Source organism: Ammospiza nelsoni, chromosome 2 (assembly GCF_027579445.1).
Source record: "Ammospiza nelsoni isolate bAmmNel1 chromosome 2, bAmmNel1.pri, whole genome shotgun sequence".
Taxonomy (NCBI): domain Eukaryota; kingdom Metazoa; phylum Chordata; class Aves; order Passeriformes; family Passerellidae; genus Ammospiza; species Ammospiza nelsoni.
In genome coordinates, this window is record NC_080634.1 from 8703695 (window position 1) to 8847873 (window position 144179).

A 144179-nucleotide genomic window follows, 5' to 3' on the forward strand; every position below is an offset into this window, starting at 1 on the left:
TTCATCCCTTAAAACATACCCAAAGTCCAGCTGAACATCTTTGTTTCTTTCCTTGTCCTTTTCGTTGCCAGTTTTTATCCTTGCCTCCCACTGTTCACACAGCATTTTCATACCTTAGAAAATTAAATTCATTTGCCAGTTTACTCAAACTCTTAACACAAATTAGATTGAACTAGTTCAGCTAAGTTAACGCATCCTCAACCAGAACAACCCTTCTTGCACAAAACAGCAAATTATTCCCTCCACAAAGCTTACAGATTCAACACACACTTATACACAAAAATAACATCAGTTTTAAAAGGCCCATAAAAAGCCCATATCATGCACACACTTGCCTGCACATGCTCTCAGCCACAGCACTCCTTCCACAAGCACCCTCCAACTCTACCCCTTCCCTCCATGGGTCTCTTAAGGTTTCCCAAACAAAGAGGAAACACCTGCACACATCATCAGTGACTTAATCAGCATCCTCCCATCACTGAATCATCTCAGGAGGTTGGTTAGGAACAGCAAGACCCTTTAGTATTTTCTAGCTCTGGATTTATTCTTCCTGTAAGTCATATGGTGCAGCTAAAAAGAAATTCCAGGTTTTGAAAAAAAAGATAGTGTCAACTAAAGGTAGCTATGACAACCTCCCATCCACCCCTGTCTCCCTATTGACTAGCATAAGTTCCTTCTACATGTTAAAGCTCTAATTAAAAAAAAAAAAAACAAAACAAGCCCAAACTACTAACATATTACTCCTTTCTGATGTGTACAGACCTTGAAAATTTACTTTCTCTTCCAAATATTTTTTCTGTTCATAAAGAATATATAAGCTATGATGGAGCATGACTGAGAAATCAAGAATTAAATGATGCAGAAGCATTACAACTATACTAAGGAGATACAAAAGTAGCTCTGAATTTAAGGATTCAGTTACCTTTATTGGCCTTTCTAGAGTTTGTGTGTTTGATAAGAAATTAGTGTTTCTCTAAAAATATCTGCCTTTTTGTTAGTTGAAGACTCTATTCCCTCCCCAAAATATTGCCTTAACAAAACATTATTGCCTTAACAAAACATTATTGCCCAACAGTTAAACACATACATTGGTGAATTGAAAGAACTGCCTTCTAAATTTATGATAGAATGCAAAGATGTTCATTAAAACTTAACCTACTTATCAGCAACAAGGATCTGAAACAAGATAGGACTTTATTTTATACACAGCAGTAAACTTGCTGACATAATTACTCAGTATTTCAGCCTCTTGATACATCACACACAAACCAAAAAACCAAAGCACTTCACTAAATTTTTAAGTGTGTTGAGCTTTGCCAAAACTCTCTGCTGCCATACACACTTAGAGGCTTTTCAAATAGGATCAAGTGTGGCTGGGGTGAGTCATCCTTTACAAATCATTGATTCACAGGGTGCACAGCACCAACAGCACAACCTGCTTACCCTCTGTCAGCAAAAAGCAAGTGTAAAAATAACAGAATAGCTAGAGCTGCCACCCTTCTCCCATGTCTTACTGCTTCAGCAAGAGCCCAGGTTTTGTTGAAGAACCACATTTGTTTGTTAGCAGGGCCAGCAGGAGATTCATGCACTTCTGTAGAGGATGGAGCGATGAGAATCCAGGTATCCACTGCTCCATGTCCTGCAGCTAAACACAGTCCTCAGGAAACACTAATCTTGAGACTCAGATGCCTACAATAGCTCAAAATCTCATGTACACCTGAAGATTTGTGCTATTAGAGTGGATATTATTTGTGCTTTCTATACTGTTGTTTCTAGCATTATCTAAATTACATAGAAAGGAAAGGAACTGCACTGAGTTTTCTGTTTCAACTTATTTTCATATATTTTAAATCAGGGAAAAATTGCCAAGATTTCCTCCAGTGCTGGAAGATGATGATCAAGGAAGAACTTGGCCAAGTTCATGTTTCAAACCAAAATGCAAGCTGAATGTTGCTGAAGCTGTCTATGGATGTGAATGAGACAAACCGCCAGCTGCACCACTGAGTCTAGTTGTTGCATCTTTCTATCTTTGCTCCCTTGAAATCAAAAGTGATACAATCTAGAACTGATACCTTCCACACATCTAATCTTTTTTTAGGCATGCTTTTTAAATTTTTGGTAGAAACTCTGTCAAAACTACTTTGAGAATGACCCTTTGGATTTCTTTATCAGAAAGAAAAAGGACATAGAAAAATTAAAGACAACAGTGTCTGAATCAATTTTCTTCAGTCTTTACTTTCCTCTTCATTTAGCAATAGCAAGAGTTCCTCCCTGACACTTTCCTCTGATAAACACTTTTGAAGTCTTTTTTTCCTCTCCTGCAGTTTTTGGAATGCCCTCACTAATCTAGCTTTTTTCCTGACACTATCTTTTCCCTGCAGCCCTCACTAAATGTACGTAGGTAGCTTTCCTATTTTTCACATTTACTTCAAGCTCATTTTAACCTTCAGACTATGCACCATTACAGCTCATGGCTTTGAAAAACAAAGGATTTTTCTATGTTTATTTGTTTTTAAGTTCTGAAAAAACAGTAAATATGTAACATATAAAATGATCTCCCAGTGGTCAGGTATCCAAATTTCACAATACACCTCAATAGGTAATACAGAACTAGAGCAGAAAACATCCCAACTGTTAATTCCTCCCCCACATTAAAAAAAAAAAAAAAAAATAGGAACATAAAACCCTCACTCTCCCAAAATATAGGGGGCAAGTGAAGTTGCAATGTGTAACCATTCCTTGCTGCTGATAACAGATGTCAATGAGACTGAAAGTGTTTTGGGCTTTGGAATAAAAGGATTGTATATGGGGCTACATATGTGACCCTATAAGAGGATGAGGTCCTGAATGTCCCTCTTCAATTATATCCTTCATGGATTGCAACAAAGAAAAATGCCAGTTTGAGTTCATTAAATGCATCCTTAGCTCTACTGCTGTCTTTCCTACACTCTTATTGTAAAAAAGTTGATTATTTTTTGTTTTTTGTCCTCTCTTATCTATGAACCAATGTTTCTGCTCAATACAGTATAATTTTTGTATATATGTAGGTTTGTGCATGCAGTGATATGACAAGGGAGAATAGCTCAAAGCTGGGAGTAGGCTTTGATTTGCTATTAGGGAGAAATTCTTCCCTATGAAGGTGGTGAGGCACTGGCACCATATTACCCGGAGAAACTGGGGGTGCCCCATCCCTGGAAGGCCATCCCAGGGCCTTTGAGCAACCTGGGATAGCAGAAGGTGTCCCTGCCCATGGCAGAGAGTTGGAAAGAAATTATTTCTATGACCCCTTCCAACCCAAAACGTTCTCTGTTTCTCTAATGCCATTCAATTTATTTTTGAAATCTCATTTTAGTCACTATGTTTTCTTTTGTTCATTCTTTTTCCTTCCTTCATACATCTTCATGACTAGATGTAATTGATGCTGGGTAACACAGGGTACTTGAAGAAGTTTCAGCCCATTATTCTAGGAGAACTTCAAAGTCAAATTCCCCACTCAAATTGTTGCTCTTCAGAGACTATTCTATTGGTTTCCTTATTTCTCTGTAATGAATTTCTGCCTTCAACAGACTATCTTTCTGATAGTCAGGAGGCATCACTTGCCTTTAGGAATAGCAAAATTTAAAGGAAGGAGTCCCTATTTCTCAAACTGCTTTAGCCAGAAGTGATGAGATGGCACAAGTCTCAAGTCTCAGACTTTTCTCCAAATAAACTACCAAATACAGATAATTAAGAATAAGAACTAACTGCAAGAACAGAAGTGAAAAGCTTTTAGGTGGGTGACACATATTTGGGGCAGAAATGGGACAGAGGGAATGTGGTGAGGTCTCATGGCTTTAGGGATAGCACAAATTCTGATCTTTCATTAGCACACTTCAGCAATACCTATGTATTTTCAACATATACACTGCCCACTTGAAATATATCCGTATGCCTTATATGTTTTCTGGTTATTCTTAGCCTTGGAAAGGCAAAACAAGTTTGCCAAATACATCTAAGCTTTATGCGTAGGAAAAAGCATTAAAAAGTTAAAAAAAAAAAAACAAACATAACTCTCTGCAACGAATCTAGGAATTAATTTCCATTAACTTGCACCTGAAAACATCTTCACACATATTACTCAACTTTTGACACAATCTGTGTTGCTGGTAATCAATAGATAGACATATTCTTTTTCCCCCTCAAAATAATCATTACAAAATGCCGTTTAAACTACATTATACTGTTGCCTCCTATCACAAAAGTTCCATACCTTCTTAGTGTTTCTCACGGTCATCTCCTCAGAGAACTGCCTCCTTCTTCCCCACAAAACAGCCACAGACTCCAATTCCCTCCTCACCCAGTCACCCCACTCTTTTATAGCATCTTCGTCTCATTGCTCACACCTGTGGCCTGTTAAAGTCACCCTGTTCCTCATCTTTGCTAATTGGCCCAGCTGCAGCTCCTTAGGGGCAAAATTACTCTCTACACTATTTTCTTATATTCTATCTCCCTACATTGTATGACTGCTTCTACAGAGAAATCAAGTATTATATTTGAACAGGACTTTGAGTCAAGGGGACAAATCTGGTCACTGCCACTGACTTTGGATCAGGTTATCACAGCATGCTCATTCTGTACAAGCTATTCACCTTTATGCCCTGGGTTTTATTTCACACAAACATAGGTGTTACCACTTCCCTTCCTGTACAGGGATGCACGCTTTGCTGATTACCAGATATAAAAATGTAATGCTGATATATGACAGCCCCCCTTTGCTTTACTGCCTCCCCATGTCCACATAAACTCCAGTCATTGTCCAAGGGCAAGCTGGGCACCAACATGTGTCATCACATATGCTGACCTTGGAAACTGTTCCAGAGCAAAATTCTGCCAAATCACCTTTGGCTGGTACATATGTAAAACAAGAAGATTCTTAGAGATCTAGGAAATACTGAAAAGTAGCAGTTGTTTAAATGTGTGTTGGATTTTTACCCATTGTGTGCATTTTAATGATTATGCATCATTGATGTTTACTCTTAAACTACAAAGGAATAACTAAACACATTATATACAGCCTTGTTTATGTCATGTAATGCACTATACACGCATTAGGCATAAATTAATGCAAACAAGGAAACATGTAAGCACACAAGTATTATTAATATGTTTCAAAGATCTTTGGTTAGCATAATGTTTTATTTATTTGCTTGTCTTCCATCAAGCTATTAGCTGGAGTGATAATTGATCAAGCAATTGCATTTTAATTGTGGTAATAGAGCAGCTTTGTGATTTATTCCTCTTTGTTTTGTTTCACTACAAAGTAATCATCTTTGCTCAGATGTTTAACCACCCACCCAATTTATCTATTGAAACAGTTTCACAGCCATATTCCATTAATCTCTGTAGGCTCTACAATGGCCATAATAATTTCTCTCCTTCACAGAGCAATTTCTTAATTGTGATATCGTTGATTATTGCCTCCTTCATCCACACTTACACCAATCCACCCTTTTTTTCAAATTTGCCAATGATTTCACATTACTTTGTTAAATACAATAGCCCAGAGCCTGTTATCTTTTAAACTGATGTTAATCAGAAATCTCCTTAAGGTGATGATGGCAAGTGTAACAGAAGAAATAAACTATGAGAGGCATATCCTGAACTCTCAGGTAAACACAATTTGTTCCAAGTAGAGCTAAAGAGAAACAAAAACAAAAGAGTGAAACAATATTTGGAAAAACTGCAAACTACTACAACATCTTCTTCTAAAACTCATATTTACTAGTGCAATAGACAGCTGTTCTCAAAGTAACTTAACTGAAGCTTAAATTTCTTCTATTTAACAAGAAAAAAATATATATGTGTACCAACAGTGATAACTGAAGATGTGTATTCAGAGAAGATTGTTTAGATATTCATAGATAGACTGTTTATTAATTGTTCTAGTATACCTCCTCTGACAACAGAAATGCTACTTGTTTGTAGCATTTATCTAAAAGATGAAACATCCAAAACAAAGCAGCAACAGAATTCAAAGAACAGAGAGTTAGAGGCTCTTTGCAACAAGAAGCACATACTTGAAGATGCTAGGTGTGAGGTAGATCTGAAGAGCTGATTTTGATCCCATACTCGTCAGCATTTCTCTCATCAGAGCCTACTGATGCACAAAAGGCTGATTTCCTCCTGCCCTCTCTTTTGTTCCTCTCCAAGGTGTACACTGTTACTTCTTTCAAAGAGTGATCCTGAGGGTCCACCAGTAGTTTAAACACTTGATTTTCCTCCATGTTTTATCTTGTTCTTTCTATGTATACCTGGTCAAACAATGGGATAGTGGCAAATAACCTTTTGCTCTATGTATGACTTGTCAATAATATTTGTGATATCTGTATTAACTGGACTGTAAGGACCTTGCCATATAAACAACACCTTACACATTGGACTTTTGTCCCCTTGCCTCTGATTTCCATTCATTCTGTGTAGGACAAGTGGCATGTTTAGGCTTTCAACAGCATCATGCTTTGCAGTATATTGCAGGCTTTGTTCCCAGATAATCTTCATACGCTATTTAAAAGACTTCATTGCATGCATAGTTTTGAGCCTATTAATGGTTATTTTCCAAATGCATGTTTATTATGTAAAGTATATTATCTACAGGTAGCAACAGAAGTTTATGCACTCTTTCCTATATAAAAGTGCTTACGTTGCTTTCATTTCTCATTTCTCATTATGTTGACCTATGTTGTCATTATCTCACATTTTCCCTCCATGTAGCAGCTGATACATAAATGCTGCATGTGTTTTTTGGCCTTTTCACTGCCTGAATTTTCAAATGGGGTATGTCCCTTAGTCCAGTGATTCCTTGCATCCAAAATGGACCACAATTTGAATATCATTAATTGTCTGTCTTTGTATTCCGTCATGGAGAAAACTTCTGCTGATGACTGTTTTTTAATTTGATTCTATTTTAATTGGGAATAAATTGCTGAAATTTCAGGAATGTTTGTTTACTTTATTTTTTCACTGAGGGGTCGATGCGCCCTTGGAAAGCCATAACTTGGGACAGAAAAAGCAGAGGTAAGTGGAATTCAATGAATAATTGATTGCTGAAGTAACTACATAATTATTAGGGAAGGTGACAGAGAATGGTGACAGCGCAGCAGAAGGGAAAAAAAAAAAACAGCTATAGATAAATTAGACAAATAAACTCCTGATTTTTTTTAAAAAGACACATTTCCCGCACCACACCGCACAATAACCCAACTGCCAGAGCAGCCGGGCAAGGCGAGATGGCAGGGCATCCTTTCGGAGCGTGCCTTTCTCCCGCTCGAACATTGCGGCACGCATCACAATGGGCGCGGTAGCGAATCAATGGAGCGGGACTCGCCCCCGCCGCCGTCCCCCAGCCCGAGCCCGCCCCGGAGCCGCTCCTGCTCGGCTTTGTGGCTGCAGGACCCGGGGGGCGCCGCCAATCGCCGCCGCCGCTGCCGGGCTCTATTTGTGTGCGATGCCTCCCGCTCCCAGCCCTGAGAGTGACGCGGGCAGCGGGGCCGAGAGAATCCCTTTCCGGAGAAGGATTTGATTTTTTTTGATTTTTTTTTTTTTTTTTTTTTAACCCGGGTCCTGATACTGGGAAGAATCCGGTTTCATCCCCTCTTTTATTCAAAAGTCTGCTGAACAGCTTGTCGACTTCAGCGCGCTTCCTCTCTCTCTCTCTCTCTCTCTCTCTCACCGTCGCTCTCCCTCTCCATATAAATACACGGAGCTCTGTCCTCGCCCTATGCAAGGAAAGTTGGCAAGGACTGCCTGGATGATGGAGCCGCTAGTTTTCTGAGAGCCGCCTGATCCCGCACGGTGAGTGCCACAACTCCCGGAGTGCCGGGCGGCATCCGCAGGGACGGGATGGCCTCTCCCGCTGCCGGGCACCGAGCGAGGGAGGCGACACTTTCCCGGAGGCGCCGGGAGAGGTCCCCGCGGCAGCGGGGATGCGAGAGTCGGAGAGTGCGCAGGGCGGGCGGTCCAACAAGTTTCTGTGCGGGTACCGCCGGTCGGGAAAAGTTACCGGGGGCTCTGCGGATCGCATCCCCCGCTCCTCTGGCCGCCCGCGGGCTCGGGTGCGATTAACAAAGAAGTTTGGCCGCTGCGCAGCCGGCATCCCGGGCGGTCTCGGGGCGCCTCTCCGGGGGTCGCGGAGCGGGGCAGAGCAGAGCGGGGGATCCGCACCGCAACTTCTGCCGGGGCGCTCCGCTTTGTTTTCGCCTTGCGGTAACCTTTCCCTTCTGGTGGGGATGCCGCCGCCGAGGAGCAGCAGCGCTGCGGGGAAAGCGCTCTCCTCTCCCCGCTACGGGGGGCGAAATTGCGCGGGAGGGCGGGAAATGTTCACGTATATTTGTCCGTGTGTATATACATGTATGTAGGTGTATAAGCGTTTTTAGGCATGGGAAGCGCAGCCCCGGAGGGGGATGTGACAGCGTGCCCGCCAGCCGTGGGCGGGGGAGCGCCTGTCTCCCTGCGCAGGGGCGGAGGGGATGCGCATCCCGCGGCGGTGCGGCCGCCTCCCCGCACAATGGAGCGGCGCGGCGGGGCGGGGGCAGGCGGAGAAGGACAAGGAGGAGGAGGAGAAGGAGGGAGGTCGTCTCCGGCTCCGCCGCAGCAGCTGCTCCCGCTGCTGCAGTGCCGCAGCCCCGCGGCGCCCCCGCCCTGGCGGAGGATGCTCGGCGCGGTGCCCGCCCGGCCAGCGCTGGGTACCGCGCCCTCCCCGCAGGGAACCGAGCCCCGGCCCCGTACAGGGGGGAGGCTCTGGGCCGGCTCCTCTCGGTCCCTGCCCGGTTCTGCCACGGGGGGGATGGAGCGAGAGCCGCTGCTTCCGTGCAGGGCTGGCAGCCGGAGTGGTGCCGCACCTGAGTGTGGAAGTATTAAGGAAAAAAAAAAGACATAAGGAGAGAGAAGTGCAAAACACACACGCGAAATTCAGGATGCAATTAACTTTACCTATAACAAGATGAGAATCCAATTTTTTTTTGGTTGTTGTTTGTTTCCTTCATGCTCATTGGGATGTATGCCAATTAATGATTGATGACTCAAAAATGGATTTAAAGGGAGTTAAGATGTTTTTCATTCCAATTTCACATTTTAGTTATAAAAAATAGTTATTTTTAAGTTGCTGGTTGTGCTGAGTACATTGAAGATCTTTAGAGGCTTTTTTTTTTTCTTTTGAGGAAAAAACGTTTCATGTCATGCCCATGTTTCACAGATAAGTGAGTAGAAGAGATAATTCTCTAATAGTAGAGCATTGTGTGTAAATACATGTTAAGGTTAAACTGATAGGCAAGAAGTGGCATTTGGGAAGGTTTCTTATTAAGCTGAAGTTCATCCTCTTCACTTAAGGAAAAAGCAGCCTTTGTTGAATGGAGTTTGTAGACAAAACAGGTAAAGAATTTCCTGTTGTATTATGGAGTAGTAAGGCTAATCTCCAAACATCACATCTGACTTTCACTATGTGCTGCTTTTCTTAATTCATTTCATATTTGTCTGCATCTGTGTCCTCTACTTACATCTTGCACTGCTGTTCATTCCAGGAGCACTGGCATGAAGAGGCTATAGGAGCGTGGAAAAAGAGACAGTTTTTGGTGGTTGGGGGCAAGGAAAGGAGGCAGAAAACTAGTAAAATTATTCTAAAGCTTCTCAGAGTAATTTATTGCTTTTCAGTCTTACAGCAAAGCCAGACAAACTTCTGCAAACTGTATAGAAATTTTGTCCCAGGTTTCTGCAAGCATCTTTGGTGCCACGGCTGATGCTTGCCTAGAAGCTGCACTGATTTCCATAAGAATCCTCATAAAAACAAAGGATGCCATTGTGGAAACTTGAAACAGCTTGGCTTGGTGATTGTTGTTTGACTTTTTAATCACTGAAACGAGATTTCAACCTTTTCCTCTTGCTTTCCTTGGTAATATTGAATCCTCTGTATTGAGTATTGACTAGTTGAACATTGGGGAAATGAGGAGGACTCAACCAGTTTTACAATGAGGCACCTGCAAGATGACAAAGACATCCCAACAGGCTTTTAAAAACAGGGAAGGTTATTTGAGTCCTGTTGCTTTTATTTCTTTTGTTTGGGGCTTTTTTTCTTTTCCTCCACTTTGTGAACTTTTTATATTGTCTCTGATACAATTGAGTTTGGACCACAATAAGCAAAATAATCCACATGGACTTTATACATAAAAAGTATTTCCTTCAAGTAACTTTTCAAGGCACATATGCACAACTGAACTTCAGTCTAAGCAATAGAGGCAAATATGTTATTGATAGGAGGCTCAGATTTTTATTGTTTTTTCCAGGAAATCAAAGGAAATTTCAATGTATACAGATAAGCAGATGCAATATGCTTTACCCATGTGTAAAATATTAAGCAAAACTGAGACTTGACAAGTCTGTCTTCTCTCTGGGAATCCCTGCCATGTTTGCTGTGGCATGATTTAGCAAACTTGTATGAGTCAACACGTAAGTGTGTAAACAAGGGAGAAAGAAATAAAAAAGAATGATGTGAGAAAGGAAGAGATTTATATTTTCTAGATCTTTTATTTGAGAGCAATTCCATGGCCTATGATGCTTCTGTGGTGGAAAAAGCTGTCAAGCAAATGAGTCTTTAAAAGACTATTATTGTGATTTTTATTTGCCCAAATTTTGCACCTGCCCTTTTAAATGTGTTCTGTGTCCTCAGAAATATGTATCAATCTCATGTTGCTTTGCTTTAGAGCCAGACCTGAACTGTCAGGTAGCAGGTGACACAAGTTTTGTGTGTAATGTGTGAATCCATCTGAGGCTACAAACCTGTGCTTGCGGAAGAAAGAGATGGAGATTTAGATAGTGGGCTTAAACTTTACTTTTTCAATCTGTGTGTCTTTTCCAGATGCCCTTTTCTGTATCTTAAAATGCAAATTATGTTTTTTTAACATATATAGTGCATGCCCTTGTACTAATATATTTCTGTACAGCCTTGTTACTTCCTTAACTTTGTTTTTGTTAACATACAAGATCAGGAACTTTGCATGTTTTCCTTTCTTCTGTAGAGGAAAATAATGGAATAATTGCATATCACTAGTAAAGTTTCTGGGTAACACTTTTTGTCAGCAATTTATTTTAAGTTGTATTTGTCAAGCCCTGTGAAAATAGTTCAGGCTTTGGTTCCAGGTTCAGGAGGAACATATGGCCTAATGTTTCTTAAACCTCTTTCCATGATTCATAATATGATAACTAAAGCAATTTGAGTGGATTTGCACACATATTTGCCTGTGTTATAGGGAAAAGAGTCTCTTCAAGTAAAGTTTAGACAATTTCAAAATTCTACATTCACCAAAATGATCCATCACATAACAGAAATACAAAGAGAATTATTCTATGTCATCCCCAGCACTTAGACACTTACATTATAGACTTAAAAAAAAAGCTGTAGAAAGGACAAGGAAAATAAATAACCATAAAGCCCTTGAAAGAACTGTAAAACAAGGATATATACTTGAGCCTGTAGGTTAAACAGCACATTAGATTTCACAGGACTCAAGTAATCCTCACCGTGCAGGGAGATACAATGAAATGTTTCTTCCAATCCAAGAGATTAATAGATACTCTATGTTTCACCTGCAATACTCTATCTGTCTAAACTGCTCGGTCCATAAATCTTTCATTCCCTGTCCTTCTTCTAATCATCAGCCCCATCAGTTCCCTCTCACCATTGACAGTTTATAGTGTGTCCAAACACATCAATCCTTTGCTTCAATTAACTCTGTCCTACAAACTTCTCCATTCATTAATCTGTCCTTGCCCACAGTGAGATCCAAGTGTGGACATTCCTCCTTCCTCCCTTGGCCATCTCTGTGTCAATTCCTTAAGGGCATTTTTGTTTCCTTCCAATCCTGTATCATCCATCCTTTCTTGGCCATTTTCAGATCTGCTCTCCAGGTCTGCCAAGTCATGTTCTCATAGAGTAAATTTTTTTCCCTAGGTCTCCTCTGGCTTTTTCCTTGGTCAGTTGTGAAGACATTGACTTTATTTGTCCTCTTTCCATGCCCAGCTCTTCTCTTGCTCCTCAGTAAGAGGAGTAAGTTGGTTTGATCCTTTTACCAACAATATGAATGTGGCAGGAGAAAACGAGTTGACAGGCAACAGCAGTGTGAATTTGTGACCTACTGGTTGTCCCCAGGTGAGGGGAAATACTGCTAGCTTTGGTCTGACTTTGTAATACACCTGGTTTCAGACAAATACTCTGTGGTTATAATGTTTGAATTAATCTAAGCAGAGTAGAAGCCAGAGTCCAGAAAGTCTTATCTTCAGACAAGTGTTTGAGTTTCTGAGCCACAGACTTTTCTCATGTGCTGTTTGGGCCTTTTCCTCCTTGCAGCCTGGGTCAATAGAGATGGAAGATGTTCCTTGTTCATCTTCTATAATCTTCCCTGAACCATAACCCTGAATAGTTTGTTAGGGACAAGGAGGTGTCAGAGACCTAAAACAGAGTCTTGAGACCTGGCAAGACCAGGAGCTGAGGTCCCTTAGTTCCACATGAAGGAATTCCTTCCCAATATATCATTCCTTTTCCTTCTCCTCAGTCTTTTAAGTAGCTGCCATGGTTTGGATTGCTATTCGCTCTGCCTGGATCTTCACCTGGCTAAGAGAACAGGGCTTCCTTCAGCCAAGGCATGGCATTGAGCTCAAAGGTCCTTTCATCATGATTCTGTACCGCTGTGAGGTTGATTCAAGGTCCTACCTGAGAAAGTTCTGCATCATTCCCATCCCTCTGGAGAAACTTTCAGACTGAGGAAAGAAACACCTTAAGTAGCAATTAGATGTGGCTTCTTCTAGATCACTTTCTTCAGTTTAGGGGAAATCATTCTGCATAAACTCTGGATTTCCCTCTCAGAGCCTCTGTGTTACAGAAGAAACGAGAAGGCATAAAAAGTAAACTTAAGTGTGCATCTTTGTTATTCCCCATAACAATTAAATCTGCTCCTAAAAACAGCCCAAGAAAGAATTTGGCTCATCTCTTAAAATAGGATTCATTTGCCAACAATGGTGACTTTTCACACTGAGTTTGTTATAATGGTGATTCCATATTAAAAAAAAGAACCATATCTGACTATGTCACTTACTATATCACTCCTTGATGCTTCTACTATTTATGTGCCCGTTGGACCTCAGACACAAGTGTCAATTAAACACTTGGTTTGTTTTAGTTAATTTTTTGTTGTGCTTCTAGCTCTTTTCTTTCTAAAACTAACTGTAGAAAGATAAGGGAAAAAGTTTTGTCATTCTAAGACCCTGTGAGCAAATGTGTTGTTGCTAAATCACATATTTTATTGTCCTGCAGTACATTCTAAAAAAAATCCCAAGGCTTAAGGAACTTTTTAAAGTCTTCATGGCCACTTCAACACTCAAAATAAATTAGTGATAGAAAGCACCAAAAACACCCCTAAAGATGAAAGGTAAAGTCATCCTCCAAACTAACATAGGCGTAAGAACAAATGGTCTAACTATGGAGGAGATTCACTGCATATGGTGCTGCCTGGGGCAAATGTGGAAATCTAAACAAATTGCAACAGTGTTTGTAACTTGCTTTTGTTCCAAGAATGCAAATACTTTAGGATTTTACTAAGAACAGCTGGACAAAAGAGTTGTAAAGTCATTTTCATTCCTTATAGAACTCTCCAATTTACTGAACTTCTAACTGCAGTTCCTACCACACCCAACATAAGATGTGAAAGTCAAATGCTTTTCTTTCACTCTCTTTTATCGCCAGTGGTAGCTGTGACTCAGAAAAGTTACTCTGCAAGTTTATATCTCAAATCCACCCTAGCTGTGTAAAGAATTTTATTAGTGATAAATGAATTTCAGGATATGTCTTGACTCTTTGAACCCACTCTTGAGTTTTTATAGCTGACAACTGAAACAAAAAATCTTTTCTGTGTTAAAAAATCAAACAGGAAAATTAAACAAATTGTCTGCAGGCAGACAGGACTGCAGACAATTCTAACTGAAATATTTGAATGTAATAAAGCCAACTTCAGTCCCCAGATAAGCCCCTGATGCAGCTAAGTATTTTTGGCTAATAACCCTTCTGAATGTTTTTCAAAAGAAGAAAAAAGCTGTTCTTGAGAACATTGCACCCATAAGGTCTAAAGAAATTCAAAAAGTGTCACTGTTTCCTATATCAGGGTATGCTTATCAAGTTTAACTGCCTATGGCTTAAAAATGAAGTGCTGAAGAAACTGTTTCAAATGACTTTCAGATTGGGTGTGCTGTCCATGGATGAAAGCAAGGCACTCGTTTGAACTATCTCCATTCTGTTATGCCAAGATAGGAACACTTCCTCCGGGTGCAATACGAGAGGAATGAGAGAATGGAAAGTATGGCAGGAGGAATTATGAGGTCCAAATATTCTTCATCTTGCATGGAGGTTTGACACTGTGAGTTAAATTTATCTCTGTTTGCTGAAGTGTATTCTGGAGTAACCCAGAGCCTGTGTGTTATAGTGAAACTCAGATCAGGAAACTGCCACAGTAAGCAGAGTACCACCAAATAAATAATGAAAATTACTAGATGGCAAACAAAACCAGGAAGCACTTCTCCTCTAATGGGAAAAGTGTACTTTTTCTGTAATTTTACAGCCAGGGTGAAATGAAGATTATTACATCATTTGTGTTCAATACATTATCCAAACAATAATTTTAATTTTCTAGTTCCTCAGCAATGTGCAGGATAAGAGGTATCTCTCTATCTTGAAGCATTATCACAGTTGCAAAAGATCAAAACCATACTTTAATCAAATGCACAGAGTTCTGTTCATAACAGTTCAACTTGAGAAGTACAAAGCTTTCATTCTTGAAATGTACATGTAATGTATGAGATACAAAGTTAGCTCTTGGACATGTTTTGCGATAGTGAGATTTTTTCATCTTAGAAGTTATGATAATAAATATTAAAATGTAGTCAGCATAAATGGCTGAGAGAAGGATGGGCATTTTCATGTCTTGCCATACTCAAACTCAGTTGCAGAAGGGTGTTATGTTTCTATCACTAGCTTGTGTAATTTAATTTTTTTTTTTTTTTATTGGCATGTAAATTGCAATTGAAAATTTATTTTTCTTCTTTTTTTTTTTTGTTTCTCACGCTGTGGACATAATATGAGCAACCCTCCTCACTGTGACCTTTTTTCTTTAAATAAGAAATAAGTCTCTCAAAATCTCTGCTAGGAGGAATTTGAAGCAGGTGATCTGAATGATTTCATTATCCTCTCTCAATATCATTCCCTTAATGTCGTGTATGATAGAGCTTATCTGAGGTCACAGATATTTATTTGTATGTAAGGAAAAGAAATGCCAATAGGCTCAAAGTGGCTCCCTGGTTTTTTTTGCTGATGGTCACCTTCTTTGCTTATTTTAGGACATTTCTTAATATATATGAGTTTGCTTTACTTGATAAATAACTTTAAGTGCAAGTGCAATAAATCTTTCGTACCTTTTCCCATTGATTGGTGCCAATGAAACAATTCCACTTTATGCAACCCCCAGCAATAGGCAGCACTTAAAAAGATGAAATTAGGTGAAACTGATCTTGGTTTATGCCAAGGCATGCAGAATACTCAAAGCAAAATACATCAATTTTATTGTGATACTTGTTGCAGGGCTGCAGAGTTCATAATCTGCTGTTGCTCAAGTGCCCTCTGTGCCCAGCATCACCCAAGTCTGACTAATGAGACACAAGTTCTGTTCTAATCAGCAGAGATCAAAGGAGGCAGTGGCCATAACCTTGCATCGATCCAGAGAGAGCCCAGCCATAGGAGGAAGGTGTTATTCAGAATGTTTCTGTCTGACAGCAGGAACCAAGTGTGAATGCTACAGCTTTTCTGCTCATCTGCTTATCATCACAGATCGAGACAGTCAGAAGGGAAATCTATATACTTTGGGAATAGAAAAATAATGCAAATTTCTCCTCACTGACCTCTGTATGACTCTGCAATGCATTTCCAATCTCAGACTGCACACATCTTCTTATCCTCCTGTCAGGAGTAACCTATAATAAGACAACCACCAGGTATTTCTTGCAGTTTAGTACAAGACAGTTCTGCCCTTTTCTGCTGAGATGATCATGGGTGATTCTAAAGCTCTTTCTGGTTTTATTCTGACTATAATACAACATGCTGCTTGGGAGAATGGCTCAAACCCTCACACATGTCTGGGAAGGCAGGAAAATTTCAGCTGACCTCAGTTACTCAGATTTCCTTGATTCTTGGCTGAGGTACAGTAATGAGAAGCATGAGAGACTAAATATTTAGAAAACATTAGGCAATATAAAATCATGCAGCACATTTCCTGCTGGGGCTGCCAGAAGCATGTTGACCCTACTCTTTGCAACCCATCAAGTTCAAGGCTTCTGTCTTAATATCCAGGGATTTTAATGTTTTTGGTTCAGGATAAACAGAATTTTTCAAGCTCTGTAGATAATGCCTCTTTCTGGCCTGATGGAACGCAAAATGCAGTGAAACCTCTGCAAGACACAAGATCTTCCAGGAGTGTGTGCTAAAGCACTGTGAAACCTATTCACTGGGGACTTAAGAACTCATTTAAGTTCTTAAGTTCTCGTTATCCTCTCTGGATAGAGCACTCCTCTAGGCTGGAGTCATTTCTAGATTGATTGCACAACACAGAGAGGGTTTGGTTGGTTGTTTGTTTAAATCTGTCTCTCAGTCATCAGTGAGAGAGTCAAACATGATAGCTGCTGGTCAAACCCACCCAGAAGAAGACAGAAACCACTAACCATTTCTACTAAGAAGACAGAAACCTGCTTAGTATTATGCATTCTGCATGGATGGCATCACAAAGTGCCCTGAAGGAGAAGCTGAGCATTCTGTTTGAGTGGCAGGAGGAACAGGAGAGGAATGTGTGGCAGGTTCCAGCTCTTCCATGAGTGTCCCCCTGTCCTGCCTGGCACAGCTATTTTCTGTCAGGTAGGATGGATATGTTGGACTGCAGCCATGTCTCCTTGTAGCCCTGCTTGTCTGCATGAGATACAGCTGCTCCTTTGTCTCCTTGGGCTGCACTGAAGAGTCGTGGGACTTGTCCCAGCCAAAGTCACTAAAAATAGTTTCTGTAGTGAGTGACTTTAATCTTTTCATGACAGTGATTTGCCACGTTGTTACATGCAGGTGAACAGATAGAAGCTCTGACATGGGGGCTTTGCATTTTTCGAGCTTTCTTTGGGGAAAAAATGGAACTTTTGAAATGTCTAGGGCTGTTCTATCTCAACTATATTTCAGGGGGAAAAGCACCAGAATTACAGATATTAATATCTTCGTACTTGAGAGGTATGAGTAATCTATAAGTTCTTAAATATACCAGTTTTCAGATGAAGATAATACCTTGCTACCACATCTTAGCAACAAGAAGCAATACAACAGAATACATGAAAATAAACATCTACATGAAGCCCTTTATAGGAAAGGAGAGAAATTATAAATTGCTTCTCTGCTTCAGGTAGCTTTATCTCTATGTCAAAGAAAAGCACGTTCTAGAAACTTATATATATTATGAAAGAAATTATTTATGACTAAAACCACATTCCCTTCCCAAGATAAACAGTGATAAAACAAGAAATCCAAGTGTACCTCAAGCGAGATTCTTCTTCTTTCTTTTTTATTTTATTTTTCTTGTTACAAAACTTGCTATTCCAATTGTGCCCTTTCAACATTTTCTGACCACAGACCATCCTTCACATGGGAGTAAATCTGTTATTGTAGGTGGCACTGGAGTATTAGTTGGAAATTCAGTTCCTGAGCCTGCTCCTCCCTCTAGTGGAACAGATACTCTTCTCATCAGCAATTCTGGTAAAAAAGAATGGAAATACATAACCTTGACAGTGCATTTTTCTTCTTTATGACTTCTTAAACTGGCTCAGAAAACGGAATGGATAAGAAGTGCTTCCATAGGCAGCTGAGAGAACTGAAATGCTGCCTCACCTGGAGCCCCTGCTGGTTAGAGCCATGCTGGAGTGCAGGAGGAAGGTGCCTGTTGTGCCCTGCTTTGTTGTTTTTCCTCGGTGCTTGGGAGCACCAGGGGATGTGACAGGTAATTATGTGTTTGTCACAGAGATGTGACACCCCTCTCCAAGAATCTGCTTCAACTGCAGTAGTTTTTTTAATTGCTTGGTACTGATAATTTAAAGCGGATTGATTGTAGTTCGGAAATAAAATGCCCGTATCAATCCTTTTCAGTGTGCTTCCAAATTAAAAAAAAAAACAAAATCAACCAACCAACCAAACAAAAGAAAACCAAACAAAAACAACAAAACAAGCAAAAGAAAAGCAATCAAAATTGAAACAAACAAAAGAAAAACAAACAAAAATTTAAAACAAACAAAAGAAAAACAAACTACAGAATGGAAACAAACAAAAGAAAAACAAACAAAAATTGAAACTAACAAAAGAAAAACAAGCAAAATCCCAAAACAGAACTACAAGCTGTGTAATTGCTTGTATAATGTTATGTGATCAAAAAAAAAAAAAGGGGCAGTAAATGCAATATTAAGTATTGCACAACCCACCTTTCTATTAATGTTATTTTTGTTCAAATGTAGCATTTCTGTTTCTTTAACAATAAGCTCCTGGTGAAGAATAGAGGGGATTTGCTGTGAGAATGGAGATTACACACTTGATTTGGGTTCACATAGGGAATGTAACATGGATTTAAAGAAACAAAACAAAGCTGGGTGTTCAGCTGCAGTATTACCTGCCAGCAATTTTCAATGGTTTTCATGAAAATTGTTTGAATAACAGAGAAACCATTTGAAGAGGAAGATGTGAGGACCTATTACTTGCCTGGCTCAGCAGTGGCTGGCAAATATTCCTTTGTGACACCAAACCCTCTTTCTACCCTCTTCATGACTCATATCCATCTACAACTCCTTACACATTTAGGAGACTAAAGGTTATCACAGCATTAAAGACTTGAAAATGTTTATGTATGTTAATTATTCAATGATGTGCTGTGTTTAATTAATACCTTATGGTTTTGAAGTGGTTTTTTCAGCTGACTACATTTCCAGTTTTTTCAGCTGATTACTTTTCAAGTTACAATTTCTTGCTTCCTTGCATTTTAGCAACACAATAAATAAACACCAGCACCAGGGTTTCAACCTGTTACTAAAGAACATAATTCTGTTTTCCCTGAGTCAGTAGGAGCACACTGACTTGAAATAGCTCATAAAGAAACACCAAGGCTCTAGATTCTCTAGATTATCAAATATTGTACAAATGGGAGCAAAATGTTTCAATTTTCCTGAACTTTGTCCATGACTTAATAGTCTGTTGAGAGCTTATGAAATACAGAATGTTAAGAAATGAATGCACTGAGAACATAAGGACAATAAATAGGAAAGGTACTGCACATTGCATTGGGAATGTTTCCTTAGGTATATTTTTCTTAAAGTGGTGTATGATTTATGGAGGCTGCCTGTGTGAATTGCACCTCCCACCAGTGGCTTCTCCACACAGAGAAAGAACAGCTTATTGCAGCTGTCAGCTAATGAGATGACTCCTGCAGCTCAAGGAGCTGCAGCTTTGGGATGAAAACTGTGGTTCTGACATTTTTGGCAATGCACACTGATGTCCTGTGGCAGAGGGCTTTTGTTTTGCCATGATGTACAACTACTGCAGTGAGGAAACACCAGGAAGACTGGAGCGTCAGAAACCACTTTATCATTAATCTGCTGTTATATTTTTTTGCTGAGCAGCAGAAAGTCTGCCAAATTTTGTGCAGAACACAATCTTTGAGGTCAATGTAGTTTCAGTGTGAATGATTACTTTCTTAAGATGTAAAGCTTAAAAAAAAATAAAAATACTAAGGGGCTGAGATTGCCTTTACAGAGGGTAATCACATATCCATGTTGGAGCTTTGGCTGTCTGGGCACAGGAGGAAATATCTTCCATGGGATATTAGCACTTTGTTTGTAAGGCCTTTAGGTCAAGAGATGCATCATCATAAAGGCATTCTGCACCTAGATTTTTTCTTTTTCTTCTTTTTTTCTTTTTTTTTTGAATCAGCAAGTCCAAATCTCATGCAAATTAATGGATAGAGCAGCTGGAAATAGTCTGATTCATTACTGTACAGTTTATGGCTGTGCATGTAACTCAAAAAGATGTGATGGCAATTCCAGCACTTATACCTTATTTCTCTGAGTGCAAATGCACCCACAGACCTCTTATTACAGTCTAACTGGAGGGCTGGTGAATAATCTCAGCGTGGTTGAGCAGCAAATGTTGGAGGATAATTGGATCTGCAGGCTAAGGTAGTATGAGCCTGGAAGGTCTGGTAGGGAAGATTGATAGGCAGTTATTTTACATCACGTTTGAAATCCGCTTTTTGTTTGTAATTTTAGGTGCAAGATAAGTTGCCTTTAAAAGTTTAAAATTATAAGTTTTGATTCAAATGAAAGATTGAGGTTAATGTTCCCTAAATAATGTCTCTGTAGTCATAAGCTGGTGAGCAGAGCATGCTGAAGAGTTCATTCAATAAAGCTTATAAGCCTTTAATTAAATTGAGAAGCCATTTATACAATGCTTTAAAAGTGGATCTTTGAACGTAAATTTGAGACACTGGGTTGAAGATAATCAAGCATTATATGTCCTTACAGTGTACTGTACCTGCTTATAGGATACTTTTCCTATAAGCTTCAGTGAACTATTGTATGCTAAAAGACAAAGAAAATAGTACAGCTGAAGCACTCTGGATAAATTCTGGCCTTTGTCACCTCTTTACAAACTGCTTGTGGCTTCCTGTATTTTTAGCATTTTTTTGCTGGGATTTTTTAACAAGCCTAACTTGAACAAGGGCTGCAGTAAGCCTTTTAAAAAATTATTATCAATATTGTTATTATTATTATCACCATCATCATTATTATCATCATCATTATTATCATCATCGTTATTATCATAATTATTATTATCATTATTATTATTGTTACCCCTTTGTCCCTTGTTTATCTGTTTTGCCTCCTTTTGATAAGAAATCTGTTCTTTCATTGTTGTTTGTCTTAAGACACTTAACAGCTCAGTGTACAATACATCCTTCTTGCTTCTTTGCAAAGTTATTCTATTTAAAACATGTTTGATAAGGTGATAGACTTTAAGACAAAACTTGTCTGAAAGGAGGGGACTCACTCACACTGGTTGTCAGGCTGGGTTTCCCAGTGGTGTTGGCCAACATAGTTGGGATCTAATACCTGAAATTGGGATGATTTTACATTGTCCTCTTCCCACATGCTTCAAACAAGACAAAACATGAGCAATAACAATGACACTGTGTGCCACTCTGTGCTCAGAGCTTATCTTGGAATCTGCTGTCTGACTCTGCCGTTCAACTTGCTTCAGAGGCTGAGGTTTCAAAGATATCTAAGTTCCTACAAGCAGCAGGGGAGAAGAGACCCAAATTAAGGTGCACATGACCTCAGTATTTATCTGTTCTGTGAGTCCCACTGGGTGGTGACTGAGCAGTGTGAACTTCTTGGCTGGGTAAGAGGCAAGCTGCTCCAGACCAGTCCCAGACCTTTTCCTGTTTTGTCCCTCCTCATGACTTAGGCATGCGCTGGTGGGAAATATGGGAATGTGGAGCTGACCTGCTCACGTGAACGATTTTCCACTGTGGCTGGAAGGAAGGTGGATGAATTGTAACCAGCAGTGTTGTAATAGAGATGGAGAAGGGATTGAGGACCTGAATTTTTAGGAAGGGACCCTTCACAGCACAGGCTGCTCATTGCAGGCATCTGCAGGGACACAACCTATGGCATTTTCTCACAATCTTAATGACACAACTTGCAAAGAAGAAGGAAGGAAGGTGAAAAGCAGCGAGAAAATAGGTTGTAGTTGCCATCAGTGGTAGTTCCTGAAAATGTGAGAACTTCCTCTAGATTCCTGCTGACAGGAAACAAATCCATATGTTGGCTGTTGTCCCACACAACAGCAGTTATTAAATCTCTCCATTCAAATAGGAGAAATTGCAGTTATTAAATCTCTCCATTCAAATAGGAGAAATTATATGACATAATTTTAGGTCTGGATTTGACCAGCTATATGGGACTGTATAAAATGCAAAGCATTTAACCTTTACTACAGCAAGAAAGGAGAATTAGTATGTCTTTAGCTTTTATCATGCATTATTAGCATCTTAAATGAGTAGTGTCAATTACATAAAGATGATTTTTTTTTATTTCAATAGACCTATTTAATAGCTGTCTCTGAATCCTACACTGTGGCAGCAAGTAAACAGCAAAAACTTCAAGTAGTCTAATACTTTATTTCTTTTCCTGCTATTAAACATTTTTCTGTTACCAGTGGTTAAAAAAATGATAAAGTTTGAGATGAACTTCATCTTTTTAAAGTATTTATCTTATTTAAAGTTTGAGAACTTCCACTTCTATAATTATAGTCTGTATATTACAATTCTAACTTCTTATGACAGGAGATTTCAGTATTCTTGCTTTCAAGCTTCAAAATGAAAAGTTGCTTCAAACTATAGAAATTGTTAATCGTGAATAAGATTTAGAGAATATGAAAGGGAAAATGAGCTTCAGCCTAACTTTGAATTCCTGGAGCAGCAACCTGGGATTCAGTGCTTGGTTTCAGTCTCACACATTGCACACTAATTGGCAGACAGGACTTTCTCCTTTCGGGGAATTGAATTAACCTTTGGCTGGAGAACTGCTGAAAAATGTATAATCCATAGCTCCACACTGTTGTACAGCACTGTGGTGGAAAAGGGCCTGAGTTTGATGCTGGTTCTCAGTGTTTCACAAATCTCTGCCACATCAGTAGTTCAGAGGTAATTTTAAAGGCCTGCAGTAAACTTAGCTGAGTTCACAGAAAATTGTTTTTCCAGTTGGATGTTAACTACTATTTTGCTTTCAGGCTTGTCTAGCAGGAACACCACCCTTGCTGTCTACCCTTCTAATACTCACCAATATTCCCAGTCTCTGATAAAAGTAGCATCTGCAGGGTTATGGTATCTTCAGTCTAACAAAAAGGTAGAAGTTGTGAGTGGTTTTTTCCTATTATTTTGTTTTGTTGTTTTGTTTTGTTTTTTTCTTCCAAGAATAATGAGTAATTAGACTACACTAGAAAATAATCCTGTGGAACTGATGTTTTAGAACCAAATTAAGCAAGAGTTTGGAGGAAAAATTCATACATATGGAACTTGCAGCTGGATGGGTCAGTTCACTACAAGGTAAACATGTCAGTGTGGGAAAAATCTGCCAGCAATGGGCAACCCCTTAATAAGCATCCTGCCCACCAATCAGCATGGATTGTCTTTTTTTTATTAATTTTTTTTAGCATCTTTCATGTTTTGCCTGCACTCCTCCAAAACCATGGCAAACAATGTTTAAGGAATCAGCTTGCCCTCATCAAACCTGATCCAAATCTGTACATCCATGGCTTCAGTGAACACAAGGACAGCAGTTGCAGATCCACTCTGTGTCTGGAGGTTGAACTGAGCTCTATTATGTGGAGTTAATGCCTTTGAGCATGATCAGAAGGAAAACAATGCTGTTACAGGTTTGGAAGAGGCTAAACTTTTAGGTTTAGTTCATTTATGGACAAATTTTGAGAATGCTCAGTGCCACCAAAGACATAATTACAGTGTCTGGCACCACATTTACCACAAAATAAATTCCCATTCCTTGTGCAAAACAGTTTGAATAACAGTGTGCTGATTTCCATTGATCTCTCTGGAAATGGATTATAGTAAGGATGAGCAGTTTTTGTGAAAAGAGGATGATAAATGCAACACAGGAAGCAATGGTTCTATTTATTTTGTTTTTTAGGCAGTGTGGTCTTGAGAACTGACTGCTGGAGCTCATAGAAATATTGTAGAAAATAAAACAACAGCAAAAAGAAAAAAAATAGGAAAAGACACCACAACCTACATTAAAATAATCTACATTAAAAATTAAATAATAAGTTATATTAGTCAACGCTGGGCATATAGAATGAATATATTAGAGGAAATTGAAAACAAAAAAAATCAGAAGCACAGCTCTTTCTGTTCTTCTTATGGAATTACTTTGAATATATTTATCTTTGGGAATGAAAAATTTTAAAATTTACTGCGCCATAAATGGAAAAATCAAATTGAATTCAAGTTTATAACTATTAAAATATGCAATGGCTTTCATTGTGACAAGCTGATTAACACTATTTGTAATAGCAAAAACATGTTATTTTGTAACTTTTCAGTTGGGAGAAGTCACCCCTATTATATGCAAGTTAACAGTTGCTAATCAGAATACTGGTATTTGCATGAGGGCTGTTGAAAGACATCATAGTTATTATAATTAGTGCTGAAAGAATAGAAAATAAATAAGTAATCTCATTATCTGTATTGACAGAAATGAAAAATCTAAGACCAAATTATTCCTGTTTTCCAAGTTTAAAATGAGTAAGTGTGGCAATCGATTACTCCTTTTGCATTGCCTCTCTTGTCCCACCAGCCTTATTGATTGGCTTCAATTAATGTATGCCAACAAGTAAATTAACATAGCACCTGAGGCATAATTCTCTGGTGGTTCGTGTACACTGACTTCTTAGCATCCTTGCTGTTTTAATTCCTACTGAGCATATTGCTGGGAGCTACAATATTTTTCAGTCTGGACACGGACATTACCCATGGCTCTAATGACAGGTCATTTACAGCAAAGCCATGTTTCACTGCAGAGATGTCTCTTTAAGTGACATCTTATCAATGGCAATTCAATTAGTCAGCCCTAAGACTCTGAGATACATCTCACACTGTGTCACACAGCGCTGCCTGTTTTGCATTTTAAATGTTAGCTTTTGTCATCGCTCTGCTTCTTTGGTATACATTAAAAAAATGCGTTTTCAGTGCAATTCTTCCTTCAGAACTTCATGGAAAACATGGAGGAAATAACATATTCTATATTAAATGAAACTGCCTTCATTCCCAACAATGCTGTCAGCTGAAGGCTTATGTGGACTTGTACTGTGGACAGGAGCCTTTCAAAGCTGATGCTCACCCTATCACCATATTATCCCACATGTCATTGGCTGCTGTAAACATCAGATGATTGTGAGCATCTGAAATATCAGTGCATCCAGTTTTATAAAATAATCAGTAATAATACAATAAAAATGGGGTGCATGTATAAATATTGTTGTGGAGTACACAGCCTGTACATACAGGCAGAAACACAAGCTAATTTAAAGTAGCAGAGTAGCAGAGAATTTATGGCCAGGTCTTGATTCTTCTGGGATGCTTACTTGATGAAGACATCCTAATAAGACATGGTCCTGCTCTGCATCAGCCAGTGTAGGGATAAAAAGAGCTGCTTTCCATAGGAAGTGATGATGTTCTGAGGAAGGTTCATTCTGGAGCGCCTACTGTAGCCCAGTGCAAATGCACTGGTTTTTTTTCAGTTTTTTCAGTTTTTCCAGTCCTGTTGTCCTGAGCATGTGCTGTTCAGGATGCACCAAGGACTTGTATTCCCAAGCTGGGCAATGCAAAGCTCTGAGCAACATAGCATGCTTATAAAGAGAGCAATTTTTTCAGTTATAAGTGCTCTAGAAGCTTATTGGAAACTGTTGGGAAATGATAATACAGCCAAGTTTAAATAAAATTCAAATATTTACTGGTTGTAACTGAGTAAAGGGTCTTCTAAACCAACACAGAAATCTTGGACACCAGGCACTTTAAATCCCTTAATTCTGTTGGTACTGTGAATGTGACTAAATACCCAAGCCCTTCTTACATTAGCCTTATAAACAAGAAGCTATGTTTGTCAGTCTTTTCAGTAGTACTTGAATGTTTTCTGGGTCTACACCTTCTTATTTCTAAATAAGCATTTTCATATGTTCATCTTTCAATTTATTGCTGTAGAATCAGATTCAAAGCTATTTTTCCCATTGTTCCCTAGAAATAAAAACCACTTGTTATTTACCAAAAGTAAGTTATTGCCAGTGCAACTCAACTTGTGTAGTTGGCAAGACTGGAGGCTAAATGTACACAGATATTTTCCTTGATAAGCTGAGTGATATTACAGAACACCAACTTGTTTAGCATGCAGCACTTGTGTTTCAAATATGTGCAACATCAAATTCAGTATTCAAAATTTCATGCTAATGAACATTTTTAACTAGTTTCAAACTACTGGATTTGCTATTCTGAGATCAAATTTTAATGGAGGGAAAAATTGTGTGATAAGGTTCATTAAAATATTTGAAAATTTAATTAGACTGAAGTTTAAAAAATAATCCTAGGCAAATTAATTCTGATAGAGCAATGTTGCCTTTTAGTAAATTAACTCCTAAGGAAAACAGACAAATTATATCCACTAATTTATGCTAGAAATGGTTGGTTGTGTTTTGTTTTGCTTTGTTTTTAAGCTAGCAATACATGTATATTTATATGCATATGTGTGTGGGCTGAGATATGCGTATGTATTTTCAGGGCACATCTTTGTTAGTGTGCTAGTTTGAATCAAGAGCATGCTTTTGAAGTGCATATTTTCCTTTCTTTCTTACTGAGCTTTGGTTCATGTCATGGGGAGCTTTTGCAGTGCCTCAACTTGATTCCTTTCAGCTGAAACCAGGGTTCAGATTTGGAAGATTTAGCACACTCCAGGAGTGTAACTAATGCACTCCAGCTGCAAATGGGCATTCAGGCCAGAGAGCCAGACTAGAGTTAATCTGAAATAAAAAGCCTTGAAAGGTGTACATTATGGACACGAGTTGTCAGCATCAACTGTTTCTCTCTACAGGGTTGCCACTATTCATCTATAAACCATCTGCTAACCTAGAAATGGCATTTGAATTTTTGTATGCTCTTTATTTTATTTTGTTTTAGCTTAGTTTTTGTCTCATTTATGATTCTCTGTGAAGGATTAGAAATTATTCCTACACAATCATAGCAGGCACTGCTATAGTGCAGCACAAAATTAATATTTACATGTATTCAGTGAGATGGCCAGTTACAACAGCTTCATTACTGTATAATATTAGGTTGTTACAAAACCTGCATGATCTGTACCCCTCAGCAGAAGCTCACTTCTGTGGTTGGAGCCATCTCTTGCTGCTGCCACTGTCTTTTAAAACCTTATCCCAGCACTGGGATAGGTATTATTCAAGCTGCTGTACAATTCTGTCGAGCTAGTTGGATGTTGTTGGACTATCTATGAAATAGCAGCCCTAAAATTCACCCATATGGAACCCAATCCCTTGCTCCACAGATTAAATTCCAATATGAATTATATTTTCTCTTATTATGGCGAGAAACATTACAGATTTATAAAATTACTTATAAATGTGAGTTGCTGTCTGTAGTTACTGCTTTGCAGAGCCTTTCTGAGGTGGGGAAGGGTTTTTAAATTTGCACATGCACAAGTTTTAAATCCCAGCTGTACTTCTTCCATATCTCTCTAAAGAACTTGGTTTTGTTACCACGCTGCTCAACAACGCTTCACTTTTATGCATTTGATTAAAACTGAATCACTGGGGAATATTAGCCCACATGACAAAATCATCACGTAATTTGGCAGAAGCGTGGAACAGTTGACAGACCTTGCCTAGGGAGAGCCCCAGGACAGAGCTAGCAGAGGGAATAAATTCACCTTTGGCCAGAAGCAAAAGCAATGCCTTTTGGATTGAGAATTAAAGTCTTGCTATAAAGCATTCCATCTGCTCCAACACCAAGCCTTCAAATGCCTGCCACAGGAGCATTGAAATCTGAGCTTTTAAGAAATGTTTAATAAATTATACTGTTGCTTATATCCTTAAAATGAAATTATTCAGCCTCTCTCCTATTCTGAAAAAAACTCTATTGCATACTTAACTTGACCCGTGTAAAGGGTAACTTAGCAGTAGGAAAGTTACTTCCCTGCAGTAGGAAAAAATATTTCTCATTGCTTTTTCTGATTCTCTAATTAAAGTTGTAGGAGTACATATTCCTCTAGTCTAAGATGTCCAGTTCAGGATAAGGTAACAGTTTAAAATGGAAATTACACTATATTTTCCAAAAATAAGATTTTCTAAAAGACACTACTATTAGCCAACTTTACTTTCTCAAGGTTAATAAATATATTGAACTTCAGTGACTTATATTTGCCATTTTGTCTCATTTGTAATTGGTATTTTGGGGTAGTGGAATAGTGAAATGTTATGACTTTGTATGTGGAATTTGGTTTGGTTTATTTTCTGAACCAATGAATAGATGTACTTATTTAGGGTTTGATTTTCCATTGGTTTTCTTTTCCTGTTCCTGTTAATAGGGTAAATGAAAACCAGACTAGAAGGATGAAACTTGGTTAAAAAGGAATATGGGGTAAACCAACTATATATTGGCAGGCAGAACCAGCAGCCAGAGGCAGCCTAATGAGAATAAACTACTCTGATACAATAGGATGAAAAAAATTCTTCCTGCTGTATTTTTTTAAAATCTCCCATTCTCTTGTCCAAGGACCTTTGGATGACATGAAACCAGTTTCCTTCATTACAATTTTCTAGGATGTATTCTGCTTACAAACTTCAGTTTGTGACTTTGAATGGTTTAAATGGAGCCCTGAAAACTTCTGGCTCTGGTCTATTACGACCACTTAGAAAAGAAAAGAAAACTTTGGCATGCCAGAATCATAAAGCTGAATATCTGGAGGTTTCTACTGAATGAATTAACCTCAGAATAATCCCTACTTAGTCTCCATCTAGTCATGACCTAAGTGGATATGTCTCAGGAGAAAGGTGGTTTATGGAACCAAGACTCAGAACTAGAGTATGTAGATTAAGGACACGTGTGCTGTATTTAATGTTTAATTTAATCAAGATGTTCAGCGGTGGCAACACGAGGTAAAAATACACTAGGTTTTGTCAGAGAGGTTTCTGGAAGTGATAGAGGATGTATGTCATTGTGTGTTCCAATAATGTATCACTAAGTTGGTTGTTCAGAGCTCATTGAGAGAAATATTTTCCTTGAAAAATTGTAAATGAAATCTGATCATGATTTGTGAATATATTTTATCCATCCATCCATCCATCCATCCATCCATCCATCCATCCATCCATCCATCCTTCCATCCATCTGCCTCAGAAGCTTAATTTGCTAGAACTATAGAAGCACTGCAATATTAAGAAAACCCAACCACAAAATAAACAAAGAAAAAAACCCAGTTAAGGCAGAAAAGTTAATTTGGCTAATTTTTTTTAAGTCTACTTGAGGCCATGTATATTACAGGAACATTTCCACTGGAGATTTTACTTTCTAAATATTAGCCTTCCTGTCTTGCATCAGAAGCTTATAAGTATGTTCATTTGTCTTTGTGACATTCACAAAGATTACAGAACTGTTCTTCTATAAAGTAATCTAAACAAATAAGTTGCTGACTAGCTGTATTTAACATTCACTGCAGTTAACCCAATACATCTTCTCATTGAATTTGTGAAACTAACCAGAAAGCATTTTCATTTTGGACAGTAACTTGTATCAGAAAAGCAGTTCAATATTGGATAATGCTCACTTTGGAAAAGAAAAGACAAAATCACAAACTACATTGAAAGGTATTTAGAAATGGCTTATTGGTACTAGAACATGAAGACTCATGTTTGTATTCCTGAAAAAGAGAATTTTCATCCAGATAAGAAAACTTCCTAGTAAGTATGTAACTAAGATGAAGTTGGGGAAAAATTCCTTTAAAAATTCCTTCAACTTTGATTTTGCAGGTCTTTACCTAAACACAAATTTTTTACCTTACATATAGAATCCAGCCTTCTTTATTTTGTTTTTAAAAATAATAATGCTTCAGAATATTTTTCTTTTTTTTCTCACTTTTCCTTATTTTTCATATTCAGCTAAATTGATAATTTGCTTAATAGAGGAGACCATTTGGGACCGTGTAGTATTCAAATTCTTCTGCTAAATTATATGTCTCATACAGCATTCTTTCTGTTTAAGATGTTCTTCTCTGAACCACAGTGTCTAGACAAAAAGCTTGCTTAATGGAACAAACATTCCCCAGGTAGGGTATTTAACATATTAAAGATAGAAAAGACTAAATAATTATTCTTCTAAATTGAACTCTGGTTAAGATTTAAAACGTAATGATTAATAAAGTATCAACAGGGTCTGACTTTCTTGTAATTTCAGTTTTGGGAAGGAGGATGAATCACACACTTTTCCTAGAGCACCGTGCCATGGGCTGGATAACCCACACCTCTGTGACATCAAATAGTGCAGATCCTGTTTCTGGCTGGCATAAACCAGATGTCATTCAACAGCAAATCAATTCTCTCTTAAGCTGGGCTCCAAATGACTGCAAGAACATAAACATTGTCAAATACAGTTTGATAGAAACATACTGACAGTTTCAAAAGTGTATTAAAGAGGGAAGCAGGGGGAAAGAGGTGGCAATAAGGGAATAGAAAATAAATATTTTAATTAGCATCTTTTTATATGTAGAACTTGTATATTTGTATAACACTTATGCAAAAGAATGTTTTGTGAGAAGAGTGATTATGATCTTTAGTGGCTGTAATACATAGAAAAATAATGAGACACTGTTATTGTAATTTTAAAACATTTAAAGATGATTTAAGTGCTTGAAGAGGAGTCATCTATGTAAGAAAAAGAAGTCTTAATTTTGAGTCTAGACAAATATCAATTTTTTTGAAAACAAATGATAGGAAATGTTCAAAGTAGACATAAAATTTGTCAATGAAATTAATTTCTTTTACATTCAGGATGTAGTTGACCTGGACAATAAGTAGCAAGACTGTGATACTGGTCTTTAAGATCATGAATCAACTATGAATAAAGTAAATGAGATGTTCTATAAATTTAAAAAAAAAAAACAAAAACAAGAGAGCATTTGATAATGGCCTCTAATTCTGATCTACATGTTTGGTAGATAGAACTAATTTTTCTTTATCATGCTTGTATAGCTGAAAACTGTTGCTGGCTAAATGAGGACAAAATAGGGTCCTAGAACCATAGATTTCAACTCTTTTTCATCCTGGACCCGTAGAGTCAGTGTCCAGTTCTTTACAGAGAAAAAACTCTGTGAGAAGAATTTTCAAGATTAAAAAAAAAATTTTAATTTTCAGAAATTGAGGTAATTTGCATTAACAATATGAAGTTCCATCCACCTTGTATAGTGGAGGTTACAATCCCTCACAGGGTTTATAAGCAAAGTGCTTGTTGATGTCATCTTCATCTGCTCATATTAGATCATATTTCCTGTCAAAGTAAAACCACATGATTACTGTGACAGAGCATAAGTTGTATCATGGGAGTCATCCTCTCTACATAAACTCAGATTATATGAAAAAGAATTCCATGTCCAGAGTCCCATCCCGTGTCCCACAAACGTTTTGCTAAATGAAGGGAAAAACTTCATCTTTACAATATTTGAAATATCTTTAGAATCTGTGGTCAGAAAGTACACATGAAATATACTGGATTTCAAGTTCTGTGTACAGATTGGGTCGATCTTGCCTTTATTTAGGTGCTGACGTGTCACATTCTTTTTTTAAAGAAAACTGGGAATGTTTTAAACTTGAAAGGTTCTGCAAAAAGCTTCAGTGTGATTCTTCATTTATCTTTCTCAATACCAAGAAACAAAAAGCCCATACAGCTCCCCTACCTCCCACCAACATCTGATACTAGCATGGATAATAGTATCCCTTAAATCAGTTGTCCCCATCTCTAAATCCTTATTGAAGTCAGTTGAAAGGCTTTGTTGTCTTAGTGGGGCATTTGTGTTTTAGTGACCCCTCTCCCAAGATTAAAGGTTGCCATCATTATGGGGCTCCGATTAAGGAATAAACCTGCTGTGTCTCAGTTCAGCTGGTCAAAAATCCATTACTGAATATTTATGTGGAGACATTACTTTATGTCCTTATTGTCATTCATAAAAAATAAGGTAATGTGGAAAAGAGAGCAGCAGAGATGTCTTTTTTGGCTATGCAACTCTGAAATAGTTTTCTGTGAAGTGCCCTGACGTTTTCTCTCCAGTGCAGAATATTTACAGTGCTAATATAAATGTCTGAGGCGTGAATAGTTCCTCCTGGGTGTGTAGAATCTAAACCAGCAGAACTCTTGGAGACAAGCCAAAGATTTGAACAGCCTATAGAAGTATTTTTTGTGAGCCATATAGCATTTGGATCTGGAGAGTATAAATAAAGATACAGTGAAACCAGCCTGAATGGCAATTTACCACATATTAGACCATAGTCATTGGAGCCAGCTAGTGCTGAAATTTATTTCCCTAAGAGTTTATTTATGTCAAGTATAGAGTGTTACTGTAATTTTGGAGCAGGCTCTCTCAAAGGCATGGAGCTCATGTGTGCTTCTCAGATGTTTCCAGCAGGTTGGGCTCTTGGTTTCCCATTCTGATGGGATGGCCTCGACTTGAGGCATTGATTAATTAAGAATTGAGTGATGAAGGTGAAAAATGTTGGTCTGTTTATATTTCTAATTAAGCTTTGCTGCTGGAAGTTTTCAACATGTATATTCAAAGTTAATGTATTGGCTGAATTCCGCACTGAGGGAATGGTGTTTCTTCATAGAGGGTTCCAACACCTTCACCTTCTTATTTTGCTGTGGTTTTATTAGATAACATAGGAACTGGCATAATTGCTCTCAAAAGTTTGTGAAACAAACTTTTCAGTTTGTTTTAATACATCCCCACTGTAAGGCTGATGTGGACTTCATTTTTGTTCTCTCACTTGTTTTAGGGTAGAGTACTCAAAGGTTGTACTCTATTAAACACTGCAGGTTTGACACACCGTATATTTGATAGCGTCCTAGAGATCTGCTGCTCTTTTAAACAAGTTTAGTTAAATATTTTGCTTTTCTTTCCATCCAAACATTTGAACTGTGGAATGCAGTAAACTCCTACATCTGCACAGCCACAGATTTCAGTGCAGCAATGAGTGTCAGGCTTGGAGAAAAAGAGGGGAAGGTGTGTTTCTTTATCTGCAAAGTGACTGTCCATAATTTCCGTTCTCTTAGTTTTATCTGGCACTCCCTATGACAGAAGGGCCATCTCCAAGTTGCTTTGAGACACTTCATAAAATCCACTGCAGCAACAGATGCAGTGTGGATACAAGATGAATGAATTTGTGGATGAAATTATATTTCAAATGAGAGTGTCCTTTCTGCTTTGTTCATGAATTTCCTTTATCCCTTACTGCCAGTGATCTGAATGTTGAAGAGTTGCCATTATGACTATTCCACATGTCTCCATGATAAATGAAGGTTTCTGGCTCATGTTAGCTGAAAAAAAAACCACTTTGAATTTAAAATAAATCCCTGACTTTGTTAGGCTCATTGCATTGTGGATTTCGGCTTTGGCTCATAAGCAGTTAACAAGTAAAAAATCTAAAGCAGGTACTGTGACCATGAGGTCATCAAGGCTACAGGTATGTTGACTCTTGGCATTAACATGAAAATGGGCAGTTTCATCAACACAGGCCTTCTGCTGTTTATTTTAGTGAGATCACTCCTTAATTTCAGTGAAATAAAATGGTGATTTTATGAGTCAGACTCAGCCTTGCTAGAGTGGTTTAGAAATTCATGTCTACTGACCTCTATACTTCAGACATCATGGGTTTGAAGTATGATACTTCTTTTCCTTGATTTCATACATTATTTAGATTAACAAAATCCAGATGATTTAGAGCTCCCAGTAGCTACAAGCTCAAGAATTTTTTGACCTTTGAAAGGAAGGCTCTATACTTTTTCAGGTCTTTCAGCATTTTATTCAGAACTTAATAGTTCAGAGGTTTTATTGTTTAGTTTCTTTCTTAAGAGGTCTATTTTCTTTAAAACATCTGTTAGAGGCATATTTGGAAGTAATGGTTATGTGCTTAATGAGTGTCTGATAGAATACACAACATGATTGTGAAGCTTTCAATCCTTCAAGAAGAACTTCCTTTGCAAGATTTTCTGAAGAAATGTAATCTTCTGAACTGAAGAAATGTAATCTTCTGTAATGAATCAATTTCATTGTTTTCAAGTATTTTAAGGATATATGTTATCCTTTGAAAAGCAAAGAACATGTATGAACTATTAGGTGGTATTATTATGAATGGATTTTTGTAAGACACAAAGAAAATGTCTAGTTTTGCTCCCAAATTCAGACACTTATCTTTAATTTTTTTCTGAAAAATTTTCCCTTATGAGAAAATGAATATTCTGGTTGATTCCTGCAAGATATCATATAGAAAAAATGTGCAGATGTGTTGTGAGTTACTCCTCCCTATTTAGTTGGGGGATTTTGGGGGATGCATAATAGATAAAGAACTGCTAGATACAGTTTTATCAAAATTTATGTCAATACTTTTCCGCAAGCTGTATTGTTTTTTCTCAATGTTCTTAGTAAAAAAAAGTGTGACTTTACCATGGATAAATATTATGCTTTGTTAAATTTTTTATTGAGTTTATTTTAGGAGTCAATGCTACTGATTTTGTATTTTGATTGGAATAATAGCATTTGCCTAAACCTCAAACAATTTGACAGCTCATCTGTGTTAAGTTACTATAAATTTGCTGGAAGTGCCAGGAGTCCAAAGCAGAATAGATTAGCAGAAGCTGATTGCAACATCTGGGTTTTAAATCAGAGCTGAAATCTGGGGTTTTTTGGCGTGGTTTTTAAATATTCAGACTTTTTAGCTACTTCTATCTAATGTGCAACACTAATGTTTCTCTGATATAACTTCAAGGCTCAATATGTGATGCTATTAAAAAATTATTTCCATAAATAACAAGAGTGTTATGGCAGAAAATCAGTTATGAATGTAGGTGTGGGCATCTCTGGAATGCTGTGAACTCAACTTTCTCTCTGTGGCTTTATTTCTTTTATTTCTTGGGCCTCGTTTTAGGCAGGAGCCAGGATGGAGCAGCACTGCTTGCCACAGTGACTGATGAATGATTGCTTAGCTCTAATGGGACAAATAGAAAAAAGAAATGAAAGGGTAGAGAGACATCCCCTCATGCCTAGTTAGAGCAGTACCCTGTACACTAATGTGATATTTTATGGTTATTTATCCCCTGGCACTATTTAACACCACCAATTTTGAAGATAAATGTAGTAAAAGCATTTTTATCCTGCTGCTATGAAAATGTGCTTTTAATAGATTTAGGTTTTCTCGGGTCATAAGGAAGAAACAGAAAGATTTTGCAGCTTTCTAAAGGACTGTATTATATGTGGAGTTTAAAATGTCATAAAGCAGCTTGAAACACTATAGGGAGTCTGTGCAGTAATTGGAAAAATGTTTCATACTAATGTTTGGATTGCATTAGTGTGAGCTGTTGGCATACATTTTGTGACAATAAACATGTCTGTCCTTAATTGTAATTATAGCTTACAAAAAGATTTAAAGAAGGAAAGTGAGAAAGGTACTTTGGTGAGTATGGATAATGACATTTGAATGCACTTAAGGCACAGTGCTGCACTCCCAAAGACCAGCTCTGGCTTATATGCACTGTAGATAGACCAGCTTTACATATTTACTTAATATTTGGAAATTGGGGGAGCTTGTTAGGACTTCTCTGTTCTACCCCTTTTCTTCACAAATTAACGACTGCCAGGGTTGTCTGTCTGTATCTCTGGTTAAATTCCTGTTAACAACACATGAGCAGATTCTAATCATTATTCAGTATTGTACAGGGACCTGTTACCAAATTTTCACTGGTGCTCTTGTCTACAGGGTGCTCCTGCCACAGCAGGTTTAGTCAGCATAGCAAAAGATGGCAGAGTCAGAATCATCCACCTTAGAAAAGTCACTTGAGGGAAGAAAAAAAAATAAATATAAGTATAGGTTCTGTATCAGAATTTCCTGCCTCCACAGCAGCCCATTGTGAATGTTAAACTGGGCTTTTATGTGCAGATTTGGACCCTGTGGAAATCCCTCAAACATCTTCATATATTTATAGTTTTCCATATGGAACCACTGAAAAATCTAAGGTTAAATTCTGGATCATAAACAATTAGGAAATATAAAATTTATTTTCCTGTCTTCACAGCAAGGTAGGTCTGCATCTGAAAGATGATTTAAAGAGAAAAATAAGAAGGTGAAAATGTTTGCTTATAATAAAGGGCATGTTTTTTGCTTGGTTTGACCTTGTAAAGAAATTTTAACATATAACTTCTGTTTTTGCCACTGTCTTTAATGATATTACAAAACTATGTTGAGAAGAATAACTGACCTATAGCCAAAATCCTTGTGTCTGTAGCATCTATTTTGTGTGCCAGCTTCCACAGATCATGTGGATCATGGCAACAATGTGATTGACTGGGCTTCAACATGAGCTACTCACCCAGAGCCCTCATGAGTTTATCCTTGATCTCTAGTGTGCCAAACAGCCACAGCTTTTTATGGGCACTTCTGTTGTTAATGCCTCCACACAAATCAAGCTGGATGGATAAGTAGCACACGTTTACCCTCTATTTTGATTGCTATATTGTAAATTTTGCTCTGGGCCTGCAGTTCTCCATCCTACCCCTCCCTTTTCCTTTCTCATTTATAGAAAAGATGGTTCACAAATACTGTGTTCAAAGTTTCTGCACAAACAACAGTGTCTCACTGGACATGATCTGCTTGAACACATTCCCTGCAGTAGAACCTACATTTTACAAAGGGTTGTCAACATGGAACCATTAGGACATGAAAAGTAGTGGTTTCATCCTATCTATATAGCTTTCATATCTACTGCTTATATATCTGAATGCAGTATCAGCCATATCAGCTTTCAGGAATTTAAATAACAGCTGACATTCATGATAATAGAATAGAATTTTTTAGATGAGAATCTAGAAATATGAAAATACATATTTTAATCTGAGCTATACCACAAATGCCATAGCACAAGTAATGGCAAGTGATTTAGTGGGCAGCATTAAATGATTACCAAACAGAATGTTGTCATCAAGTACCTTATCAGTGTGAGTAACAGGTAAGTCAATCAAGCACAGGGCACAGGCAGTTCACCATAAATATGGTATATCTCTACATGGATATGGTGCAGAGGTTTACAGATAAGCCAAACTAACTCTCTCAAACAGCTTTAGAAGAGTTGATTTTCTCTGAAGCATTAAAATGGTTAGAATAACACATGGAACTCTAGTGAAGACTTTTTGCACTGTTTTCTCTCAAGCAATTCTGAGGAAATATTATTTCTTTTTCAACCTAAAACTATGACTGTAGGAATTTAACCAGTTAATCACATGCTATGATAGATGAGAGGATTGACCACACTCCACCAGGTGAGAAACTAAAAGCTTCTGCATTCCTGGTTACAATTTATGGTGCTTATGTTAAGCGCTTTAAACTGTTCTGTTTTTAATTCATTTTTTATGTTCATGGCATAAATACAGGGGTTTTTTTAAAGATCTGGCCCTCAGTGAAATGTAATCAGTCTGGCTGGGTGTTTATGGATCTTTGATTTACCTGTCCTCTGTCGAAGCTCTGGAGGTGGTAATGGAGAAGCATCTTTGCCAATAATTTAAGGTATTTTTCAGGGAAAAGCAGCAAAATTGGAGAAAGGAATTGTGTTCCTCTCCATGAACAGTTTTCCAGCTTCTTCTTTGGTGATCATGACACTGCACTTTCTTTTACTATGGCATGCTAAGATTTTTGTTTAAAGAGGCACATTTTTGTAGTACAAAGTGCTTCTAGTCCCAGCCTCGAGTGGAATACCATATACCATGTGAAATTATTTCGACAGCTGTGTTCTCCAGAAAATACCCTGTGGGGGGCCAGGGAGAGGCAGGGAATGGTGGAAAACAACATGAATCCTAATCTGAGGGAGGAAGAACCCTGCAGAACAGATCAATGGAAGATATGGCTCCAGATGGGAATTATATCTAGCAGAAGGCTGCTGTGGATACCAGGAGCCAATCTACCTTGTCAGGACATGCTAGGAGACAGGAATTCTGGTAAAAAGCTGAGAAGCTCTGGCATAGCTCCTTCTTAACCCATTTGCTGCACCAGAAAGCTTTTTTGATGTAGCCCCAAGGTGGCATTGGTACCCCTGCACTAGCAGGACTCTCTTACTCTCCTTGGTTCACACCTGAAGCTCACCTTTAATAACTTTAGAGAATTCAATTACTAGGAAGTAATGATGAGAGCAGGTATGGTAAAGTGTGGTGCTGTAAACCTCATCAAAAACCATTACAATTTGTCTTGTGCTACAGCTCTGCATGTATTTTATGCCTGTCTTGAAGCATGTTTTGACCAAAATAAATGTTTTGGAATAACCATTTAATCCACCTATGTGGGTTTTACACCCTAAAAGGTGTCACCAATGCTGCCTTCAGAGCCCTTGAGAGAGTTGTTTATGGTTGGGTGGAATAATTTACTACCCAGTTAATCTTAATTTTTTCCTCACTGAATGTTCAAAATGTGCGTGTTTTACTTTTTGTGTCTAATACTTTATGGGTTATATTAGACTGAATTTTTTGGTAATAAGAGTCAGATATTTCCACTTTGTTACTGTTCTTCCTCCAACTTCTCTCATGAAGCTGCTGTCAGAAGCTGAACTGTATTTATGTATCCCTCGTAGGCCAAAGCATGTTGGCTCTACAGAAAATAATCACTGTCTGGCTGACTTTATTGAGCATCCATGTCAATTCATACTACAAAATATGCTTTTCATGTACTACAAAGTCTTTTTAAGGCATCTGAGGCTGGAGTATGGTCTCAGACCAACAGCAGTACTTGAGATAAACCCTTAAGAGATCATCCTCCTGACATGAGGAAATAAACCGCTTGATGCGCTCTGTCTGAAAGTCTCTTGAATCATTGGAAGTGAGTTCCCAGAAGGGAGGAGAGATTCAAGCAGTAAGATCCTGCTAAAATATCAAAAATACTGCCTTCACAATTAAATTCTTTGTAATAGTCACAATTACTTGGAAGTTTATCACTTTATTTGCCAACATAATAACCTCAAAACCGCCAACTCGTCACTCCAGTAAAATAAAGGGAAATGTGCTGTAGTAAGTTTTACAATTTCCAAGCCTTCTTTGATTATCTAGCTCCAGAGAACATTGTCTTGCTGAATTAATTACCTCCAGGATTCATAGCTTGCATTGTTTTTGTTAATATTCATTAGAAATGAGACACCACTGGAGTGTGCAGATAGTCCCTGAATACAAAGAGAGTTGCTCTCCTTCCATAACCCAGGACATCAGTTTGGTGTCATCTGCTCATGTACCCTACCTCTGTCACAACAATGTGACAGAAATGTAAGTGGGTAAATTACTTTATTATCTGTATTAAAGGGTGGATGAAAGTCTTCCACAGAAATAAGGAGTAAGAACTCTGTGCTGACATTTTCCAGTGCCTCCAGCAAACAGACTGGATGGGGTTTAGCTGCACACATTTTCCTTACCCTTGGTTAGGTGAGGGTGAGCAGACTGCACTTGAATATTTAGACCTTGCCTTTCCTGAAAACTTCATCCATAGTGATTATATGTTCTGCTTCACTGGCAGCTTGTGGTAGGGCAATTCATTAAGACTAATTGAATTCTGAGGGAAGGAAAAAAATAACCTTTGGATGTGAGTGTGAATTATTGAGATACTGTAATGTACATGCTTACAGTTTTTAGAGTCTATAACAAAGAACATACTGAGTTTTAAAACAATAAAGGTAATTTCACATTTGAAATACTGGAGTTAAAAAGCAGTGTAGAATTAAAAATAGTGCCTTTTGCTTCCTCATTAGCAGTCATGATTGTTTAATCGATAGCAGTCAGGAGAAGTGACACAAAAACCTACACCGCTGCTGAAGCAGACAGGATATTGACATTTAAACAAATGCCTTAAACATACTGTGCTTACACTTCTGGTTTTAATATTAAAAGCTAGTGGGGGAGCTTGTCCTGTCTTATTTTATCATTCATAATTACCTTGCAAGCACAGCAAACTTCATGCTGGTTTTTTTTGTTGGTTATTTTCCACAAGAAAGAGAATCACAAGCCTATCAAATAATTTTTTTTCAAGAGTTTGATTGAAACTTCTGTAAGATTTGGAACTTTGGAGATATTTCCATTGATCTCAGCTGCCATGAGCATGGATAATAGCCAGAATAAAACAAAACAACCAACCTCTCTGGATTTCTTCATTCTAATAATTGATGTCTGAAACATTTCAGCAGCACTGTTGGTGAACCATGTGTCGGCACTGATTTTTGGGGTATTGGAAGAGTTCAACTCAGTGGGGCTAATGAGATCTGAGACTTTTATAATGCATAGTTATGAAGTATTTTCAAGGTAGTGATCTTACAATGTAATTTGGAAATTACCAATGTTGTATTTTATGATTCCCTGTGATCTATTGAAATATGGAGTATGCATTTTTGCTCTGAGGTTAACATGTCAGGTCTTTGTCCTTTCTTATTTTATAAGAATTTTGATTCTATGGCTAATTTTTATGCTATATTAAGATTCTGGAATTCTCAAATGGCCTTCATGAAGGACATACTGACAAGAAATTGTGTTCTACCTATTTAATCTCCCCTAAAGGCATTTGAAGAGGTATCATACATTCATTACAGGGAGCTTTTTAGGTTTCATGATCTGGAACCATGTGATTCATTGAACATTTTGTCAATTTTTTAAAATGTTGGGGATATTTTAGTCTTTGTTTTAACATCAATTTCATTAAATCTGACTTTGACCAACTTGACAGAATCACTTAGGATTGAAAGTGCATTTCTTGCTAATTTATGTAAGTAAGCAGAATGGAAATACTTTTGAATCCCTATTTATAAAACTGCCACATTCAACAGACCCCAGATTTTAGTTGAGCACTAAAAAAATAGTTAAACAGGAGGAAAACAAAATTAAATACTGCTAGGATTAGTTTTGTCTATCTCATTTAGCCTTTTAAATATTTCTGTGTTACCACACAGGTTTTAGTTCTCCTGTGAGGGCGAATTCCATCATTCTTTCCTGGGAGATGAGCTGAGGGAGGAGATCTGACTGCTCTGAGTCAGTGTGCCCAGTTAATCTGTTGCAAATTTTGCAGAGCAATATCAGCCCTCAGGCTGTAATTCACTCATCCTTTTAGGAAATTGGGTATGAAACAACAATAACAGGCTGAAGTCTAGAAAAGAGAAGTCCTTTGTGACAAGGCTCCCTCCTTCGGTTCTTAACACCCTACTAGCTATAAAAGTATCCAACACATTGATGAGGCAAAATGGTCTTAGCCACAGAATAGTTTACTTAATTTCTTGCCAATTACCGCAAGCTTCTAATGACCAATTTGGGTATTGGGGACGAAGAACAAAGATAAACATCCAAGCCCTGAAGCAAACCCAAGCAATTAAGTCCCTCCCCTCCCTGGGCCAGCCAAAGCTGGAACCAGACCCCTTCATTCCCAGCCCTTCCTGTCCTGCTGGGATTCAAACCCACATTCCCTCCCTGCCTCATCCAAGCAAGAAAGGAGAAAGAAAAGCTTCGGAGCCTTCTGGAAACTTTGCTGTCAGGGACTCAAGTCCCCCAGCCAAATCCACAGAGTGGTCAAGCCTATCAAGGCACACAGGGCAAAGCAGTCAGCATGCACAGTTAATCACAGAAATCTCTGTGGTTGGCACCTAATAAATATTCATGGACAAGTGCTTCTGCCATCATTATATACTTTAAAATAAAGATCTCTGTGTGAAATTGAAAGCTAATGTTTCATCTAACTTGTTTGCAGTGCAGAGAGGAAAAAAAAAAAGAGATTTTTACCTATTAAAATGATGGATTAGATCTCCTTAAAGGATGATTATAATTAGTTGAATAAACATCTAGAAAGTAATGATCTGTAAAGATACTTCTATCCCACTTTTACATACAGTAATGAATTCAATAGAAATCATTGGTGTGCTGGTTTACCAACCAAAATGATGCTTGTACATGACATCCTTACCGATACAAAATGCAATGAATTTCTTATGGTTTGAAGATGCTTCTTCGTAAGTTTGTGATAAATCGGCCCAAACCATTAAGAATTTTAAATTAGTTCTTTTTAGCCTCTTTAAACACTTTTAAGGTGTTGTCTGTGGTTCAGTATGAGCACTATGAATATGTTTTCATGACTGCATCAAAATACTGGAATCTGCTCTTGTAAGAGCCCAGCTGGAGTACTGTGCCCAGCTCTGTGGGGCCCATCATAAGAACACAGACCTGTTGAAGCAAATCCAGAGGAGGGTCACAAAGATGTTCGGAGGGCTGTAGCACCTTCCCTGTGAAGACAGGATGAGGGAGCTGGGGCTCTTCAGCCTAGAGAGGAGAAGGTTTGAGGGAGAACTTACAGAAGCCTTTCAGTATCTGAAGGGAGCCTACAAGAGAGCTGGAGAGTGAATGCCCTTTTTACAAGGGCATGTAGTGATAGGACAAAGGGCAATTGATTCAAACTGAAAGAGAATACATTTAGATTAAATATTAGAAATAAATTCCTTACTGTGAGTTTGGTGAGGCATTAGAACGGGCTGCTCAGAGAAGCTGTAGATGCCTCATCCCCGCAGCCATGTTGGTGGGGCCTTGAGTGACCTGGTGTCATGAAAGGGCCCCTGCTCATGGCAAGGGGTGTTGAGGAACACATTTGGTGTTGAGGAACACATTCAGTGCAGGGAGCTTGGGATGCAGCTGCAGATGGAGCTGCAGGTTCACCTATGGGTGAGAATCTGAGCCAAGAGGCTGTGAGCTGCCACCCCTTGCACAGCAAAGGGCACAGGGAGCTGTGGCACTGACAGGGCAGGGACACTGAGGCACGGCAGGAACTGATGGCTGGGGAAGAATGGTGAGACTGCTCTGCTTGTGTGGAGGGATAGAATGTAAGAAAATAAAGATAGTACAGAAGGCAGTCTCACACCTGAGAAGCTGCAGCTGTACCAATCACCAGACATTAGGAACAGACCTGACCTTAACAGTCCACAGTTGTGTCCAATAAGAAACATGCTATAAAAGGGTGGGTTAGCTGGGTGAGGAGAGAGTTGGTGTTTGTTGGTTGTGCTGTGGAGAAGGAGTCACTTCTGCAAAAAGATATCCATGAGAAATCACTGAGAAGGTATGGAAGCTTTGAAATAAGATGACAATGTGCTTGGACTGTGAGGGGGTAAAAGCCTGGGGGTTCCTTTGCTCAGGGTCCCTCCTTTGAGGAACCAGCTCAGGCTGTTTGTGTGTTACTGCTCTGTAGATAAGTGGCTTTATGGAATGAGACATCTGAGACTCTGCTGTGGAAGTCCTGGGGTTGAGCTGCTGAGGGAGCCTGGTCTGGTGGTGAGTGGGTGTGCATGAAATCAGGCAGGGACCCACTGGGTCACTGGAGCCACCCCAATGAAAGGATGACAGTCCCAGCAGTGACAGTCTGTGACACAGGGAGTGTGAATCATAGAGGTTGATTGAGAATGGTCACACTGGGATGTTTCCTTAACTGTGGGTTGTACCTATATCCTCTTCAAGGTCCCTTCCAATCCAAGCCATTCTATGAAGTTGTCTCATTGTAGTGTAATTGAGAAGAAATGTTTATCTTTAATAGAAATTATTGCATTTTTTTTGGTAATTGTGCTGTTTTTGGATTTAAGGATAACAGTGAGAAAGAATGATTTAGATATTTTATGCAGGCCTGTGGGGTTTTGTTTTTGTGGTGCAATAATCAGCAGTGTATCCCTCCATATGGTACATGGATTAACTGTATACCATGATGACTGTGACACTGTACTAAATATGAATGTAAAAACTATCTACACCTTACTATGAATGAATAGGTGTGTTTAAGATCTGATTTTTAGGGAAGTAAGACAAGTTTTACACTGTTATTTCTTCCTCTAGTTCTTACGTTGTGGAGGACTTCTTGTGTGTTTGATAGATGGTTTGTTCAGTGGAGTTATTCAGACGTTAAAAATGATACTGTTCAGAATTTACTATCCCTGTATTTCAAAATAGTGTATAAGTTCACACATGACATATGATATGTTTTTATGCCTTAGGGAGGAATACATAAAACAGTATTGTATAAGAAATAAAAAAACGGGAAGGGAATGAAGAGCAGACAAATGGGTTTCAAGGAAAGATCTGATTCTGGTGTGACTATAGCTATTCCTTCTGTTTCAAACCAACAAACTAAAAGTTATAGAAAGATAAGTTTCACAAATTGACCTAAGTTAGATTTAAACCCCAGTTTAGCTGAATGACTGAGGTATCAGGTTACTGTTATAGTTTGTGACTGTTGATTTACCAATGCAAGGTAAATCAAAATGATGTTCATCTGAGTGAAATTAAGAATATCAACTAGAGGCTTGTATCATTTAACATGGTGATTGCAGATAAGCCAATTAAATATATGTGGGCTTAGACCGTTTCTGGTTTGGATCTGTGCAGGACTGGCAGCATATTATAAGGGAAAAAAATGCTAATTGTTAATTTGGACTTTTAAACCATCCAAAAGCCCCTTGATTGGGTTAGGGTTCATGTGGTTAAGGAGTGACAATCCAAGCTGTAGCTGGAGGAGTTAAAAATGTCAGTGGCAATACAAGGTAAAGGGTTCCCACAACTTGTCCACTCTGTCTCAAATACAGATGTTTTTCAGGCTGCTGTGTTAGACTATGAGGAGAATGAAACTTCTTCAAGAAGTGTCTTTTCCATGTGGTTTTGGTCTGGTTTGAAATTATTTTTAGAAATTTACAGGTAATCGATATCACTAAGTAATCCCAACTTTGGTCATTCGTAAAACCTAACGTTTTTGATTGCGCACCTATCTCTGCCTCTCTCCTGCAACCCAGTTCTTATCTGCTCTGGGCCAAGAGGCCACCCAGCTCTGGGATCAATCAGGGTCTTCCCTGAAACACAGCACAGAGAGGTGCTGTGGGAAAGGACTGTACTCCAAAGGGGGAGTTTTCCAGCCCCTGGTTAACCCACTTCCCCTTCAGCATCCGAGTGGACCCTGCCATTGCATTGTGGCTTCCTTTTGAATTATCTGTTTAAATTTTAAACTGCTTTCTGGAGTGTTCCCCGTGGGTGTTGTAGAGAAAACTTTAATCTCATGTCTGTGCTGAGAGGCATGAAGGAGGTCCTGTGGTAGTTCTTTCTGACAGGGAAATGGATGCTGCCTCACAAAACAAGTTTGAATTTTACTCCCAAAGTCTCCAGGCAGTTCTTTCACAGCTTAGCTCACAGGCACGGGCAGCACTTCAGAAAAACCAACTTAAAACAAGCAAACAGAAAATATGGAAAAAGCTTAGTAGGCATTCAGTTTTGTTGCTAGCAACTTTTCAGAATCTTAATTTTAAATCTGCCTAACAATTACAGACACTATTTTGTATTTCCAGATTGGAATACATACACAAAGTGATTTAAAACCTTCTCAGTGAAAATTTACTGGGATGCCCAGGCTATCCTGGCTTTCAATCAATAACCTCCCCTTTAATAATGTAGTATCCTGTTGACAAGAAAAATAGTGGAAATGTCTTTCTGTAAATCAGTCAAAGGGGATAAGCCCAGAGAAGGAGGAGAAACTAAATTCTCTGGATCAATAGCTGCTGTTATGTATCTGTCACCTCCACTGTGTGGTTGAAACTGAAATAGTTATTGATGCATTTTCAAATTTCCAACACTCAGTTACTTGAAGGTACTTAATGAGAGTTTTTAAAGCACCTGATTACTTGTCCTGGCTCTAATCATCTTTGGAAAAATCAGTCTGTGGATATACACATGCACTATGTGCTGGGAAAAAAAAAATTGCGTAATTGATTTTTGACTTCCAAAGGAACTGAAGTGATGAGCACAAGGTCGCTCAGGAGACCATGGGTGCTGTGGTTTCTAGAGCTGCAAACAGGTGCCATGAGCACCAGTTAACCCTTCCTCTCTCCAGAGGGAAGAGCCCTGGCACTATGGAGCAGTGGAGTGCAGGGAGTGTTGTGCTGACTCAGAAACACAGCAGAGCAGGGGCAGTGAAGGTGAAAGAATCAGCATTTTTTATTGTTGCAGCTCCTCTGGTTTAGCTACCTGGGTTGGTTTCTTTCTGAGCCATATCTGTGATCTGTGCTGCTCTTGCATGTGAGTGTACACCCCTCTAACAGCTTTTGAGTGCTAAGGTATTTAAACTGTTCAAATAGTTTATTTCCTACTAGCTTATTTAAACCACACAAATAGTGTATTTATAAATAAAATTGGAAGGTGTGGAAAACCAACTGTAGGTCTTTTCTGGAGATAAGAATCTGTTTCTCATCTAAAGTAAGCAGGTAAAATTCACTGTCTTCCATGGAGTTACATGATTAACAGGAACTCATGTCTCTTTGATGTTTGTTGCCTCTCCCCACTCAGAGAGAGTGTTGACAGAGGAAGATAGCCAAGAAAGGCAGGAGAACAGTGTTAGAGTGTGCTGGTTACAGGAAGGTGACCTGCAAATCAATTTGAAGGTACACGCTCAGTGCTCCCAGTAATAGCCAAGCTTTCAGCACATCATTATCCAGCCTCACCTGGATCACTGCCCTCTGCTCATGGAAACATCAGCTCTGCTGGACCATGAAGCAAGCTAATGGTTAAGTGTCTTCCACTGAACTGCAAAGTTTGGTAAAGCATTCTCTTTTTGATACATTAAATATTACTAAGAAGCTTTTTGGACAGAACTATACTTCACAGGAAATAAAAATGAAATATAATCAGATTTCTTTTCATTTTTATTTTTTCCCCCATCATGATGAATCTAATTTTGAGATCTCTTATTTTATGGCCTGCTTGACAAGGAGATGATTAGTAGGTTTCTTAATGTAGTCACACAAGTGACATTCAGGAAGTTCTCTTCTTTGGGACTTGCATGGTATTGGGTTGCCTTAGAAAGGAAGCTAAGGCTTTTCAGCCTTTCCAGGATCAAATTGAACTATTCAGAAAAAGCCTGACGATCTGCTGGGACAGGTACGTATGAAAATGCGTTTCCAAGGAAGTGGAATTATGCAGAGGAAAGCAATCAGATGAACTCGGGAACATGATTTTGAAATGAAGAGGGAGGTAATAGACTGTTAACTCTGGAGGAGGTGAGAAAACTGAGTCACCTATCAGTCTTTGCATATGCAGACAGATGCAAATAAATTCTCCATGACAACATGGAAGAATCCTCTATATGTCTGGCAAATCTTTGCAATGACAGAGATGGTAAAACTCTGAAAGAGATTTGTTGGGAAAACTGTGAGTTATCCATGGTACGAAAGCCTCAAGAATAGCTTGGGAACACATCTGTTGGGAATGCTGTGAGGTAAATTAGGGAGAAATTACCTAGGGAGAAATTACCTCGGAAGCAATTTCTTAAAGGAAAAATTATTTACTGTGAAGGTGGTGAGGCCCTGGCCCAGGTTGCCCAGAGAAGCTGTGGCTGCCCCATGCCTGGATCTGTTCAAGGCCAGGTTAGATTGGGCTCTGAGCAACCTGGGATAGTGGAAAATGTTCCTGCCCATGGCAGGGGGTTGGAATGAGTTGTTCTTTCAGGTACCTTCCAACACAAACCCTTCTGTGATTTTGCAATTCTGTAATTGCTGCAGCCTTTGAACAGAGGGATACACTGAATCATTTCTTGGTGTCTTATCCTCTGGGGTTTGTGTATGACTGTGAAGGCTAAAGGAAGGTCAGAGTGAAGTGAGTGCAAAAAAGATTTGGGAAGAAGCACATCAGAGACTAATGATAGCGTTTTATATGAAAATGCCAAATTTGATAAAGGTACCACAGGGAACAAAGAAAGGATAAGTTCACAAATGTATCTATAGTGATTGCAAAATGTCTGCATCTACTCCTGAAACCAGTCTCTTCAAAGTGTGGTTAAATTTGTTCACACGCAAACATTATTGACTCTAGATGACAAAGTACATAATATGATAAATCATAGAAACAAGAGCTCTGAGATGTGACTCAAATGTTTTCTTTTTCTTAAATATTAGAGTCTTCATGTTTGTTTTTGCTGTTGCAAGATGAAAATGTTTTGTTCTAAATGTCTCTGGAAGAGTGTATCTACCAAGCATTGTTTTTTTTTTTAAGGATGGAGTTCAACGTTTTACTTACAATTTTGCTGTAACCTTTCCATTATTAAAAATAGTAGTCTTCTGGTTACTTTAGGGTAGCTGTCAGAGAAATGAAACTCAATATTGAAGCATGATCAAATGTGAGCTTGAACTTCTTCCTCTTTCTCCATTTCAATCTCAAATTTACACTCCCTAAACTGCAATCGTGCGCAATAAAGAATTCTTTTGATTATAAGGTAGCAAAAACAAATGATTACTTAAAATTCCAGCTTCCTGTCTCAGGGATGATTCATTCAATCATTGCAACTGAAAACAGCTGATATACCAATACATTAAATTTGGGTAACCCATGAGCTGCCTATGGATAGGTACCTATATAAAAAAGCAAATGGACAAATTCTGCCTAAGATTTCTGAGACAGCTTAGTGCAGGAAACCATGCGGCCTTATTACTAATCCTTATCATATATCTGCTTATGCATTAATAGGAAAAGTGAACTGTATTGGAATTTGTGCCTCAAGCAAAGATTACTTTCCACCTTCTTTGAAGGTGAATGGTCTGTCTCTCTAATCCATCAGAATAGGATGTGCTCTGCATCTGAATTATGAGCAAATGCACTGGCAAAATTGAGTTTTTTCTTTCTTTTAATCTTAATGCTGGGAAGAAGCATAATTTCATACTGTGTTGGGCTTTTGCATCTATAAACAAATAATAGCCACACTTTAAAAAAATATATACTAGTCCCATAAACACTGCTGAGGTGGGCATAGGCAATAGGATCAGCACTTTATGGAGAAGCAATGAATTATTCAGTGTTGAAAAATGTTATTATTAATTTGGGGTTTTCAATTTGGTTGAAAAGTTGTATTGAAACCCCTCTGTATGGATATTGAGGTAAAGAAATGTCCATTATGTGTCCTTAAATAGCAATTTGTTACATTTACATGTGCAGGGTATGATGCTTTTGTACAATTTCTGAGTTCCATACATAAAATATTGAACTATTAAGAAGATATAGTGGCCAGCTTTACAGAGTTGAATTGCCTTATAATTTTAAAATACAACAAAATGACCCAGGGCATGCTATAAATATCTTAATTTAGGAAAATGTCTATGCGAAAGTCATTTGATAGCAAATGGCAATTATTTTCTTCCTTATCTATAGCCAAATTGCTAGGAGATGGGTTTTGTTTTCATTCTTAATACAAAGTGTTTAAAAGTAAAAATCGCTTGTCAGCTGAAACCTTGTCTGCAGCTTCCCAGCCTAAAGCAAGATTTTTACAGTCAAGTTTTAAATCCCCTGATGTGTCCGTTTTTGTAATGGAAATGCTAACATAACCTTAGCTGTTACAGGGCAACAATATTGCCATAATAAATAATGAACAAAGTGGTTTAATAATTTGAAACAAATCATGTCATGGGCCTGGCACGATTTTATGACTAAATTATATGGGCAGGAACCTATCAAAGGACATGCTGCATAAATACCATAAATAGATGGACTCAGGATGTGTGTTCATGAAGCTGAGACCATAGTTTTCATGATCTGGGGGATAGAATGCTTCAGGAGACTGTAAGGAGTTGTGTGGAAGCTTTGGGCAAATCAAAAACATGAGCAAATGATCAATGTGTCAGTTTTTAATCAACAGCTATTATCTCTAGTGCTAATGAGCTGTAGGATGCCTGTAAATCTGTTGGGCTTCTGCATATGGATGTAATGGGTAATGATCCATTATGTTGCCTGTTGGTAAAACTGGTAGAAGTCCTTACTTTCTAACTGCAAAATATCAATTTCTATTTTCTTCTTTTTCTTTTCAGTACCCTGTATAATCTGAGTGAGTGTTTTCATCCTTGTAGCTTAAGGAACAGTGGGAGTTTCCCTGGCACAGTTTGGATCTGGTTCAGCTAGGCTAGCATTTTCTTTTTGGCAGGCTCATACTCACTGTGTGCCTCTAAAATGATGCAACACCTCCCAGTGCTGGAAAGGGCTGAGTAACTTGCTCCTGCCTGAGCTCTGGTACCAAGAGAGACTTTCTGGAGTTACACCTTGGAGCAAATCAGTTTTCCTTCAAACAGTCAAGTGCTTGATCCTCAGTGAACTCTTTTCCATGGCAGTGTTGGGTGAAGGCAATGACCACAGGCTTGTCTGGAGTTATTTGGGTTTTGGTGAGTCTTGTGGCTCAGAGTTAAACAGCAGGATGTGGGAAACAGCCTTGCTTGGTGCACTGGTGATGGAGCACATTCTGTCCAGAGGAGAGGATCAAAATGAACCCATTGCAACAGACCCATCTTAGCCAGGAAGGGCCTCTGCTTGGGCACTTTTCCTTGAGGAATTGTTAAATGGATGGGAAGAAAAAAAAAACCAAACCTTTGTGTGGTAATCCAGTACTAGGGACACTTTATGTAAATGAAATTCTGTGTGTTGTGCTAGAGTGGATGCAGCAGAGATGCAAGAAGTGAGGAAGAGATTTTGGAAAGATTGTCCTCCTTTTAGGTTCCTCCAGACCAGCAAATACTGAGCGAAATCAGTATTTTAGTAGGAAGAGGTTTAATAGTCCAAATCTGTGTTTATTTTAGTGAGGGATTTGGTTCTAAGAGCTTGTGTTGCAGCTGGCATTCAGAAATGCCCTGGTAGTGCAGAGCAGATCTTTCCAATTTCCTGTCATGACTTTGTTCTACTTATACAGGCACAAGCAAGTCATTGTGCCATTGTTAATGCGTTCATTTTGTAGCTCTGACACCTCTGCAGTTCACAACAAAGGCAAAAGGATTGTCATGCTGCTGTGCAGTGAGAACTGAGGATGCCAAGAGCATGATGCACTTCTATAAAGCTGGAGGTGGGCATAGACTACCTGAAATCCACTTGTGAAACACCTTTCAGCCAGTAATCTTGCATCTGGAGAGATCATTAAATGTGTCCCTAAATCTATGGATTTGTCTGCTGCTTCAATAACATCTGTCTCCAATAGCAGCCCCTCAGGTAACAAGGCTCCATTTAAATTCAGACACTGACACAGGAAATACTAGCTGGTGATCATCACAGTACATGCAGTTTTCTGGCCAAATCAGTTTTTAGAGATTCTAGTTTACTCATTTCTGACAAAAAGTGGCTGAATTGCCTTATTACATAATTGGAATCATGTTATGGGTAATAACAATATTATTATCCCTACTTCTTATTAGAAATTAATACTACTACAGTTAGTGTTAATAATAATCCATCTCTATGCTTTATATGCTCTTTGAGAGATCACCCTTTGTGTGTTTCCAGGCAGCCAAATTAGGGCACTCTGATTTGATACCATTTAATATTCCCCTCTTAACTCATCTACTTATGGAAAAGCATGGCAGATGTTCTTTAAACTCTAGGGAAGGCTCTGTGAGCCTCTACCAGGAAATTTGTGCTCACACCTTGTCACTTGGAAGGAAAGGAGCCTTTTTGCTGTCCTAAAGACAGCACACACAAGGTTAAGGGTGTGAGAACATATAGGGAAATAAGGAATATAAGGAATTAAGACTTTCACAAAATTTCAAGTCTTGATTTTGGGGGAGGGTGGGTATGTACAATGGAATGCTAAAATTTATCTGTGTTTAAACTTGTTACTCAGACCTAGGCAGAAAAAAGGCAGAAAATTATCCTCTATCAAAACTCTGTACTTTACACTGTGTATTAACACTGTAGATTCAACTAAAATTTCCTGTCATTATAGTTTAATGAGCTTTAATGATTTGGGATCCTGTTAAATTTGAGCTCAGTTCCTGGGAAGTTTAAGGCATGTCTGTCATACATTACAAGGAATGCAAGAAACACCCACTTGCAAGATAATTTCAATAACAGGCCTTTGGTTTTACAATTCACTGACAAATTTGCAGACATGCATTGCTTAGGCCACACTGAAGGACTGCATTGTGCTTTATAATCCTTTGTTATCAAGTGGTTGCTGTTTCGGGTACCCATCATCTGTTTGTATACCAGTGTTTGAAAGATAATTATTTATCTTTTGTGAAATTTTTGTATGATTTAGAGTGTGATGAATTTTGTTCTGTGCTGGAATATTACCTGAGGTTCTGTATTTGTTAGGGATAACTTGTTCTGTGCTTTTCAGTGATGAATTCAGCAAAAGTGATTTTTACCAGGGTCTTTTGCAGGAACTGGAAATTAGACTGCAATTCTTCCATCCCTAAACCTTCCAGAAGCTTGACTTCCCCATTTTCAGTAAATGAGACTGTATAGAGGCGCAATAAAGAGAAAGTTGCTGCAGTTAATGTTTTTCAGAGAGAAGAAGAGTTGTTCTAGGAGAGAAAGAAAACGGAATACAAATGCAGAGTTCTTAAATTGTCTTTTTTTTCCTTCAAATACAAAATTCATTCTTTAAGGCTTCTTTAAGGGAAGATTTGAATAGTAAAAGTACCCCAGTCCAAGCTGGCACCTAAAGATGCTGGGTTTATCAAACATTTGATGATAAGCGTTCTGGAAAAAAACCCCACAAACTTATGTCTTATTCTAATGCAGGAGAGATGTTTACACGCCCCTGTAAAGTTCAGTTTCTTGTAAAGCAGACACTAGTAATCCTCCTACATGAATTAATGCAAATTAATGTTGAATTGTTTATGAAATGTATTCTAAAGAGATTTTATGGTATTTTTATTTATTTGGGGCTTTTTTTTTTCAATTTTGTCTCCAAATTGAAACAACACCAACAAGATTGTTTGTTTTTTTTTCTATCTGTTGTAGTGGCAGAAATCTGCCTGATAGCTGAATCTGACACTTTGAAATGCTGTGATTTTGACAGAAGAAACAAAGACAGGTATTGGAAATGAGGTGTTATTTCCCTGGTCAGACAGCTTCAAGTAAAGCTTAAGAAGGGGAAAGTTATTTGAGTGATACATACGCCTCACAGAAACAAGCCATTAGAACTATATTAACACCAAGATGTTCAACTCTCCTACTGTAACAGCGTGCCTGTGCAACATACTTCCATTTCAAGTGGCAGGGTGAGTTCATGAGCTGCATCAGCCCCAGCGTTACCTCTCTTGCAAACTTTGACAACAGTTTATCTGTGTTTATTGTCTATTGGAGTTGGATCCCAATATTGGCAGTGTTTGCCAACATCTAGAGATGACAGATATGGATGGGGGAGAGCAGGGCTAGGTTAGAGGTTGAGGGGGTGAAAAGCTAAGTGAGGAAGAGCTGTTTGAATTTGGCATGGTGGTTGTTTCTGAAAGCCTGGTGTGAGGTGGTCCATGTTCCTCCTCTGTGCTCCATCTGCCTGCCTTCCAAGTCTGTCACCACAGAGCTCCAGAAGCTTGGTTGGATGCCCTGTCCAGCACCACAGTCCCTAACTCTGACAACCCACCCCTGCTCATGGTCTGTCCTCTCTGAGCCACTGCCCTCTCAATTCCCCCTGCACCCAGCTGCTTCCAGAAGCTTTAATTTGGATCCACACCTGTTAGACCTGACTTGTTTGGTATCAGCTGGTCCTCAACCACTGCCTCTCTTTATTTGGCCCTTGCAGCCCTTCCCTTCTCACGTCTTGCAGTTCACAGGAACCACTGGGTTTTGTGATGTGCTTTTTTTCCATCTCCCTTTGTCTCTGGAGGAGGGGAAGGCTGGAGTAGCAGAGGTTGGAAGGTAGGTAGTGAAACCAAGGAGGAGGGAATTGAGAAGGAAATTTGAGTCTGTCAATGAAAAATAACAACAATAGCAATGCCTTGATGCATTTTATTTCTTCTTTGAACATGATTCACTGAAGAATAAATGCAAATTTCCAGGTTTTGTTTATCTTGGTAGCACATTTGTTTCGGAAGTTATTTAGGAGGTAGCTGACATGAGTATTGCTTAATTGAAACCTTTTTGCCACAGGGAAGGGTGAAAACGGAGTTGCAGCCAGCCAAGCTTTTCTTATAGTGTACTTTTGTGTTGTGGGTTTTTTTTTTTTTTTAGGGCAAGCATTGCAGTCTTTCTTTTTGCCTTGTCAATCACACCTAATTAGTGCTTTCTGTGCAGAGAGAGTTTTCACTGTCATGCAGATTGATTGGGAAAAAGCACGTTCTCTAAGGCCTCAGTTGTTCTGATGAATTAAATAGTCTTGCTATTCAAGTTAGCAAGAGCAGGCTGTGACACGCGTTACATATGTATACTCTCTGCAGTGTTTGGAAGGCTACTTTGACTTTTGTGGGATTTGGATCTGACTCATAATGCCTGCTATCATAAACACAAGTGATCCCTTACAATAAAACATTTGGCAGTATTTACCATCAGTAATGCCTCTTTGCAGAATTTATGCTGTTTTCTGCCTTCTGCAGGCTATCACTCTAAATTTGTATTTAATTGGCACCTACGCCCTGCTGGAACTGGCGTCCCACCTTGTCTTTGGGCTAAGTGCCATGCTGACAGATGGACATCAGTGCTGGTATGCTCCAGCCAGTTTTCACGTTGCACATGAGCCTGAGTGGCTAGGTTTTCTTTGCAGATAGCAAATTTGAAAATCTTAAAAGGACTTTCAGGTTGAGGGAGAAAGGATGCACCAATCTTTCCAGCTCCATGGTGGGAGACTAGAAAAATATATTGCTGTAGTACGCAGCAGATATTAGCTATGGTTAGCCAGGGCTGCTGTTCAGAGGGAGGATTATCCTCGTCTCCACCCTCAATTAGCTCTCCACAGGGCTCACTCTGACTTTTCAGTGACATTATTTCCATGGCTAAGCCAAGTTTCTTGTGGAATACCTCTGCTGAATACAGAAATCCTATCTGTCCTGTGTCCCATATAGGAGCTTGTCTATTACTTCTGCTCAATAGCAGCTCTATAAAGACAGCTTTGCAAAAGAGCATCATTCAAATGGCTATTTAACTCCTCAGTGAAGAAGGTAAGATGTTCCAGAAAAGAAAAGAAATCAGTAATTATGCTGTTTTATTATTCTTCAGCATTTAATACACATTTCAATACTTCCTGTTCAGCGTTTTCTTTTCCTTTCTTCAGGCAATTAGCTGCCAAGACATAAACATAATAAAAGCTAAACTGTACAAGAGTGGGGGGTTTTCAGCCTTTTGCTAATGCAAGCACAGACTTTAAATCTCAACCTGAATGCTCTTTACAGATTGACAAGGGGCGCGTTATTCCAAGTCACTCGGCATTATGTGTGAGGAGTGCCCCAGCTGTGTCACTGCTGAGGTTAAAAGGTGTTAGTGCTTGCTTCTTTTAAATGAGCATAGTAAATGAAAGTGAACAATTAAGTGAGAAATTTGGCTTGCTATCTCTGCATGCTGCGTTTTATTGTGGTGTTGCCAGCTCCTCTGAATGAAAATACAAGAGCAAATTAAACAGCTTTATGAACTCGCAGGAGGAGCAGTTGTTCTAGTGGCTTTCATACAGATGTCTAATTAATTCTTGAAGTAACCCAAATTGTTCTTTTGTGATCTGTGAATGGGAATTTGTGAGGAACCTGTGCAGATGAAACTAAGTGAAAGGAGAGCTGGCGTTTAATGATTAGCTGGCGGTTTGCACTTGCTGGGTCCAGAAAATTTTAGTTATCTCTCTCATTAATATTGCATTACGAAGTTAATGAAACATTTGGGTGAATATGTTATAAGTAATAAGGCATTAATGTTATTTTTTGATCAGTCACTTATGCTAATGGACATCTGTCATTTTTTTACCAGTGTTGATTTGAATTATTTGGGCAAGTGGTAAAATAAAGGTATGATGCACTTAAACCCCAAAATTTAACAAAAAACCTGCATTGCGCTAGTAGTAATGGACTTGAAATATTTTATTAACAGAGACAATGTTACTTTAGGAGAAAGGCTGGCAACTCTATAACTCCTATTTGCTCCTTTCCAACGTTTTAGAAACCCTCAGTTTAAATTCTTTTTGTTCCATGTCAGTCCGGCATGAAATAAAAAAATCCTTAAAAAAAGTATATAAAATATTCATTATCTGTAGCTATAACATCCCCAGACCATGTTCTGAAATTATTGAATTATCAGAAATTATTAAAAAACTACTTACTGTGGTATTGCTATTCACTGCACCACTGCAGTGAATAGATTCCCCTGGAGAAAACTGAATTAATGTGGTGTCAAGCAACAGCACCTTCATGGGTAATATTAATCCAAACTCTCCTTTTTTGTAAGTATATTGGATATGGATAGTTGTAAGCATTTATGTCACATAAATATGCAGCTGTGCTGCATATTTAAAAGTCAAAGTTAACTGATGTTAGGTAGCAGTTGACCAGGTCTCCATGGATTATATGTGTACACTCTATTTAGCAGGTTTTTTTTGTAGTGGACAGTGAAGTCAGACAATGGGCAGAATGTAAATAGCAGCAAAAAAGCTTGGCCAGGGTGCATCAAAGCATCTTGTGATGTGCTGGCAGCCCTAGGTGTGAAATAACTCCTGTGCATCTCCAGTGGGGACACTGAAAGGAGCTGTGCTTGGAGAAGGGAGAGCTTGCTTTCTTCATTCCCTATTAAATATGTAATATCATGTGATTTTCCTCCCCTACTGTATTTTCATTTAAACTTGGGAATTCTTTTTTGAGTAAGAACCCAGCCACTGTTTGCATTTGAGTCAGGTTTTACTGATATAGCATAACTTGTATGTTTGAGTTTGTTTACTTAGTAGTGCTTTTTCAAAGTCTGCCTATGTTTGCACTTGGAATAGCTTTGTTGAAGAGTGAATTAAGCTCATAGATTTAAAAGAGTCTGATTTGACTTGCTGTTTTCATAATGGAGATACAATTTAACTCCATATTGTGTCTTTTTTGTTAGATGAGAAATGTGGAATGGTTTACATTTCCATAGATCTGCAAAGCCTTATCCATCTGGCCGATAAAATTGAAGTGATTTCTTGTCAAAGCAAGTCTTCCCACTTTTCTGAGGTTTAAAACAAGTCCCTCAACTCCTCAATTCTTTTCATTAGCTGTAGCAAAAACATACTTAGCAATTTCAAAAAATCCCTAGCAAAACAACAATAAAATCACCACATCCAAACCTACTCTGGAATACTGATATGAAATAGTGTTCAGCCATGATGAACATAAGTGTTTTTCTTTGTAGAAAAAGAAAAGGTCTTATTCTTTGGGAGATAAACTTTTTGCTCCCACTACGTGTGTTTCTCTGGAAAACATCCTGATCTAGAGGAAACACCTAAATATTGCCATAATGCAGTAAAACCCTGAATGGATAAGTTCATGTTGTCCTGTGTGGTGCTCTTTAGTAGGAATTAATAATGGGTTGATATGGACAGTGTTGATTGCAGAAGTTCTAGCAGATGGGCAATGTCTTGGTTTGATCAGAAGCTTTTTTCTGCTCTGCCAAATTGTCACTGCTCAGCTGGATTCATACCTCATGTGACATTGGAACCAACATGTTAAGTAAAGGTAACCTGTAACCACAGCTGCCATGGTAACTCTAGAATTGATTGTTCTCAGACCCTAATTTATAGTGAGTGTTTTCACAAGGTCATATGAAGATCAGGATTTCCTGTGTGTGTCTATATAAGATGCATACTTAGATCCCAGGGGAGCATTTTATTTAGTCAGAGACTTTCAAACTTAGGTATAAGGAATATGAAGGCTTAAACTGGGAGGTTACACAAAGTAAATTATATTTTAGTACAAGAGAAGACTTTGCTTGATAAAAAAGAACTGGTGGGTTTTTATGGCCACCTGCCTGTTGATAGCATCCCGCCAAAAAAAAATTTGGAGGCAAAAGAACAAGTCAGCATTTCCTCTCTCATGTGTAAACCTGTGATTAAAAGTGTATCTGAATAAGCATATTTTATAGATTGACTCTGAGACCTGAAGATGTTAACAGGGACAGGGACACTTGATGGATCATAGTGTTGTCTAATTTACTACATTTTACTGTATGGAAATTTTTCCAAGTTACAGAAGAGAGTGTCAGAAATACAAAATAGTGGAGAGCACTACTTGGCTTACTTATATATTCTTATAAGGCATAGACTGTGGTGTAGGGATGTACATTTACAATTCATAGGGCAGTGAATAAGGCTGGCATGTGTAAGCTTCAAAACCGTGTGATTCACTCTCATACAGATAAATTAATAGATATATGTATATACAAAATAGACATGTAATGTCTACTATATATCTATATTTAAAACAGGTAATAACTCTTGGTCAGATCACCATTCTAGCAACACATTTGGGTTTCTGAGAGGCTGGAGCAGAGCTGTGTGCTTTGAAACAGTCAATATTAGTTCAGTCAACCTTTGCCAAGCACGGCCATATGTGGTACACTTAATTCTGCGTAACCCCTTCAGCTTTCTGTCACAGTTATTGCTAATGCAGTATATTATTTTCCTGGACCCGTGACTTGGCTCTGTGTCCCACAGGGCTGGCAGTGACAGCTTGGTAAAGACACTTAATGCCTTCCCGAGCTGCGTGTCAGCTGTAATGCAGCGTTTTGCACCTTTGTTCAGTAATGGTGGTGGTGCTCCATAGCAACGTCGGCTTCCCAGCTGTGCAAAGGTCTGCCCTGGGGAGGCCAACTGGGAACTATTAGAGCCTGTGGAAAATATCCAGGAAGGATGCAAGGTGCAGAGCACGTGTGAAAAATGAGTGTTTTGTGGTTGGGCTTTTGCAAATATTAAAATGAATGTTAGGTGTGTTTTGTTAGAAAGTAATGCTTAAGACAATGTTCATTGTCTTAAGTGGTGTGTTAAATATAGCTTTAGGTTATAACAAAATGTGAAAATAGAAGCTATGCTATGTAGGGTACTTTATCTCAGTGCAAGTCCTTTCTTTAGAAAAAGCAGTCACAGGACACCTGAATCTTATAGAGAAATAATTTATTGCTCCATTATCAGGAGAAACTTCTTCATGCCTCGCTTGGGTAGGATGACACCATTAGGCTTATGAGGAAGAAGTTGAGGATGCCCAGACAGAATCCTGTGTTTGAATGAAAGTTAGGCATCATGTAGGAGATATATGAATATACAACAGGTCTACTGTCTTTAGAAGTTAATCCTCTGTTAACGTGTGTCCTTTTTTGGGCTTATGCAGCCCAGAAAAAGGTGCCCGGATGTCTGTAACTCTGCTTCTATTGTCTTATATTGTCCTAATTCAAACTGTCCCAATTGTAATTACTCTAATTGTGTTGCTATTTTTATAGCCATTTTATTACTATGTAACTTTGAAAATTTTAAAAACAAGTGATTGACTTGTTTCACAGCACACAAAGCGCACAGGGTGGGAGAAGCTCTGCTGCTGCTGCCTGTGCCTGAGCGCCCTAATCACTGCTAAGCCCTCATGAATATGCTCGAGTGCTGCCAACAGCGTGCCTTTTGACAAAACACTCTTTCCTATTGATTGGAAAGCAAGGGCAAATATTAATTTATAATGTAATCAAAGGGACAGCCATGAGTCGCTACTGTGCATAACAACTGCGAGATTTGAGGGAAAGATTTTTCTCATGTAAATGAGAGAGGGTTAATCTGCATACAAAGGGATTTTTGGAGCAAATTTAGACCAACTGCTTCTGTAAATCCCTCAGAGGAGGAAAGTCTTGCTCCCTTTCACTGCCTTTGACATCTGCCCAGTGTCCCATACAAATTTGCTACTTCTCCAAAGAACAAAATATAATCAGTGAAAATTTCAAATTGGAGATCTACCTGATCACCCTGAAATTGCAAGATATATTGGGGTTCTAATTAAAGAAACTGATTAATCAAGTCTTAAGGTGCAATCAGGCTTGTTGTTTATTACTTGCTCTTTGTGAAGCTGAATAAGATTCATTCACAAATCCATGCTTACCATTCCTGAAAATGATTAAACTACATCTGAAGAGTAATATGCTTCATAGTCATTTAAGACTTCAAATAAGTAACTAACTCAGTTTAAGTATTAATACTGAAAATAGCCTTTGAAGGTGTTTTTTTTTTCCTAAAGCTATGTTAGCCCTGATTACATGAAAAATTTCTATGAGCCTTGCAATGTGGTGTTTTATGATTGCAAAACTCCACAATTTGTTGGATTGTGCTGTTCATGTGATTTCCTCCTCTGCATGCCCCCATCAAGATTTGATTTTGTATTAGTCAGCCCAGATGTCTGAAGCCATAAAAACCAAGAAAGTGATGTAGAAATGCCATTCACTTCAGAGGAGTCTGTTGCTAGCTTGTTGGTGATTATTGGACTCTGAAGACTTGGAAAATGTGTTTCCTTAAGTTTAAATTTACATTTATGGTTTTAATTTTCTACTTTCTGTGGGTATGGATTGTTTATTTTTAAAATGCATTTCTTTATGGTAACTTTTTTATTTAATACAGAGATTATTGGGGTTTTTTCTTCTTATGCTCACTTTAGTATCCCTCGTGAGCTGCAACCTGAGTGGAAATAGAGACTGAAGGTAAAATTGCTTTTTTGGTTTTAATCTCAGTAATAATTCATCTATGTGGAAGACTATATCTTGTGATGACAAATACGAAGGATTTTTGTCATGCCCAAGAACTTTTTGTGTTTTTTGGATGAAGTTATTTCCCATGGGATAGCCGAAAGTAACATAATCATTATCAATGCTTTCCTGCTGTCTTTCTCCAGCTCTGGAGACAGAACAGTGCAGGGACACCTGCTTTAATGTCCCCATTTGTAGATGTGAGGTGGCCTCAGTGGCAAGTGCTTCAGCCCTCCCTTAGCATTGAAAGCAGCAGGAGGGAGATGGACCAAAACTGCCTACAGGTCCTGACCCAGTGTCCCTGAGTCTCACCTGCTAAGAGAATACACTCAGTTCTGTGTTAAAAGTGGTTGAATAAAGCATTTGAAAGGATACAAATGTAGAAGTTTCCTCCTTCTCATGCAGCTTTACAAAATACCAGGAATGGCATTGTGATACCTGGGGGTCCACTGAGCAGTCTGTGCTGGTGTACCCTGCACCATCCTTACTGAACTCAGCAGCTGAAGGGCTTTTTGTCTGTAAGGAGCACAAAACTAACCAAATATTTGATTCATGAAATCTGATATATCTGTTTAAACAGTATGTTTATGAAATGTAAGGAATTGCTTCTATTGTTATGGACCACGTTGGCAAATGCTGCAGTGGCCAAAATGGATTAAAACATCAATTGAATAAGGAAAAAATATTGTATATGAAACATGATGAGTAAAAATACAGATGTGACCTCAGAGCTAGGAACATCCTCAACCAGGAACTGCTACAAGTTGGGCAGTCACACCAGAGAAGCAGTTCTGTGTACCTGAACTGTTCTTGTGCTTCCATTTCCCCATTGACTGATCTACACAGTACTAAGCCAGAAAAAATGGTTTGAAATGTTCTAGATGGTTAATGATTTTAGGTAAATATATATATATATATTTTTTTTTTTTTTACTTCAGCTGTTTCTTCCTTCCTCTTTTGCAATTATATAGCTGTTGGTTTACTATGTGGGCCAGTGGTATTTCAAGTACTGCCATTAGTTTGCATAGGCATAAAAATTGTCCTCCTGAGCTGGTAATTTCAGTATCTAGCTGCTGTTCCACTGCTGTTTATTACCTAGAGCATTTAAAACTTTCATCTGAGTCCAAGGATTTTGCTAAGTAGGGATAGTTGTAGAGCACAAGGTTAAATGCTTTGCTGAATTGCTAGTTTATCTATAATCACACCTACAGTTCTTCCTAGGTTATGAGGAGAATAACTATAACAGCTTTTATTATGTAACTCTATTTCAATACTCCAGAACAACAGTAAATATTCAGGATAATAATTCTAGCTCATGCAAAAGTCCCTCAACAAGGATTTAACCTCACTTATATACATATATTCTTCATGTTCTCCATTGACCCTGCCTTGTAGCGGAAAAGTTTGCAGGATAAGTTCCTTAGTGCAGTGTTTGGCCTGAAGTGGTTAGTGACCTTCTGCACCAGTAGTTTTGTTTTGCAAGGGCTGACATGAATTTTACTTATCTTGACATGTGCAGATAAAGGTGTTCTTTGCTTCATCACCCATGAGAAGTAGCGTCCTGAGAGAAGGATGTTGTGTCAGCAGTTTTAGGGACATTGGAGGTTTGAGTAACTACATAAATTTCACCACCATTTCGTTGGGTGCTCTAGAATGCCAGGGTGAGGAAGGAACATGAGACGGAGAGAGAAAACAGTTTTGTTGTGAAATAGTTTACTTCAGCTGCTTTGCAGGTTTCGTTTTTTATCCACATATGGTTACTACACAGAATATCTGATAGTGTTTTATTTCTTTGCAGAAATGCATGATAAAGAGAAAATAAGATTTGAAAACAACACCCTTAAGCAATCCAGAGTATTGTTTTCTGAGCCATGAACTTGAACACTGGCAGAATTTGAAACTAACCCTAGTTTTATACTCATGTACTTACAGAATGGTTATGTTTTCATTTGAGGTGGGAGTTAGAAATTTTTTAATATTGCTGTTAAATTTTGTCTTGTTTGCCTAAGATGCTACATAGCAGGATTTTTTGGTTTTTATTTTTAATTGTGGATAGGACTTTGATCTGACCTTATCACTCAGCATACGGCAATACAGATGGAGAGTCAAGTCACAGATGAGTGACAATGAGGAACCGACTGGGAATGGGCTAAGCCTTCAATGTGCAGAGAATGGAGGAGAAAACCATCTGCTTTAGCAGTTTGGTGATGGACTCCCTTGCAGGCTGTGTGTCAGATGTCTTCTGGAAGTGTTGAGAAGAACAGCTTTATTTCCTTGCAGTTTTAGATAGTACTGAAATGTTAACCAGGTGCCCACAGTGGGAAGGAATCTCCCATCCCAAGTCAGTTATCTTCAGGATAGGCTTGCACTGTTACACTCTAGCAGCTTGACCAAAATGTCAGTGGGGACCAATGACTGTGTCCAGAGTTGGTTCCTCCTAAAAATTTGTATTTAGGGTGAGTCATGTACCTGAAGGTGTATTTTGTGGGGAGATAGAATGTAAGAGAATAGTGCAGTAGGTAATCTCACACCTGAGGAGTTGCAGCTGTGCCAATCACCAAAGATTAGGAACAGGCCTGCCCTTAACAGGCCACAGCTGTGTCCAATTAGAAGGGTGCTATAAAAGAGTGGCTCAGGTGGTTGAGAAGGGAGTTGGAGTTTGTTGGTTGTGCTGTGAGGAGCTGCACATGAGAAATCACTGAGAAGATATGGGAGCTTTGCAATAAGATGACAACATTTGGTGAGCCCGATGTGATCCCATGGTGATTTGGGTAGCGAACTGTAGAGAGAGCAGTAAGGTGGTTTGGGAAAAAGGACTTTAATATTAAGCAATGTGATCCCAAGGTGGTTCAGGAAGATGACTGCAGACCTAAGACAAATGAGATAGTGAAGTCAGGCACACCAAGACCCTGAGAGCCTAAAAATCCAGATGAGTTACAGCCAGGCAGACCTGGGAACCTGGAAGTCTGGACTATGTATGATATACCATCCGCAAGAAGAAGGACACAAGCTGTAACATGGAGCTCTGAGAGGCAGAGCCAGAGCTGCACAGTCAGTATGTAATAGAAGCCTTCTAGAATTGAATAGTGGCCATCTCCACAGTAGCCTGATGTGATTCAGGATTGGGCTGTGGAGCAAGGTGCAGCCAGAGATGGAGCCCAGCGTAGCACTGAGAGCAGCAGGGGAGGCTGCCTGGTCCTGACCTGATGGATTTGGACACCTGGAGCACAGGTGAGCTGCTGGGGAGACAGTGGGAAATAACATGTCTAGTGAAGAATAGATTGCTTTATCTACATGGAAAACAGAGCAGGGCAAGAGAGGCTTGCAGTGGCCAACTAATACAACAAAAAACTGTAAAAGGAAGAAGAGAATTGTTAAACCAGCAGTGGGAGCTGGGGACAGAGTAGCTCTATCATTCAGTGTGGTGTATTTGTTTGCTGATGAAACATGCATTTTGTTTGTGAATTGCAGCTATTAATTTTTTATTAGGCATAAGTGTAAAAGTTTATATTCCATACACATAAGAACATTTGACAGATGTTATTCAAGTTCTATAGTTATTGATAAAATTATGTAACTGTTGATTGGTTACTAGCTGAATACATAGCCTTTAGCTTATGCTTGTGAGTTGCCTTATCAAGTTGTACAGCTACTGATATTGTCAATATTCTACAAGTGTAAGTATAAGGGTTTCTGATATGTAATGTAAGTTTGGGTAGTGAATCAAGGTCAGGGCACAGACATATTCCAAAGTTAAATCCATACAAAATATGTTGGTACTCGATTTACTGTCTTTTGCAGAGGGCCCTGCAAAAGATAGTAAACACAGCATTAGCTTGTGAAAAGCCTTAGGTTGATGTTCTAGACTGTGAAAAGCAAAACTAAATCAGAACTTAGAAATGTATGTTCTTACTGTGACATGTTGCCTGAACATTTGTATATTGTTAGTCCTAAGTGGGATATGTGAATGTTGTAATATCAATTTACTCAAACATATCTTTCCAGAGATGGTGCAACTTTGTAATTAAAAAAGGGGATTGTGGAGGGATAGAATGTAAGAGAATAGTGTGGAAGGCAGTCTCACACCTGATGAGTTGCAGGTGTACCAATCACCAAAGATTAGGAACAGGCCTGCCCTTAACAGGCCACAGCTGTGTCCAATAAGAACATGAGTGCTGTAAAAGAGTGGGTGAGGAGAGAGTTGGAGTTGGTTGGTTGTGCTGTGAAGGAGTCAGCGCTGCAAGGAGGTGCCCATTAGAAATCACCAAGAAGGTATGGGAGCTTTGCAGTAAGATGACAACAGCGTTTCTTTATTGGTTATTGACACTGAAGTTTAGTGAAAAGCCCCTCTTGCCTGTGCTCAAAGAAAGGCCAGAGATGGAGTTTCAGGATATGCTGTCTTACTTGAAAATTGTGAGTGAAGTTATTTTTCCAAGATGTGGGCATTGATAAGGATTTGGGTGGTTTTTCTTGTTGTGTGTGTCTTTGTTGCTGTTGCTTTTCAAGACAAACAACAGCTGTGAAATGAATTCATGTGTTTAGGAAAAGGAATCTGCTTCAACAAAAACACTTATGTGATAAACGTGACATTTTATTGAAATTAAATGTTTACTGAGAATATGTTTAGATTGAACTTGGGTGAGAAATTTATACTATCTCAGCAATCTGAGGAGTTGAGGCTGGAGCTCGCAGATTGGGACTGGCATGTGGAAGGTGAAAGAACTTGTACTTTATTTTCCTACATTCAGAGACCAGTTTTTGAGGGCTCTTGAGGGTAAGAGGATAAACTTCATCAGAAAGCAGGGTCAATTTATTTGTAGCAGATGTTGGAAGCCCAAGAGCTGTAGCCAAGTGAGATTGGTTTTTTGCCCTCATCAGCTTGGTTTACTAGCCAAGATTCTTGACATGAGAGTGCATTCTCAATGATCAATTAGCTACTTTGTATTATTTGTTAATTTGCTCCCAAATGCTAGATGCAAACTGCTTCCTTTGCAGCTGCCACAATCTCCTACTTCCCTCTACCGTGTTCTGTGATATATTCAAAGTATTTTGCAGCTTTGAGCGCACTAAAAGGTAAATGCACTGCCAAATTAATGCCATGGAGTAATATCCAGTGGCACAGTGCAAGGATTAACTACAGGTTCTTTTGCTACAGTTTGCTAGATAGTAAGAAGATTGCCATTTCAGGCTGAAGTTTTTATTGTAGAATAAGTGGGTGCTGGCTGTATCCCATTGTAGAAGAATGCTCTTTTTCTTACTATGCTTCTGTTCTTTATCAGCAGTTTACATTTAATTTTCTTACACCCCCTTCTTTCCCTTATGACTCCCTACTTTTTACACCTCTGTGTTCCACACCTGAGATCTTTCTGCACATTATGGCTGTCCCATTATTCACCCCAAATAAAAGGCAGCGTGCCCAATGCTCCTGGGAAATGGAAGTAAAATCTAAATGCAGGTAATTTCCTGTTTCTCGTTTGCTTTTCCAAGGGAATACCAATACTGTACCAGCCTTACTGGGTGAGTAAGAATGCTGCAGGCCTCCCTCCCTTCTCCTCCCACCTGTGCCAAGGATGGTCCTCAGCTGAGAAGTGAGTTTGTAGTGAACCTCACCCTCTGTGCTTTGATGTGTGGGCAGGTCAGGCCTCTATCACAGGGTACAAGATTGCTGAAGCAGCCTATTACAGGTGGTTTCATTGCAATAAAAATCAATTTATTTTTACTGCTTTAGAGCAACCTCAATTTATCCTTAATCTCTAACTTAGTTTCTGCATGCTCCACATTAATTTTCAGATTGTTTTATTTATTGAAATAAGACAAGGTTGCTGGAATGGTGCCAAGGAGAATTATCAAGTTCTGAAAGAGTTGTAAAGCGTGATAAAGGAGGAAAAAAGGAAAGAGCTGAACTTGATCCTTATTATTTCTAATGTCATCATGCTGAGTCTTGAGTACAGCAGCTAATAGATTTAGTTCATATTGGTTCATACAGTACATAGAAAACTGTCAATGGGCATGAAAAAAAAAATAAAATATTGATGGGAAATGTCATCTTAAATTCAATAGGTCAAATTCTCAGCTGGTGTAAAAGGAAGCTTTGTGGATTTCCACCTGTTTGAGGTCAGGCTTAGTATATTCACAAATGGCTTTCTTATATTGTCATTTTATACAGCCATGTAACTTTCTACTTGTTTTTTTACTTCTTTCTAAATTTATGCTCAATTGATGCACATCTAAAAAGCTATTAAAGAACAGCAGTGAAACTGTGTAAAAATTCAGCTCTGACATTAGCACTCTAAATGAATTCTCACATCAAGTTATTAATAATTTTTTAAAAGCCAAAAAGAGTATTCCTTTCAGAGCTGTGATTTTACCTGAACTTCATTCAGGCTAATTTTGCATGGAACCTTTGTCTTGAAGTTCTATCAAGGCGGCCTCAGGTGTGCCATGTGATCCATAGGTTTGTTGGAGACTGCTCCCCCCATGTTAATTTTAATTTAATTTATGGGTGGAGCTGTTAATAGTGCAGATATTTAATTCCCCCCCCCCTCATGAGACATTATAAGAATTGAAAATTTGTAGGTTTTTTGACTTTCAAGTGCACTTGAAATGCAACATGTAAAAAGCAGGTAATTGGCCACATTTCATTAAAAAAAAAGGTTTTTTTTGCTTGTAGACTGCAGGGCTGTATCTGTCTCCAGGTGATTACAGCTGGAAATGAGTGCCCCTTATCTTGCTGAGTAAACTAAAGGCTATTGTATAAATGATTTTTAATGACCTTCTAAATCTTTATTTTAGTAGCGTTCTGCTATGAATAACGACTCTGACTTTCCTGACTTGTCTCAGGGTGGGGATGCTATCCAATATGCCCAGGACCAGCAGGAGTCTGTCCTTAAAGGAGCCCCCCTGAGAGGTTTGATTTGCCCTCACACCCCTTCTCTTCCTTCTGCACTTTAAAGTGGTAACAAGCTCTCTCCTGGAGCTTTGGCAGTGTAGGATATTCCCCAGCTGGAATGCTGGAAGTCCTTTTGCAGCAGAGTATCCCAAATTTCTCGGCATTTTAAACTGCTCTGTAATATATGGTGCACTTCCCTAAAAAATAATTGTTTAAAATTAGTTTGGATGCTTTACCACATGTAGGTTGCTATTAAATTTTCAGGAATTAGCTCTGTGAGTTACATCCAGTAATATAGCACTTGATACTACGCTCTTATTGTTAGGGTGTGTTATTAAGTTTCATGGCCTCTGAAGCTAAAAACCTCTTGTATTTCATTGTTTTTGAAATGGAATAATGAAGTACTAATAGAGATTTTGTATGGGAAATCTTAGCTGTTGCTCCTTGGTGCATGCAGAAAGAGTCTTCACAAGGGCCCCCTTAGAGAAGCATCCTTTAGAAAGTATTTAAATGGAGGCTAAATTGTTGGGATTTTCTTGCTGTGGGTTTTTGTTCTGCTTTATACAGGTGATGCTATTTGCATTCCCATTAGCCAATTCTTTGTGTAAGTCTCTGAGTCTTGCATTGGAAAGCCAACAGCAGATCCTCCTTTGTGTAATCTGTCTGTATAATCTGTCTGTAGCAGGGCAGCTATTGAACAACCTCTTTGCCTAGGATCTGCCTGTAATGTCAGATGAGTCCCCGGAGCCCTGCTCTCTGTCATATTATTTTCTGCAAATGCTGACGAAAATGAAGTGAAGCATTTATTTATATTCATATGCTTATTATTATGGTAATAGAATGGCTATTGTAGTATAAATAAGAGTATTTAAATATATGGGGTTTAACTTTAAGGCCCTCTTCTACGATTACCTTACAATTTTTTTTTTCCAAAATGGAAATGGGAGCTCAGATGGAGTTAAGAAATCTGTTAGTTTGTGCACAAGTAAGAAAGGTAACAGTTGGAGATATGAGAAGTTGGACCTTAGGTGAGGGGCTGTACTTAACTTCTTGCATCTATATAAGTGAAATAAATCCAGTAATACACAGTGGGCTCTGTGCCTTTGAAGGATACCTTAGACTGCCAATGTGTTGTGAAGCAGAAAGAGAACACAAGTTTTCTTCTTTCCCCAGAGAAAAGTGAGTATCCATTGTGAGCTCCATTTATTGAAGTGCATTATTGCACTCATAAAATGCTTTTTGGTTATGGTTCAGATGGACCAGAAAGTAATTTAACCCCTAGCTTGGAGAAACACCAACACATTTAGAATCCCTGTTAAAAGTAAATTTTGAAACATAAAGTGGCACCTTCACTTCTAAGTGTGTCTAAATTTTAATTGCCTAGTTGACTGAAAAAGATGCCTGGTTTATATGCTTCAGGTCAGACCCTTTGCTTAATGACATAAGTATTTCTATCTGTAGTTGTTGTATATTGGTTGGGAACTTCATTTTGTACTTATTTGCAAAACCTGATTATAAAAAATAACTGAAGCCACTAACCAGTTATTTTGCTTGTTTTTGTAAAAAAAACTACTGAAAGTGTGGTTTAGAATTTCTAGCCTGCTCTTGTGTTGTTGTTCTACTGCTAAATCCTATACAGTCTTGCATATCCATGGAATTAACTGTGCCAAGTCTTTTAAATAGGGTTAAGTGTTGTGAATATAAGTGCCCTTTTAAATATGAGTAAGTTGCTTCCCTTTTTGCTGTTCCACTTTCCTTCTAGTCTATTATGCCAAGAAGGATGAATGAAGAAGCAGTTGTGATTTGGGGCTATTAAATGCCTGTTATCCTTTCTTAATGATAGTTTATTTTTGTTCTTCTTGCTTCTATATGTTTGGCTGTCATCCACTCTTCCTTACTTTAAAGATTAAATGGTTGCTGCCTATTCCTCTTTTATGTTTCTCGTAGTTTTCTGCATCTCTAGTGAATAAATATATAGTCACTTTGACAGTTTTGTGTCTTTTGATAGTGGGGTTGTGGCTTTGTTTCTCTCCACTCTCTTTCTGTGATTTTTATAGTTCTACAACATCCATTGCCTCAGGGTATGTTCAGTAAAATCCTGCAGGAGTTTGAGTCTTTAAGAGGTATCAGCTTGTTAAAAATGTTACAGGACTTGGAGAGCGAGAACATGTGATATTTCTAGGACAAGTTGTTCATCTACTGTGGCATTTTGGCAGATATATTGATATATAGCTTCTTTGAACTCAGTGCTTTTCCATCAGAATGAACTCTGCTTTTCTTGTTCAGTCTTAGTGCTGATAAATGTGGTGTAGGCAGTGCTAATGTGTGGATGTGTACATCTATAAAAATGTAGCATTATACTTTATATCCTTGCCTTCATTTTGGATTTAATCCTCAAATTATTTACAACCTCTATCTCAGTTATGTGGTGCAATGTAGATATTATTTATTGTATTTTACCTTCTCCATTAAGTGCCTAGCCAGCAATTGCTCTATCCCTGATCACAGGTGTCTGAAAGAGATGCACCAGTTGGAGTGATCCTACAGGATAATCAGGAAAATACATCTAACTTGGGAAAGGGGGGAAAAAAAAGGAAGAACTATTCAGTGGAAAGTAAAAGACTCAGGGGCCTTGTTAATGAGAGAATGAACGGTCGTAAGAGAGAATATTTCACTCCTAGGTCACCAGTTCAAATGCAGACTAGCTTAATAGTGTAAGTTGTTACCATCTGACAGCTGTTCCATAATCCATGGGAAATGGGGAAAATTGTCACAATCCAGTTTCTCTGGCTTCTAACTATCCAAATGTTGACATCCTTCAGACAATCACAATTTGCGCAGGGATATTAATAATTTGTTTTACCCATGGAGACCATGAAGGGGAGTATTAAAATGCCACATGTGAAGAACACTTGAACTTTGCCACTCTTTACCTATTGCTCTGTGGACAAAATTGAAGGATGTTTGAAAGCCACAGTGAGACAGGGGGAGGTATCACCTCCCCCTGCCATTTGCAGTGTTGAGTTACTTGGCAATTTATTAAGGATATCAAAGAGATAACATTGACCTTCCTGTAGTGAAGCTTTCCTGGATGTTTTTAACAAGTAAATACAGAGTAAAAAAATCCACATTAATCTTGTAAAGCAGAATAAAAATTTTGAAAGGCAAAAAGCTTTAATATTTTCTTTTGAGATCGTAACCTTGAGGTCATGGTGTAAATTTCAAGTTGCAACTTGCAAAACTTGCTTTACGTCGTTGTGTGTACAAATTAATGTTAGCAACAACATGCTTAAACACGTGTAGTATTTATATAAATACTGTGATTTTAGCAACAAATCACTGGTATTTTACTTTGCAATGTTTCAAATAGTAAATTAAATGTGTGTCTATATTATAAGGACCATCAGCTGACCGTAGAAGAACAGTTACATTGGGTTTTATAGGCTTAGATTTTCATAGGCAGCAAATTTCAGTGGTTATTTGAAGGCAGTAAAATTGCTGGACTTGATTCTCGAGGGTGAAAAAAAACAAGCTGACCAAAACACCAGAAAGAGAAGTCTGGACTGGAAGTGAAAAAACAATAGAATAAGACAATCTCTTCTATTTCATTTTTCCTTTAAAAAAAATATCTGCAAACATACTGAAGTCAATTATTACCCCAATGGGGAAAGCAAACCAAGGAAATCCTTATACGCATGTCATCAGTGTTACAGTTCTGGTCTATTTTCTGGTGTTTGGTTTGGAAATATAAGATGAAAATTTCTTTGTGAAAGACTGCTTTTTAAAAGACAAAGGATAGTATTTTTCACTTTCTGTGTCATTTGTGTTACCTGTCTTGGAGGATTTGCCAGCTTGAGTGCCTGTTCCATTCTGCAAACTGCAGCAATATAAAATGGGTTAAAATTTGCTCTAAGCCTTCCCATTTGTTTTAAATTAGTTTATTTTAGCCATTTTCTTGCACTGCCAAGCATCTGTACATCCTGGTTACTTCAACAGGCCTTGTAAGTGTCCAGTGTTTTGTGAGGTTCAGAGTGGTACTCTAGGAGGAGTAGATCCATGTAGGTTCATTTTGCTCTTTGGTGCATCTTGTAAAGGCTCTTCAGATTTACACAAGCCCAACCCAGCTGCCAGTAATAGGGAAATGTAATTTCGAAGAGGTTTTGGCTGTCACAAAACATAAATGATGCATAGATATGATATTTTTGTGAGTGAAAATGACATCTCCTCTCTCAAATGGTAGAGCACATCTTAGCAACTGCTCTTTATGTGCAATTAGAAGCCAGATGTGATGGAAACCTGGGAATTTAACAGGAGTTAACAACAGACATTAAAAACTTAGTTCATCAATATAAAAAGTGCTGCCAATACATTATCAGTTCTTGGAAATTAGTCATCATAAACTAGATTTGATTTAGCCACTCTGCCTTTCATTAATCACATTTAATTGTTTATATAAATGTCAACAGTTCTAGTCTCTTGGCATTTTCTTGAACTACTGTAATGAAGTGTTTGTTTTGAAGTAGCATGTTTTTCTGCTTATAATGAGAATCTTAGGCTGGTTTTTTGCTCTTCAAACACCTTTTTATGTGGCTTTGATATTTTTGCCATTTAGTCAATTTTAATTTTTTAGAAACATATGCTTGGAAGGATATGTTAATGTCTGTGGATCAAAAAACCAAAGAATTACTTCGATAAAACTGAACATACAAACTTGAGTGTCACTGTAGGCATGTAACAATTATTTTCTCAGAATTTGTAAGTGAACCAAGGTTTAGTTGCAAGCAGGATCTGAAGTGAAAATAGCTGTTGATCAATAAATAAGAGTTTGCTATACACAGACACTTCTACCCAAAGATGAGAGACAAAACAAAGAAAACTCAACACTGTCTGCTTATTTTGAGTGGCTCTGATTTTAGTTTTGATCAAATTTTTGAGATGTAAGCTCAGTTCTTTACAATGTGATCAGTCTGATAAACAGATGGAGTTGCTGATTTGTTATTTACTGTAACTTGAAAGCTGAACAATTGACTACATGCTATATAATTTACCCTTTTGGTTTGTTGCTGTTTTCATCAAAAGTGCAAATTTTCTTTGTAGTTCAAACTTGTCAAAGAAAATAGCAAAATTCAACTCCTTATGAGCAAAGTAAACATTACTACCAGTTAGGGATGGAGGGTGTGTTTCAGATGTGCTTTTTTCCAATTTGTCTTGCAGAAGTGAAAATTTTTTTGCAGGAGCCTAATGGTTCATGTACTGAAGATTGAAATTATTTCTTCTCTATCAGTTATAAGCATGAATAATTGCATTTTTCTGTTTGCCTAAAAATATTAGTAAAAGATTTTACTAAGTGAAGCTGGTTTTAAAATAAATTTTAAGTAACTTTCCCTAGAATTATTCATTCTTTATTTTTTTGAGTGTTTTTTTTTTTTTTTGCTGATGTTAAAAGGGAACTTGAAATGAAGGACAAGTCTCTTCCTCACTCTTTCTGAAATTACGTATCCAAATGGCATGGCTGTAACCATTAATAAGATGGAGATTTTGTGGGAAGATATAGAGTTCTTTACATTTAATTAATTAAGCAAGGTTTAAAATATGAAGTTATATTTCTCCACATTTTTATGTAGACAGTAATAAAATGAACCCTGCAATATGGCAAGAGGAGAAAATATTACTGCGGACTTAATGGAAGCCAGTGATTTGTAGGTCAAATACAACAATGGAGTTCCTAGGGTTTTTTTGAATATGAATAACAGCTTTTAAAAAATACTGAGTCAATGCTATGAAGCCATGTTCTTTTTGAACAATTTGTTTTATGAAACTCAATATCTGACTCCATTGAGTAGCTAAGATTTTGTTGTAGAAAAAAATGATTTACTGTAGTGGTAGGCACAGATTTTGATGTCTCATTGCAGTTTCCTTGCAGAATTAAGGATGAGAGGAAAAGAGAATTGGTGTCTGTCACTAGCATATAATGTTCCTTTGAAACATCATTAGATTTAGCTTTTTTTATTTTTGGCAAGCATGTGATTTAGTTTTGTTGTAGGGAAATCAGGCATGTTCTTCCAGGTTTTTGTCTGTCCTGTCACATCCCAATCCCGACAGCTCCACCTCTGGTGCAGCCTCATCCTTCCAAAATTGAATTGGTGTTGCGTGGCAGGTGCCTGGTCCAGCCTCCCCTACCTGCCTGACAGTGGTGTTTGCCCAGAGATCAGATGTGCTCATTTACTTCCTGGGCTTGGCAGGAGCTGTTTGGTGAGGAGAGACCCTGCTGCAATTCCGTGTGTTGGAGATGGGCACCCAAAGAGAGACATCCATGAGTGCTCTCACTGAAGGGCATCCAGGAGCAGGTTCTCTCTGAGACCCCCCCACCTCCCAACCTTGGGTACAGTTTATGAGCAGATTCAACACCTGCCATGGTCTTGGATTCACAGTACATGGCATATAATTGCATAGATCTTGTTTTGAAGGATACCAGGAGGGGAAAAAGAAGTCAGGTTTCTTTATTTTAGTTCAGGCAACTATTACCAGGGGGAAAAAAAAAGTTGTTGCCTTTATATGTAGGTTATATTTGTCTATTAAGGTACATTTTACTGTCACTTCCATGCCAGTTTGGTGCTTGGTTTAAACAGATGTGCAAGCTAGGTTCAGATGTATCTGTGTCCACGAGATTTGAGAGAAATTCTGGCTGCAAGTGAACCTTCATATACGTCTATGCAAAACAAGCTGCAAATCTAGGATGGAGGGTTCTTCAGGTAAATGCTGGGTGGTATTTTAGAAATATGGAATCCTTTTTTGATATTTTGCCTATGAAGGTTATCAGCATGCAGCTAAAAGTAGGTAAGTTTGAGAAGAATATTTACCTAGTACTTTGCAAAATCAAGCAACACAGGCAGAGTGGGATGGAATGGAAATTCAGTTTTGAGTTATGTCTGCTATATGAAGTTCACTCTGCACTTTTTAAAATTATGTCTTTAAGAAACTGCTTGAGATTAAGCATGTCTGAGTATGGTAAATGGTGTTGGACACCATGTGTGGTGTGATGGATCTCAGCAGTGCTTCAGCCTGGTGGTCTGGAACAGGAGCTTACAAACACAGCATCATGAAAACAGTGCAAGAGCCTGTGGCTTATAAAGGCATAGATGCTATGAACTATGTGAACGGAGCAGAAAACCTGACAGTTTTCATGCAATGAGGAAACCATAGTGATACTTCTGGTTATCAAGGCTGTCTGGATGGGCAGAGTCCCTCTCATCATGACAGGAAAGACTAGGTGCTGTGGAGATACCACATTGCAAAAATGCTGTGAAAACTGTGAATAATCACTATGTATTTGACCAGTATTTGTATCTATTATGCTGCATTCCAATCAAATGGGCAGAGGTTGCAGCAGACAGTTAACACTACAGGAAATGGAAAAGCATTTTGTACCTTGAAGAGCTGAAGGAAGGAATTGTTAAAGAGCAGAAACTGCAAGCTGAAATAAGCTGCAAACAGGGAATAAATTATAGTTTTTCACCTGCCTCAATCAAAGTGTACAATGAATCTTGCGTTTCCTGATTGAAATTCAAGCTATTCCTTTTGAGTAGTTTGAGGCTTAATTTAATGAAGCTTTGGGTAGAGTAGATTGGGTAGTGCTTCTCTCAATCTCTTTTGCTGCTTTCAACTTTTCTTTTGTAATTTATGTATTTACAGATGAAACAAAGATGTGATTTTATGGCTTGCTATTGATTAAACTCCTTTTCCAGTTGATTTAATTAGGTCCTTTGCTCCTTGAAAACCTGATCTGAAGCTTAGATAGGGATCCATTGCTTCAGGCACTCAGGCTGAGGTGATGGAAGGAAGCAATGAGCCCACTGTGAGGGGCTTGCATGAGGAGCAGTGGGGGGAGCTGGCAGCAATCAATCAGCACTGCTTTCCTTAAGAGAAAATTCTCCAGTGCCCAAGTTATTATTGGGAACAGAGATATGCAAATGAAAGCACAGAGAACTGCATAAATATAGACTGCTGAAGAGAGAGATTCAGCAAATTTGTATTTGTATGTATTTGTGTCCAGTTCATACAGGCTTAGTGTTGTGGTGTGGTTTGGGGTTGGTGGTTTTTTGTTTTGTTTGGTTTTTTTTTTTTTTTTGTGATGTTCTGGTTGCTTTCTTGTTAACATGACTAAAAAGGCAAATAAGAGCAGGCAGAAAGACCCGCCCTTTACCAAAGCATGATAAATGAGCTTGATATACAGTTACTTTAAGTGGATGCAATGACATTGCTAGGTGTGTATGACCTATTGCCCATCTAGAAACAATGCAGCAACATCTACTGATATTGCAGTAAAAATTATTTCTGACAGTAGATATTTTTAGAAATGTGGTAAGTGATGAGACCTCAGTTCCCCTGTCTACTGCTTTCTAGTATATCAGACCCTTTGTTGGGGCCATCTCTCTTCTTTATTTGAAACATCCATAGTATTCTTATTCTTTCAGGAACAAATATGAACCAGTCTTTATTATCAGCGAGTCTTTTCCCATGACCTAAGTAGCAACTACTCCACATATGCAGGTGGAGTTTGAGAATAATAATTACTGTGTATTTAAACCCCATCAAAATAGGAAGATGAAAATAAAGTTACTAAATTTCTTAAAATAATTTTAGCAATTCCTTAAGTCAATAGGTTGTGTACTTTCAACTTAACTGTAACTTATATCAGATTCCAACTCTTCCTATTGAGATGTTGAAATTTATACCATTAGATCTACCAAGCTCAGGTAGCAATTGTACTTGCAGTACCAAAACTTTAGGAAGGCTCAGGTAAAGCATTATGAAATCATGTAAATGGCTTTACATCAGTATTATAAGTATTAATGCTATGGTGTAGAATGTCTGTTGAGGAAGATAATCTTCATTTCAGATATGCTGAAGTGCATGCATATTATCTTTTGTTTCTCAGACAGTAGAACTTGAAAACTAAAAGCTACCAAGTATCTTCTTTTTGGTTAGGTGATAAGCAGAGAATGGTGATTAATGAGCTGCAACCATGAGGAAAAGGGAGGTTGTTTTCCCATGTCTTTGTAGTTGGAACATGTGCACTTAAGATGTTCAAACTTCATTACTTGGCAGACAGTTCAACCACCTGCTCAAGCCAGGACTAACTTCAAACTTCTTGACACTTTGTTCTATTTCATGGATATTAAAATAAAGAGCTTGGCTTAATCCTAAGGACAGTTTTTAGAATTAAGTAGGCAGGTGAGAAAGTTTGGCTTATTTCTTCTAGAGCCCAGCACTAGTGAGGCTCTAATTGTTGTGCCAGAGATCCTGTAGAAGGGTGGAGTTTTCCTCTGGAGATCCAGTGATGGTGTAGATGGGCCTGGTCTTCCTCTGGGAATCCAGTGGGGAAGAAAGCTGCTCCTCTGGCAACCCAGTGAGAAAAGACTGCTGTGGTGTTCCAAATATCAGATCATATCCAGGTAGGAATGCTTGGCTCCTCCCCCTGGACAAAGCTTCTCTCAATGGGATGATGTAGTTTTATCAGCCATGCAGTGACACTCAGTGGCCCATTAACAGGAGATATCTCCAGGAGGGAGGATTGGTTGTGGAAGAGAAAGAAAACTGCCCAATTAACAGGAGATAATTGCCCCACCTCTAACAGATGGCAATACAATGCACACTCCCAGCCACATCTTGAAGTGTAAGACAAAGCTTTATGCAGAAAAGCCCATAATTTTACTCCCTCAGACTTGTAGCTAAAGTTTAGGGCCAGTGGAAATAAGCTGGTGGTGTTACTGGCACTATTTGTAGTGTTTTTTGTTGCAATACACACCAAGATAACAAAGTCATATTTGGGGCTGAGTATCCAGCAGCGTTTGTGGGAACTGCATTCACTGAAATATAAAGGGAGGAATGTGAACGAAGTCTCCAAGTTTCTGGATAGATGTAACAATGTATGAAGTCTCAGATGAGGAACACCTTTATGAGGGAGTTGTTAACAGTGATACTCCCATGTGGAAGAGTGTCTTGTGCTCATGGTTACTCTTTCTGCCATGAGACAGAAGAAAAATACATTCTTGGTCATGTTAATTCTTGATCTCTTGGTTACAAATGCTCTTTTATAAGAAACTGGGACATGGCTCTTAGACTGGGGGTCATTTCTGTTTCTCTAACTGTCTGGGTGTCTTGATTGCAACTTCTAGCAGAATTGGGGCCTGGACAGTCATGGCCAAGATTTACTCAGCAGAGCACCTGACAAAGCAGTTCTGGTTGTATATTATTATGATCTTAATCCTCATGTGTCTCCTCAGCCCAAATGCCATTTCAGCAAGCAACAATTACAGAGTAGCAGAGAAGTACGTGCTGTTATACAAAAGATAATATCAGGTGATTAATGCTTGTGCTGGCCATTTCATTCCACCATTGGAATGTGCTGAATTAACACTTCTGCCAGAAATTTCTTAGTGCTTCATCCCTAAATATATCTAATGTGAATTGCTTTTGGCTTCAGTATTAGGCCTTTGTTTGTAAAGGGTTCTTAATAATACATATAGAAAAGGGCAATTCATATTTCTTTGCTAACCACAATTTTTGGGTTCTTTAACTGAGAGCTGTAGGTAATGCATGATTTAATAAAGTTACTTGAGCATTCCCACCTGAGCACTGATCATGATAGAATAATAGAAATGATTGATAGTCTCTTTATGGTAAGCCAAAAAACCTGATCATGGTATCATAAAAAAGGAACAGCATTTTATAGCAGCAGTCAAAGTTGAATGAAAACTAATGAATTAAAGGGGCAAATTTTAGTGCCTCTAGGAAAAATTCCAAGTATTTTATGGGATGAGTTTATATAGGCTTTAAGGTAGAATTCTTTTTATAAAATAGACATGATAGTTTTTGCTGTCATATTTAGTGCTTCTCAAAATCCTTCTAATAGCAACAGCCTTAAAAATGCAGTAGGGTTGACTAAATAAAAGGCTCAGAATTTTTGGTTCAAATAATTAAATATTCCTTTATTTTATAGCTGTGAAATGCATGTATAAATAGAAGAGCATATGTGTTTTCTGTTGTGGATAGTAAAGAACCCTACATTTCTTCTTAGTAATTTAGTTATGTATAAAGTTTACCCATGACAGCTGCTAAATGCTTTCTCCTTGGTGTTTTAGTTCATTGTGCAGTGCTTATTTGCATATATATGCCTTAAAAATTAATCCAGAAGGTAGTGGTTTGTAATTAAGAATATCTGACAAGTCAGAGTTGTGTTTTTGTCAGTCTAAAGCCATGGTCATACAGTCATTCAGTTTGGCACAAATGCCAGCAGAAGCAATTCTTTCCTTCCTCTTCCACATTCATGGCTGCCTATTTTGATTATGCCCTTCATGCTCCCCCTAGCATTTGTGAAGACTGAGTGGAAACCTTACCCAATAAATAGAAAGTGGCTGGCTGGGTGCATGCAGGAATTATAGCATCACCAGAACTGAGCCAACAACTTGGGGATGTTCTTTCTTTACAGGGAATGGAGACTTACACACATTGAAAACAAAGCCTAGCAATAATGACCTACCAACTACCCCTGCTAGTTCAGACAGAGGGAACAGGACAGTCCACCAAGCAGGAGAAATTGCTGTTGGAATTTTGATCTCATGGGTGGTTGGTATTGATTTGGATTCAAAGGACAAAATTTTTAACAGAACCTCTAAACCACACTGTTCCTAGAGAGCCAGTCCTCTCACCCTTCCAGAATGGAAGTGGATGGTTGCAGGCTGAGGCCATGACCCACCGGTCTCCAGTCCTGTCACCACTTGTCACTTCAGCACAACACAGGACCTGGTGTCCTTCACAGCCTGGAAACATCTCTCTGTGGCAGTCAGCGCATGTGTTCAGCTCTAGTTGTTGGAACATCAACAGGTTCTGGCTCCCTTTGCTCTTTGAGTCAGCTGTGAACCACTCTTGTTAATCTGCTGCTGCCGCAGGGGACACTGCGGTACCCTCATGCATTTTCTCACGCTAACAACATAAAAATGGTTCTCTTTAACACTTTTTAAAATTTACTCTATAACTTTGTTATCTAATAGTAAATTCAACAAAATTTTATTGTTGTATAAGAGAGTGCAGTCCCAGGCAGAAACGACAGGAAATAATGAACAACTGTTCATTCATACTTCTGCATGGCTGTCTTCAAAATTTTAGTGTTGAGTGTTTGATAATTTCCTATGTAGTCTCTGTCCATGAATTACCAGAAGTTATGGGTTCAATATATGTGTAGATAGAAGATTGTCCCCAGTGGAGACTCAGTCTCATGGTACAGCACAGCAATGACATGGATTAGAATGTAGAGTAAGCAGGGTGACAATATGCCATCAAATATATGTCGTTTATGTACATATATATTCTTTATATGAATAGTTCCTTGCTTTGTTACTCTTGTAACTTTAAGCATCTTCATGAAGTGACAATAATGAACTGCTACTTAGAGTTAGATGTGCCAATAAGGAGGAAGTATACAGAAGATGCTTTATGTCAAAGGCATGGCATGAAATGGAATTCTAAATATTTCTGGGATGAGGTGGCACAGCTGTATTTAAAATAGATGGTAACAGAAGAAGTATAATTTAAAATGCCCAACAAGATGATGAAGCAAAGAAGGACAGAATTAAGAAATTGTACCAAAATAAATGGATGTGTGAAATGTACGAAGATGGCAGAAGGCTTACAGGAGTGGATGAGAGTGTAAAATTGTCCAGTTTCCAGGATACTTACAGGCTTATGTGCCATTGTCAGGAGGAGAAGCTTTTGCAGATGTTCATGTGTCTAATAACATGTGTCTGCATCTTGAGCTGCATGAATGCTTACTAAAATAACCCATATTTGTTTTAAATCCTAAATGGATTCAAGGATCTTTGGGTTTTAGACTGTTTTATGCCTTTGGAATTTTTAGCCATTGTGATGAAACCTAAATGGAGATAAAACTAAAACCTGCATTTAGAATGGGCTGAAAGGGAATGGTTGATACAATGTAAGGGAGCTTGAGAATAAATGAATCAAAATGAGAACCAAGAGCTTAAGTGAGCATTTAGCCGTGCAGGCAAAGAGGAAGAAAATTATCTTGAATGTGTAGGAGAAGCTGCAGAAAGATTGATTTATGATCTGGATTAAGAAGGCTAGGGAAAGGTGAAACAAAAATGAGTTTTTTACTATGGGCTTGAGTGATGAGGGATGCTGGTGATGCAGTGCTTGGGTGGGAAGACAAAGAGGTCAATTTTGGCCATGTTAAGCTGATGGCATGCCAGATAGGCGAGGTATCAGTGAGACAGCTCTGGTAGGGTATTAGGTATAGGAAAGGTCAGGAGTGGAGAGGTTAATCTTGGATTTGTCAATACAGTTGCTTGTGTATTCTGTTTAGTAAATACTTTTATCAAGTCTGTATCAGAATCACAAAAACTCCCCCAAGAAACCTTCAAAAGCCATTGACCAGATATTTTTAATAAAAGGTGCATTTACTGCAGGTTTCATGACATGAAGTTGGGTCTGCTACCAGAAATTGTTCTTGTATCTTCTATTGCTTACAACATGGGGTTTGGTTCATGTTTGAAGAGAGACAGTGATCCACTAAAATAAATTGCCAGAATGTTTGCCTAACAGATCAGATTGACCTTCATATGTGGAATTTAATGGTTTAGGCTCACAGTTAGACTGACAGATTGCACTAAATGGAAGTGAAAATAGAATGTCATTCCTGCCCTGGTTTTCTACTTCCTTTCTTCTGATCTTGTGATCTGAATCTTCTGCACCACACTGAGCACACAGTTCAGTTTTTTTCCATTTCCTTGTTCAGAGAAGATATATGTTTTTCTCTATGGTGTTTTCTATTTTATGGAAAACTAAAACAGATGCCTTGCCAAGTACACAGTAAATAAACTGCTTAAAGAATGTGATGATGCAGTTGGCTTAATTTATATGTAAATGTGAGCAATGCTATTTTAGATTAGAGCAGCAAATTGGTAAATAGGAGTCTCATAAATATTGGCTTTTGAAGACTGGGTTCTGAATGTTGAAAAATGGAAAGATTTTGCAGGGAAATTGGATTTTCTGAATGACATTTGGGAAACAGGTTGTGTTTGTCTGGGTTTTTTTCTTTCTTACCAAGGACTGTTGATTTTCAAACAGCTTTTCAGAAGCCCTGGATTTTCTTATTTTCACCATAATCAAACTTGCTAGCATTTCTATGCCCTATATTTTTATTTATCTTAACTTTCCTTGCTTGCAGTAGTAGAGCATCATCTATTGCTTTGAAGAATGTCAACAACTTGTCAGTCATGAATTATTTTGTGTTTGGTTATGTTTTGTCTGTGTGAGTATCTTTTAAGGTGATAGTTCTGGAAGAGACAAGCAGAGGGAGTTGCTTGTAGGCATCAATGAGGGCAAAATTTTTCCCAGAGTACTGATGAAAGTGTTTTCCTCCAAAACACACATTAGGGTATCCCACTGTGAATCTTTGGACCACTGTCAGCATAACAATGTGCTTTACCGTGATCTTTCTCTCTGGCTTTAATTTGACTTTCTTATTCCATTGAAGGCCATCTTGACAAGAATTTTCAATGCCAGGAGAGATAGTGTTCATTTTGTGGAAATGAGATTTGATTTGTCACCAGTTGGCTATTTGAGTACTCTGAATAAGCTGAGCTTTTGTCGAGCTGGGAGACATTTCAGGAGCTGAGAGTTTTTCATGGCAACATTGCCTCAGCTGGGAGGGGAAAACGCAAGTTGTTATTGAGGAGTAGTTGTTTATAAACAAAATATATAAACTGTTGTGCAAAGACCAGGATAGCTGTACATTTCATGCTTAGGAGTAGATCATTCCATGGAAATTATACCAGTTAAAAGCTCAGTCAGCAAAGTTTGGCCAAAAGTTGTGATGCTGCTATGTGTGAAAAATACACAAGTAATTGTACACAGTGACATAAAAGAAATAAGAGTACAGGGAATAATTAAGTTATTTTTTCAGGCACAAAAATTTTTTGTGCTTAAAAGAAGCTTTACTGGTATGAATTTATTAACGTGATGATATACTGTTAGAGGTTTCAATTTCAGTGCTTGCTGTGCAAGATAGTTTTCTTCTCTAAGTGCGTGCAAATGTGCTATTGCATACCAATTTCTCTGGGAAAATATTAACTTCTTTCTAGTGATGAAGTTGAGGAAGGCTTTGTACTCTGTAGAAAGTGCTTTTTGGGGCATTCAGCACATGTGCTTTTTGTCTGCCAATACATACTGGAGATCTCCAAGGTAGGCTGAAAACAAATTAAATATCCATTTATCAGGAGATGAATGGAAATGCATGGTGGTGATATGGGTTGGTGCAGATAAGAGCAAGGATCAAAAATGATTTTATTTCCCTTTCACTAACAGGAAAATAACTGGAGAAGGGTAGGTCTGAATCAGTTTAATGCTTAGTAGGGATGGGACTTGGAGGCATGTTATGGACCTCGTCACACCAATACCTATTAGTTCATCTGATTGTATCATAACTCATCTGCTCAAAATGTGAGCAAATTTACACTGCAGCCATGGGAACATCTAATCCACTGCCTTTTCACTGGCAGCATTGGCAAAGCACCCATCTACCTGCACTTACCTGAAAAGAAAGGAGGGAATGGGTGAGTGTTGGAAAGCCAAGCCAGTGGAAATACTGGAACCAAATTGTGATTTTAAATAGGAGTGAGTGAGGTAAAAAATATCGTGGTTCATTTTTTACAGTGATTTTCTTTGGCTGAGTGAATGTTGCCTTTTTTTGAGTCCTAGAAAGAAAGTATTGCCTTCCAAAAGTGCAAGTAGCACATGCATAATTTTCTTTAATATCAAACTGACATTCTTTGATTCAGTTTGCAGCTCAGAGATAAAGAATACTATATTGTTCTTATGTTCTACTGGCATCTTATTTCTAATAGCACAGGGCTTGTTAGAAAATGAATTTTATTGCAGGTATTTTCAAAGAGACAGCCACTTGAGTGAAAGAAAATAGAGAGTTTTCTGAAGTGATACTCCTCTTGAATCTTAGCCTTTTCAAAATTACAGTCTCAAAATACCTACTCCTCTAGTAGTCCCAGATCACAAAAAAGATTTAAATAAAATACGTGTGAATGTAGCTGATGATTGAGCCATGAACGCACCATTCCTGAGGATTCAGTTATTTGTCCATTAAAGGTTGGTGCCATTATTATGGATTACTCACAGGAAATCAGTTGTCCTCCTTTGTAAGTTTCCAATTGTCTATTTCTGTCAAGCTTGGGAAAAGTTGAGCCTCAACTATTTATCCTCTGAAGGTTCAGGAGCTGTTATAATTTAGTTGCTTGGTCTACGTTTTCAGATTCCTGCTGATGTGACTGAATTCAGTGATTCAAGATGTTGTTGTATTTTCCTGCCCACATGAGACTGATTATACAGCAGTTCCTCTATCAGGAAAGGTCACACCAGTTATGTCAGGTGCATCCATAACTTTTAAATTATGTTTATAGCTGGCGTCCCTTGTACTTACAGGGAGTGTGATATGTGTGTGAGAATCTGATGGTGCATCTGACAGGTGCAAAATGCCTCGGGACCCATGCTAGGAACTACATAGCAGTCGAAATAATACCCAGTTAGTTTGAACTTTCAGTGTATTATCTGTATTTTGTTAAAATGCCTTTTGCTTGACTGTTTTCTCTCAGAAAAGTACATTGTATTGATAGGAGAAAATAAGTATTTAACTTTGGTTTATTTTGGTATTTGAATAGCTGGAACTCTAGAATCTGGTACTGAGACACGTATGGTTGTTTGCCCTTGTATATAAAGGGTTTTTCAAGTTTTGCACAGAATTTAAGTTTGAGTAGCCTTTTTAAGACATAAGTCCTTCATTCTCTCTCCCATATCTGTTGTGCTCTCCTGGTCAGGATATTTTTAGCTTTATGCCTTTAATTTACTTTTTTACTGATATACTTCAAAACAGAACTTTAAAAGCACCCTGTTGTTTACTGAATTTTGTATCCTGATGGACACTAGCAGCTTTTCTTTGTAACAGACAGAATTAATGATCTGGGAGCATCTTCCCAAGGGAAATTGTTTGGGGTCAGGATGCTCTATCCATTTGAGTTTTCTACTATTAACTCCGTAACCAGTAACTTCAGCTCTTAAATTATGAACCAGAACTTATGAGTCAATAGACCCTGAGATGACTAAAAATATCTAAAGGACTTTATCAAAAGCAAAAAAACTAAAGAGGAAGGTGGGGGGGGGGACAAGAATGACATTCTTTTCAGGAGTGATCTTGGTTTTAAAATTACTGTTTAGAGTATCTTGCTCTTCATCAAATTAAGTGCAGCTTTTAAATATGTTTTCTCTGTGATTCCAGAGACACAATAAAAATGAAAGTTTAGGTCTTGCTTTACATTTTCTCTTCCCTCCTGCTTCTAAAGACAGGAAGCCTGTTGTTGCTGGTGGTACCTCAGCCTTTGTTGTTGACAGCACATGCACCAAACAAATCCCTTTCATTCAGCATCCTAGAGGGATTATTAGGGCTTGCAGAGTAGCATTTTATTGCATGTAGTCTGTGGTACCACTGCCTCTTTGGCTCTTATTGTAGGAGTTTGAAACAAAAATACCAAGACCACAATGACCATAAGGATTCCTGCATCTCTAAACTTTCCCTTTGAAATAATCCCACACCTCACTTTTCATTCCCTCACATGTACTTTAGGCCCACCGCACTGCTCTGCATCTCTTCCCTGCAGATAGTGTGGAAATGTGCCCATAGCCAGACAGAAGAGGTAAGGATTACATCCTCCCTGCATTCTTGCTGTGACTGGGAGTGGTGACATTTAGGATTTTTACCTTTGACCCAAAGGTTTACAGTCCCAGGAGCTGTAGAAATGCAATTACTTGAAATATTTTTTTCTCTGCGCTCCTGGTTCCAGTGGGAACAAAATCAGGGAGATGGCTTTAAGTATAATAAATAGGCATATGTTATATGGCAGAGGCATAACAAAAAGCTCCGGATTTCATTCCAGGAACAATAGGAGGCATTACTACTCCTCACTTACAGGGAAAAGCTCTTTTGTCTGCTAGATATGAACAGGATGAGGCTTTCAGAGGCACAGCCCTGCAATGACAGCTCTGCTTCCCTGAGCTGCCCCTGAATGCCAGAGTCTCTTCCAGGGAAGCAGAGGAAGGAGTTGCTATTAACAACCATAACGACCTTATCAGATCAGTCTCAGTTTCAAAGGGATCCTGCTGCTCTTCCAGAAGCTTCATGAAAGCTGGCATCCTCTTCCTTTCCCCCAAGGAGTTAGCGTTTCACATTTAACATTTCACCCTTTAACCAAGGAGCAGACAAGGTTGAAAGTCCTTGTGTTGTTTCACCTTTCCTGGTGGCTCCAGAAGGATGAGTGTGCTGTAGGGGAGAGCTGAATTTTCTTTGAATCCTGATGTGCGTTTCTGTCTCTGAGAAGGCTTGTTGGTGAGACAGGTTGTGGAAATCCTTTCTAATTGCTCTTGTTCTTACTAAGGGCAAAAGCCAAGGTGTTTTTCTTTCCTTCAGAGTTGAATCTCGAGTGGGGAATAATTCCAGCAAGCCCCTTGCTGCAGAAGCTGCAGCCCACAGTCCCAAAATGCTTATTGTTTCATAGCTTCACAGCTTCACAGTAGAAAGCAGTCCCTGTTTTGTCTAGAATTCTTTTTTTTTTTTTTTAATTTCACCAAGTTTTTTCTTTCTTTGAGAGGGTATTTAATGTCCTTGCCTGTCATGATAGATAGAAACCTAAGAAGTTTGGAAACCAGATGAACACAAAGATTTCACAGTATACTGAAAAGAAGTTTGGGTGTTTCTTTGCACTGTGTGATTTGCACTCGGGTCTCTTTCTGCAGTTTTAGTTGTGGGGGTGAATTCATCCAGGGCTTTTACTTCCATAATTTAAATGGTTTCAGAACAGTGGTTATGCCAAAGCTGTGACCTGAGGTCACACCTTAATTTTCAGGCAGGCCCAAGCCCAGGACCTTTTGCTTCATAGCCACTGCATATTCAGGCCTGACTGCTGGAACTTAAATGCTAACAGTGTCAGTTCTTTCCAGACAGCTTTACTTCATGTTTATGTGCAAGGTGAATGATGCCATGTGCAGAAATGCTCAAACTTACCAGCTGAGAATCAGAAAGGAGCAGGTTTGAAAACTATCATGCTGTTTGTTGTGAGATCACTGCTGTGAGGTAGCAGAGGAAAGGCAAGACAGTTTAAATATTTTTTGTAGAATTGTGGAGTTGTTTACATTGTAAAAGGCCTTTAAGACTGAGTCCAACTTAATTCAGCACTAAACCCTGTCTCGAAGTGCCACATCAACATATCTTTTAAGTTCTTCCAGGGGTAGTGACTCCACTTTCCTGGGCAGCCTGATCCCTCACATTAGCCCACTGACTCACATCTCTGATATGTACATCCAAGACTTTGTGTCCTCATTCATAAGTTTTGTGAGATCTACAGAATTGCATAGGTCCATCCTTGTTTCCTTGCATTTGCAGAATTCCAATTGATTTGCTCCCATCTGGGAATGGAGTTAGGTGAGAAATAGGTACTTCTGACATCACCACCCCAGATCTGTTGCATTTTTTGCACAAAGCCTGAGGAATATATAAGTTGCTCAACTTCATGTTGTGGAAGCATTATCAGTCATCTTCTCCTTCCCATCTGTGATTCTGAACTCAACATCATTACGCTGATATAAATGCTCTCCAATCCATTGACACTCAGGATATGTAATAGGGGCCCACACTTCTACAAGCACAAGGAATTCAGCGAGATTACAAGATTGGCTTTTATAATGCAGATTTTCAAAAGATTCACTGAAATCTGAGGTGCTACATGAAAGACCTGTGGGGTTTTTAATTGGTGGAGATTAATTAAAAGTGATCAAACTTGTTGTTTTCAGAAAACATTGCTGTATTACCAGTTTGTTCAAGAAGAATGAGAGATTTTTAAACGTTCCTATATGGCAGCTGCCAAACAGGCAGGACTGTAATTGTTTAATATCAGAATGCTTTTCTAGTTCTCAACGAAACTGCAATATAAATTTACTGTTAAGCCATTTTCCTCTTGCACAGCAGTATCAAGAAAAGATAAGGTTAGTCTGAGTACTGCACTAATGCTTTCTGGAAAAAATGAGTGGTTTTAAGGGCTCTAATTACCAGTGTGGGTTTTGGAATGTAATTGTTCTGTAGTATGCAATTCTATGTTATTTGAAAACATTTTACCTTTCTGGTTAAATATTGGTTCTATCTATTATTTCAACATTTTATGTATATTTTTTTTTCCTCTGGGGACTTTGTATGCATTTTATCAGCTGAGTAAATGAAGTAATTCACAAACCAAATGCCTCTTGCTCTTGATGGCTTATGGGGACCTTGTCATTCCCTGTAGCCTTTTCTCAGGCCCAGCTGTGTGGCTCTGAAATCACTTGGCTGGTAATTAGGTATTTATCAGATTGTTTCTGAAAGGGGATGAGACAGCTATCTGACACAATTATCTTTGAAAGTTGAATCCCTCTTTTCTGCTGCTGCTGAGGACATTCAAAGATACTGTGAATGCTTAAAACTTCAATGCCTTTGGAAAACCCTTGCTTTTTTACATCAGGTATAACAGAGGACTCAAAATGCAGTTAAAAGGAGTGGTTTGTTTTGGTGGGGTTTTTTGAACCTTTCAGCACTGGGTTTTCTTGCTATAAAATGTTTCTTCTTCAGTGTGACTCTATTGGAAGCACTTTTGATAGCAGGCACTTCTTCAAATGTCCACTACTTAATAGTGTTTGAAAGCTGTCAGTATTTCTTACAAATCAAGAAACTACTAATTACATCAAGGCATTAATAATTTTTTTCCTGTTAAAAAACTGATGAGTGTATAGATGTAGAGAACACAGTTCCCAAACACTCCCTTGAAGGTCTTAGTAGCTGAGACATGAATCTTTTGTTCAATTTGCTGAAGGACAAAAGGAGATATACTTTGCATTACTGGTGCGCTAAGAGGTTTTGCTTTATTTAGATTTGTTGTACACAAAACTTTTAAGCACTTTGCCAGGTTTTCAAATTTTTGTGGTGGAAAACACAGGCTTCATTACACTGTTACTGAATTTCTCATAAATTTTTTTCAAAAGATAGCATTTCTTTCAAGATGTTCAAACGTCCTTGAAGGAAACTTTCTAAGTTTGAACTGGAGGTACTTAATTCTTGTACCACTTAGGTGCAAAAGGCATTTGTAGAATGGAAAGATGAAATTATCTAATAGGAGTAAAGCATCAAATTGGCAAACTCCCATGCTTGAGAAATTATGAGAAAATTATTTCATATCGTACGTATCATATTGTACATTATAAATACTTCTGAGTAGGTGTAGACAAGTATGTGATGTTAGGCAGTCTTGCCATTTGGGTTCAAAATCATGTTATAGTTTGATTTTCTGGTTGTTGAATGACAGAGGAAGAAAAATCTCACGATAACAAGGCAAAGAATTTTAAATGTAGCAACCTTATAGATAACCTATTAATTTTGTTATCATTTTTAGTCTCATGACTATCTGCAATTACTTTGAAGATACTTTGCCACAGTTAGGGATTGAGCTACTAACCAAGATTTGTAAGCTTTTACTTTCCCCTCCTTGCTTTACATTTTGAATATGGTACAACATCCAAATCCAAGTCTGAATTCCACTTAGTTTCTCATAGGATTTTCTGTAGTGCTGTTAGTTACTATGAGCTTTGTTTCCCATTTGCTTGCTTGTCCTCATTAACAGATGGAGCCTAATTGTGCAAAAAACAAAGGGGGACACAGGCTGACCACAGGGGGTAAAATGTTGAGAAATATGAAACTGTATTAAAAACCACCCCAAACAGCTGCTTCAAAAATCTTGTGGTTTAGAGTTGCATGTACCAATGCAGCTAAAGCTGCTGTTAATGTAGTTCTGTTCCAGATTTATTTGAATTCTAGAGACATTTTGTGTCACTGAGCATGAATTATGTGAGGCTGCCTGGCTACTACTGGGGAGAACAACCCAAAGTGTCTTTCCTCTAGATTTGAAGTAAATTTTGTCACATTAAAGATCTCAAAAGCCCCATCACCTCCTTTTCTCACTCAGGCACTGTGTGCGCACACAGGCTACCTGTAAAACTCTTAGCTAAGACCTTGATGGCTCTCCCTCTCCCTCCTTGAATAGCTTATTGTGAGTGATGACACACACTCCCCTCTCTTCCCCCAGCTTTTAGCTATATCAGCAGTTTCCACACATGAAAAAAAAAAGGCTAATTAGCAGAATGAAATCACTTTCTGGATTTGAGGAAAGTTTTGTTCAGTGAATTCACTGGTGACTGGTACCAATTACCTTTTGGCCTCTGATTTCTCCCCTGGGAGTGAGTGAAGATAAAATAGAGAACAAAATCTGCGATGCTGAAGGTCTGTGCACAATAATAGTCTGCAAGTTAGAATTGATTTTTGCATTCCAGGGGAATAATCAACCTGAACACAACTATCACAGTGATGACAGGCCATAGCTTACAATGCTGCATAGCATGCATAAACATTCATCTATCTGCTTGTTCTCTTTCCCTGTGGGATCATAAGGTTATTCCCCTAAAACTGTCATCACAAACCTCCTCAACTTTCTGTTTATTGACTGTGAATTGAGGGCTTTTCACAGAATAAATGGTTTTTGTATTCATATTATTTAATTTTTTTTTTCTATTAAGCCCTAAAGAACATCCCCTGCATGCTGTCTTCATTCAGTCTGCCCCTGCTCCAGGACCATTTGATGCTGACAGCTTTTCTAGTCACCCTGCCCTATAGCTGCTAAGCATTTTGTGACCAATTTTCAGTGAGAAAGCCTTTCTTCATTCAATGCTGGGCACCTTATAATATTCTATTAGCCAAAACAGAATATGGATTGCTGATTTTGATGCAATATTCTTAAGCCTGAAAGCAGGATCATCAAAGATGAGATAGGGAAGGATAATTTAGTTGATCAGGGATGTCTTTTATGTTTTGCATCTAAAGATGGAGTAACCACCTTTATCCAGGCTGCCTATTCCACTGTGCATTCACCTTGCAGTAGAGAAGGTTTTTTCTTATATCTAAGTGGAATTTCTGTGTTTCATCTTGTGCTTTTAGCCCTGTCAATGGCCACCTATGCCAAGAGGCAGAGCTCTTTACTTTTCATTCCATCACAGCAAGGTTTTACTCACATGGAGCTGATTCCCAGGATTTTCTGCTGAATGAGCAGTCCCAGCCTCTTCCCAAATGACAGGTTTTCCTAACTCAAACATTTTTGTGTCCCTCTGCTGGATTTGCTCCCCTGTCAGTCTTGTACTGGGGACCCCAATGCTGGGCAAATCTCCCCAGGTGTGGCCTCACCTCTGCTTGGGAGAGGGAGAAGAAGGAACCCTTCCTCCTACCTGCTGTCAGAGCTTTCCCAGACGAGTCCAGGATACCTTGGCCTTCTTTCCTACAAGAACACATTGCTGCTCAACTTTTTGTCCAGAAGGACTTCTGAGTCCTCCTTGGGAGAGCTGCTTTCCAGCCAGCTGCCCTCTATGGTATACTGGTGCCTTAAGTTATTCCTCACCCAATGCAGGATTTGAGGTTACTCTTGGAATTGAATCAGTTTTTTCCAACCTGCAGAGGCCCCTCTGGATAGTGGTACAACCATGCTCCCACTCTTTCTAGTTTAATGTCACCTTCAAACTTGCTGAGGGTGTACTCAGTCTTACCATCCAGGTAACTGGCAAAGATATTAAACAGTGTTGGATGCAGTATTTAGGAGTAGCAGCCCTTGGGATGGACTGCAAGCTAGACTTTATGATGCTGATAACAATCCTTTAAACCTGACAGTTCAAGCAGTTTTTAGTCCACCTCACTCACTGCTGATGTAGTTTGTACCTCCTCAGCTTCTTTACCAGGGACTTGTGAACTAAATCATCAAAGGCCATCTTATAGACAAGATAAACAACACCCACTGGTCTCCCCTCAGCTGCCAAGTTGATCATCACAGGAGGATTTCAGGTTGGATAGATACATTTTTTTCTTTATAAAACCATGCTGACTACTGATCACCTTCTTGTCCTTCCAAGTATATGGAGTTGGTCTCCAGAATGGGCTCATTGCTCACCTTTTTAGGGTGTGAGATGAGGCTAAGAGGCGTGCTCTCCCCTGAATTATTAATCCTGAAGATGGGAGTATCTCTTGCATTCTTCCAGCTCTCAGGAGTCTCTCCTGAGCATCTGTCAGGTCCAAGGAACTGGTGGCAGAAAAATTGGATTCTTTTGTTACATGTCTGATGCGTCAGACTTGGCTTAACTACAAGGGGATGAACATGGACAGCTTCTTGTTAATTTTAATTATAGTAGATGAACAAATCCTGTGGTTTTGATTAGGCAGTAAAAAGTACCATACAGAAATCGAGTCACAATTTAGGTTAGACTGCTGTATGTCAAGTTTGTCACCAACCAGCTTGGGAATGTAAACAGAGCACATTCAATACACTGCTATCATTAATAACAAATATTTTATTCTTGGGTTTCTCACTGCATTAAAAAAGCAAGCAAACAAGAGCTTAAAGTAAGTAAAGTGTAAATCTTGCATGATAACTGTTAAAACCAGTTGTTAACAGTTGGCTCTAAAAATGCAAATGTCTGGGACTACTCAAGATTAAATAAGATGAGCTTCATGAATGCCTGTTGAAACTGTCACTGAAAGGGTGACAGTCTACATCCATAGATGTGTTATACTGATAATTACTCTGGTTTAAATAGATTTATATTTTTCAGCTGCTTTGATCTTGGTAGAGTAGATTTACTTGATAGCAAGAAAGGAGCTAACCAGACTTTTCCCCCTAGTTCATCAACTCTGTGGTTTTTGCTCCCAAATGGACACAGTTGAGACTATATAGGGCAGGGCTTCCTTCTGGAACTTTAAATAAACTTAGTTTAACATAGACAGGATGTTTAAAATAGTGAAGGGAAGTTCAGTGATCTGTAACAGGAGGAGTAAGTTTAGAAGGAGTGTCAATCTAAACAGGGATGACCAAATAAATGTGTCTGACATGGGGATTGAAAGGAAAGGACCATCCACTACCAGCAGGTCTAAAAATGCGTTACAAGCATTAAAAAATGACACTTCCAGAAATAGCTAACCTTGCTTCGAAAGGAATATTTTCTATTTTTTCCTTCTTTTGGTGCAATTTTGCTAGTCCACTCCTAAATGGTTGGGTACACAGCAAATCAAATTTCTACCTCATTCTGTAGATAAACAATCTTCTTCAGCATATTATCTACTAAAGTGCATATGTTTTATAAGGGGAAGTTAATTTTATTAGTTAGGATCTTAAACCTGACTTTTGTGTCTACTCTTTCTACTCAGGACCCTGTCAAAATCTAGTCTTAGGAAGCTGGTTACCTCAGCAGAGCATCAATAGTTATCAAAATTTTTGGCGAAATAAAACAAAAAAAAATCCCTGAAGACATGAAAAGAAAACCAGCTTTGGTTTCATCTTGTCTGTGTCTTTGCTTCTACACTGGCTGTAGTGATAAATAGCACTAGACTTTGGAAGTAGAGGCAAAAAATTGATTGGACCTTTTCCCTGCCTTTACCACGCTACTCCTTTCCCCTCTGGGCTTGTGCAGTTTAATTTGCCATTGATTCTTTAATGATTATAATGTCATAGAGAAGCCAGTGTTTATCTTCTTTGTGCACCCTGGACAAGGCATTGGGTCTGAATCTTTCCTTGCACATTCTGGTGAAGGTCTGTGGCCATTTCATGCAGAGTGAGGCGAGGTCTCAGACCAGCTGAAGTGTCTGTGGTGAGTGCATCCTTCTCCTGTCACTGGCAACATCTAATTAGTGCCAGTCACCATTCTGCAGCATTACTTTTGTAGGTCAGACACTGAAAAACTAATTGCAGAGAATTGCATCCGAGTCCCTTTGGCTGCAGTGCGTTTCTGGGTGTTTCTTCTGCTGTTGTGTAGTGCCAGAATTGTGGCACTGTGGCAGTAGATGATGAAAAGAAAGATCTTGTTTCTCTTTGGCTCGACTCAGCTTCTATCTGAAAACCATTTTGATGACAACTCTTTCTACTTTATCTTTCCTGTGATCAGGGGTACTCTTTCAGAAGCCCTGTACCCCAAATAATACAAATTAACATCCTATTGAAGATTGTTTTCAAGGAATATGTACAGGATTTGTTTTTAAACTGTAGACTAAAAAATATTGTTTTTCCTATTAAAATTATTTGCCTTCATGAAATCTCTTTTCCCCCAAATTTTCTGTAAGAAAAATGTTTCTAATGATACTGAGAATTTCCAGCTTTAGAATGAAATATTTTATTTCAAACATAAGCCTACAAGCAGAATGAGAGGGTGAAAAAGCTTTTAACTGAACAGCCAAGCATTCATGGTCAGAGCTCCCTGTGGAGCTCTATCACATACACAGATTAAAAAGAAATCAAAGTCTACCAGTTAAATAAATGCAAGAGAGAGGTAAGGAAAGACAAAATGTTGGGTTTGTGCATGGCATGCCTTCTCAGAGGAGGTGAGTGCCATCAGGTATGTTCCTGGCATTCATCTCTTCCCTGCAACTTTACTGTTGGGGGTCAGTTGACCTTGGCTAAAGAGCAAAATTTACTTTTCATTAAAATAGAGTTGGATGGTGAGAAAAAAGACAAAAATTAAAACCCTCCCTCTCCTACCTTTCTTGTTTTTCCTTGGCTCAACTCTCCTCCTTCACCTCAGTGTTCCTTTACCTCACATAATGGCAAAGTAAATCTTGAGCTGAAGGTGTTATTTTCCCGGTTTTGTTTGAAGAAGAAAAATCCAAGGGCTGCATCTTCATCTTTGTGTTAGAAGCATCATTCAGTCTGGTGTTTGCACAGAAAGTGAAGAAACAATGGGAGTATGAAACCAAAGTAGTAAATAGCTTTACAGAAACCAAAGTAGTAAACAGCTTTATATTACTGTATAGAGAAATAGATAGGTATTTTAAGGGCCTGAGCCTCCAAATTTCAGTCTTGGAGCCCTACCATGAGCAACCATGAGCAGCATGTAGCACCTTGGCTATTTATTGCAGTTAACTCTGCCATTAAGAGCTGTCAAGCTGTTTGCAACAGAAGAGCAGCCATATGAGTGATAGGGGAAATTAAAAGAAGGAGAATGGAAGGAACAGGGAGATTTTGTGTGCTGTGTGGTTGAAATGAGGAAAAAAAGTAAAATCTGTTGTGAGACACGGGTAATTATAATAGGAAATGGATTATTATTTCTAGTTACTAAGATAGTGTAGGCACAGATGCAACACAAAAAGACAATTTTAAATGCAACATGTGTAGGAGATGGAATCTGTTCATATGAAACTTATTTATGCCTTTTTGAACATCCAAAAGTGTCAGGTGGCACTGAGTGCTCCCAGTAGTCATGCAACTCTTCAATCTGTAGTCATTAAATAGGTATTAGGTTTACAGATGAAACTCTTCTGTCCCAACAGCACAAACAAGTGACTGGTGTCACTGTGGTTTTCTTCACTATTGCAATTATGTCTGATGGCATTTAAATAATGTCAGATTCATCATCCAAACTGGCCATCTCTGAGTATACATTGACAACAAGGTGAGTGAAATAAGTGTAGCTGTGAAGTTAAGGTCTAACATAATTATTTATTGCTGGAGTAGTTTTTATTGTGTCAGTGTATGTCAGATTTACAGTTCCTTGGTGGTCTCTAATTGTTGGTTAGGGTCAGGCAATTTGGCACGTCTCACCATTTGACAGACACTTAAAACAGTGTGTCTTTTCACCATCATGATCTTGTCATGAACCCCAGACACTCTGGAATATAGGCAATGCTACATTCACATGCATTTGGGTTAGTATTTAGAGAAGGGCCCTTTAAAAAAAACCAAAGCACTGAAAGAACCTCCCCCCAAAAAAATCACCCAAAATGAAACCATCAGATTGTGCATTTAATTATCTAAAAAAAAAAATCTTACTGCTTTTAAAAATCTACTGAGATCATCTGAAAAACACCATGTATATTTTCGGAAGTTTTAGAGGAAAGGTGTTTGGAACAGGCTGAAAACAAGGCCTGAGGCCCAGGGTGGCCATGGGGTCTCCCCCTTTGGGGACATTCCATTCCCACCTGGGTGCACTCCTGTGTAACCTGCTCCAGGTAACCCTCCCTTGCCAGGGGATGGGACTGGAGGAACTTCAGGGGTCCCTTCCAGCCCCAACAATTCCATGATTTCTGGACAAGTCTATACTAAGCACTAATGTAGGTGAAGAGTAAACTAATAAGTAGGATGAGCAGAGATGGCTTTTAAGCACCAGCAGAGCTGTGAATGCTTTTTAATCTACAGATGTGGTGGCCAGAATGATGCATCTAAAAGTAATATTTTGGTTAAAAATATTTTTTTTTTATTCCAAGTATTGTCTTCCTTCATAAGATTGCAAACTCACCAGAAAATTGTCTTAATTTTACCCAGTAATAACTTGAACAATTATACCTAATCCGCCTTCAGCAAAACATAATTTCATAAGGCTAAAGTGAAGTTTTAACCCTCCTTTCATAGTAAGTTGAATAGCCTTGACTGTGGTTCCAACTTCTGCAGGGGTTTAAGTATTTCTAGCACTGAGATGGATTAAACATGTACTTTATCCTGCTGAAGTGAGCAATTTCTTTAATAATTTAATCAAACAACATGCAGCACTGTAAACACATATATGTGCACCATGGGGATCCTTGTGTCTCCCTTTAAAACATCTGGTTTGGGGTTGTCTGCTCTGCAAGGATAGCTAATATTCTGTTTGTGGTTTTCAACTGTCTAACTGCTAGGAAATTTAACATTGTTGTAATAGCTAAAGCTGTATTGAAACCAGCACACTTCATGGAGTTAATCTGGACAAAAATATTTATTAGTACCTCAATTTGTCATTAATTCCTCTGCTCTTATTTCCATGGTGTATTTCAGGTGACATTGACTGTTAGTGCTGCTGAGCTGGTGTAATGCAAGGAGGGACACATCATGAAATGGAAACATTATCCTTTTCTGGCTGTAGTTGCTGTATTCAGCCTTTCCAGATGCCATCAGTTACTGGGCCAGCTCATTCCAGGTAGGTGCCTTTTATTTAAACATAAATGCTCATGGTTTTTTTGCTGTCCATGTGAATATGTGCATGAATATACCTGAAGTTCTCTCTGGATGTTAAAATGTGTGTATGTGTGGAGTTAAGGAAGTTGTGAGCCTATCTGCATGCATAACACACAGAATCTGGCAGTTTAATTGTATTGTCTGTGCTGCAATGGTTGGGGTTTTTTGACTGCAAAGGAAAATATAGAAAGGGAGTGGCATGAAAATATGAGAAGGTTAAGGTGGCTATTAAAGCATTCCTTTGATTAGCACAGTTGGTGGGGGGAAGATAGAGAGGGCAGAAACAGACTTGAATATCAATGAGAATTGGAAATCTATGGAGAACCTTCCTGAAGAAAAGCAAAATAGCAGCTGGGGATTGCTGAAATGCAGTGTTTCAGTGAGGCCCAGAGACCAGGGATTGTCCTGGTGCTTGCGTATGGTAATTCTTACCAGTTCAGAGAGGGGTAGTGTGTATACAAATGGCAAGATACCGTACAAATTTATAAAGAAGATGGTGGTAAAACAGGGAACATGTATTGCTTCAGAAAATAGTAAATTTATGTTGTAGTAAAACAAAGGAAACAAAACTTTGGGGTTTTTTTTTTAAATAGCAAATCTCTAAAAGCAGCTTCCAAGTAATTCTGAGCAATTTTCAATATTTGTAAAGAAAAATCTAACCATACTTTGATCAGTTCTGCTAATGACGTACAACTTTTCAGGAAAGCACAACTATATAGAAAAATAAGTGGCATGCTGGATTTTACTGGTTGCTTTTTCTGGTTTCAATCTGAATAATAATGTAGAAGACTTTACTGGCTTGATTTCTAATTTGAGTACATTGTGAATACAGAATTTTGTGGCTATAGAACTCTTTTCCCCATACCTTTTGAGCAACTAGCTCAAATACCGACTTCTAAAAGAAAAGGGGAAGAAAAAAGATTTCCTCAAGCATTTGTTTGTTCGCCTGTATTGTAAGGTGGTTCACAGAAAATAAAGAAATAAATTATTGGGGGATTTTTCCTGGTTTTGTTGGTTTTCAAATGCAGAAAGACTCCAGAGTAAAGGAAGATGCAAGTTAAAATTATCATTTTAAAAGTTTGACCTTGGACTTCAAACATAATCTCAAAGCAATTTACCTGTCACAAAGACATCTACTGCTCGTTTTAAAAGGAATGCCTGCAGATCCAAATGTATTTGCTTGATAGCTACCTCCATCCACTTGCCTTGGTTTCAATTTAGTCATAGTTTCATAGTCCTTACTAAAAAGACTGTTTTCATTGTATTACTTTTTCCATCAAATTAGTTTCAGAATAAAATCACAGGTGGCATTTTGATTTTTGCCTCTGCTTTGTAATTTTCATCACAGACCTCAGACTTGAACCAAGAGTACTGTACTTGGCCAGACATCAGCATGCTGAGCCTTGCTGGCAGGGGGCCAGGAGTGTGATTATCACAAAAGATCAAATAAAGAAGGATTATTTTTTTCCTTTAAGCAGTTCATCCCATTCATTTTGCTCTTTTCATGTCTATTCCTTACAAAGGCATGTCTTTTTTTTTTAATGCAGAGAATGAGAGAGAACTGTGAAAAATCTCTATTTCCTATGTTTAATGAAAGAAAATTAAATAATGGTTCTTTAGATTTCTGCTACAGCCATAAAAAATTTTTAAAAAACAATGGAGCAATAGGTAATAGCTTTTCCTGAGGAATGCTAAAAGTATTAAGCACCTGAAGTGTCTGTTATCATAGTAATACTACTAAGTTGTTATATTTTATTACAGTTAAGACCATACTCTTAAAATAAAAAAATTCAGGGAATTATTTTTAGTGATGTTATTAGAAACCTTTAAAAAATGAGATGTTATGGTTTCAAAACATGATTCTGTTTTGTCTGAAAATTGAAAATATTCCAGCCTTACTGATGATGTAGCTTTTCATAGGAAATGAAGTTTATAAGAAATGTGTTAGCGCTTACCCTCAGATGTGGAATACTCAGCTTCAGTAAAATGTGATGAATTTTAATAGTGGCCTTATAACTTTGAAGCATTTGTTGTATTTTTTGTTGAATCTTTTCATATATTCTTGTTGAGTCTGACTCCTTTGCATATGGGGTCTGCAGGGAAGCACTGTCTCCCCCCTTTATTAAAATCACGGCTGAGCCTTTCATCTCATGTCATTACATCTTACCTCTAATTCACATATAAAATACACTCACAATTCCACCATGGCTGTCTCCTGAGGCATGAAGTATCTCTGCCTTGGCACATCTTTATTTAATCAGGGATTGAACATTATCTGGGAAAGATGTGATTTTTTTTTTTTTCCTTGCCAGTTGCTCTGCATATTTTAAAGCTGGAAAACATGATAGCTGATTTTAAAGAAAACATGGCATTAACTAATGCCATATTATGTTTAGATGCATATGTTGAGCTCTGTGTTTTCAGTTAAGTCTTTAAAGTGTTTTAAAATTACCAGTTAATAGATTGTCAAAAAAGCAAAAAAACAAAAAAAACCCCCAAAACTATACATGACATACAGAAAGAGATGTTAATAATTTGAACTGATTTATTTTTTTCTTTCTGACATAAATAACTGCGAACTTACACGTTTTTGGATTGGTAATGGAGACAACAGGAGCATTCCTGCTGCTTTTTGCCGGGTTTGGAACTTGGTTCCAAACAGTGAGTGTTGTGGAAAATCTCTCCATCTGAACTGGAGCAGATGCCACTTGTGTTGTTTGGTGTCAATCCTTGAGCTTTACAGAGATACCTGCACAAAGAAAGCCTTGTAGAAACATGACAAATTTGTCAGCAATGCTGAAAACAAACAAAAAAATTTGAATGCTTCTGATAGATTATAATATTTTTGCAACAGAATTCTCTATAGGTTTTACAGAGAGGAAGAAAAGGAAAACACCTGTTTTGAGCCCAGATTTTTGAGAACTTTTTAAGAGCTTCTGGACCTCTATGGTTTACTGTTCATTGTTTCTCCACAAAATAGGTTCTCTATAAGAAATACAGATATATAGCATAAGATATACAAGATGTACATCATGAAATATAAACTTGAGAAATTATTCATGGGCGTATGTATAAAACTCATAAAGTAAACAACTCTCTTTGGCAGCTACAGTAGCTTACTGAGGAGGATCAGTTCAGGATTTGACTTTTCCTGGGGCAGAAAGTAATATTTTAAGTTTCCTTTTCCCTAATACTCACTGGCTTATTACTGAAGCACTGCAGGAAATAAATTCACCCTCCTACCTAGTCTGCTTGTTTGCAACAGGAGACAATTGATCCTAAAGAAACTCCCATAAATTCAGATTGCTTACCATAGCATCTTAAAGGCAGTGAAAAAGAGGCAGTTGTTTTGGAATCTGAATACTCCTTTATTAGGGCTTTTGTCAGGGCAATCATAATTCAGTAACATCAGTAACTAAATTGTTTGGTGTCTATTTTTTCTTTTTTAATTGCTGTCAACTTTTTAGTACTCAAAACTTTGTCATCTGCCTAGAGAAAAAAAGATTTGTATTTTTAACCTGTAACATTACTGAACTTGTTGTCAAAATATACTTAGGAATTATAGGTCTGTTTGATACATTTTAACAAGGAATTCCACCTTCTTCTAATTTCTCTGCAACCTGTGAAGGTGTATTGAGTAAAAGTTTTGTAGCACTGGAAGATCTTAACTTGCTGCTTCATGAAGAAAACCAGGGTCTTGTAATGTGCATTCAGGAATTTTTCTGTATTTTTTGAGTGCCTGGATGGATTTTCAGTCAAATATTCAAAATAAATCTGTCAAGGACTGAAAAAGGCATTGAATAGAATTGAGCTAGTTTTGTGGTTACACAGGTCTTTTTTTGAGAAGAATGTTTAAAAAAAGGGAATGTTCAGCCAGACTCAACCAACCCATGCTGTCTTTTGGCATAGGCTGAGAGTCAAAGAGATTTGAATGCTCACATTTCGTCTAAGCCCCTCATCATGAAAATGTAAAGGAAGAGTGATGCCTCATTGAGCTAAGAAAATTGAGTGATCTTGGCACTTCTTGAAGAATGGTGGATATGAACTTAAATTCCTTCAATTGGGAAGTACTTCAGAATAGTTTTCAGCTTTTCTGATCCAACAGCAAAACTCAGTAAAAAACAATGGCAGGGCTTGGTGTTTTCTTGTTATAAATTTATAGTATTTGAAAGTAAAGTCATGTTGGTAACTATTGTGAGATGAGCCAGTAAGCTTTCCAAAGCTTGGTTTTTAAGTCACAGGGAAAATAAGGTAAGGACAGAAGCAAAAAAAAAGCAAAACAAATACTTTGTACCTGAGACTGTGCAACATGATACAAGCTCTAAATTGCTGAGTAATCTTAACTCTGAAGAACAATATGATTTAAGAGAGTCAGATTTTTAATAATCTGCAAATTCCATGCAATTTCTATTTGTCCTTGAGTCTGAGGCCAAATGAAGATAACATTTATCTATATTTTTATTTAATATATACATTTAGATATGAGTTGAAGTGAGTAACCCAGAGGTAGGAACACCTACGGAATCAGGCAAGTCATTAGGCTGGAAGACACATGGAAATCATTTAGTCTGCATAGGATGCACTCTTTCTTTTCTTTTCCTTCCACGGGCACTCATGAAACCACAACAGGAAGGGAGCCCATTGCCCCTCGCCCTGCTGGCTGTGCTCTCACTGAAGCATCCCACCGTGTTGGTAGGCATCCTTAGGTCAAGGGTGCAGTGCCAGCTCAAATCCAGCTCACCAACCAGGCTCCCAGATTCATCCTGACATTCTCTTAACTTTATATCACATAAATTCTACTTTACAGAGTACAATCATGGAGGGTCTGTTCTTGTTGACAGATTGGAGTGGAAAGAAGTCCTGTGTTTTGTCGCACGTTTTCTGGTAATTTTGTTTTCACAGGCTTTATCAAGTGTCACTCTTGGCCATAAATTACATTTTTGTGATCCTAATTTAATAGAACTGTGACAAATGCATCTGTAAGTGATGTGTATCAAGGGATGATGATTTAATGTATTGCTTCCACTTGTAAGTGCCACCAAGTTTGTAGGTTGTGGAAGTCAAGGTCGCATTAAGGGAGAATAGAGAGACAGTTTAGGCCTTGCTGGGGTCAAGGAACATGTCGAAAGATGAGCTTCTATCATGCACATCCATTTAACTTGAAATGGACGGAATATTCTTGTCAGTTCAGAACTGGAAATGTAAGCCAAAACCCAAATCAAGCACCCCTCACATTTTGACTCCTAAGGAAGGGTTTTATTTAGGCTGAGTAAATAAAAAGAGAGCTAAGAAATTAAGAAAAACTGAAATCTCTGCTCTGGTGAAGACCATGTTTGCGTTCACATCTTCCTCTTGTTTCTCTTATCCCTGCAATGTGCATAGGCCATCCTTAAACCTCCTGCAGAAAGAAAGAACTAGCACCTGAGATCATCTCATTTCATCACTACTTTTTTTTGTGTGCATGTGCCTTTGTAAATATGCATAATGACATACAATTATCAGTTAGTAACTCTTAAGACTGAGAAGTCATCTTGCCTCATGGAAGCTTCAGCTTTCTTTGAAGTGCAGAGCAGTAGGTCATCCTTCCTTGTGGAATATTTTTAAAATTTCCTAATATTCATGGAGTAAGGCTAGATCCCATTATGTTGTGATACAATGTATTTGTTATCAAGGAAATATTGTGGTGTTTCTATGGTATGACATTACCATGCATAATTCCCATTATGGTTATACAAATGAGATTACTTAATAACACAAGAGATAATAATTTCTTGTTATCAGGAAATGAAAAGTATGTAGTATATTATGTGTAATAATTTCAGTTAATATACCTACATAACAATCATGTAATTTCTTTAGTCATCCATCCCTGCTGATAGAAGTAAAAGGAAATAGCTGGTTTTTGTTAATTTGGAGTATGGTGACCAAATTTTAAGTATTTTCTGACTTGATTATATGCTAGCTAATTTTTACAGTTTTATCATTTATCTATCTTTCTTTAAGTTTTCCAATTTCTCTACTCGGATTTCATATTTGTGGACTTTTTTGTGACCTTAGGTTTTCCCTGTTGGGTGGTAGTTTTAGTTTTGTCTTGTTTTTTAATTGTTCTGGGCTTTTTGTGATGGTTTTTTTTCTGACTCCTTGATGCTGGAGAGGATGACAAAGGTTTCTAATTCCTATGAGGCAAAATGTTGTGCCTGCAAAGAGAACATATATTAAAAAGCGGAAAAAAATCCCAGCACGTGCTTCCAGAGATTGCCACTGTGTACACTGAGGTCTTAATAAATAAAAAGATTGCCAGCTGTACTTCAATTCACAGCTTCTTTATTAGCCTTTAAAAAGAAATAAATAAAGCATGACGCTTTATTTAATTGTCTGAATAAACGGAGACAAATCAAGAGGCACAGTCAGCTGCATGACACTTAATGAAGAAATCCCTATTTTTAATCTAGCTGTAGAAGACACAACTCTTGTGCTTTGATGATGTGGCCTTTGTGATGAACCTGGCTGGAAAACCACATGTGCTGCACCATCTTCCTAATTAAGTCATCAGAATGCGCTGGAGCAACCGCAGTGACTTGCGTAGACCAGGAGGAGTAATTTCAGTTCCTCTATTGCTTGGTTAATAGAAATTGGCACTGTTCTAGATTATGACTGATAGACGTGAGATGCTACAGCTGCTGTCATTGTCTCTGTAGGTAGGTGCCTTTGTAAGATCTTTCTGTGTGTGTAAGGAGGAGTTTGCTTTGTCTTTTCTCTTAATTTTCAAGGATGTAACTTCAGAGGCATTTCATCCTTTTTTCCTTGAGAAGCTGATGCCTGTCATTTTCCTCAAAATATATTGATACTCCACTTGTTTTGGATGCTCTGACAGAGCATTCATGAAAGCTGATCTCAAAATCAGGATTTGGGAAGGCTGCCTGCTAAAATAAAATTTAAGATGAACAAGAAGAAAAAAAATTCAATTGTAATCATGGGGATATAAAAAAGTTTGAGTAAATATAATGAGGACGTAATCAGTTTTTCTGTTTAGACTTGGTTAGCCGCAGCTGAAGGTTTTGTAAGCGTCTAGACCAGAATCTGAAGTTGTTGCTGGTAACATTTTTGGTAAATTATTCTCATTCTTTGTGTCATGAATAGTTTTATTTGAAGCTCCTAGCCTCTTGGAGACAAAAATATGCCAGTAGTGAAAATGGTATATTCAGTTCTTACTTACCTTTATAATGCATATTCATATGCACCATAAACTTAGGTTGCAAGGCTTTCCTAGTTTACTTGGCTCTGTGACACTCCCAATTTGATAACAAGGTTACTAAACAGGCACTTGCACACTAGAATCTAAGAATGATCCATTTGCTTAAGTTCTTCTGTAAAGATTGTGTTTTATATGGTTAATGGAGAAACTGGCATAAATGCTCTGTCTGTATTTGGAGATATTGGGAAAATTCCATTTATATTGAGTTGTTCTACCCATCTTAAAATTAACAAGAATAAATGTCTCTTTACATAATTTTTCAATTAGCCTGAGAATAATTTTCAGTTAGAAAAGTAGAGCACAAAATGACATAGTCTCTCTTGACTCTAATATTTATTTAGATGATCAATCTGTTAATGCTTCAAAGCAATTTCATGTCTTTAACATCAATTATAAAACTAATTTCAGTCATATCAGTAAAAGAATGAAACAATTTACAAGGGTGTTTTCACTTATGACTACTCAAGGGGTTACAGCAGACATATCTGTACTTGCTAATTTATTTTCAGTGCAGTGAAATAGAATGTCTAGAGATGCTTTATTAGATATTTTAATAAGTGTTGAACATATTTGCAGAATTCCTGCCCTCACAAAGGGTGATTTATATGCACCTGAATCTGCATATGCAGAAAAAACACCCTTTTGTCAGTCGCCTTATTTTTGCATAAATGAAACAGGAAATTACTCCCTTTTGAGTAATCTGAATTTTAAATCAAAGTGATATTGGTGAAAGAAACAAGTCTTCTTTTAAGCTTATTTCTCAACTGTTGAGTTAGATTGACAATAAATTTATTCTGAGTGTTTTTACTGTGATGGTATTATCAGTACAGCATTGTGCAACTAACTATTGCTGGATCTTTATTCTAACTATTTTTAATGCATGTTCATGAAAATCCTTTACTTTTCTCTAAAAGTAAAGGTTTAATAATCACCACGTTTTTTTTTACTCAGGAGAAAAGTTGTATATGGTCTACATTAAGAGGAATCAATACTTTTATATTTGATAAATTTACAGCGTAAGCCTGTAGGTGCTGGGTGTTTTAGTGACTTCCTGTTTTTAATACAAATTAAACAGTTTTCCCATAATAATTATTGTATATGAATGGTTGGAATAACCTGTCAAGTATTCTATGTATTAGAACGTTATTATTATATGTGTTCTGTGTAATAGCTACTACTAAACCACTATGTCCCCTTTCCTCTGCTGCATGAAAACAAAGGCACACCTATCCTTTACAAATGTGATTTGCTCAAGGTGTTGTTACAGGCTACCACAAAGATAGAAGAGCCTCTAAAAGTGCTGGAAAGCAAATCTGGTTAGCCATTTGCTGTTAGTTTCCATGTTTAAGTATTGCTTTAATTACATTTCGGGTGTGTTTTTATTCTTTGTGTTTGGTTTTGGGTTTTTGTTTGCTTGTTTGTGCTTTCCAAATTTTTGTTTTTCTCCCCAGTATTACCCTAAAGGCAAAAATTGATTATTTTGTTTAGAACTTGGTTTTTAAATCAGATCATAAATGACTGAGCTTTTAAGCCTACTTCATTTTGACACACAGGTGACCACCAAGGTCGCACTTATATAAAAAAAAAGGCAGTTTATGGTAAGCACCAAAAGGATGCTTGTGGGGTCTTTTACCTTCTGTTCTGTCTTTGCAAAATGGGTCAGCTATGCCCTTCAGAATTACATTCACATGCAGTACTCAAAGTATGATTAAACAGTTTCCAGTTCTCTTTATGTCCATCTGGCATTCAAAATAGACATGAAAATGTACATTTTCTGTTCACGTGTTATACTGCTCCAGAAAATACGCTTTGTTATATTCACTAAGACTCATTAAAGGTCATGGCACTGACCTAGCACAGAGCTGATCACTTGTGCTTTTTGAAGATACTTAGTATGTGAATGTGTTGTCTTTGAGTGTATGTTACTACAAGTGTCTGGTACAGGTTAACTTTTGAAATTGCATGCACACTTAGACTTCTTTGCTTGTTTGACCTGTAATTCCTAAAGAAGCATCATTTTTTTGAAGGATGTGGTGCCCAAGACCACTTCTGCTCATGTGTTTGCATCATCTCTTTTTGCCACCTCTTTTAAGTGCATCTTTGCTCGTGAATGGGAGCTGATCCCCTGGATTTCATCTGCCTCTGTAATCAGGAAATCTGGGCATTGTGCTGATTCAGAATTGGAGTTTAAACATGTTAGAATTCTAGCCTTCAATTTTTAGATTTGCTTACAATTTACAGTCTGAAATAGCCGTGATTTGCTTTCCTGCAGATGTCATGTTTACTTCAGCTACCTTGCACAAGGAAAGTAACATCTGTTTGTAAATTTTGGCTCTTTGGTTACCTGTTTTTGAAATAACACTCATGGAGGACTTCTGGTTTTAAGTTGAAGCTGTTTCAGTAGTACAAGCTTCTTAGGCAATAACTTTGCTTTAGGACTTGGGATGAAGGACATAATTTGTATTGGCCTCATAAGTTAATCATGGCAATCTAACATACTGATCACAACTGCTGTGTGAATTTAATTAATTTTTTCAGAATATACAGACAATTCTACATTTGAACTAAAATGCATGAAACTTACAGCTGGTAGAGGATAATGATTACTGCCTACCTAGTTTATTTTCCATCCCTTTAAAGCATTTTTTAAAATGAAATTTCTCTGTCCTTGTAAGTCTAAATAAAAAACCCTCTCCTACATGGAGAGGTCAAAATGTTAACTTGGGTTCAGCTCTTTTCAGCCTTCAGACAGCTTTCCCAAATTGAGCTCCCTGCTGTCATGGCTATATTACTTCTGGGACCTGAGTGAGCTTATTTAAAGCCAGCCTGGCACCTTGACTACACCTTACAGTCTTTGTTCCTTCACTGTCTGCTGTCTTTATTTCATAGTGCTGCTTTGCTTGCAGAGCTCTGGTGTTTTGCCCTATTGTGGACATTTTAGAAGTTATAACAGCCTGTAAATGAAATTGGCTTCTGATTCCTGCTTTTTTTTTTTTCCCACTCCATAAATATTCTATTATTGTGGGCTTTTGTAAAGCTGTGCAGAGGGGTTTTAAATGGTTGAAGTTATATGTGCTTTAGCAGGGAAGTCTGCATCCTCTAGTATTTCAAAGAAACTTAGTATAGTGAGAAAAAGGATGGTCTGAGCTCAGTAGTAGCTTAGGAAGGTGTTCAGTCAGTGCCAAGCCTGACTTTGACCTCTAGTTTAAAATGTTTAACCTTTCTGTTACTGCAGAAATTCCAAACAATCTGCGTTGCAGTCACCTCAAGAGAAACAACTGAAATCCCTTGATAAGCAATTGCAGAGCACTCTTTTGGGCTATTTCAGGAAGACTGGCACAACTAGAAATAAACCAACTAGTCTACTCCTTTTTGTAAAAAAGAAAGATTAAAGAATGTATTATGTATATGGCTACAGTAACAACATTTACAATTTATAAAAGCACGTTTTCCCCATGTTTTTAGAATCTGAAGGAAGATCTAGAGTAAAATTGCTGCATTCTGGCCAGTTGTGTAAAATCCGTATTCTCACAGTTGATGACATAAACATTCATGCAAGTAACTAAGCATAAACAATATTTTAGTACTGCACTAAGTAAGTAAAAAATTCCTCTAAAGGGCCACAGGACACTGACAGTCACCATGAAAGCTTATACATGACTTGAATTCTGCTAAAGTGAAAAATTAAGTGGTCTGAGTCATCTTCAGTTCATGTCTTTGTCTTGCCTCCTATTTCAATGTCTTCATTCAGACTCAGAGAGGTGCATTCAGTTTTATTTCCCAGCTGTAAAAGACTGCTTTGCTGGATTTTCACTGCATGATTGTTCATTTCTACCTGTTGTATATTTCCTTATGTTTGTGTTCTCATATTTATCTACAGCAATATTTATTTTTATTTTTTAGCCTGTTTGTCCTTAAAATGTGCATGAGCAGTATGATAGATTTATCAAGTGTAAATTTAATTTCTTTTTCCTGTTCAGTTCTAACCATACACTAAAGTTCTCTATCACTTGGGAAGTTTATTTCAGTCTTCATTACTGATAAAGTAATGGACTTCACCATATTGATAGCTCCACTTATTAGGAGCTATCATTTGACTGGCTTAATCATTTAGATTGCAGTTTATGTTTTTGTTATTTCATGTAGGAGAAGTGGCTCTGGGATGTTGGGTTTTGTGTGGCTTTTAATTTATTTGCTTTCCAAAAAAAGGTCAGATCAAAGAACTCCTTAATCAATCTTTAATAAATCCTCAAATCTTCTAAGCAAGAACTCTAAAACTGGCCGTGGGGCTTGCTTGGTGTCTTTTTGTCATTTCTTAGAAAATGTATATTAAATGTACTTCAGTTGTATATGACCAGGAGTAGTTGTGTTCAACAGCTGATGCTGTATTTGATGTATTGGTGGAATTTGAAAAAAAGGCTCTGTATTTTTAGATTAGAAAGAGAAAATCTTGTCAATCCTATGACCATTGCTGCTGAAGAATAGGAGTTGGACTCTACTAAAGTTATTGGGCAGATTACCCTGTCTTTTTTGTTCTTAAGGTGATGCCAAATTTCCCAGAGGGAGGTGCTGAGTGGAAGTGCCAATCAGTTGAAATCAATGTGGAGAAGTCAGAGGATGGTTATATTAAAGGATTAGGAAAACAGAATATGCTGTGTCGGTTAAGTACATCTGTACTCAAAGCCTGTTTGCTTCATGTCATTATCTTGTTTAGTATGATATGAGTTAGCATTTCATGTTATCAGCTCTGTGTCCATACTACCAAAACTCCTGTTGCAGACATGTTTCTGTGGATTTTGATATTTTGTGTGTGATTTAGCTTATCTAATAGTAATGGATAGCTGTAAAATAAAAGTTTTGCTGCTCTTTCATTTTCTTTACTTTTCCTTCCTTTGCTAGTCTTCTAGTAAGGAAGGAGAATTAAAGAAAAATAGCAGTTAGATTTATTTTACTGTATTTAGGCTCGTAGCACTAGTGCAGAGAGAGGAAATATTAGGGATTATATTGATATTTTTGGTTGTAACAGGAAAAGAGAATTGGAAGGGGTGAGACATTCGCATGAGAATTGGGCTGTGTAGAGAAGGCTGTAGGCAGAGTGCAGCAGAAATGAGTTACCACTGGAAGAATTTCAGAGGGTATTTCATAAAAAGTTGGAAATATCATATTGAGCAGTGAAGGCTGTGCTTTGTTGGATTTATGGCTTATGGAACGGTATATTTTTCTACAATAACCCACCTATATTTGAGTGCACAGTCCTCCTGAACTGCAGTCAGGATAATATAAAAAAGAACTGTAGATTTTGCCATGCCTGTCTTGTTTCCTGTGCAGCCACACAGAACTGGAGCCCATCCATGCATCTGCCACAGGTTTCCCAAGTGCTGCTGCGCAAAAGGCCTCAAACAAATTGCCAACTCACAGGCATCAATAGTCCACATCTAATTCCATGGCTTACCTAATTTGACTCCATGAGCACATTTTTCAGCAGGTCTGAGCATTTGTATATTGTATGCAGTTAGAATTACATATAATCACATTTTTACCACAAAAGAAGCTTGTTAAGGTTGAATATACTGAAATATTTTTTTAAATGAGACCTTCCATATCTTGGTTTGTCTGTGCAGTATTGGTGCAAACACTTGGTGTTATGGGGAATAGTTCCCTATACTTTCCACTTCTGTGGAAGGGAAGAAATAATATTTTACATGGGGAAAATTTATCAAGTTCACATTTATCAAGTTCACTTAGAGAGTATAGTGTACTGTGGCAATGTTAAAATAATACAATAGAAAATCCTCATAAGTTGTTTTATATTTTTGCATGTTTATTAATATGTTTTACAAATTTTTGGAGGAAAAAACCAACAGGGGTTTACTAATAATTAAGCTTCAGTAGTGCTGTATGCAGAACTCAATGTAACTGCTCAAAAGCAGTGGCCTAACAGCACTGTAACTTTTGTCTACAAACTTAACAAATGCCCCAATATTTGCAGAAAAAAAATTAATATTTTTGACCAACATCTTAACCAAGAACACTCACTGTGCTTTGTAGTACAGTGCAAGGTTGCAATAAATTGTTTGGACCCCTCAAATATGCAGATTTTCCATCTCTGTGCTGACACTTGATGATCCTCATCAATCTAACCAGCATCACAGACATGTATATGTAATCATGTAGATACTTGCATCTGAATTGATCCCTGAGGCTCTGCATAATTTATTCCAAATAAAGTGAGGTAGTTAAGAGTAGAGTTGAGGCATTTAGGTGCAGTGTTGGGGGTTTCCCTCTCTAGCTGAGGCAGAAAACAGACAAATAAACTAAAGGCTATGGGTTTACCTTTGGTCAGATAAATCCCATCCTCAGAGTCTGTTTTTTCTCTTCTGACAACTGGGCTGCCTCTAGACTAAACAGTGGACATGCTGTTGTGTGTCTTGCACCTATTTGCCCTATAATTATCCAAACTGAAGCCTCAAGGCAAAGTGTTATATGGCTGTGCTGTAATCTGCATGGTCCTGTTTTCTTTCCAGGAAAACCAAAGTGTAGGAGAAAAGCTCTTGTTGCCAGCCTGAAGTTGGGGTCAGTCTGAGAATCTACTGTTAGACACACTTATTTTGATGTAGCATGGAAGTCTTTAGATTTTACATGTGAGACCTGCTTCATTGTCAAGCTGATAAGAGAATTATAGATGATACATTATAAAAAAAGGACTTTTTCTAACCTACTCTGGCAGCAGCTCCAAACTGTGCAGAAAGCTCGTAGTGTTAGTGGAAAGAATGGAAATATCAGGGATTCATTAGCATTCCCCAAGGCAAGCAAGGCTGTGGGAACACTTGATATATTTCCATGGCATCTTTTGAGCATGATACTGTAAGACATGAGGAAATTTGAAAGCCTTTGTGAAGTCTTCATCACCTTTGCATCCTCTTGGAAGGGGCTCTGGAGTGACTCTGCTGAAAAGCTTGAATCATGAGTCACAAGCTTCAGCAGCTGGGTGAGAGCATCTCAGAACTCAGAGGAGGAGAGAGAGTTATGCCTGGGGCTTTAACTCTTGGCATGGTGCCTGAAAGTTAACCAGACTCAGGAGACAGAAGTTCAACTGTGTAAAGCTCAAGGAAATAAATTAGGGAATAGTTATGTGAGGGCCTGAATTCATTCCAGCTTATGGTAAGTGGGGGCATCTGAGATAGGGCAGCCTTGCAGCCAAGGTGGAAGGGGGCTGAATTATTGCTTGACTACCTGTGTCTGACCATGGATGTAGGAGACAGTGATGATATGGGGGAGTGTCTGATTTGGGAGGAAATTAATTGAACCCTTTGTTTACTCATGAGACTTCTTAGAAAATAATGCAGCCATGCTCTCCAGGCTAAAATCTGCCTTCTCATTTTCTATTGAGCCAGGAAATCTGTAATGCTACATAGGAAACAGTGCCAGCATGGTGAAGGAGCCCTGACATCAATTGCTCTAATAGCGGATTCAGCAATTATTTAGACTCTCCTCAGATACCTGAGCTTCTCCAGGTGTCAGGCTCTGAGGACAATCCTGAATTCCCTTATTCTATTTTTGTCCCAGAATACATGTGTGTAGTGAAAGAGTGTAGATTAAATTACAAGCTATTTCTCCTTGGGACTACATTTTTTCCTCTTTCAGGAACTAAAAAAAAAAAAAACAATCAAAATTGCTTAAGAATGTAGTTTAAGAGAACACAGGAACCATCTGAGAAAGTAATTTATTACCAGACTTCTTTGTCTTAAATGAAATGGGTTCACAGTTTTATAGAAGATAACAAAATGAAGTATTGCTGCTAGGTAACATGACCAATCTTCAGCCTTTGCACTGGAAGAGATATTGTCTCCCATGAATGCACTTTACATTTAGAGAAGAATAAAAAGAAATTAATGCTTTGCATAGAATTAGTTTGCTGTCTTTTCCTAAATGTTGAATTTCTCTTCATAATCACCCTTTAAATTAAAAAAAGACAAGACATATACCCATGTAGTTTTGTAGCAGGCCAGTAAAATAATGCTGAGGTTGAAATAATCAATTTTGAAAGTTGCTTGGTCTTTTCTGCTACAAAATACCATGACAATAAAATTGTGAGAGCCTTGGCCTGGGACAGGGGGCCAAGAGCAGAACTAAGGACCAAGCTTTCCTGTTAGGATTGGCCAAGTTAATAATTTGGTTGGATTATTTTCTGCATGGTAGTTAGAAAAGATAATCAGAATATTTAATTTTCAAATGTAATTTTAAATTGTTTCATGCTGAAGTTTTTTAATCACGCTGGTGTTTAAAGATTGGTAGAGGAGTGTACACAAAAATAGGTTTGGATATGCTTGGTTATATCAAGACTTGCTGTAGGGAATTACTTCAAAACAGGCATGGAAAAATGGGTTTTATAATAATTAGAACTAATATAACTAATTTAAAACTGTTTAATTGAACTAATTTAAATTTAAATTGAGAAAGAATACATAGGAAGTAGTTCATCTTACATGCTGCTTGTAATTCAAATGTCAATCTATTCATTTCATAAGCATGAAAGTAAACCTTCACATTCCAACTTTACAGGCACATCCCAATTCCCTAATTTCTAGCCCATGGAGATTTGTTTGCATAGTTTTACATATAGGTATTTTACTCCCATAACATTTTATTTCTTGATGTCATGCTTTTTTAATCTCTACTACACTCCAAACCACACCTGAAAATATTTTGATCTTCTCAAAGTTTTTTATGATTTCTTCCATCAATTATCAAAGGCCTGTGATATTGATCAACCCCAGACTGGCTCACTGAAGTTAAATGGAATGTAGAGATGTCACATTTTTCCATACTTGTCTTTATAAATATTTGGGGTTCTTTGGAGCCTAAAAGTATTCAGGGACTTTTAACCCTAGAACCCAACGGAGATCACAATCCTTTACCATTAATTGCTACTCATAAATTGAACTTATCTTCTGATTAATGACTCAGCATGTTCATGTTAGTGTTTTACTGCTCCTGTGTTTTTACACGCTTTGTGAATTAGAGACGTAGTTATCATCCCATGTTGCAAGCATAGTAAAAGTATCCATATTACCTTTGCTGTGCTTTTGATACTGTTTATTACCCAGACTTCTGCATGAAAGCTTTTATTTCTCTATTATTAAAAGCCTCTTTAATTTGCACATACAGAAGTCATTGCCCCAGCATGGTTCAGAGGTAATTTCCATGTTAGGGCTATAATTCAGTGTAGTTGTTTTCTGTAGCAGTGAGCACCCTTTCCTAAGGATAAGAAACGCTAAATTGCTTACTGATTTCTGAAAATTATATTGCACAAGTGAACCATCAAATTTTAAACTCTCATTCATGTGAATAATGGAGCAGTGATCCCAGTTTACATGCTGATAATGAAAAGGAGATGGATGGTTTCCAGTACAGACAACCTGCCAGTTTTTTTTATCACTCAAGTGCTGTTTTTCTCTAATGCTTTTGGCTTTGAGTATGGTTTTGGGGGTACCAAATACTGGTTTTGCTAAACTATTATTAATAGTGTTGTAAGACTGAAATTTTTACAGCCACATAAAATCCATCAAGTAATATCTAATTTTTGTTACAAGATGAGTAAATTTTGAGAGAGAAGAGATTTTGCTCTTGCTGAGTCCAAATCTTTGACTCATGCATTGAAAGGAAGAGCAGATTCCTTTTACTGTGGAGCCCTACTCTCTGAACTCAGAGGGCAATGAGCAGAGAAAATGCATGTATTTGGGAGGGAAATTGCTTGATAAATAGCTGAGAGGCTCTTACTGAACACATCATGAAATAATAGAAATGCAGTAACACAGAGAAGAGATAATAAAAGGTAGAAGTCCTACAAGTTGTATCCTTACAGCAATATTTGAGGCACATGCTCACTGGCTGTTGAAATTTAGAGTGAGCAGCCAGAGAAATAGAGAACTAACATGAGGAATGGAGCTGTAGCCCAAAGGCAAGAGAAAAGGAGAAAGGAGCCTCAGGAATTATACAGTTACTTTCTAAGAGAAGAGCAAAGTAAAAAGAACATTTGACTAAAAGATTCAGCTCTGTCTGGTGACATGAATTAACCTCCCATGTGCCACTCAGGGAGACTTTTCAGCACTCACAGTGCAATTCAAACGTGTCAGACTGACACTGAGTGTTTCTCAGAAGTCACTGTAGTCACTCTTTTTAATACTTTTATATCCAAACACATCAGTAGCTCAGGCAACTACTGTGTTTTCAGTTAAGTGTGCAAGATATGTGCTTCTAAATGGATTGCTCAGAAAATTTTTTTATTAGTGAGTTTATCTGAATTTATGCAAATTCAGAATAATAAATTGTGTACAGTCCCATTTGCTACAGTAATAAGACATGTAGAAGTTCTTAAAAAATATTTTTAAAAGCTGGGAGTTCATGCTTGCTGCTGAAACTATAAGGCCAGGTTAAGGAGAAGCAAGATGATGAATACATATTACTATATTTTATCATTGAAAAAGAAGACCTATGAGTTTTGTGCCAAGGTCTGCCATAGAAAAATTTATCCCATAATCAAGGGATTATTACTTAGAAGAAATAGATAAACTGATTGGATGCAAAATTAGTTGATTAAGGGCAGTGTTCCGAGATGCAGATTGATTCCTCTGATACTCTGAGCCACTCTTCTCAGGGCTCTGAAAGAACCACAGGGTGATAAATGTCTTGTAGCGTTTTCCACACCTAGAGATTGAATTATGTTGGATTTAAAATAATTTCATGCTGAGTTTATCTTCTGTAAATCAGCATTGTGGGAAGTAACTGTTTGAAAGTCATAAGCTAATGTGCTTTAATCTATCCTACATGTGAAATATTCTCCTAGCTTTCAATTAACTTTATTCCTTAAAAAAGAGTCAGCCATGAGAGACTTGTGGATTTGAAAATTAGTAAAAAAAGAATCCAGCATGAGTTCAGCTCTTTGATTACACAGTAATGAATGCTGAAATCCACCATCTGAAATGAAGAGCTTCACTAAATGTGAGATTATTTTCTCCCCAGCCAAGTTTTCATAAGCTTGTACCAAGACTGACTTCCAGGGTAGCTCAGATTTTACAGCATGGCTTCTCAAGAGGTTGTGTTGGAGAGGTTTCTTCAGCTTTTTGTAGAAACCACAACTTTTTAAGTTGAAATTTCCTGATAGGCTCTGAAACCAGGAGGAAACCTCAGTAAAGAGCTCATTCAAAAAGATCTTGTACTGTGGGATGAAGGATTTTTGTTTTTATACAACACAGGAGTGAAAAGAAATCAGTTCAGACTGGGGAGTTGCCAGGTTGCAGTTGTTTTAATGGAGAAAGGGCTTTCTCCTCTTGTAAATGTGGTGAGGGAGAAAGAAGGGTGGGGAAACAGCAAAGAAAGGTCTTTTATCTGAGAGGAAACACAGTGTAGTGGAAAGGTATAAAAATAAACATTCAGTGAAGGTAGCAGTGAAGTGCCAGGTAGTAACAAAGTAATCTTGATCACTCAAACCAAAAGCAGGTAAGATTTGGGTATGAAAAAGTTAACTGTGAAAAATGTGAGGGCAGACCATCAATTCATTTTCTATCTCTCTTTCTGAAATTGTCACTATTACATATTCTATATTGTTTTAAAAAATGCCAATCTGCCAATTGGGAATGTGCTTCATCATGATTCCTGTTAATTAATACTACCCTGACACACATTTTTCACAGTCAAGCAACTGATTTCAGTCTGCAGACTAAGCTACCTAATGACTTTGGTTAAAGGTAGAGCAGATTTGGAGTTTAAAATGTTCCATCATACAGCTTAAAATTCTTGTCCTTGTATTCTTTGAGTCCACCAGAGCAGCGTGAAGTTACTGTATGATAGGAAATCTCCTGCTGAAATACATTAATCTATTATTCATGTTATCTTAATATTTAAATTTCTCTCCCATTCTAGAAGATATCAAAACACAGGCAAGTGACAAGACATTCATAGGCAATCCTTCTGTTCAAGTTAAATCCTAGGTGCAACATAAATCAGGACGTGGTACCCAGTACCACTGGGTTTTTGAGGAATTTCTGGTTGTATCAGGCATCATTAAAGCAGAGAGTTTGTGGTGTGTGTGTACACACATACACACATGTCCTAGTGCTTCTGGGCACCCATGAGCTGGGTTGTTTTTGGGAAGGAACCAAGATCAGACTCCAGGTGGGAGCCTGGTAACATCACCAGCTTGTAGACAGAGTGGACAGTCGCAGGAATGTGGAATAGTTTGGGTTGGAATGGCCTTGGGAGGTCACTGTTTAATACAGGGTCAGCCACCAGGTCAGACAAGCTTTCCTGTCACTCCTTGGGGATGTCCAGACTCAGTTTGCACAACTTAGCTGAAAAACCATCTCCAAAGTTTGAGTGTCTTCATGGGGGAAAGCTTTTTTTGTATCCAGTCAAACTCTCTTTTCAGTTTTGTGTCTTTTATCTTCATTTTCCCATCCCTGCAAAGTGGTTCCCACCTTTTTAATAGATCCTGACTTTTTTAGTGCACCAGCATTGTAATGTAGGTTTGCCAGTAACATCAGAGAAAATGTTCTGTAGCTTTTACAGTAACAAGAAGAATCAACTGAATGCCTTTACTGATAATTCTTAGTAATATTTTTTGAACAGAAGCTTCTAGCATGGCTTATTAACATATACTTAGGGGTCACGGTCTTTCCAGTGTGGGACTGTCATACAGCAGAAAGATAATGGTACTTTTTTGGCAATTAACCCATACATTTAATGAAAGACTTGTACAATATGTTTTGATGCTGGTCATATTGAGAAGTAACTGAACTGTGTCAATTCTTGTTATTTTTTCATTAAAATTAAGAGAATGCAGAATTACTACTCGGCTACTATGACCCACTTTCTGATATTCATGCTGTGAAATTAATTGGTTGAAGCACCACCTCTTTCCATTTACCTACTGTGGACTATCTCATGTATAGGGTGGGAAAAGGTTGATGGGATAAACTCTTTCATCTGTTCCTTTTAATTCTAGACTTAAAAGGAGATTTCAAGTGAAAGATGAGTTGTACTCACTCACAGGATTGAGGCTGTTCCTGTGATTAGAAAAGGAAATTTATTTTCTGCCATGTAAGGTATTTGTATGGCATTTTGCAAATTTAATTGTAGCAACTTTTTCAAAAGTTAATCTTAATGTTTAATACATTTTATGTTGCTCCTGGTCCTACTTCCTGTGAGAGTTCATGAGCAGAGGAGAGATTGGAACTCCATATGAATATCTGTGTTTAATATCTGCATTATCTCTACTCAGTGTATGTAGTGATCCAGACTCCTCCTTTATGTCTGTATATTTAGGGAGCAATGAATGAGTGCTAGCAAAATGTATTTAAAAGATTAGCAAGAAAATATCTGAAAAGCTGAAATGGTTTTGCATATTCTTTTGGGGATGCATTCATGTGTACAAAATTACTGGTGTGGATAAATCACCCAGGAAAATTCATAAAATTCATAAAATTGCTGGCATGCATAATTTGTGTTTTTCTCTACAAATGGGAGATGTGATATAAGATGTCATACTAGATTATTTTAAATGAGCTGTCAAATGCAAGTTAGCTCGATGCTTTTTGGTTTTAATGAATTTTGAACACCAAGCAAAGGAGGATCTATTAGTGGAATAATAAAAACATTATAGAAAGTCTTTCACAAACGACATTCAAAGCCTCCTCATATGCATACAAAGATGCCTATGTTAACTAAGAATCTCAAGTGCACAATGTAGTGGAAAAAAGCAATGGATTCCATGCATTTTGGAAGTATCTGTTAAATTTCTTAAAAATACCTTAAAATAGTATTCTCACTTTCAGATGGAAGTGGAGTTTTCAGCTATTTTGTTTGTTTGTTTTAGGTTTTTCTTGGATTTTTGTTTGTTGTTTTGTTTTGGGGGGTGGGGTAGGGGTTAATTTTTGTGTGGTAGATTTTTTTTTTTTAGTTACTGAACAGGGAAGCTATGTGCCATCCTGGCCATGGCTTATTTATGTCAGCGTAGGGTATGGCATGTGCTAAGATATATGGGCAGTAGGGTAGATTGTACAAGTCTAGACCTTTACTGTTCTCAGAGGTAAAAAAGGCAATAACTCTGTGGAGAAAATGTACTCTTTGTTCTGATTCTTCTTCCAAGATAGCTGAGAAGGATGGGCAGGCAAAACAAGAAAAGCATGAAGATGGGGCTAGCAGTACAGAACTTTACATCTTCACATGAGGCATTTTTTAAATGGATCACTTTATAACAAAGCAAACCTTCCTTACCAAACTGCACTTGCTTGAAGGTAGAAATTATTGCCTGTGAAACTCCAGTACCTTCATTTTGATGTTAGAATCAGCCTCAGCAGGGAAATAGTACTGGGATAAAAATGGATCTTTTTTTCCTTACTGTCAATAGATATCGTTTGCAAGTCTCATGGCTATCCAAATAAAAGCCAAAGAGAGGGAAGTCTATTTTGTGGTAGATTAATGTTGTCAATGTGTTATAAGGAAAGGGTAATTCATAGTATATAAGTTTTTGCATGCTCTTGAAAACTGCTGCAGAATGCTTCAGACTGTTTTTAGTAGCCAGGTATTGAAGCTGGAGTTGCTCACATTCCAAAGGCACACGGATGAAATATGATTCACAATGAGTGTTACTCTTCTAAAGAAACTGGCAAAGCATTAAAAGAGGAAAAATAAGTGGCACAACAAGTGCCTCTTCACTGAGGAATTACCCCAGTCCTTTAACATGGTGACATATTGCAGTGTGCAGTAGTCACCTGTGACTTGGAGATTTCATTTGTATGTCTGATGGTTATAAAACATTTTGGGGATTTATGAGTGGGGTTTTATTTTTGCTTACCCTCATAATAGCAATCAAAGAAATACACACAATAAGGGTTAAGTTTGTTACATATCTCTGAGCAGTACCAGCCCTCCTGTCCAGAAGTTAGCAATTTTAGGTGTTGTTGGTTTTGTTGTAGACGGCATCTGGGCTCCAATGTTGATTATTATAGAATTATGTTGAAGATATTTTAGCAAAATAAGGAAAAATAGAGGTAAGGAAAAGACCTGAAAAATGAAGAATTTAAGTAGAACAATAGTCTCCAGACAGAGTCAAGTCAGTCAGGAATGAGAAGATAAAAATAAAAGGTTTCTTTTGCGAGAGGAGGGGAGGTCACCAGCAGAGTCACACCTGTCTGGGTTATTCAGCATTTTCATTAGTTCTGAAAAAGTGGGAGTGTGTGAAAAGACAGAATTTACTGATGGCACCAAGTTTTTCAAGGTAATAGGAACAAAGGCTGACTATGATGAAGGGAGGAAAGATATTACCATGCTAAGTAACTGCAGTGAAACAGCAGATGAAATGCAATCTAGATAAATAAGAAGTGATGCACATGGGAAATAAACTATTCCAACTTTACATATGTAATGATGGATTCCTTGCTGAAATTATCACATTGAAATGAGCAAATGAGATTTTGGAGTTATGATTGATAGTTCTGTGAAAATGTCAGTTCAGAGCTCGGTAAGAGTCAAGAAAAAGGCAAATCAAATGTTCTATGTTATTAGAAAAGGCATCTAGCATAAGGCAAATAACATTGATATGCAGATATAAAAATCTCCAATATGCTAAAATTTTGGTGCTGTCTGAAGTTGGTTCTAGCCCTGTCATCTCTGAAGTCTGTAGTTGGAGCTGGAAAATGGAGAAAAAGTTATTGTGACTGAATAGAAAGACAGATTTGTCAGTTTAGGACTAGTCAGTCCTTGAGAGAGAGACAATTAAAGATAGAAAGGATGGAGGTTTAGAAAATATGGTTGAAACAGAGGAACTTGGTGAAGTTGCCCGCTAGATTTTCTCCAAGAACTGGAAACATTCAGTAAAATTTGCTGAAAGGAGAAAAATTTGTGGAAAATAAAGTCTCCATGAGCAAGTCACTTTGTTCCTCTTTTATGTAACATTTAGTCAGCTTGGAGGACTTATTACCACAAGACACCATGTCAAAAAGTGACTGGAAGAACTGAGGCAAGAAAAAGTGCTCTTCTATACCAAGCAGTACTTTTAGCAGTGGAAGTCTATGACCTGGTAGTTGTTGAACATATACAGGGTAAATTAAGAAGGGAGCATTTTTCCTTTGCCCAGAGATGTGCTTTGATAGGTATTGATCACTGTCTGCTGTTGGAGGCAGGAACTAACACCTTGGTGAGCTGTTCTTATATAAAATGGGATTTTAGGCAAGACCTGTATAAAACCACCTCCTTATTTATGTTGCAGCTGTTTCTTCCACTGGCTGTACAGCTAAATGTAAAGTTCTGAGCTTAGACTTTAAAAAATGTCGGTTTTGTGATAACAGTAATTTTTACTTTTCTCATGCCAGGAACTAATGTGTATGAAATTTGTCAGAGACTGTGTATTAAAGTGATATCCAAAACAGCAGTTATGCAGATGGCTGAACTGGTTACCTGAGTTTTTCCCTCATTTCTCTGAAAAATGTAATACGAAAAAAAAATTAAAGCTATTATCAGAAGCTCTTATGGTAACCAAGACGCCAAAATAATTTTGTTGCTCTTTTGAAGCACAGCATTGAATATTTCAGGTTGTTCAGACTTTCCCATGAAGTTACCAAAGTTTTACCTTTCCAGAGCTCATTCAACAGATTTCTCTGAGCTTTCCCTTCCTTGTGTTCCTGCAACTCCTTTCTGTACCAGCCCTATTTTGCATTTATATTAACACATGCCCTTCCATTTGATCCAGTTCAACTGTAGTCAATGGATATTTCAGTTTTGATTTCAGCTGAAGCAGAAAAGAGCCACAAGCAACAAACACAACAATACCTGCTTTTTCAGCTTGGGTATCAGCTATTTCCTTCACCTGCTACATAGGCTGTGATTGCTAATGTGGGATTGCAGCTCTGTGGTTTGCAGCTTAATAATTGAAGGCATTTTCTGAGCTAGGACAGACTGCTAAGACCGCAATTATGAACCAGTACTTTTGTTTTCAACATGTCTTTCTCCCTGCTCAAAACTTAACATTTTCCTTTTTTTGTTGTTGTTTTTAATTATCTAAATGTTTACTCTCTTCTGTTTTCAGTTGTATTTAATATGTTTTAAGCAAGACTTATTGATAAAAAAAAACCCATAATGAAAATGAAACATCTTGTTCTTCTTTCATGTAATATTTAGTCCACTTGAGGGACTTTTTTTCACAATATATGTCAGAAATTTACTGGAAAAACTAATGGATTTTAAAAAATCCCTTTCATACTAAATGCTACTTTTAGCATGAAAAGTCCATGATGTGGCAATTGCAGAATATAGAGGAAATATATTGGGGAAGGAGAACTGCATCTTTTTTCAGTAATTCACTCTTTAACTGGGAAGCAACATGATTTTAATGTGTCTGTGCCTTAGTGTTTTTACAGTGTATTTGATAAGTAAATACATTTCTAAGAGAGTAGTGTCATCTTTATGGGAAAACAATAGTGAGGTTGGAAGTAGATTAACCAAAAATTGTCCAGGAAATTGCAGGTGACAGAAATGTTTTGTTTTCAGAAGTACCTTTTGTTTTCAGAAGTGGGTTTTGTTTTCGTCATACTGTGCGTGCTAAGACAAGCAGGGGAATTTGAGCAATAACATGAACTGGTGTCTTTATAACTCCTGCATAGAATTTCTGACACCTAAAGACACGCAGTAAGGGTTCTTTTCCTTATCCAAGATACTCATTCTGGTCATGCAGGGCTACACAATTTCTGCTGAAGTCCATAGCCTGGCCCAGAAGCCTCATGAGCCCACTCACTGCAGCTGGCCAGGATGTACCTGCAGAGCCCTTTACACAATGTTAAACATTGCAGTGTGGCCTCTTGTAGCCATTTACTTCTACAATGAAGACAATAATATGCATCTTGCAATATTACTCTATTCTGGAAATATATTTATGCATTGAGTCCTCTCTGTGTGGGCTGAAATCACAGTCCATGGTGGTTCTGCAGGCAGCTCCTGCCCTGGTGAGGTTCTTAGGCCAGGCTTAAGGGTTTGCAGAAAAGGTTCTCATACAGGTTGGAGGAGTACTCTGAATAGGAAATATTCTGTCAAGAAACAAATACATGTTGACTTGATTCTGGCTGAGCAGTTTCAGTGTGTTGAACTGATCTTCACAGGCTTCTTGATTAGAGGCTGCTCCAGGTGTTTTTAGAAGTGTGGTCCCAGACTCCAGAGGAACTTCAAAACTGATTGCATGAACAGCTTCATTTCTTCCCCTCTTGAAGGATGAGAAAAACAAATTTCACTTACCTCTACTTAGTCTACGTTCTTAAGATTTTTTTACTTGGACCTTTGACTGACTTTCATATCAGAAAGGCAGAGCTGTACAATACTTCTTGCCAGGTATGTTGTTAAGATACATACTTAAAACAAAATACAAAAGAAAGAGGAAGGTTACTTTAGGCACAGTGATTATCCTGGGCTATGGCTGCTCTACGTTACCCTGAAGTGGGTTTTGGGGGAAAGCCTTGGTAGCATCTTCTCCAAGGCAAAGAAGGAAAGATAAAAAAGTTTTCATTGGCTTTAAATGTCAAAATGAGAATAATGAGTCTATGAACAAGGCAGATTTCTCTAAATCCAGTAGTAAAGTTACCATTTGCCCTCTGGCTTGCTGGGACAGTTTGAATTTAAGGAGTGTTTCCATGGTAGATTTCTGTATGTTGTATTTCTACTTTTCAAAAATGCAACCTAGAATTCAAGTTTAAAATCTTCCTTTTTCTAAAGCAAAGTAGCAAAAACTTCTTGGAGCAACAAGGTAGGCCAGATAAAATTTGAGGTTTTTATTCAAAAGATATTTTTTCCTCCGAATCATTAAATATCAATGCATCCCAGATACATTTCTCACCTCTGTCGTAAAATCAATGGGCAAGGAACACAAATCAATTTTAGACTCAGAAAAATAAGTTGTCAGGACTTCAAGAATTAGTTTATCATTATCTGCAGTGTATTTTAGAAAGAAGAAGTAGTGTTTGTGACCCACATTTTGTCTTTTTAAAAAGGGATATCACATTGTTCAGAATGACCAACATCGTTCACAAGCAGGCTCTCCACTGGCTTTTCATGAAAGGCAATTTTAAAACATGAGCACATTTTAGGACTTTGCATGGCTTGTACTTTAATACTTTTTTCACTTTTTAAAAATTTTCCTTAGGTTTTGCATTATAGAAAAAGAAAAAATATCATATTACTTAGTTGCACTTCTATCAGATATTAATATAATCTAATAATCACCTGTCAGTTATCATCCAAAGTCCTCTTAAGTCTCTGGAACCTGTTGAGTGTTTAGACTGTTTGTAATATTAAGCATATTTTTAAATATAAATTTAAGGGCCTTATTTACTTAATGTGAAATTACAGGCACTCCCTACAACTCTTAGCTTATTATTAGCATATACTATTAGCTATATAAGAGTTTCAAGAATAATATTTAGGGCTGATAAGACAATTCTAACTTGAGAAATCATTTAGTACATTACATATCAATGGGAGAATGTGCTGAATTTCTGAAAGTGAAAGCTCAGTTTAGGGTTTTACAAACTAGATATCCTGCAAAAGAGTCATGACTGGATATGAACTTGGCCCAGAGAACAGTCCCTGGAGTTCTGCACCCCTTGGAGACTGAACCAGTTTGGTAACACAGACAGGGCTTGCACCATGTGGAGGCACCTCAGTGGAGTGTTGAATTCACTGTCATGGACACACAAGAATCACAAGTCCTTGAAAGACCTTATAAACACTTCCATAGTTATCTGTTTCATAAAAGAAGAAATCTGAATTGTACAAATACCTAAAGTTCTTGAAAAACCCAGGTAGCACCTTTTAGAGATCAGTGTTGATTTTAGCTGTGGAATCTCTTAGAATAAGGTGTTGAAGTGATATTACTAAAGGGAAGCTGGAAAGGGACCAAAGGGTATTCTGCCCTTTTGTAGCCAGAATTCCCCTTCTGCATAAGATTTGTTTCTGCAGCTCTGCACTCAGAAGAAATAGTCTTTCTTAGAATAGTTGAAACAAGACTAAGAAATCTGATATTTCCTTTTGAATGGACAGAAACCAGAAAATATCTATATCTAAATTTATTTTATTAAGTCATTATTTAAAATTTTTCAAGAGTGGAACTATCAATTAAAGAGCAATAAAAATATTTACTTTGGAACAAGTTTTAAAACTGTGCTGTATAGAAGGAATATTTTCCCTATTACTGGGAGCTAGTACTGAACAATCCCCTGATGGATAGATAATGTTTCCCAGAGGAAGTGTCAGTAAATGTTCATGGGTAAAGCCCTCAGTGTTGAGTACTGTTTCCTTGGCCTTCATGTAACCTGCTTGTGCAGCTAAATCAAGTTCATTTAATACTTCTATGTTATTTTCTATTATTCTGTAAGTTCGATAGCAATACTCCTGAATTATAGGTACATGTGAAAATAAACATAGGAATAACCAAAAAGGTCTGTTATTAAAGTAATTATCTATTTCTGCATACCTAGACAAGATCTTAAATGTGTAACATGAAGAATACATTGTATTCAGCTCAGAAAAATTCTTAGTGGAAGACCATGATTGTAGTGACCAAATTAACTATTTATCGAAGGTTCCTTATTGTGACATTTTAATTTTTTAGGGAAGAGAAATGGATCTGTGAATCAGATGAACTCTGATTGATAATTTTGACATACAGGGAGTACAAGGATCAAAAGTTAGCCACATGCTGTAACTTCCAAGTCTATTACAAGTATTTATCTTTGGCCTGCAAAGACTAAAAAGGAATTGATTTCACACTTACCAATTCACTGCTTATTTTTCAGCTCAACAGAAAGCTTTTTAATGAGTGAAAGGAAATCAATTGGTAGCAGGTGCCTCTCCAGTCTGTTTAGAGATTATCTAGCCATGGAAGTTAATTCAAGAAAATGTATCTGCACCTCTCAAATTAGGGTGGTTTGACTTCATGAGTTAATCTGACATAATAAATTAATTTGAAAATAACTGCATATGATCAATCATGAACTAAATTAAGCATGTTCCAAGTTCAAGTTCAAAGCCTGAAAGATATGCTATTAAAGCAAACCAACAAACCTGTAGACTTTAGGACCTGCATCAGGATGCTAGAAAAGAAATTATGATTACGGGGACTTGACCAAGCTCTGAAAGGACTAGTACCTGGTTATAATCATATAGTTTTTAGAGTAAGGAATTCTACAGTCTGTGCTGGCTTCTCAACACTTCAGGATTAATGTGTCCTTTTGAACAAGTATTGCAGGTTTCCTGTGCATTAGTTTTTCCATCTGTGTAATAGAGGTAAAACAGTCCCATTCATGTGAACTGCTCATAGACCTTTGGAATTCTCGTATTTAAGACTAATCAAACTGAGACTTAAAATATGCTGAGTTTTTTTCAAAAACATATTTTTCAGAAGGTGAGAATTTCACTTCCAGAAGTGTTATTTGGGACAATTATTGTTTGTTTTAAAAAATTAGTAAGATTTTCAGTACTCTTGGATATTTGGATGATTTTCATTCTCATTATAGAGTTTCTACCATAACCATGATTCAAGTTACTGTTAGTCATCACACATTGTTTTTTTTCTATGTGGATGTAAAGTCTAAATTCTTCCATTATACAAGTCTCTCTGGATGTGCATTTGCATTTTTATGAATACATATTATATGTACCATATGCCTATATGTGTAGATATATTTATACAAAGAAGGGATTGTCTTGTTAAACACAGACATGAGTATACATCTATTTTAAACTGTGTTCTGTGTTATTTAAGATGCTGAGCTGCCTCATTGAATGAAGTGTTCAGGAATATAGTAAAGGAAAGACAAAGATGCTGGTTTAATCCAATGATAGGTAATAATATGAATTGATGGAGCAATGTACAAGCAGATTGTGCAGTACCTGTGTCTGAATTATTGAGATTGAAATCTGATCAAAGATGGTACTTATTGAAAGCTAATGTTTTAGAAGTGGAAATTCTTCTTTGACAAGGCAAGATGAGACTGCAATAACCTTGACTTAGACGTGGAATCAGAATGATTAGAGCCAGTGCAAATTTCAGATCCATTCTCTGACAATAAATAAATGGAGATGTCGAGTCTTGTTTCAATCACCTTCAGTAATGACCTTGAATGCATGCAAATGTGGAATTTACTCAGTGGGGACTCTGTGGCAACTCTGTGATTCAACTGTGAAATTAGAGTAGCTTGTACTTAAACTGGAATTTCACACCTGATGATCGAGCAGTCTCTGAATTGCAGCAGGAAGGAATGAAATCCTTAAAAAGCCATGCTTACATGCGCTTATTTGACATCATTTTTTCTCAATTATAACTAAATAGGCTAAAAATTTTAAAATCCACCTGGGGGATGAAGTGATTTGTGGATTTTGTTTGCAAGTTATGCTTGCTCTTAAAAAAGAAAAAGTTATTATTGAAAAAGAGATAGTAATGTTTGTAAATGCTCTAAGAGTAAGAACTTGTTGAAACACAGAAAGTAATCTGATTCTTAAAAAGGGAAATACTTCAATGGAGTTTCTCATGCATTATGTTATAGAATTGTTAGACTTCCTAAAGACTAATAGATATATAAGTGATTTCATGGCAAGTTCACCTATTTATTTCTTGGTTTGTGTTTTTTTTTTAGAAAGAATATTCTTTTGGAGTTGAAAGAAATATGCATTATTTGAAGAGTGACACACTAACCCAGATGCTTTCTAAAATAATTTAACATTGTCAGTGTAGACAAACAATGTTTTCACTGCCAGCAATCTCAAATAGAATTGCGTATTATGAAGTGGGTTTTTGTGGGGCAGGATTGGCAGTTCCAGATTATATACATTCCCTGGAATTCTACCACAACAGTTTTTGTTTTCTGTCTTGCCACCAATTAAAAAGAGAGAACTGTTACATCCACGTTCCACTGAATGCATTGCCTGGGTCCTACCCATTAATTTTTTTTGCATGTTATTGAAATTAATATGCATATAAATTGTGAATTATTAAAAAATTAGTTGAAAAGTGAAATATTGTTTAATAGGATGAATGCTCTTTTTAAAAAAAGATTTAATGGTTGATACTTCAGCCATGTCCAATGAATTAACTTAAGTCATGTGTGTAGTCCTCTTTCATATGGATAATGAGTAATATTTTGTGTGTTTTCTTTGCACACATTTTATAGTTCCAAACCTTTTAATTAACTGTTATGCTTCTATATCTTTTCAAATTCTGGCTGTGTAAAACCTGTGCATGATACTATGCAAAGCAAAAGAATCTCCATTACATCCAGAAATTAATCACTGTCTGCGACTGAGTGCAAATGTTGTATTAAATTTGCATGGTGAGGTTTTGGTGGTGGATGTGCTTCAGAGGTGGCTTCTGTAAGAAGCTGCCAGACTCTTCTCTTGTGTTTGATGGAGCCAATCACAGGAACCTCCAAGATGGACCAGCCAGTGTCCAAACCCATCAGTGAGAGTCTAGTGCCCCTGTCCAGTGAGGAGGGGAGTGACAGAGACACTTTGGTTGGCACCCGTTGTCCAACCAGTGTCAAGCCATCACAAATGTCTGTGCTCTGGTGTTCTTGTGACAATGTTTGTGGTTTAGGAGACACTTTTTTGTGTCATCTTCTGGTTAGGGTAGCCTTCCAAATGTTCTGCTTTACCCCTCTCTTTTTAAAAGGATTGAATTGAGAACATGTCCAGTCCACCATTAGTACTCCATCATTAGTGCCATCATCATTAGTACTTCAAACATTTGTCACTCACTGAAACAAGATCTCAGGTGTTGAAACTGTTCAAACAGAGAAGAAACTGAACCATTTATTGGAACTTTTCTGTATCAATACTGGATTTTTATAAGAAAAGACAACACCACACTGACTCATCAGCACTTCATCAACATGTTTCCTCCTTAGAGAATCAAATCTTGAGATTCTAAGGCACTGGGGGAAGTCAACCTTTGTTTTCTTTTAAAACTGCCAAAGGGGAAAAAATTAATCAAATGAAATTTCAATGTAAAACTATATTGTATTGTCAAGCACTGTTAAAAACCACAAAAATACATTTTAATGTAGTCACAATTTCTCCAATTTTATCCATTTTTATGACCTCAAAAAGCAATTTCAAGAAGATTTGCCTGCTTTTTTCAGCTAGTCCTTCCTTTGCTTATTCTCTGATAGGGGTACCTCTTATCTAGAAAACATACTCTGTGTTTTCTTCTTTGTCTTCAATATTGGAGGGAAATATCTAAGTTGATCTTTGGGTTTTTTCATTGCACTTTGTTCTGTATTGAATTGACTGTGATTAAGTGTTTGTTTACAGGTTCACTTTATATTGTTTACCTGATCTTACAGCAAATCAATATATAATTAATCAAGCTTATTTTAAAACTACCTTGTTCTGTTTGTTTACTCTTCTTATTTAAGCCATGTCTAAAAATGTGTCAGGATTTCAGGATCTCTTCACAACTGGTGAAGAGATCATCAGATTTCACATGCAGTTAGACTTACTCCCAAGGGCAGTGTTTGTTCCCTAAGCTGTATCTTCAATGTAAAACATAATTACTAATAAGATTTACTCCCTCATTTTCAGCAGAGCTCTCTACTGATATGCTGAGCCAATGGTAGTGGTCTTATCACTATCCCAAAAGACTTTGCCTTTTGTTTAGATTTCTTTTATCCTAAAAAGCTGAATCAAATGCTAAGTGCTGGCAGAATGGCAATGCTTAAATTCGATTCAGCCACCATAGATGTTTTTTTCAATAGTTAAATGTGCTTCTAAGAGGCATAAACTATAAGGGAAAAAAGCTTGTAAAATTAGTCTTTCTGCAATTAGAGATCAGAGACCTCTTAGCTTCCTAGAAAGTTTTCCAGATCATGCTGCATGTAACAGGGCTAGAAACAGAATCATTTGTGTTTCCCTAAAATGTTTTAGAGTACACTTTGTTTGAACAAGGGTAGCATTTTCATTAATAGTCAAATATGTAACTATTGCCAGGCAAGTCTGTTGTGTTGTGGGAGAGTTGCACAGAGTCCATTGGCCTCAGCTTAAAAAGTGCCCCAGGCAGATGCTTATCTTTAGACTGATGAGGTTTGTTAACTTTGATAAAATTAAACTTAAGCTCTAAGTGGTTTGCTGGACTGGGGCCATAGACAATAATTGAGTTGGATTTTTGTCTTTAATCTTTCACCCATTTGTTAAAATTTTTTGATGAATTTTGTTCTTTTACACAGAATTATCTTTGTTTAATGCTACTGGTTTCCTAATGCAATTATCATCCAGACTTCATTAATCATGTTTAAAGGACTTTGAGATATTCATGCATAATTTCTGCATGTTAATTTAACTTGGTTATTGGAATTTATTTAATGTCCTTAAGTACCACAGGATACACATTGTATGTGTGTCCTGGTTAATAGACTGGTCTGGTTCTCAAATGTTAAGCACATTTTTATTTGTACAAGGCTTAACTATAATGACCAGAGAATCACTTTTGGCAGTGTTTTGCATTGTAACTGCAGTGCACACACTTCCTTCACAAGACAGGTCTACTGAAACCTGAAGTTCAGAAAGTTTCCAAACTAAACATAGAGGCTGTTCCCTTTTTACTGGGAACATTAGTTGGCAACAGAATCTAGTTCAGTGGTGATATTAGTGAGAAACCAGCGAAAATCAGATCAAATAGAAGCTTGCATTTGAAAGTAGAATACATTAAAGGGCAGAGAATAAATTATTTATGCATATGGTTGTTTTTACAAGCGAAAAGATTTGTTGTTGAACTCTGCCTTCATTTTTTCCTTGTTTGTTTTATATTCTTTCTATTGCTCCTTTCAGTGGGAATGTCAAAGCTTTCAGGCGAGGATCATATCAGAGATATGTGTGCTTATGTAGTTATCTATCACAGTGATTCTAGTTAAAAGCTTCAATAACTGCCCTTAAACAAATAATTATAATCACATAAGGAGATGAATACAATTTACCAGTCTTAGGAGACAAGCGCATCCTGACAATTACTGCTGCTTCAAACAGATCATTATAGGCACTGATCCTCTCCCAATAAGCTAATACATTATTAATGGTTTTAATTATTAATTATTAGAAATTATTAATAACACTAAATTTATGGTACACAGAAAATCACTAACAACTGAAAATTTATTAACAAGTTGTTGATAATATACTTTGAATATAATTTGAAATATATTTTCCTTATTTCATACTTTTTGAGTTGAAGATTTCCAGAGTTCTAGAGTATTGAAACAATTCTCTTGTCAGATTTTACTTCTGTTGGCTTTGATCATATAATGCAGTTCAGTTGTTTTCTGTGTAACATATTCCTTATAAATTTTCATTTGCCCTTTAACTCCTCTGTCAGTGTACTTGGCATATGGTATGGTCCATATCCTTGCTGGTTCACACTACTACAGATTAATGTGATAATTCTACTTAATCATGAGTGATTAAAAACATCTTTTAGGAACTGCAAATATGCTTCTCAATTGTCCTTTCAATGCCCTTTAAACATTCATTTGTTAGGTTCTGCACATTTTATATGTTTTCAGTGAGAGAAATGAGGAAAAAAGTGGGCAAATATCTCCTTTACATGTTTCTTTGCACCCAAAAATATGTGAGGAGGTAAGCTCATTGGTCCAGTGCTCCATGGGCAGAGAAACTGGAAGGTATTATGAAATTTAATTATACAAATTGTTCATAGGTTTCTTGTAGCTATGAATGCTCCGTTTCATTACTAATCTTCAAAAAAACCCTCCTTATTTAAATTACTGCTTTTCTTAAGACAGTGGAATGGGAAAACGGTGCAGCATTATGGTAGGCAAGTACTTCTACTCAGATGAGAGTATATCCATTTAATAATAATTTTGATAATATATTTTCAAGTATTTTAAAGGGTAGGATTTGACCCGTGTTGTGTCTTTACATTTGGATATAAAATGCTAAAGTACAAGAGACACTTTATTGTTGCCTATCGTTTTCTTGAGTTATGACTGTGTCTGGGTGAATGGTTCATCCCATCAAATCTGAACCTAACTAATATAAACAAGATCGTTTTTGTTCAGCAAATGCTTGTGCCTTGGTATGTATTAGATTCAGGCTTAACTCTGCTGAACTGTTCACCTCCTCTTCATCATTAATCAATTTAGTGACAGCATAAATGGATGAGCAACTTTTTTATGACAGTTGTATCATGCCTTTAGTAGCAGAGATGAAATGTTTTAGTGGGATGCTTTCTGGAAAATGTGCTGTTCTGTATCTTCCATCTTCATCGTATTTTATGCATTTTAGGGTATATGGTCAAACCCAAATAATAGGATATTTAGCTGTCTGTCCCCATAAGTCAATATTAAAGACATTCCATGTCCAGTTTGCTTATGGAAGAAAGCTGTTCTTGTTGCCTACATAGGCAGAAACTACCAGCAAGTTTTATATGGTGTATAAAACCTTAGAGCTTCTTTTTGTGTCAATTCCTACTGGTTCAGGGTGATGATATAAGTGGTTGGTCTGGTTCCCAGTTAAATATCAGCATTGCTTTATTAATTGCTGGATGTACAGTTGTTATTGTATGAACTTAGGTTTGGTCCAGTTGGTTAAATACATACGTAACTTTGCGGAGCTAAAACATAACACATCTTTTCAAAAAAGCTTAATCTTTTTGCTTGCTTGATGCTAGAAATGTTTTTTATTTTGTGTGTGCAGATGTGTGCACCTGGCTGTGTGAAAGGGACAGAGAACATGGTGGCAAGCAGAGTGTTAATCTTGGGAAAAAGCCCAAGAACTTTTTCAAAAACCCAATAGACGTGTTGTCCCCAAAAAGAAAAGAGGCAGGAGCATTAGATAGCACCATGAGTTTGTATTGAGATTAATATGGCTTCTGTAACTATAAAATAAACCCAAGGAAGAGGGAAATAGGAAAAATATGTACTCTTCTTTAAGAGAAAAGGAGTAATTGATCATCATTTTAATTAAGATTATGGGAATTGGATCATATATTGAATGTTAAAATAGGATCCAACAGAGCATACACAGCACTCATGGTAGAGGTAGTTGGGAAACACTGTAGCCTGGAAGTGTCTCCAAATAAAACATTAATTATTTTTCAAAAGTAAGGTCATAGCATTATTTCTTTGGTATTTTAGGTAGAGGAAAAACCCTTTTCACTTAGATCTTTTTCTTCCAGCCAGGCCAAGTCAAGTAGACTCAAGTAAGCAGTGTGTGTCTATTGCAAAACTAAATTATAGTTTGTAGTATGTATAGTTTATATATAAAATTTCACACCATATAGTGAGATGAGTGTAGTAGTTAAAATGAATAAGTACTGAAACCTCTTAGGTCCTTGTCAAATAGCTCATTCAAATAGTGTTCTGTTCACCACATGGAAAACACATAACAATGCAACAGAAACACTTTGTTTGCATTTGTTCAGGCTGATTTATACAATTAATTTTTGACATAGCTACCCATGAGTGACAATCCCAACTGCACACTCATAAAATCTGTGTGCCAGACCATGTCATCAGCTAGTCTTTCTGAAATGCTCATAGAAACCAGCACCTATTCTAAAGGACAGAAATTAAATTTGAAGGATGACTAAAAGTACTGATAGAACAAAATATTCATTGTTTTATGGATACAGGCTGAATTCCCTGCTTAACTTTGAAGACAGCAATTAATTTTATAATGATCTCTCTCCAGTTTGCTCATTCCAAAAGGATCTGAGTGACTTAGAAATACCACTGAACTTATATTCAGATGACTCCAACAAGGTGAAAGAGGGGTATTATCCTGATTTGCAAATGAGGAACTGAGATGCTGAGAGGATTAGATCAGAAGTGACTACTTTGTGTCTTCCACTTGGAGCTAATTTTTGTACCTGCTGAGCAATTAAGAGCTCTGGTCTCCTTGAGTTCAGTTGCAGGTGCTGAGCAGTGGAGAAGAGAATGTGCATCTTTTTGTGCAGATATATGTTGCCTTTGGCCCATCCATTGCTAAAAGGTGGTGTCAGAGCAGCAAAGATGCTGCAGGGTTCTGAAGGTTGTCAGTGATCTCAGTGAAGGCACTGACATAAACTGAAAAATCTGAAGTATTAGAAAATTATTTTAATATTTATAGAAATACAATATGCTTATGTGTGGAGAATTATAAAAATATTTTAAAATTAATAACATGGCTACAACAAAGGAAAGAAGTATGATTTTCATTCTTATCCTCTATAGGAAACAGCATCTGGTGCTGACAAAGAGCTATAAGTCTGAACACCTGAGTTCAGTTCTGAGAGAACAGGTTGTCTTTTTTTATGTCATATATTGTTTTCATGGTTTGCCTATGAAGCGATCACTCCTATGGTGTTATTATTCTTATTAAATTTTACTTTAATAGGGTTTTGGTTAGAAAAAGGTGTGATATATTACTTTCTCCCGCATTTTTAAGTTCATTCTCACAAAAGAGGAAGAAAGGCAAAATGAAGCACATTAAGCATGGTGTTGCCAAGGCAACAAGTACTTGAGCCTCCCAGGTGAAGTGTGACTGCAGTGCCTATGATGCCATTGCATGGGGACATGTGCTCTCCTACACTTAGGGCTAAAATCAGCCCCATTTAAAATTAAATTGAATTAAAAGCTCTACTCTTAATACCTGTGAGTATTAAGACAGCTTAATCTCCAGCCAGCAGACCATGGAAAGTGGAATTGATTTCAGATGTGCTAGCAAATGTTATACTCATCTGTGGACAAATGTTTAAACTAAGTTTTAAGGTATTTTGTGAAAGATACTGCCACTCATGTTTTGTTTTGGCTTGGGATAACTATTTATGGTTATAATTTATAAAATTGATGACAACTAGGAAAATGAACTTTTGTCTGAACTGAGAATTCAGGAAATGCATGTAGACCTTTTGTTCAGTAATAATTGGAAACACAGAATCATTTAGGACATAAAAAATCTTTAAGGTCATTGAGCCCAACCATAGGCTATGAAACTATCAGAGTTCGCAAGTGAATGTTATCTTTTCTGATAGCTTTTGTGATTTCTCTCTACAAGGTTTTTTCTGCAGTCAATGCTGCTTCATAACTGGTTTACAGAATGGTTGTTACAGTCACTGTGGGCTGTGTGAGGGTGCCCTGTCTATTCTGAAGCATGGTTGCATCACAATTGATATTTGGGATTTGGTTTCTTTTTTCCCCCTCTTCACTTAGACACTGTAATAACATTTTTTATTAAGGTTAATATTTAGAGCTGAAAATATCACTCATGTCCAACATTGCCTACTAAAAGCTTTAAAAAAAGCATGATAGAGGCTGAGAAAAAATTACGTTTGTTTTCCTTTCCAACTATTTAAGCTCTTTGTATTTGAGCTTCTTTTTCAGTCTCTTGAGACAAATTATTGAATAAATTGAGAGCTTGAGAGAATGATGTGAGTCCAGAACCTGAGGATTGGAAGCTCTAGTGAAATGCTGGGCAGTTTCAGCTAAATTGATAATTTCATGGCAGTGGGCCAGTTTTTGTCTTGCTGTTCACTAAGGCAAATCTTGACTGGACCTGTTCCATCACAGGAGATCCAGGTGTAGGTGTTGCACTACTCACTTACTACAGTGAGTAGCGGAATCATTAGATTCCACTCAGAGCAAAGATTGCCAAGATCAAGACTGAATGGAACTCTGTCCAAATCTCAGAAAAAAGCCAATAAGAACGTGCAAAATAGCTGACACCCTAATTTTTTTACTGAGTTTTATCAAATTAAAGACGTGGAGAGCTCTACATGTAAAGTGGGTTTTTCAACTGTCTTCACACAGATCAAACCTTAGCAAGTGTTTTAGTCAAAGTTTCAATGTCAAAAAGCAGTTACATTTTTAAGAATTTCTTCTTGAAATTGACTAAGTAAAGAAGAAAAAAGGGCAGGAAAATTTCCAGACTAACATTCGTTTATGAACCTTAATTGATAAGGAAAAATGAGAACTGGTTTGGGACCGATTTTTTTCACTAAAAGATTAATTCAGTCATCATTTGCTGTCATCTAGAATATTAGTTTCTAAACCCCTCAGTATCTGGGAAAGAATCACAGAATCACTAGGTTGGAAGAGGCCTCCAAGATCATCAGGTCCAATCCATGCTGTAACACCACCTCAACTAACCATGGCTCTGGACATTATCACATGAAAAGGGGAAAACTTGATTCTCACTTTGCCAGGTATAATAGTCCTGATAATTTTTGGTATAAATATGTAAACCTCAGCAGTAATACTCTTAAATAGGTCTTTGACTAACAATTAAAAAACAAAAAGCGTTTCTCACCGAATAAATATAATAAAACATGCACAGGTGGCAATAAAGCTTCTTTCCACACTGGAGTAATTGACAATTTGTGGGATATTTTTTTTCCTCCAAGACAGGCAATTCCTTGGCGTATTGCAGGAGCATGCAGTACAGATGTAGGGGAAAGCCAGGTGTCACTCAGTAAAGGATCCTGTTGGTATGATTGACACATAAAGCACATTTTTGTGCCATTCCAATGTGTGCTTTCTCGAGGAGGGATATCTCTGAGACCCACCACTGGAGTAAACCCTCTCTGTTGTCATTTGGTGGGACTTTATTTTAATGAAAGCAATCGGTCTTGTGTGCAAATACCAGCCTTTCCTGTTTGATATGCACAGAAATCCAATCAGATGCTTAATTAGATCTTAACATGAGTTCCAAACAGCTGGCTAATTCCCTTGTTTCTGATTAAAGAGATTACAAAAATAAAATTTAACATTGCATTTACATACAGCTCTAAAAGGAAGCACTTACCCGTAAGTTTTAGTCATTTAGGAAATTGATGTCTGCTCAACGCTAGGGATCAAAGATTTTAGCACGATGAATTGCAGGGGGGCAAGAGATTTAAAAAAAAGATCCGGAAAATGGAATTTGTCAAATGCTCTGCTTGTTGGTTATGGCAGGATTTGACTTGAAGGTGTGAGTCCATAGATACATGCAGGAAGTATTTTGTTTCATTCTTCTTTGTGAAAACATGGAAATGAAGTTCGTTCACTAAAGCATCACTTCCCATGAGCTCAGATTATTTTTCAAACAGGCCTGTTGTGAGCACATGCAGTAATTTGTTTAAAGTTGATTTATTAACTGTCAGAAAATAAGGTAGAATTTAATTTGTTTTCTGTTGAGTTTAATCTTTGAGTGGTTTCTTTTTTAATAATTTCAAACTCCATTTTTAATCAGAAGTATAGTTATTCTAATAACAGAGAGAGTGTTTGACATTTACCTATGTTTTAGCAGTAATAATATAAAACTTCTCTGCCACAATAACAGATAAACTCCTTTTAGGTGGAATTGTTGTATCAGTGTATGCACCAGTGGTGAAGCCAGTTTAGATAACTGCTATAAGATAGCAGAAAATAGATTCCTAATGGAATCATTTAGGACTAATTGAGGTTCATTTAAACACATTAAAAGGGCTATTGTTTTACACAGAGAATTCATATGGAAACCTTTCTGTGATGTTTAAGTAAGAAATGTGTTGATAATGTAGGAATGGAAGTCATGAGAGCAATGCAAACTGGTAAGCAGCTAAATGAACTGTGTGCATGACTTGCTGACACATGGGTGTGAAGAAATACCTCCCTTTTCTGGCAAAAATAACTGAGAATTCGGAGAGGTTCTGAGAGGTTCTGGGACTCTTTACACTTCAAAAAAATCAAATAGGACAAATTGAAATCTGCTAAAAAAAGTGGAGTATAAAATGAACAATATGAGTGACAGATGTTGCACCCACATTTTACAGATGTTTGAACTAAGGGCTGCAGGCCTCCAAGCCATGTGTGTCAGCCTCGACTCTTAGTGCAAGGGAAATCCTGAGAAACAGCTACATGGCAATCCTCAGCAGAAAAGGCTGTGTGAGAAAGGATAACTCTCCCTTCTTGATCTGCTGAATCTTTACAAACACATTAATAAATGAGACTATTAAGGAGATCATAATTGACGTTTGGTTTAGACTCCACCGAGACTTTGAAGAGGTCTTCACAACACTTAACAAAAATATTGAGTAGTTATGGGATGCAAGCTGTAAGTGTTGTGTTGGATCATAACAAACTGACTTAGATGCAGAAGATGAAAATTGAGAACTAATAAGCAGATTTTGCTGTTGAACCCCTGCACTCCCAATAATCAAGCACATTAAATGTATAGGGAGACACATTTTAGAGCTTCTGAATTATCCCATGCAAAGTACCAGATCAGGCCAAAGGGCCAACTTGGGGTTTTTATGGCCAGCACCTTAGAGAAGAACTGTTATAAAATGGTATTTCCCCTCACATGCAGATTAGGGAATCTCAGGTGGATGATTGCACTGAATAATGTTGTTTAATAGTCCTTAAAGGCTTTTACTTACACTAAGTGATCAGACCAGACTGGATAGCATTAGTGTCAAGAGTCCACTTCTCTCTGACCAGCTTTTCTTCTTTTATATTCCCCTGTGAAGGGTTTGGTATTGAATATCACATTTACTTATTTGGCATAGCCTGGTGTGGCTTGGGATTTTGGTTTAATACAGTGCTGCAGTAGTATTTGTAATCAAATATAAGTAGAAGCAGACTTCACAATGAAATGCACAGCTTACATAAACCCCAGTGAAATGGCTGGGTGTTCCCAGCAGGGAGGAGAACATGGGTTCACACCATCACAAGCCCTTTGCTCTCTTCTCTGTTCTGCTAGCTGTTCACTTCTATAGTCTGTGTTTAGCTCTTTTGTCAACCTGTACCTCATCAGCTGATGTAGTCTAAAAGCTGCTCCCCAGACCCTTCTGTGTTGAGGGCAGCTCAGCTTTCATTGCATCAGGAGTGGGCAATCCCTTCCCACATCTCATCAAGAGTGCCACCAATGTAAAGCCCATGTTCATCTCCTCAGAACTGTCTTCCATTGCAGGGAGTTGCAGTCACAATTTCTGGTTTTGGTGTTCCCAAAATTTTGTGGCAAAGAGAGATGCAATTTAAGCCATGAAATGAGCTTATGAGAAAGAGTTTAATTGTGTTGGTTATTAGGAAATAACAGTTGAAAGGCATTAAAAGGAAAACGTGCAGGGAATTTTTCAAAGTAAATCAACAGCATCAAATAAATGGTCGAGTCTCAGAATCAAAACCACATGAAAAATCCTAGGCTGTCTTATCCCTCCTTGTGTAAACTCCACTGCCTGTCTCCCATCAATTTTATTGGTCTTTCCTATATTATTTGTATTTATGCTATACACTACCTTTGATTTGTATGTAATACCCAAGATGTGGACTCACTGTGGTTTTCTTCTGTGGAATAATGATGCTGAGCATTGGATCCAGATAGAGCCCAAGCCACCTGCTGTATTTTGTTCCATTGCCAGTGAGAACTGAGGGAGGAAAAGCCAACAGGGATCTTGAGCACAATGTTCTGTGCAAAATCCCTCCCTGGCTGATCCACACAGTGCTGGAAAAGCAGCCAAGTGTCCCTGTGCACATCTCATGGTACCTTGTCTCCTTTCTGATTCTTATGTGCATCACTTCATAGCCCAGCCAAGACGATAGAGTTTCATTTCCTTTTCAGTGTACACAATCTTTGCCCTTGCAGCTCAGATTGCTTTTAGTACCCTAGGAAGAAATAAGGAAGGAGGGCAGAAAGGGGAGACTTTATGGCCTTGTAAACAAGCAAACAAACAAGGTGGTACAGAAGCTGACATAACCTGCCTGCAAGTAATTAGAGAAACTTGCTCCAGGTAATCATAAATTTGTGTTTGCCACATTATCATTTATTTTCTTCTTTATAGTGTAAAGAAATCACGGGTAGTGAATGTGTGCCTGGACAAAACTAGTTAAATACCTTGTCAGTGATCAATGGGAAGAGAGTTGAAGCTATTTAAAGATTTATGCTACCGAGTGGAGGTTTAGAATTATCAGTGAGAGTCCAGGCTGACTGTGAGTTCGCAGTTTGGGCTCTGAGCCATGAAATGCTTCTTGAACTCTGCTGCTGGCCACCAGGCATGCTCTTATTTCAGGACAGCAGGGACTCTCTATTAGAGTAGGAGGGAGATCTACATCTCTCCAGAGACAGCTTGGGGGTGTGGTGTGCAGGCCAAGCAGTGTCTGAAAATGCTGAGGAAGTCAACAGGTTTGTTGGACTCTGTTAATCTCTTGCATTATATAAAATCATGATTTCATAGGGTCCTGCTTTTTCTTTTTGTCATAATAGATATACAGCTGCCTGCATGTTCAGAAGTCTGTTGATTCCTGACTGAGCCCCAAATTAGCCTTGACTTGCTCTGCTTGATTCATTCTCTTGTGGCTGATAAATTTTCTCATTTCTTTTACCTCTTTGATTTGCTCTTGCCCCTTTTCTCCACACACACGATATCTTGACTGCTTTTTTGATGGAACAGCTTGTACAAGATCAGAAAAAGAACGTTTATAATGTATTTGGGAGGTTCACTCTAGAGCTTTGTTTCATTTTAGACTCTCTTGCAAGATGATGAGTGAGATGTATCATCTTTACAAATTAAGTGAAGCATTTTAGGCTAACTGTAAAAATTCAGCAGAAGCATATTAGCTTAATGGAAGTGCGGTGTTTCAATAATATGTGATAATAATAATCATGATTTGGTCTATTCCATAATAAAATGCTCAAAGCAGATTGTGAAGCTTATTATTGGAGTAGAGGCCAACAATTAGTGGGATTTGAGGTAGCAGTTGGACATTCCAATAGACCAAGAGTATTAGTTGTTCAAACTTGGAAAACAAGAGCTTTTCTTACCCGTATCTGACTTCTGACTGCTACAATGTGTCTGAAGTAGGAATGAAAAATGATTTTTGATCCATAAGTGTGGTACATTTCTTCAGTCTTAATTTAAAATTCTATTTTACTGGTGCTGATCTGTAGCAAGACTGTTAACTGTTTCAGGACTCCAAGGTCACCATAGCGAATTTGTCTTCATGGTTTTTGGTTTCTTTCTAATATTCTTTCCTAGAATATTAGTTCTCATGTGAAGGTTTAATAGCCAAAATAGCAGCACTCTGGAACCTATATACACTATGGAGGAAAATTTTCCAAATGTCTTTAAAGCTGCATTTTTTTGTCTTTCATTGCTGATTTAGACAATGGAGCATTGTTGGTTTGTTCTGCACTCTTACTCCATTGGTAGGAATATCTTTTAATATGTTACTGTGTACACAAACTACTGTAGTGAATGTTAATTGTTAATAGAATGCGATAACTAATAATAAATATGCAATTGTTAGTTCTGTGGAAAATTAAATTATTTGGGGGAAAAATATTCCACTAATCACAGAGAACCTTTAATGGTTAATTAGCAGTGTCTTCAACTACCTTCCTTATGATGAAGCATTTCTCTGAATATTTTTTTTAACATTGGACATAAATGTGCCATTTAAAGTACCAGATAAAAATCCTTAGAATTTTTTGGGGATTTTATTTTTTTGGTTGGTGGGTTTTTTTGCTTTTTTTTTTTTTTTTGTTCTGTGAGGAACTGCATCATACCAGGCTGGGCCATAACTGATGCTGTAGTGTCATTCTGCTTACTGTAACATTTTAATTGTGAGTCCATTTTTTGCACAATTCTTAAAAGTCAAAAAAGGACATGTTTTAATATTTATCCTACTGGAAACAGGGCAACATTGTGCATGTATGGGGCTTAGTTATTTTCTCATGTTCCATTAAAGCTACATAGTTACATATTTCATATAGAAAATAGATTCAGTTTATAAAAACAGGACAATTTCTTTGCTTCACTGACAAATAAGTTAACTGCTTACATGTCTGCTCTACTGCAATTATCCTCTTTTAAAACACTTTATTTTCAGTCTTGGAGACTTGGTTTCTGTAAATGAAACAGCTTTCCAAATTTTAGTGTTTCAGTGGGCTAGCATTGTAGTGTTTGCATGGTATTAAAAATTTCATTGTTTTAAAGGAGAAAACATCGTAACTTCCTGAAATATTTGACCACTATTTAATAGAACTCATTTTTCATTCTAACTGAGCAAATGCCTTGCAAATCACCCCAAAACCAAGTCCAAATAAAGAAAAACAAATGAATTTAAATAATTTCTATAATATCTTTTGATTTTTAACTTTTTGATGAGATTAGATTATTTGGGGTGTGACCTTGCAGAGGTCTAATGACCTTGCGGAATGGGCCAGGCTGGAGGAGCCCAGGGTGGATCAGCTGGTCCCGTCTCCCTGCTCAGGCAGGGCCGTCCCAGAGCACATGGCACAGGGTTCCATCCAGAGCGTTCCTGGAATTGTCCATTGGAGGGGACTCCACACGCTCTCTCTCTGCACAGCCTGTTCCTGTGCTCAGCCACTGCAGAGCAAAGCTCTTCCTTGTGTTCAGGTTGCTGAATGGGTGAATAAGAAAAAAGGAAATTATATTTGTCAATAATGCTCAGTGTGAATATATGAGCAGAGGCTGTACCTTCATTTTTTTTCCCTGGGGAAATTTTACTGGGTTTAGGGAGCACTGTTGTTGGTTCCTTTGTGGTCTTCAACATTTAAAGGATTTGAAATGGGGCCTGAACATAGTAAAACTAAGCAAACTTTCAAAACTGTTCTACCTCCATGTAATTCTGATGGCTTAGTTTAGAATAATTACGTTGACTGAATTTTCATTTCAGAATTGCAGCAGTGTACCACAGATGCTGCATCAATGCAGTGACACAGCCCATTATTTGATGGGCCTACATATTTACTTAGTTTTTAAGACAGCATAAAATTGAAAGGATGAAAACATATGGCACATAATTCTACTTAATTGTGGAATTCAGCTTGAAATGCAAACTGCTGCTTTCCTAATCTGTTTCCTCTGAAGACCATTGTTTAGGCCCCAGTCAGATAAGGGTTATGTCTGGAAGATAGGGAAGCAAATCTCATGCAGCATATCATCACATCAGAGAGTTGATAAGTAGCCAGGAAGGCTGGAATGCTGCCAGCCAGCCTATATTTCATTTCTGTATCATTTTTACTGCTGGCTGTGATGCATGGTACTATGTTTTTATCCTGTTTCCTATACTTAAATGAGTTCATTGGGAGGGGAGGAGAAATCACAAAATCACAGTATTTCTTTTATAGGGTGTGTATTATTATTACTATGAAGAATAAATTTGAAAATGGTTTAATGTAGGAAGAACTCATCCCTCCTCCTGCCCACAAAAGACTCGGAGCAAGCTCACCAAAAGGCCTGGGGAGAGCTGTGAAGTCTTAAGTCAGAATGAAGTCCTCACTCTGCAGTTTTAGCAATTTTTGCTGCAGCCTTCACTGTTTACCCAGCCCAACCCATTCTGCCTTCCAGTGATGACCTCTCTGTCTGGAGGGTCATGTAAACTCTCTCAGGCGATGTCTGTGCTGATCCTTTGTGTGTGTGTGTGAATTTTAATGACATTTTGCATTAAGGCTAGAATAAATACCAACAGGGTGTTTTGCCAAGGGCTTGGTCAGCACTCTTCAAAATTGACAGAATTAAATTAGAAAGAGCAAGGGAAATGTCTTGATGTGCACGAAAGAGAAATAGGAAAGATTCAGAAGAGCTGAGAAGTGTATAATGTATCACTTGGAGTGCAGGTTCTAGAGAGTGCAAATCAGGATTGAAATAAAAATCCACCATTTTGTACAAAACATCTATTTTAGAAATTTTCTGCCTAGAAAAGATGTAGGGAAATAAGCATTATTTGTATCAGCATAAAACCAGTAACATCTTTGCAAATGGTGAACATTATGAAGCATATATCAGACTAACATTTTCATTTGGTAATATTTCAAAAATAACCAACCCTTGATATTGAGATTAAGACATAAGATAACTGCGTTTAACACTCTGGAAAGTAATAAATATCTTAGAAATTAAAGCAGTGCATTCACTTTAGCCATGTCCTGAAACATGATCTACACCAAGAAGTGGAACAGAGTGGTTTCAGGTAGCAAAAAAGGCTGAGGAAAGTAGCACTGCAGGCTTTAGCACCCCTTGCTCTGGGCTATTGAATCACTTCCCTGGATTGGGTTTCTAGTCTAGAAGGTGAAGAAAATAAACACCTCCAAGTCTGCTCTGCTAGCTGAAGTTTGTGAAGTAGATGGTGAATGAGAGAATGTAAATGTTAAGATGTTAAGTGCCATTACCACAACAAGTAATCTTCTGGTGAAATTTGATTTGGAAGAGAATCTAAACCTTCAGGCTTGTTGTGTTAATGAAATCTCAGTTAGGAATATGATATCGAACTACTAAAATAATGATATTTTTAGGACTTAAGGGTCAGGAGTATTATGGACTTACTGACCGTATAGACAGAGATGAAATGTTTTCCACTCCTTTTCTTGCTAAAGACAGGTGCAAAACTCATTATGACAAAGTATGATGTATTTAGCAAGAGTTATCGTCATTTTCATCTCCTAAACATAATCTAGCCCCAAAACCAATCTGGTAAACTTTGTTCCATAGATTTTTAGGATGATATTGTCATCTTTTTCCCATGTTTTTTTATAAATGCACCACACCACTCAGGTGTTTATAGAAGTCTACAAAGACATCAGAAAGTTTCAGAAGTTGCAACTGGGTAGCTTGCCTGGCACAATACAGTAAAATAGTAGTTCCTTTCTGTTGTTTGGTTGGGTTTTTTTTTTCGTTTTTTCCCTTGCTAAATGTGCAGGAAGGATGCAAGAAAGATTGCAAATTATCTCCTTTTATCATGAGAAAAATATCTTCTATGAAGCTTTTCCATCATGTTCAGAGTTCTCTCCAGTTTTACTTTCCTTCAGGGGCATTCAGTGTCACAAGTAGTTGATGTACTCATCAGAGTGAAATGGCTTTTTTTTTGTCTTGTGGTCTTCTATTTAAATATTCCAGAAGTCTGACTTGAATAGTTATTATTTCCAAATTGTTAGAAACATGGTTATACTGCTTCCTAGTGGGGAATGAAAGAATATCTTGTTCTCATTTGATGCAACTTTTTTATCATTATGCTTGTGTAGTTTTTTTGTTTTATTTTTTTATTCTTTGGTACAATATCAGAGTATTTAGAGCCCTATCCTTTTCTATTGTGTGGTTTTATACCAGTGAAGATTGACTCCAGTGAAATTTGTCCTAGCTGACAGCACTATGTGTTAGAGAATATAAAAGCAGAATGCCTTGCTGTTTTACAAGGGGTCTTTACTGCAGGCTACAGCATGCTGTTTACAATCCAAGACAATAAATCACCCAGCCTAGTGGCTGTAATCTCCCCTGGAGATGGGCAAGCAAAATATTCTTTTCCCTTTCCTCTGCTGTGACTTATCTCTGATGGATAGCACCACACATTTCTAAGAATTTGTTTTCTAGGGAGGTAGAGAAAATGTAAGTAACCCAGAATATGTGGAGAGCCATTAAAAACAGTTTGACAGAGAGAAATACCTGTTAATGAGAGAGATG

At 37.7% G+C, this 144179-nt stretch overlaps 1 long non-coding RNA gene across 1 annotated transcript; it reads left to right on the plus strand.

Moving 5' to 3' along the window:
- Nucleotides 1–42993: 42993 nt before the first annotated feature.
- Nucleotides 42994–103938, plus strand: LOC132069775 (uncharacterized). The gene is made up of 4 exons (XR_009417824.1): nt 42994–43063; nt 50735–50982; nt 96292–96433; nt 102924–103938. It is a non-coding gene; the product is annotated as an uncharacterized LOC132069775 (long non-coding RNA).
- The last annotated feature ends 40241 nt before the right edge of the window (nt 103939–144179 follow it).